Source organism: Poecilia mexicana, unplaced genomic scaffold (assembly GCF_051168715.1).
Source record: "Poecilia mexicana isolate PSO_F unplaced genomic scaffold, ASM5116871v1 scaffold_19, whole genome shotgun sequence".
Taxonomy (NCBI): Eukaryota; Metazoa; Chordata; class Actinopteri; order Cyprinodontiformes; family Poeciliidae; genus Poecilia; species Poecilia mexicana.
The window spans coordinates 1,384,629-1,524,287 of NW_028263388.1; the positions used below are offsets into that span (position 1 = coordinate 1,384,629).

At 42.8% G+C, this 139,659-nt stretch overlaps 10 protein-coding genes and 2 long non-coding RNA genes across 21 annotated transcripts in view; 6 read left to right on the forward strand and 6 right to left on the reverse strand.

Moving 5' to 3' along the window:
• Positions 1-923, reverse strand: part of gucy2cb (guanylate cyclase 2Cb) — a 20,946-nt gene extending 20,023 nt beyond the window's left edge. Inside the window, exon 1 of the mRNA XM_014968295.2 lies at positions 722-923. Coding sequence (XP_014823781.1) covers positions 722-923 — 202 coding nt within the window. The remainder of the gene's footprint in view (positions 1-721) is intronic.
• Positions 1-3,182, forward strand: part of LOC148153552 (uncharacterized) — a 14,386-nt gene extending 11,204 nt beyond the window's left edge. Inside the window, exon 2 of the long non-coding RNA XR_015766322.1 lies at positions 765-3,182. This is a non-coding gene — a long non-coding RNA (uncharacterized LOC148153552). The remainder of the gene's footprint in view (positions 1-764) is intronic.
• A 1,281-nt stretch (positions 3,183-4,463) lies between these two features.
• On the reverse strand, positions 4,464-8,153 carry lyrm1 (LYR motif containing 1). The gene is made up of 5 exons (XM_014968279.2): positions 8,085-8,153; positions 6,112-6,276; positions 5,159-5,219; positions 4,877-4,908; positions 4,464-4,801 (listed from the first exon to the last, which is right to left on the reverse strand). The coding sequence occupies exons 2-5, from the start codon at positions 6,268-6,270 to the stop codon at positions 4,688-4,690; spliced, it is 366 nt and encodes a 121-aa protein (XP_014823765.1). The 5' UTR covers positions 6,271-6,276; positions 8,085-8,153; the 3' UTR covers positions 4,464-4,687.
• Positions 8,154-9,713: 1,560 nt separating this feature from the next.
• On the forward strand, positions 9,714-21,830 carry dcun1d3 (defective in cullin neddylation 1 domain containing 3). Of its 4 annotated transcripts, none has more exons than XM_088000875.1 (5): positions 9,714-10,099; positions 11,525-11,682; positions 14,034-14,077; positions 14,158-14,684; positions 18,648-21,830. In XM_088000875.1, exons 4-5 carry the CDS (start codon positions 14,254-14,256, stop codon positions 19,177-19,179), a joined length of 963 nt encoding a protein of 320 aa, XP_087857001.1. In that variant the 5' UTR covers positions 9,714-10,099; positions 11,525-11,682; positions 14,034-14,077; positions 14,158-14,253; the 3' UTR covers positions 19,180-21,830. The 4 variants fall into 4 exon arrangements, with proteins under 4 accessions (XP_087857001.1, XP_087857002.1, XP_014823784.2 ...); XM_088000876.1 differs by having other exon boundaries at positions 11,530-11,682; XM_014968298.2 differs by having other exon boundaries at positions 11,576-11,682.
• An 85-nt stretch (positions 21,831-21,915) lies between these two features.
• katnip (katanin interacting protein) lies at positions 21,916-55,044 on the forward strand. Of its 3 annotated transcripts, XR_015761481.1 has the most exons (30): positions 21,916-22,158; positions 22,573-22,673; positions 24,085-24,173; positions 24,725-24,885; positions 25,586-25,701; positions 26,519-26,620; positions 26,766-26,900; positions 26,998-27,232; positions 27,756-27,881; positions 28,018-28,172; positions 29,682-29,788; positions 29,856-29,934; positions 30,011-30,229; positions 31,020-31,157; positions 32,018-32,690; positions 33,155-33,922; positions 34,040-34,248; positions 34,328-34,406; positions 35,364-35,541; positions 36,742-36,907; positions 37,448-37,614; positions 37,691-37,755; positions 39,286-39,396; positions 41,760-41,899; positions 42,137-42,238; positions 42,341-42,501; positions 43,459-43,485; positions 43,890-43,975; positions 44,740-44,863; positions 54,921-55,044. XR_015761481.1 is itself a non-coding variant. In XM_014968282.2 (29 exons), exons 2-29 carry the CDS (start codon positions 22,662-22,664, stop codon positions 44,796-44,798), a joined length of 4,665 nt encoding a protein of 1,554 aa, XP_014823768.2. In that variant the 5' UTR covers positions 21,916-22,158; positions 22,573-22,661; the 3' UTR covers positions 44,799-47,252. The 3 variants fall into 3 exon arrangements, 2 of the variants coding, with proteins under 2 accessions (XP_014823768.2, XP_087856999.1); XM_014968282.2 differs by lacking the exon at positions 54,921-55,044 and having other exon boundaries at positions 44,740-47,252; XM_088000873.1 differs by lacking the exons at positions 43,459-43,485; positions 54,921-55,044 and having other exon boundaries at positions 44,740-47,252.
• LOC148153553 (uncharacterized) lies at positions 26,369-29,665 on the reverse strand. The gene is made up of 2 exons (XR_015761482.1): positions 29,087-29,665; positions 26,369-27,360 (listed from the first exon to the last, which is right to left on the reverse strand). It is a non-coding gene; the product is annotated as an uncharacterized LOC148153553 (long non-coding RNA).
• cox6b1 (cytochrome c oxidase subunit 6B1) lies at positions 47,988-49,533 on the reverse strand. Its single transcript, XM_014968294.2, has 4 exons — positions 49,344-49,533; positions 48,644-48,749; positions 48,399-48,499; positions 47,988-48,223 (listed from the first exon to the last, which is right to left on the reverse strand). Exons 2-4 carry the CDS (start codon positions 48,747-48,749, stop codon positions 48,170-48,172), a joined length of 261 nt encoding a protein of 86 aa, XP_014823780.1. The 5' UTR covers positions 49,344-49,533; the 3' UTR covers positions 47,988-48,169.
• Positions 51,113-59,341, reverse strand: fam234a (family with sequence similarity 234 member A). Its single transcript, XM_088000874.1, has 12 exons — positions 59,278-59,341; positions 57,805-58,092; positions 57,041-57,151; positions 56,796-56,969; positions 55,192-55,316; positions 54,985-55,117; positions 53,958-54,090; positions 53,751-53,891; positions 53,581-53,668; positions 53,355-53,507; positions 53,183-53,285; positions 51,113-52,609 (listed from the first exon to the last, which is right to left on the reverse strand). The coding sequence occupies exons 2-12, from the start codon at positions 58,061-58,063 to the stop codon at positions 52,401-52,403; spliced, it is 1,629 nt and encodes a 542-aa protein (XP_087857000.1). The 5' UTR covers positions 58,064-58,092; positions 59,278-59,341; the 3' UTR covers positions 51,113-52,400.
• Positions 59,342-59,654: 313 nt separating this feature from the next.
• luc7l (LUC7-like (S. cerevisiae)) lies at positions 59,655-67,655 on the forward strand. Of its 2 annotated transcripts, none has more exons than XM_014968293.2 (10): positions 59,655-59,860; positions 63,141-63,235; positions 64,600-64,698; positions 64,783-64,893; positions 65,041-65,184; positions 65,277-65,453; positions 66,033-66,121; positions 66,193-66,222; positions 66,335-66,496; positions 66,845-67,655. In XM_014968293.2, exons 1-10 carry the CDS (start codon positions 59,800-59,802, stop codon positions 66,966-66,968), a joined length of 1,092 nt encoding a protein of 363 aa, XP_014823779.1. In that variant the 5' UTR covers positions 59,655-59,799; the 3' UTR covers positions 66,969-67,655. The 2 variants fall into 2 exon arrangements, with proteins under 2 accessions (XP_014823779.1, XP_087857243.1); XM_088001117.1 differs by lacking the exon at positions 59,655-59,860 and adding an exon at positions 61,979-62,313.
• A 64-nt stretch (positions 67,656-67,719) lies between these two features.
• Positions 67,720-83,269, reverse strand: eps8l1b (EPS8 signaling adaptor L1b). Of its 2 annotated transcripts, none has more exons than XM_014968286.2 (19): positions 83,194-83,269; positions 82,721-82,758; positions 81,987-82,145; positions 79,847-79,996; positions 79,688-79,767; positions 76,235-76,347; positions 76,095-76,147; positions 75,227-75,356; positions 75,060-75,148; positions 74,906-74,980; positions 73,224-73,372; positions 72,165-72,309; positions 71,543-71,589; positions 71,369-71,471; positions 70,390-70,515; positions 70,110-70,260; positions 69,115-69,280; positions 68,844-68,976; positions 67,720-67,946 (listed from the first exon to the last, which is right to left on the reverse strand). In XM_014968286.2, the coding sequence occupies exons 2-19, from the start codon at positions 82,748-82,750 to the stop codon at positions 67,860-67,862; spliced, it is 1,986 nt and encodes a 661-aa protein (XP_014823772.2). In that variant the 5' UTR covers positions 82,751-82,758; positions 83,194-83,269; the 3' UTR covers positions 67,720-67,859. The 2 variants fall into 2 exon arrangements, with proteins under 2 accessions (XP_014823772.2, XP_014823770.2); XM_014968284.2 differs by having other exon boundaries at positions 71,543-71,592.
• A 1,978-nt stretch (positions 83,270-85,247) lies between these two features.
• On the forward strand, positions 85,248-96,871 carry LOC106904127 (sodium-dependent neutral amino acid transporter B(0)AT2-like). 3 transcript variants are annotated; one of them, XR_015766341.1, is made up of 13 exons: positions 86,139-86,233; positions 87,878-88,088; positions 89,343-89,500; positions 89,772-89,892; positions 89,973-90,148; positions 90,957-91,067; positions 91,142-91,383; positions 91,710-91,872; positions 91,941-92,142; positions 92,837-92,996; positions 93,419-93,581; positions 93,927-96,312; positions 96,442-96,871. XR_015766341.1 is itself a non-coding variant. In XM_014968288.2 (12 exons), the coding sequence occupies exons 2-12, from the start codon at positions 87,878-87,880 to the stop codon at positions 94,293-94,295; spliced, it is 2,076 nt and encodes a 691-aa protein (XP_014823774.2). In that variant the 5' UTR covers positions 85,248-85,328; the 3' UTR covers positions 94,296-96,871. The 3 variants fall into 3 exon arrangements, 2 of the variants coding, with proteins under 2 accessions (XP_014823774.2, XP_014823773.2); XM_014968288.2 differs by lacking the exon at positions 86,139-86,233 and adding an exon at positions 85,248-85,328 and having other exon boundaries at positions 93,927-96,871; XM_014968287.2 differs by having other exon boundaries at positions 86,141-86,233; positions 93,927-96,871.
• A 107-nt stretch (positions 96,872-96,978) lies between these two features.
• LOC148153554 (uncharacterized) lies at positions 96,979-101,342 on the forward strand. Its single transcript, XM_088016418.1, has 4 exons — positions 96,979-98,520; positions 99,378-99,570; positions 100,040-100,189; positions 100,847-101,342. Exons 2-4 carry the CDS (start codon positions 99,378-99,380, stop codon positions 101,080-101,082), a joined length of 579 nt encoding a protein of 192 aa, XP_087872544.1. The 5' UTR covers positions 96,979-98,520; the 3' UTR covers positions 101,083-101,342.
• The last annotated feature ends 38,317 nt before the right edge of the window (positions 101,343-139,659 follow it).

A 139,659-nucleotide genomic window follows, 5' to 3' on the forward strand; every position in this document is an offset into this window, starting at 1 on the left:
AGATTTTTGTAAATATTTATACAACTCACAGACCTCTTCACCAAGCCTGAGGAAAGTTAATTTCCAGATCTCTGTTTTATTTGAACATATTTCTCGTGTAGCAGGGCCGGTCCCACGTTGTTCAGGGCCCTGAGCAGAACGGGGACCTTCACGCTATTGCTCAGCTAATATCTACTTTATCTGTTTCTGCATTTCAGATTATTAAAATGAATGTACAAAAACACAAATAAAAATATTTTAACATCTTTCATGATCTGCAGCAGTGTTGTTGTATTTCTAACATGTTTTAAAAAGTTTTTAATGTTTATTTGTAGTTTTTAGAGTTATTACTGACAGCGGAGAAGAAACGATCAAACAGAATCATTTTATGTATTTTAGATGATATTAACTCCCTAATAAAACATTTACAAACCAATTTTCCATGACTGCTGAGGGTCTTGGACGCCCCCTGCTGGTATGGAGGCCCAAATCAGTTTGCTTTAACCTTGCACATGAACTGACCTGCTTACTGAAAACATAAAGTACACAGCATAATGGCTGCTATCTAAAAATTTATTGCACCAGCTACTTTCTGTCTTATCTGTTTTCCTGATGAATTGGCTCTGCTTGATTTACACAGTTTGGTGAAAACTTTGAGAAGTTTTCCGTTTTCCTGCTGGAGAGATGAACAAACAGAGCAGTAAAGCTGATTATCTTATCGCAGTAACTCATTCTCATTCACCTTCTGCGGCGTTAATTTCTGCGTCTTTCTCTATGGCTTCCAGGATTTTCCTCTCCACGTACTTCAGGCTCCAGGGAGACTCCTCGTCCTCCAGCAGGATCACGTTGATGGTGATCCCGTCCAGACATTGCCCGTTGCGGCGACCGCAGGCAGCGCCAACCCCGAAGGCGCAGAGCAGCAGCCACCAGCCGCACCGCCACATCTTCCCCTCCGGCGGGTCGGTCAGAAACACGCCATGCTCCCCGGAGAGTTTAAAGGTGAATTTATCTGAAAACGGAGAATCCCGATGACCCAAATGCAGGTGTTTCTGTCCGGGTGTCGGATCCGAACTTCCTCAGTGGCTCTGAGCTGCTCTCTCCTCGGCGCCGCGTTAATGTTCAACCTTTCGCAGAGGCAGGGCTTGGAAACTTCACCGGATTGTTGTGCAAAGTCTGACAGACAAGCAGCAGATAGTTGGTGGATTTAACCGGAGCTGCTCAGAAACAATCAGCCATAAATCAATTAATGGCATCAATGAAAACGGTGTTATAATTTCCATTTACAGTTTTGTTTACAGAGACTTTATAATTAATTTTCACTGCAAAAACACAAAATCTTACAAAGTATTTTTGGTCTATTTTTGATTGCAAATATTTTAGTAAAATTAAAAAAAGAGAAAACTAACTTATAAGTAACATTTCAGCAAGATGAAAGAGTTTATTTTAATAATTCCTAAATATTGATAAAGTTCTGGTTCCACTGGTATAAATTCACTGATAACAAGAAAATTTTCCAATTTTATCAGTGAAATAATCTGCAGTGGATTTATCAGTTTTTCATCAATATTAAATAATTATTTACGTAAAATAAGCTTCTACATATTCCTGAAAAGTTACTTATTTTAAGTGTATAAAAATATCTGCACTAGAAATTAGGCTAAAATACCTGGTAAGGTTTTGTGTATTTAGTTGTTTTATTTATTTATTTAGAATAATGAAATAAATGATTTTAATTAAATTTATATTATCTCATAATAATGATGGAGAACTCTGACCATCCTCTTCATTAGATTGTCTTCAGTCAGAGGTTCCTTCACATTCACTGCAACATGGACTGCTACAGGAGCACTTTCTTTTAACAGCCGTCATTATCTACAATAACTCTGAAAAATGTGAATTAATATGAGTTACAACAACATTTAATTTCCCTTTGGGATCAATAAAGTATTTTTTTAGTTGAATTGATTTTTAATAAAGGACAGTAAATACTAATAAGCATGAATACATTTTAAAAACCATAATTTTCTTCTGTATTTACCTTTTATTGGTAAAAACAAAATTAAGAAAAATAACTGACACACATGGAGAAGCATATAATTTACAGCAAATTACAAGAAATAGTTAATAATGCTACAAATGAGCAATTATAAAAAGCAAGTGGCCCCTAAAAAACATTTAAAGGTGTTGATTTAAAACATGACTGCAGTCAATGAAGTTCTTAACAGTTCATTGTTTTATTTTAAAAATTATTCCTCTGACATAGTTAGAGGGAATTTATGGCTGGATTTATGCAGAAGGTTTTAAAAACTAAAATAAAAATGTTAGAGAGTTTATTAGGAGCAGAGCAGATTGATCTGAACTCTGCACAGAGATAACAAAACAGGAACAGCCTGGCTGGCTCTGCCGTAATAAAATTATAATTTATCTTTCAGTTATTCAAAGTTTCAGATCTTAGCAGAAACAATGGGAAACGCAGATGGTTTTACACTGAAAAAAATAATTTTTGGTCTAGTTTTTACTGCAATTATCTTACATCACTTGAAATAAGACAAAATGAATCGCAAGAAACATTTTAACAAGAAAGACAAGAGTTTTAAGTTAATGATATTGATTAGAAAAAAGTAGTAGCAGATTATCACTTAGAAGAGAAATCTCTTGTTGTAAGTGACATCAGTCTTTAATGGGGTCAAAGGTCAGATAATGACCGTATTAAGTTTCAATGAGGAGTTTGATGGGAAACATTTAAACCGGATCTATTTACGTGATGTAAACTGTTCTGGTTCCGTCCTGGTTCTTCTGTTTCTGATTCCGGTGAAATGGCTCCCCCAGGCGGCAGCTTGCAGCACAGCAGCAAATAAAATACCAACACAAGGTTCACAGTGACGTCATCTTTACCATAAATGGATCCGTATCTGACCGTAAACATTATTGTGCATTCATTCTGCATGATTCAGACGTTTAAAGTGTAACTTAGGAGAAAAAAGTGGCACAAAGCAGAAAGTTCAAAGTAATAAACCAGAAATCTGTTAAAGTTTTTACCTTCGATAAAACCAAAATAAAAATAATTTACAGCTGGAAACGTTGCATGACGTTTTGAAGAAAAACAACTTTCATTTCTGACAAATGTTTACTTTGGGAAATTTGTTGTTATATTTGAAGAACCACGATTTTGTTTTATTTAAATTAAAACTTGAAAGCAAAAAGATGGTGAGTACATTTTCTTCTGCAGGGTGTTGATATAAATATGTATAAAAACCACCAAAAAACATGCAGTTGCCCATGAGAAAACTTTAAAACATTCCTAGTTGTTTTTATGTGTTTTTAGCTAAATGTTTAAAGAGGCTCAGACTGCAGACCAATCCAGACCAATATTTTATCTGATCTTTCTTTTCCGTTCAGTCTGTGAACATTTAGTGATGAGAAAGCAGCAGCAGATGTTTCACCTTTACATCATAAAAGCAGCTGCTGCTCTTCCTCCTGTTTGACGCTGAAGGTTTGAGGTGAGCAGATCTGTTGTTTCAGCAGCTTCTGGTTTATCGGATCAGGATGGGAAGCAGTTAAAACATCTGTCAGCTGCGTGGAAACAGAGTCACGCTGCAGCAGACGCATCACTTCCTGTGTGTTGAGGAACTGTGTCATTTTCCTGACTGTTGGTCTTTCTCAAAGTTTCTCAGCTGAGATGGAGAGAAGGAGCGAGTTTTTATTTTAAGCAGAAGTTTGAAAACAAAAGTCAGCCTAACAATGTTAATATGAACAAACTGCTATTGTGCATAAAATGCAACTTTTAACAGATTTTTGCTCCTTGATGTGTGAATTTCTAACAATTTTATAAATTGTTTTCATGTGTGATTTATGTTGATGTGAATTCAAAGACATAACTTTAAATTAAAGACCATGAATGAGCAGCTTAAAAACCAATCTGGAAAGTAACGTCACAAATCAGCAGGCACTCCCCGTTACCTAGCAACCCCAGCAGAGTTCTGCCTGTTACCTAGCAACCCCAGTAGAGTTCCAGCACATTTGGTCAGCTGGTTTTCCCGCTGTATTCGCTGTACAATGGCTGCTGGAAAAGACAAGAGTTTTGTTGTTGACTCACCATCCAGAAACCACTTGCTGCATTCTAGTTGGCTGTGCAGGAGGCTCCACTTCTGCCTTTCAAAGACGTACATTTGTATAATTGCGCATCTGTTTGCAGCCATTTTCACAGTGTAAACGTTGACTTGGCCAGCAGCAGTTTATTTGGATTTAAAGTGACGGAGCCCTAAAATAACTCATTCTGAAAGAAAATGTTATTATCCAAGAATTATTTTCTACAAAAAGTGTAATTAAGATGTTTTGTATAGGCCATAGACCAATCCTAACCCATTCAGCTCAGATGAATCAGAAATTAATCAGAGATCATTCAGAAATCTCATGCCAACCTCATGTTCTGGGTTCTAAGATGCTGAAACTATGAAATTTTAATTATCAGCTGAAGCGACAGATTAAAACATTCAGACATTTTATTAATTAAATTACGGTAGACATGATGATGAATAAAACATGAAACAGTATTTGGACTTTCTCAACACTTTGCCTAAAAAATAAAAAGTTTTTTCTCCTGAACGGCGTCCGATCTCGGATCAGTACCCGCTTGCAGAAGCTCGGCCCCTGATGCAGACTCCGGCTTCCTCTCTGAGGTAACCATGGTAACCGGTGAGGGGAGCCTTCAGGTGTCATCATGGGACTGCAGGTAGACGGGCTTGGCCTGCTTCCGGAGGCGCTGCTGAGCGCGCAGCCGCCTGCCCCGCTGCGTGGCCAGACCCAGAGGAGGCAGGTAGGCCTGTGGGCAGAACCAGGCCGTCAGACCGCATTCCTGTCGCATTCACAACCCGGCCACTAGGGGGCGCTTACTCACCGCTCTGGGGTACGGATTCCTGTAATGCAGACCTGAACAGAAAGAGACTGATATTAACGTTTCATTATGAAATTAGGCCTGTCGCAAAAAGCAAATAAGTAATTAATTGCATGAAGCTGGATGATAAAAAATAATTTTGTTTCCTGAGACTTCACAATTCATTTTATTTGTTGTTTCTGTTGTTTTGTTTAATTTAGTTGTTTAAAATGTCGTAAAAACCTCCTTCACTTTGTTTCTGCTCTGATTGAAATGAGCAGAAGTCCTGACTGAATCCATCCTCACCTATTTCTATCCTCGCTTCACATTCCTCTATGCATCTCCTTATGGATTCTGGATCTGTGAGCTGAAAACAGCAAGAAAGGTTAGAAAGGAACAGCTGGACAATAAATCAATATTATTATGTATCAGGACAGGCAGTGATCAATATCAACACTGAATACATCTTCCATAATCTTCCATAATCTTCCATAATATTCCAGGTTGGTGGATTCAACTGACTCTCTGGCTCTTTGGTTGCCTAGCAACAACCTGCTGGTTTCCCCACTTTGCCTCATAACTGCTAAAAAATAAACAAAAAAATAAACAACATGTAGAGAAAACTGGATTAAACAGGAAATGACACGGAGCCAGTTTGGCAGTATTTCAATTATTAAAAAAAATTAATAATAATCAATAATTATCGAGATCGGCTGAATGATATGAAATGTTTATTTCATGATTCGTTTTTCAACCAGATTATCCAGAAGCAAAGTAATCATAATTAACTAAAACTAACAAAATATTGAAAAGTGAAATTGAGAAAACATTTTTGTTAAATTAAATAAATAAATAAAAAACTGTAACTGGAACTATATCACATATTTATAAAAATAACTGAAATTATAGAAATAACATCCTTTGTTTTTGTGTTTATGATCTATTTATTAACCTTTCAAAGTGATATGCAACTCATTTTTTCCCCACACAGGCAGTTTACATCGTCAGTCGACTAACTATAGTTTCTTTTAGTCTACAAAATGGCGACCATGAAAAGTTTAGAGAAAACACCAGAGTCAGTCTGTTCATCAATAACTGAAAACATTTTTGGAAAATGGTCCTAAAACTAAATACTTAACAAACAATAGCTAATGAAAACTAGCAAACATATTCTAAAAACCAATTCAAACTAATTGAATTAAACAAAAAGTCATAATGAATTAAAAATATAACATAAACCCAGCAGCTGCTGTTCCCACCTGCTGGTTCTGCCTGAACAGAGACCGGGCCTCCAGCTCGATGTACCGCCTCTCCGCCTCCGAGTCGCTCACAGCGCCGGTCTGGGCCTGCCAGGCCCGGGCGATCCGAAACACCCGGATGTAGAGAGATAACACGGTGGAGCGAGTGGACAGTGCCATCTGGACCTGAGGAAAGCAGCCAGGAAGTCATCAGAACCGCCTTAAACACAGGACCTGCTGCGACTCTCACAGCATGTAGCTTTTATTAAAAACATCTTTTTACATATTTTGTTTAAGCTGTCACCAAGTCATGACTGTTTGGTTCCAGACAGATAATCTGGAACCAAACAGATTGTCTGTTTGGTTCCAGTGCTAATTAGAAACAACCAATCAGGGCCAGGAGGCGGGTCTTAGTGCTGTCAATTATCCCCCGAACCCTACAACAAAGTGAATGCTAAGACTAATTAGCATAGCCACCAATGATGGCAGGTAAACAGTTTTCCTGTATATTAAGTCATTTCTCCACCATTAGCACATTCAGCAGCGAGTTCACAAGCATGATTGACAGCACTAAGCCCCTCCTCCTTATGGCTCTCATTGGTTGTTTCTGGTGCATTTCTTCAGACAGTGGAGGAAGTGGAAGAGATTGAACTTTTCACAGATTATCTGTGTCCTAACAGTTTAAAAAAAACATGTTTTATAAAAGTTTCATACTGCAGCTTTAACTGACGGTTTAATTCAGTTATTTATATATTTCTTTACCTTTATACTGGAAAGTTAAAGACTTTCAAAAACAAGAGATCTAAAAATGGTCTCACTCCACATATTAGAAAATACCTTAAACATGTCTAATGTTGGATCAAAAATGTAAAACGTGAGCTTTTCATTTGTTTAGCTGTTCATTATTTAACACTTTTGTCTTTGCAGGTTAAGTTTAAATATAAATGTGACAGAAAACAATCATTTAAATGCAGCATTATGTAAAATTATTTGACCCTTACAAACGTCCTTATTTTCACACTTAAACGCCTTTGATCAAACAATGTTTAATAAGAAACTATGAAACTACAATAAACCCAAAATACGTTTTTCAAGCACTGATGTTATTTCTTAAAGGGGAAACAAACTAGCTTCTACTTAAACAAGGTAATTTCCTTATACATTATGAATTACATGTAATTAACAAATTTTGTTCTGATTACTGTCTGTAGAATATTGAAGTTCTTTAAAGAGAAAGAGAAAGTGAGAATAAAATATTTTATGATGTAATATCTGCAAAAATAGTTGGCATTTGAGGAATTTTATTAACTTTACAAATGAATTTTAAACTGCAAAAATGAGTCAAGTATTTTCCCTCTGAACAGATTTGTTGATTTTCCTTTTCTGTAATGGAGAAAATGATGGCCAAGCCTGAGCCTCGTCTTCATGAGACTGCTTTACAACAACAGCCTTCGGTCAGAAGCTTCATCAGAGCTGCTGTAACACAGATCCCTACAGGAGAACCTTGCAGCTCACAGCAATCTGCGTCTACAGCAATTCTGTGAAGAACCTTGAATAATACGAGTTACAACATTTTATTTCCTTGTGGTATAAACGAAGTATTTTTGAACGGAATATGAATAAAAGCTGATATTTTCATTGCTACTTATTTGGCTGGTGTTTATAACTCAGTTACAGCTCCTGAAGGAAATCTAGTTGACATAAAATGTTTTTGTTCATCACTTATTCCATTAAGCTGTTGGATAACCGCTGAAGATCTCCTCGGAGGGTTGTAAAACACCCTAAAATAATCCAGTCGCAAATCTGGATCCTGTTCGCTTCCCCGGAATGAACCAATTCAGCCGAACTTCGCTCCTAAAAATATATTTTAGAAAAAATAACTGCGTCTCAAACAATAGACCCGAGCCAAGATGCTAACATTGATGTTAAGGAGTCATAGTTTTTTTTTAAATTACATAATTTATTCTTATTTAAAGCGTAAAACGCGACCTTACCTCTTGCTTTTAAAGAGGTGACATAGTCGCTGGCTGATGACGTAGTCTTAAAGCAACACTGCTCGTGAATTCGCATCCTGTCACTAAAAAGTTCATTTATTTCAGCACCTCCATCCCTAAAGATTAATTCCACACAGACAGATGTTTTCAGGCCTTTGTTTCCACCGATTATGATGAAAACCAAACTTTAATATGCAATATTACAACAGAAAGAGAACAAAACAGACCAAAATATGAGCCTAGTAAGGAGTGATACAAATACTGAGTTATGCTGATATGAGATGTTGACAAACTGTTCTCTAAACTGAGACTTAAATTGAGTTTTTTTTTTTATTGAAACAAAAAGCGTTTCTCACTCCAATTCAAAACACACCTGATTACATAATTCATTCTCCATCTGATGGATTATGGAGGTCTGTTTATGAACTCTTCAGCTCAGCATTTGAAAAATCTAAAGTTTATGCGTCTTATGATTAACTATAACTATTGAGGTCATATTTTCACCCTATATATATTGAAGAAACATGTCCGTCTCTCAGCCTCGGAAAAGAAGTTTTAATCTCTATGAGTATTTCCAATAAAAGATACATATAAATAATGTATAAATAAATAAATAATGTAAAATAAATAGCTGTTATTTTCAGAAGGTAAGCTTAACGTACCTCATAAAATGGGAGATTGTAATTTATTGTGCATTACTGTAGTTAAATAAAAAGTGCATAAACTTCAGTTCAGTTCAAAAATACTTTATTTTAAAGTTTGTAAAGTTACACAGTGAAGTACTAGCAACAATAATTTGGTTTATTTATCCCGTCTCAAAGAAAAAAAAGGTGAGTGTTCATTTTTCAAAGTCATATAGTACTCCTACATTTATAAATCTCAGAGTTCCAAAATAAATATTTAATTAACAAGATAAATATTTAGGTAAACTAAATATCAATTAAATACTTTAGGAACCGATTACTTAGTAGACAACAAAATGTTTAAATCTAAGCTAAATATTTAGTTTGTAGATTAAATTTGAAACTCCAAATTAAAAAAAACATTTTTTCTTACAAAATATCTATTTTCAAAACTTAATATTGTATATAAATACGCTAAATATTTATTTCACAAACTAAATTTTTAGCTTTCAAATTAAATATTTAGTTACCAAATTGGAGATAGATATTTAGTTTTAAATTAAATATTTAGTTCTCAGATAAATCTTTATTTTTCTAACTAAATATCTATCTCCAAACAAAATAATTAGTTTAGACACAAATATTTAGCTTGCTAAAGAGGAAGCTTACCAGAGTCAGTTGGTTGTTCAATAATAATCAATATACATATACACAATACTTCAACGTTTTTGCATTCTGCACCTAAAAATGAACCAAAGTATGAAAAAACTACAACTACTACTACAACTAATAAAAACTAATCTTAAAGACTGAACAATATTTAATAAAATTTAGCAAACACACTCTACAAAACAAATTAAAACTAACTGAATTAAATAAATAAAAAGTCACAACTAAATTAAACTCAACTATAATGAAAAACCTCTAACTATTATAACCCAGGAAGGTGCCAGAGAGAACCGGGCCCCAGATTCTGGGTGCTCGGCCCTGTTCGGATGGAGATCAGCTGTTGGCTGCTGGGAGGCAGGAAGTGATGCAGGAAAATGTCTCTAATGTAGCTGCGCTCAATGACTAGAAGGGGAAGCACAAAGAAATAGGCAGCGTTACTCCGAGTTTCTTTTTTCTCACACTGAACTCGACTCTAAATGGACTAGAAGACAAACTCCGACTCTCAGCGTTTTTGCGTATTTTTTCCCTAAAACAGAAAAACAACCAACTTTGGTGTTAAAGTTTTCTTTCGCCTGCTGTCCCCGCTAGTTAGCTAGCTCTCTACGAGTTTTTGCTCCACTTCGGGGTTTCGACCAACTTATTTAACTTCTTTGTTGCTTTTTTAAACCCTCTTTTTCGGAATGATGTACATTGAAACCACTCAACACGTAATTTTCCGGAAAGGTGAGTCTTTTTCTGTCGGATATTTGCAGTGCTGTGAGCCGCTAAGGAGCTAGCTTAGCCGCAGCTAAGCTGTAGCTGCGGCGCCGCCTGGGCCAGGCTCTTCAGATGGAGATGTTTAAATGTCCTCCTGACCAATCATGGATTATTGATCAGCAGCTCCTCGGCGGGTAATAACGAATTTAGCTCGGAACAGCATAGAGTGTCGCCTTTACATCGGATTAAAAGCGCTGTTTACATCTCGTTTGGGACTGTTTTTGCTGTTAGAATCACTCGGTTTTGCTCGGCTGTTTTCTTTTTAAACCAAACTTAACTTCCTAAAACGACGTTAAAGATGATTTCTGATAAAAGTGAGCCACTGACAGCAGTATTGCAGATGTTAAATGTTGATATTGAAACTATGCTTTGACTCGGACAGATTTCAGACCAGCTAATCCGGTTAAACTGATGTCTGGATGAGTTACATGGTGCTGGTTTGTTGTGGATAAAAGTAGGCCTCCAGACGTCCAGGCTGGCCAGTTTACGACTGAGGCAGACTTGTCTCTACATGCCCGGTGCATTGATCACTGCAGGTTATCCTGGATACCTTTAAATGTATCTGCATAGGCGTTTCTAGAAGAGGGCCAACGGGAGGCTAGCGCCCCTCTACTGAGGAGAAATTATTAAATTAATTTTTTGTGACATTTGTAAACATTTCTAATTTACTTTTTGTCCCAGTTTCATTTTTTACTGTCTGAGTTTTACTTTAACAATGGCAAAAATGAAGGTGCTGCACTTTTTCAGCTGTACTGAGACAGAATCACAGTTTCATCTTGATCAGAGCTCACACTTGTGACTCTCTCACTTAATATTAAGTGATTTAATGATATTCTTTTGATTCATTTTGTCTGGGGCCCATGGCTGTAAAGGCTGAGCAATATACCTTAAAAATAAGGTTTTATTTTCTTTCATACCAAATCCGATTTGTTTTATTTTTCTCATTTTCTTCAAAAGAAATTACTGACAACAAATATTTATTTCAATCATTCCTTCTGGGAGTTGATGTAAATTCAAAGTCTAAATTCAAACTGTATTTGATTCAAACTGTAAAGCTAGATGCTCATCCTAAACTACAGAAGCCCATTGGGGAAAAAAGTATTTTTAAAAACTGCAAGTTTGATTGAGCTATAAACTCGGTTCCTGGGCCCCCTGGTAACTTGGTCTTGGACCGCCTCTGTGTATCAGGAATGGACCAAACCACTGCTAATCCAAAACAGACTGGAGCTGACCTCTAACAGCAACTTGATGTGTAATTAATAGCATGTGTTTGAGCTGTGAAATGTGTAAGATGTTAGGAAGGAAACCTCAAACTTGAGACATGGAAAATTGCTCAAAGCCACACTGTAAGTCAGATTTAAACCAGTAATAATGTTTTTTTTTTTTGAGAAGTTTAGGTTGAGCTGTGGCTAAATGACATCCAGAGGGAAATATTCCCTGCAGGTTTGGGAATGATGAGGTGTCCCGTTCTGCTTGACTGCAGCGTTGCTGATGTCAAGGTCGCAATGATGGAGCAGATCTGAAAGACGATGCCCTCTGAAAGACTTTATGTAAGTATCATCATCATCATCTTCGTCTCATTCAGCTGAAACACGCCGGCTATGATTACAGCCCAACAGTTCCCTAAAAGATACAAGGAATAAATGCTTATCATCAGTTCTACATTATGAATCCCCTTCTGTTACTGTCTAAGAAAAACGTCCAGCTTTCTGAAGTCAACTGAATGGAAATTTGTCTCCTTTTCTGCCTTTAATCCCAGAATAGATTAAAATTTTCAGCCTCAAACTTCACATCTTTTTTTCCAGTGAATAAGAAAACAAACTGATTACGTTTATCAATTATTTTAGTAATAAAGGAATCTATTAATTATTATGATGATAAATCAAGTAAAATATGGGTAAATATGGCCGAGCCAGCATATTGGTAAATTAATATCAAATATCAATATTTTAATAAATTTTTATGTCTTTGCATCCCTAAAAATATTCATTGAGACAATAAAGTTCTTATCATAAGAAGTTAATGATAAATTGTGACCCTTCATCCAATCTGACCAAAGTGGTTTGTGGTTTCAGCTTGGTAAAATATGAAAAAGTTTTGTTTGGAAAAGTATTCTGGATGAACTTTTGCAACCAAAGTTGAGCAATCTTGATGTTTCATTGCTGCGTTGCAGAATATTTCCCAGGAACGGCTCTGAATCATGGATTAGGTCCAACCAGCGGAACCACATGATTAATCCGGCCTTGATGCAAACCCACATCTAAACGCAGGAAACTCCCAGCATCACGTTGCAACATCAATGATTAGAATACGTTTTATGAGTCTGGGCTTTTTCTGCGTTTGTCTGGAGCGCGGCCAGAACCCGCCGAGGAAAACCTGAATCATCTGTTCGGTGAACGAGCCGAAACGCCGACGGCTCCAGGAAGCTCGACCCGAACGGTGAACTTAAACAGAAACAGTCTCTGGTCGCTGCTGCGGGTGAAAAACACTCCTAAATGTGGGAACGTTGCGACTTAATCCCATAATAATCCCACAGATAGGATTATTTACGTTTTATTGTCCGTTTACCCAAAGCCATCGTGTTCTGATCTGACGCATAAATCTGGAATTCACATATAAAAATCCTCATCATTTGTTTCGGCTGATTGTTTTCTGGGTAAAGAAATCAGGACCTGCTGGAAGTGTGAGAATCAGACGCCTGATTCTAACATTTCTGGGTTTATTCCAGAGAAATGATCCACTAAAAGCCAACAATTCTTTCAGAGAGACAAACAGATTAACAGACGATGTGAGGATGAGATTTTAGTTTCTATTTTTATGGGACGTAAACGTGGCGGATTCTCCTCCTTCAGGAGGAAAAACAGAAGAGCAGTTATTCCTCTGATTTGATCTCAGACGATACAAAGGAAATCTAATATTCAGTTGTTTTTTGCTAAATCACTACACATTTAATATATCGCAATATTTTTAAATAAACTCAGAAATTTTTGAATAAATTTCAGAAATTCTATGGAAAAAAACTTTTTTCAAGCTAAATTTTTGACTTCTCAAACTCAACTTTGAAATTTACTCTGAACATGATAAATTAAAATAATCTCTAATTTCCATTCTGATATTTTTCTGAAGAGTTACTTTGTTTCCATAGACTTCATAATCAACTTTAGTAAATGTTTATTTGTCTTATAGTTTGTTTTGTTTTGGATATTTAAAATGTCCTCCTGTTCCAGGGTTTGGTACAAATTTAAAGTTTATTATTCTTTGAGACAGGAGACTTACATTATTACGCCCTTATTTTTATACAGTTGAAACAATATTACTGTTTGTTAGTAACTTCCTGTCCAGTGGAATCGCCATGGTGACGCTCTCTGGTCTGCTTGCCCTCCATGTTGTCCAGCCGGTTCTGGACAATAAGGCTGAAAACAGGAACACAAAATAATCGTTTCACGTCGGTCTGTTGATAATTTTTAGGCTTTTTGTTTGAAATATTTGAAATGCAGCCAAACCTTTCCTGTTTCATTCACAGTTTTCACTCAGATGGTTTAATTTGAAGCATTAATCTGCCTCTGCCCCGGTTACCTAGCAGGTTGTTACTAGGCAACCAAAGAGCGAGAGAGTTGATGCTACCACCTAGCTTAGCTAGCAGTGACTAAAGTCTTTCCTCTGTCTACATCTCCCAGAATGCTGTGCGGTTCTATCAGACATTGATCACATGTTTATTGTGATATATATTATTATTTATTTATTGTCCAAACTTGCATCCAGGCAGAGAGATTCAAAAAATGCTTTGATCACAAGGAGAAATTAAATAATGGGATAGTTTAGATCAAAGGGTTAGAATGGCCTAGTCCAAGTCCAGACCTACATACAGTGAAGCTGATGTTTTTCTCCTTTTCTCTTTCAGGGTTTTTAGGTTCGACAGTTGAAGCTTTGGCAGATCTGGGAAAGGTAGTTCTGTTGTTTTTCACTCTGATTGAATAAAAACATTGACTGTAGAGATTCCCAGCATGCACCTGTTCGTCTCTCAGGCCTGAGGGTATGTTGAGGCATCTCGCCCGGCCAGAGAAGAGGTGTGTGGGCGGTTCGGACGGGGACTGACGGCGAGGAGGACAGAGACGAGAGACATGGGCCAGTGCGTCACCAAGTGTAAGAACCCGACGTCGTCTCTGGGCAGCAAGAGCGGAGACAAGGACAGCGCGTCCAAGTCCCACAAGCGGGTCGACAGCGCCAGCGGCGGCGTGCACAAAGACGACTGCAGCGCCCCCTCTGGCAAATCCACCAGCGAGCTGCTGAATGGCACCAAGGCCTTAGAGGTTACCGTGGAGACGCCCGTCATCTCCGCCGCCATGAGGGAGCCGTGCAGGGAGGACGGCGACGGGCTGTCCATGCCGCGCATCGACGAGCTGTTCGCGCGCTACAAGGACGAGCTGGAGGACGCCATCTTGGAGGAGGGCATGGAGCGGTTCTGCAACGACCTCTGCGTCGACCCGGCCGAGTTCCGGGTTCTGGTTCTGGCCTGGAAGTTTCAGGCAGCCACCATGTGCAAGTTTACACGGTACGGCACCGAGGTCCTTATAGCGGGAACTATTCAAACCCAGACCCGTTAGAACCCAGAGCCGTTAGAACCCAGGACCGGTAGAACCCAGACCCGTTAGAACCCAGAACCGTTAGAACCCAGAACCGGTAGAACCCAGGACCGGTAGAACCCAGGACCGTTAGAACCCAGAACCGTTAGAACCCAGAACCGGTAGAACCCAGGACCGGTAGAACCCAGGACCGTTAGAACCCAGGACCGTTAGAACCCAGGACCGTTAGAACCCAGGACCGTTAGAACCCAGGACCGTTAGAACCCAGGACCGTTAGAACCCAGACCCGTTAGAACCCAGGACCGTTAGAACCCAGAGCCGTTAGAACCCAGAGCCGTTAGAACCCAGAGCCGTTAGAACCCAGAGCCGTTAGAACCCAGGACCGTTAGAACCCAGGACCGTTAGAACCCAGGACCGTTAGAACCCAGAGCCGGTAGAACCCAGAGCCGTTAGAACCCAGGACCGTTAGAACCCAGGACCGTTAGAACCCAGGACCGTTAGAACCCAGGACCGTTAGAACCCAGAGCCGGTAGAACCCAGGACCGTTAGAACCCAGGACCGTTAGAACCCAGGACCGTTAGAACCCAGGACCGGTAGAACCCAGAGCCGTTAGACCCAGTAGAACCCGTTAGAACCCAGTAGAACCCAGTAGAACCCGTTAGAACCCAGTAGAACCCGTTAGAACCCAGAGCCGTTAGAACCCAGAACCGGTAGAACCCAGAGCCGTTAGACCCAGTAGAACCCGTTAGAACCCAGTAGAACCCAGTAGAACCCGTTAGAACCCAGTAGAACCCAGTAGAACCCGTTAGAACCCAGTAGAACCCGTTAGAACCCAGGACCGTTAGAACCCAGAGTCATTAGACCCGTTAGAACCCGTTAGAACCCAGTAGAACCCAGTAGAACCCGTTAGAACCCAGTAGAACCCGTTAGAACCCAGAACCGGTAGAACCCAGAGCCGTTAGACCCAGTAGAACCCGTTAGAACCCAGTAGAACCCAGTAGAACCCGTTAGAACCCAGTAGAACCCAGTAGAACCCGTTAGAACCCAGTAGAACCCGTTAGAACCCAGTAGAACCCGTTAGAACCCAGTAGAACCCGTTAGAACCCAGAGCCGTTAGAACCCAGGACCGTTAGAACCCAGAGTCATTAGACCCGTTAGAACCCGTTAGAACCCAGTAGAACCCAGTAGAACCCGTTAGAACCCAGTAGAACCCGTTAGAACCCAGTAGAACCCGTTAGAACCCAGTAGAACCCAGAGCCGTTAGAACCCAGGACCGGTAGAACCCAGGACCGTTAGAACCCAGGACCGGTAGAACCCAGAGCCGTTAGACCCAGTAGAACCCGTTAGAACCCAGTAGAACCCGTTAGAACCCGGTAGAACCCAGTAGAACCCGGTAGAACCCGGTAGAACCCAGTAGAACCCGTTAGAACCCGGTAGAACCCAGTAGAACCCAGACCAGTAGAACCCAGTAGAACCCGGTAGAACCCAGTAGAACCCGTTAGAACCCAGTAGAACCCAGTAGAACCCGTTAGAACCCAGTAGAACCCAGTAGAACCCAGACCAGTAGAACCCGTTAGAACCCAGTAGAACCCGTTAGAACCCAGTAGAACCCAGTAGAACCCAGACCAGTAGAACCCAGACCAGTAGAACCCGTTAGAACCCAGTAGAACCCAGACCAGTAGAACCCAGACCAGTAGAACCCGTTAGAACCCAGTAGAACCCGTTAGAACCCAGTAGAACCCGTTAGAACCCAGTAGAACCCGTTAGAACCCGTTAGAACCCAGTAGAACCCGTTAGAACCCGTTAGAACCCAGTAGAACCCGTTAGAACCCGTTAGAACCCAGTAGAACCCGTTAGAACCCAGTAGAACCCAGTAGAACCCGTTAGAACCCAGTAGAACCCGTTAGAACCCAGTAGAACCCGGTAGAACCCAGACCAGTAGAACCCAGTAGAACCCAGACCAGTAGAACCCAGTAGAACCCAGTAGAACCCAGTAGAACCCAGACCAGTAGAACCCAGTAGAACCCAGACCAGTAGAACCCAGTAGAACCCAGTAGAACCCAGTAGAACCCAGACCAGTAGAACCCAGTAGAACCCAGTAGAACCCAGACCAGTAGAACCCAGTAGAACCCAGACCAGTAGAACCCAGTAGAACCCAGACCAGTAGAACCCAGTAGAACCCAGACCAGTAGAACCCAGTAGAACCCAGACCAGTAGAACCCAGTAGAACCCAGACCAGTAGAACCCAGTAGAACCCGGTAGAACCCAGACCAGTAGAACCCAGTAGAACCCAGTAGAACCCAGTAGAACCCAGACCAGTAGAACCCAGTAGAACCCAGACCAGTAGAACCCAGTAGAACCCAGTAGAACCCAGTAGAACCCAGACCAGTAGAACCCAGTAGAACCCAGTAGAACCCAGACCAGTAGAACCCAGTAGAACCCAGACCAGTAGAACCCAGTAGAACCCAGACCAGTAGAACCCAGTAGAACCCAGACCAGTAGAACCCAGTAGAACCCAGACCAGTAGAACCCAGTAGAACCCAGTAGAACCCAGACCAGTAGAACCCAGTAGAACCCAGACCAGTAGAACCCAGTAGAACCCAGTAGAACCCGTTAGAACCCAGTAGAACCCGGTAGAACCCAGACCAGTAGAACCCAGTAGAACCCAGACCAGTAGAACCCAGTAGAACCCAGTAGAACCCAGTAGAACCCAGACCAGTAGAACCCAGTAGAACCCAGACCAGTAGAACCCAGTAGAACCCAGTAGAACCCAGTAGAACCCAGACCAGTAGAACCCAGTAGAACCCAGACCAGTAGAACCCAGTCTACCGGGTTTGATTGGCTGATGCCCTAAATTTGCTCCTAATTATTTAAATCTGTTATTTTCTCTGCTGCTCGTCTTGCAGAATAAAACCCAGAAATGTTCCGTCTAAAACTCGGACCGGAACCTGGAGGAAGCCGCCGAGCTCCTCGGCAGCTTCAGCTTTAAAAACTACATTTAATGTTTTTTCCCGCCTGGTGGTGAAGTCGTTGCTTTTTCAGGCCGTTTTTCAGCCGAAGTCCAGATTAATTTGATGCTGCTGTTGATTCTCACATCAGATGTACACAGTGGTTCTGTGCGCCCCTCCCCCACCCGTTGCTGCAGCGAGGCGTCTCTCGTTGCCACGGCTGCGTTGTTGACTCTGACTGAAGCACCTCACCGAGTTTCTGCATTAAAAGCTGTTGATCTCCAGTTAGATGAAGTTTTATTTCTTCACGTGGAAAGTTTCCGGCCAGCAGCTTTCCGTTTCCATTTGGATAAAACTCAGTCATGTTTTCTGGAACGTTCAGTAAAATGACTTTCGATCTTGGAAACGGTAAAATTGAACATTTTTGCTGCTGTTAAACTTTTTCTACCTTTAAACCAACCAGTTAAGTTTTTCTGTTTTGAACTGGTTTCCCTCAGATGTGCTGCAGATCACAGTCTGCGCATTTGTACCACATATTGACTCATAACTTTATCTTATTTGTAATATTATTACTATTCCTTTGGTATCAGTAAGGTATATTTAAATTTGAATATTATGACTCAAAATTTAACGACTTTTACAGCTTTATATTAATATATTTCTTAAAAATTTATCAGTGATTGAAATAAAAAATAAATAGAATTCCCATTATTTTATGACTTCTTGTAATTCTGTGACTTTATTCGTAATATTATAATTTTATTCACGTAATTCTACAACTTTATTCTCATAGTTTTACAGCTTTATTGTTGCACAGCTTAATTTCCATAATATCATAACTTAATTGTTCCTATAAAATGACTTCAGCCTTGTGAGGTTTAAGTCTGTCATATTTTGAGGTTTGTTTTTCATTCCTGTTTTTTCAGCTGATGGCTGCAGGTGGTTGTCCTGCTTTCATCCTCTGCTCTGGTTTCTCCCCATCAGGAAGGAGTTTGTGGAGGGCTGCAAGGCCATCCGGGCGGACAGCATCGAGGGCATCTGCTCCCGCTTCCCCTTCCTGCTGCTGGAGGCGCAGGGCGAGGAGAGCTTCAAGGACCTGTACCGCTTCACCTTCCAGTTCGGCCTGGACGCCGACGAGGGCCAGCGCTCGCTGCAGCGCGACATCGCCATCGCCCTGTGGCGCCTCGTCTTCACGCAGGACACGCCGCCCGTCCTGGACCGCTGGCTCGACTTCCTGGCCGAGAACCCGTCGGGCGTGCGCGGCATCTCCAGAGACACGTGGAACATGTTCCTGAACTTCACGCAGGCCATCGGGCCGGACCTGAGCAACTACAGCGAGGACGAGGCCTGGCCCAGCCTCTTCGACACCTTCGTGGAGTGGGAGCTGGAGCGCCGGAAACGAGAGGAGGAGGAGGAGGAGGAGGCGCTGACGAAGGACGAGGAGACGGACTGCCCCGCCTCAAACGGGCCGGACGCCGAGGGAAGCCGTGGCGCACAGACGTGGGGAGGCCACTGACCTCAGAACCACACATATTTCTATCAGAGGGAAGAATATGATCTATAAGTGAAGCAGACTTCTGGGAATTAGTAGTATTACCATTTCAGCTTTTGGTTTCGCTCCTGTTCGGTTCCTGCACTGCAAAAATATAAAACCTCACCCGTTGGTTTTGGTCCAGTTTCTACTGCAAATGTCTTAATACGCCTGAAACAAGAGAAAACTAACATGCCCAACCATGTAGCTCAATATGATTCATTAATATTAATGAAAATGTTCCATTGGCAGATAATTTCACTTCTAATGACATTTTCCACATTTTATGAGTGAAATAAAGGAAATGATCTTCTACATCTTACCATCAGTATTAATGAATTATTCCCTGGAAACAAACTCGTATCTTTCTGAAATTTTACTTAAATCGGTTTTGTTTTATTTGAAATGTCGGTGAAATGATTAATTATGATTAATTGATTATTGTAGTAATCAGTTAATCACGATTAATCAAATTAATCAGTTGGCTTTGTTTTCTTTCTTACCAAGTATTTTGTCTGGTTTCTAGTCAAATATCTTGGTGCACCTGAAATGGGACAAAAATAACTTTTCATGAAGATGTGAGCTTGTTTTTAATCAATTATTCATTGGCAGATTATTTCACTTTTTCCCATGTTATAAGTGAAATAATCCAGCACATTGTTACCAATGTTAATGAATCATTTACTGAAAACAAGCTTCTGTGTGTTGCTTATTATTTGTGCCAGAGTATTTGCAGTAGAAACTAGACTGATGGTGTTTTTTGCAGTGAGCTCCAGTTTTCTCCTCTTCAAAGGGCTCTGAGGACTGTTGTTTTAAGCACTTCTTCTGTTTAAGTTATTGTTTTATCCTCTCATGTTTTAGTCATGAAACAGGCTCCGTTTGTTGACTTGGCTCAGTGAAGGTTTGGGCTCCAGATTGGCGCTGCAGTGTCTGAAGGGTTGATCGGTTCTGGATTTAATTCTGCCATTTCGGTGCAGAAGCATCACTTAGATTTGTTTTTCTCTCCCCACTTCCTTCAAATATCACTAAATTGGCGTCAAACATTGTGCAACGTTTGTGCCGCTATGGTTTAAAGACATTAAATGTTTCCAGAGGTCATCAAAGGTCAATCGGCCCCAACATTATTTACAAAATCAAACAGATTTTGTATGCAGGGAATATTTTACCTGCACAAAATTAATTTATACCAATTACTTCTGGTTTTGTTTGTGGACACATTGGGAAACTTTTAAATTATAACAAACAATTTTGCTGCACAGTTGATTGACACAGTATTTCTATTTTGTTTGATTTCCTTAATGTGGACCAGCTGGTTGACCTTTTATGACCTCTGGAAACATTTATTAAAATCTTTAAACACTGTAAAAACACTGAATCTTACCAGGTTATTTTTGTCTAGTTTCTGGTGCAAATTTCTTATTACACTGTAAAATTAACCAAAGTAACTTTTCAGCAAGAAGTAAGAGCTTGTTTTACGTTAATGACGCCTTGATGTTGATGAAATGTTGACGATTATTTAGCTCATAAGACAAGTTTTAAGTGAAACAACCTGCCAGTTGAACCAGAACGTTTTCATCAATATTAAGGAATTATCTTTAAGCAAACCTTTACATTTTGCTCAAAAGTTTCTAATAAGTTAATTTTGTCTCGTTTCAAAAGCAGTAAGATATTTGCACTAGAAACTAAACTAAAATCATTTGCTAAGATTTTGTTTTTGCAGTGCGACATTTGTAATTGAAGCAATAAAACATCAGATGATGTTTAATTCCTCTAATCAAAAACTAAACCTGTTGGTTAAAAATGCACATTTTCAGGTTTCACTGCAGAAATGAAATCTTTCCACCGATTCTGGCAGATTATTCCACTTTTAGCGAGACATTTTCTCGTGTTGCAGGTGAAATAACTTGCCAGTAGAACTAGAACCTTTTCATAAGTATTAAGGAATTATTGACATAAAACCATCTCCTATAAATAGCTGAAAAGTTACTTGTTAATTAGTTTTGTCTCATTTCAGGTTTAATAATAGATTTGTACCAGAAACTAGACCAAAAACCATTTGGTAATATTTTGTTTTTGCAGTGAAATGACAAAAATGTTTGCTGCTCAAATGTTTAATTTGAAGACGGGAGGGGATGATTTGATTTTTATTGGTTTCAAATCGAGGTCGTTTCCATGGTACCAGCCTCATCCTGTTTTTTTTTTTATTCTCCTGACGTTGATGTCCGCCATCTTTCAAAGACAGCAGAGAAACGTCGGCTTCCTTCTTCTGCAGGAACTGAAAGCTAGGATTTGTGGGTAATTTATGCAGAAACTCAGGCAGGAGTTTCAAAATAAAAGATAAAAAGATGAATAATGCGAATACTAATGCTGCTGGCGCTGGCTGCTCAGACCAACGGCCCGCTGATTTGCTGTACTTGAATGCTTTGCACAGGTCGATGCTAACCACATGATTACTCTTCAGACTGAGCTGAATTAGACCTGCTGGGTGGTGGAGAGGATGTGACGTCATAAAGATTGTGGCCACTTCCTGATCTGTTTGGTTTACATCTAATATGGTTTTATTTCAAGCCCACTTTTTTATAAGAAATGTACTGATTTATAATAAATAAAAACAGTGTTGAATTTTTGACCTTAAAGGCCTGAGCGAGTTTATACTGGATGGATGGATGGATGGATGGATGGATGGATGGATGGATGGATGGATGAAACGCAGTCAGATGGTTGAGAGGTGTGCAGCATCCATCCATTCATCCATCCGTTTATGTCTCATCCATCCATAGATATGAACTTGGTTACAGCTGGCGCCGGGGGGGGGGGGTCGGGGGGCGTGTCCAACGCTGATGCGGCTCCTCTGATTGGCTGAAATCTCTCCTGGTAACCGACCAACACACGAGACGTGAAAAAAGAAATAAAATAACAAACTCGGTATTTATTTGACGGATAAAGTCAGGCTTTCTATATCCTGTAAGTACTTCTATGTTTATCAGAGCGGGAACATTAAAGTTTATTTGGGTGTTTTCATGGACATTTAGAGCTGTTGGCTGTTAAACTCCTCAGCCGTTCAGGTTGTTATTAGCTGCAGCGCTAGCTGTTTGCTAACAGGTTTTAACCTCGCCTGTCAGATTTAATGTGTAATAAATGAAACCCGGCGAAAAAAAAGAAAAAAGCTTAGTTGTATTTGTACATAAATCGGGTTTTATTTATGGTGAAAACGCGTCATGAGCCGCCAGCTGTGGGGAAATGCTCGTTCAGGGTCGGGCTGACCAGATGTGTTGATGCTAGCGAAGCAGCATCGACGCCTCCCACCGTTACATTCAGGTTGAATACAGGACTCCGGCCGTGGTTCACCTTGGGGGTTTATCCTGTGTCCTCCTCCAGGAAGAATCAGACTGAGCTCCGGTTATTACAGAAACCTCCATGATCTCCGGCTGGCAGGATGCGGGATCCTCCGGCAGCTGCAGGACACCATGGATAACCAGGTGACTGTTGGCCTGATTTTAGATTATTACTCCTCATTCTCTATGATCCAACAGGGGATCAATGCACTGATGCATGCCTGGTTATCTGTTCTCTATCACTAACCCCTGATTTCTTTCTTCTACTCTCTCTGCTCTGCTGCTGACGCTTCAGATGCTCTATTAGCCCAATAGAAACTGAGTGAGACCTTTGATTTATTTCCATTGTCATGCATTATGGTTGTAAGAATCACATAGCATGGCTTTCAGGTGACTGTTATGATGTCAAATATTTAGCAAAAAAGTATTAATACATCTTTAACATGTTGCAGCAGGGCGGGCCCAATTCATATGCAGGTTAAGCGGCTGCTTAGGGTCTTAACACCACCAGGGGGCACCCAAGAGCACCAGTGTAGCTTGAGAAAATAAATGTATACATGTTTAAAATAACATTGAATCATACAAAGTCCGATTATACATGGAAGAACAATTTCCACATTGTTCTTATAGTTGCTCCATAAATAATGGTTAATTTCTCCCTGTTGATGGCAGCTGCCTGCTGGGGAAATATAAGATTTTAAATGTGTTTTCTGTAAACTTAGAGTTTATCAGCTGATGCTACTTTCAAATATTGAAAATAACACTTAAATAACACTCTGCATTTCAAAATTCAGATAATTGTGTTTTTATTTTGCTACTTCTGTAAGGTTAAAATTAAAATCCCTAATAGCACTGAGATGATGTAAGCTAAATACAGATGATGCTAATGATAGCAGGTATGTTGCACACACAGAGGAGCTTGGAAATGATAAAGCATCTGATGCTAACATGCTGGGTTTTGGGCCCCAAAAAGGCTTGGGCCGGCCCTGACAGAAAATAATTACCTGCCACACTTTCTGGTTTTAATTTGTATGAAGAATTATAAACTAAGTATCATTTCCCTTCATCTTCAGGGCTGTGCTTTAAATGCATTAAATCTGAATAAAACCCGTCCAGGTTTGGTTGTAATGTGATAAAAACGTTAAAACTTCTGATGCTTCTTTGTGTCGGTTTAGAGTTTTATTCTGGGTTTACCACAGGAAGCAGCTTTAACTCATGACAGATGTTTGTGTTTTGGTGTGATTCAGCACTTCCTGCTCCTGCTTTATTAGTACTTTCTTTCACTTCTTTTATCTTAAATAAATGTTTCTGTTTTGATGTTGCTGACTCGTCTGCATGCATGAAAGTTTATAAATATTTAGTGCATTAAAATAACCAAATTAAAGCCATAAAACCTTTAGTGCTATAACACATTATTTCTGCTCTTCCTGTGAGATTTCTTTCTGTAGTCATCATCCAGTCGTTCAGCCTGAGTCTGCAGATAACCTGATCTAACCTGTATGGTGAATATGAATGAGTGAATTAGGGTGAATAGTTTCCTTGGTTGTGTTTAAAGGGGAGGAAAGCGAGCCGAGAGGAGGAGCCGGCCGCTGCTGCAGATGAAACTCTGGATGAATATTTAATCGGCCTCCAGCAGAAAAACAGGTGAAGTTTGACTGAAGGTCGGCTTGGATTTCACACAGACGCTCGACTTCCTGACTGTTGGTGGCGCCTGGTTGTTTCCTCTCGACGCATGAATGGAAAATAATTCCTCCAGAAAAAATGTGTATAAAATATAAATATAAAATATTTTTAAACATGTATAACAAGAAATTATTTATAAATCTAATTTAGATTTATGTTTTATTAATTATTTAGATTTTTTTATTACTATGCATGAATGTGTCTGCAAGGTTCTGCTGCAGAATCATGTTGGATCGTTTTCAGAGCCAGAATTTAATTAATTATGTAGCTTTTAATTCCATAAAAATTTAACTCATTTTGCCTTTTTTTGTTTGTTTTTACATTCAAAAGTCCAAAGCTGGAACCTTTGCTGTTAGAATAATCAACCTGAAGAACAGATTTAAAACTGTAAACGTCTTTGTCGTTGAGCTCTTTCCTTTATTCAGCAAAAATGGGGTTTGAATTTAAAACTTTGCTTATTTTACATATTTTTCACTGCAATTACCTAAAGTTGAAGTTGTTTTCCTGACCAGAGCTCTGAGGCGCCTCAGGGTGAAAGGTCGGCGGGAGGTGGAGCTGGAGCGGCTGGAGGAAGGCTTTTCCATTTACTTTAACGGAGCCAACGCCGAGGCGAGTCGGGGGAACAGCAAGGCTTCCAGAACCGCCTGCTCTCTGCCGGACCAGCGGGCCGCAGGTACCGCTGCTTTAACAGGAGGGTCAAAGGTCATTTATATATATATATATATATATTTATAAACAGACTGCTGTCCTTTTCATCACCGTCATGGTTTGGTAGATTAACCCAAATCTTTCCTGTTTGCTAAATGACAGAGATTTTCTAAGGCTTGCTTTAGTTTGTGACGTCTGCTCACAGCTCCGTGGGTCCAACGTTTTGGGTTTCCTTCCAGAAGCTTCTCACCAGTTTTCTGGAGTTCTGGTCCAGTCTGTCTGACAGAACCAGCAGAACTGAGTCATTTTTATTTTGCATATTTAAAATAAGGTCCAGTGGAGTTCTTTTTTTTTTAACAAAGTTAAAGTTTATTGGTCTTTTAGAAGGCTAACTTGCATTATTATATAATTATGAATATATTAGTTTCTAATGTATAAAAACGATTAAATGAAAAATCAGCAGATTGTGACAATTTTTACCTGATTAATCACCAGAATAAATGATGAATCAGCTGCAGACGGTGAGAATCAGGTGTGTAAACTTCATATTGCTGCCGTCCTGCAGCTTACGGTCCAGGATCTGACGGCTGCCCGGCTCCGAGCGCCGGACGGTGAATCAACGATAGTGACAGCTTTTCATTTCCTTCTGCTCTGACGGCCGTCTGCGTTAGTGTTTCCTGTTCTCTGTGGATGAAGTCACGCTCCTTCCTCTCTGCCATCTGCAGACGTCTGCAGGAGCGCCCACCAGCTAGCCGAGCGCAGCGGGATTCTGGGATCTGAGACGAGCCGGAAGAGGAGTCAGACGGCGCCGGAACGGGTCCGCAGGAAGGAATGGGTGCAGGTACGACCCAAGGTCACTACAGTTCACTAACACTAACCACATAACCAAAACTGGAAAGAAAAAGCATCTTAACTGGAATAAATAAAACAGTAAATAATGAGGAGAAACTATGACTTACTGAACCAAAATCTATGTTTATGAAACTAAAACATACTGAAACTGTAGATGTAATATCCTCGGTTTTAGTTTATGAATCTATTGATTAGCCTTTCGAACTGATGTGAAATAACGTCGTTTGTTGCAGACGTAGTAAAACTCTGTACTCCTCACGCTAACGCTAAAGGACGACAGCAAGTTTGGAGAAAACTCCAGTCAGCTGGTTGTTTTTGAAAATGGCGTCTTCTATTGAGTTCATTACATAATCCAGGTCATCACAATACAAAACTTTGGATTTTTAAAATTCTGCACCTGAAAATGAACCAAAGTATGAAAAAGTTCAAACTGTTTTAACTCTGGTGCAAAATCCAAAACTCAGACAGGCGAGGAGAGGAGCCAAAAAGGAATTTGGTGAAAACGACTCAAACGAGCGGCTGATCAAAACATCAGGCTGTTGGTATGAAATAATTATAAAGTATAAAATTATGTGGAAATTTTAGTGTTTTAAAGACAAAAAGTGAAAAATTTTACAAAATAACAAAAATCAGGCAGAAGAAACTTTTTTCCAAAATCAGTTTCTTTCAATAAAGAATTTATGAAACTTTAATAAAAACTGCAGGTTTGAAATTACAGAAGTTTCACTGAAGTAAAAGTAGCAACACTTCATGAAATGACTGCAGTGAAGCTGGAGTTCCTGGTTTCTCTGCTCCTCTTCATGCAGGAATCTGTTGAGATCCGGACAGAGGACGGCCTCGGACTCAAACTCTCCCCTGATTTACGCTACTCTGAGGATTTCGAGCCGTATGAAAGCGTGGACATGGAGGTAGACGGGAGACTCCTCGTGACGGCGTCGTGTGGGTGGTTTTATTTAGAGGAGAGCCGCGTCTCAGATGCAACTGTCTGTCCTCATTAGCATCTCTATCTCCTCCATTTTCCCGTCTTTCCTCCATCCCTGGCGTTGCGTGCAGAGCTGCAGCCAGCGCTCGCCATGTAGAGATTCCTCCAAGCTTCAGCGCTCCTTCAGCTGCAGGCCGGAGGTCCAGGGCGGCCCGGCCGACCCGGAGCTCAGCGAGAAGGTTCTCCTCAGCCTGGAGGAGGTGAAGGTGAGGAACCGTCTGAATTTGGTTCGTGTTTCCAGACAGTTCAGCCGCAGCGCTGCTTGCTTGCATGCTCAGCCCAACGTCTGCGGTGGTGAAGCAGGTTTTGCGTCGGAGCCTGGAGGTCAGCATGCGGCGGAGCAGCCGAGGCTCAGCGGGGGAGGAGTCGGACGAGGAGTGGATCGAGGAGCAGATAGAGAGGGAGGAGAGCACCGAGAGCCTGGATGAGCTCGGCCTGCCGCTCTCCAAATCCTCCAGCAGCTCACGGAAGAGCGAGCCCAGCAGCGCCTTCGACCCCGCCGACCTCATCGTGCTGGACTTTGGACCCTCACATAAAGGTAGCTGCAGCTGGAGCCGAGAGAAACCCGGCTGGGTCCAGTTTGGGCTCGAATGAGGCTTTAGAGATGATCCATCCCTTCAACAGAAACGAACCGACTCACCGGCATGACGGAGAATTAGAGCCAGGCTAGAAAAAATGTGATTCAAATTGTGAGAATAAATAAATTAGAATAAATTAATATTACAGGAAAAAAGTCAAAACAATGTGAAGCAAAAGTCAAAATACAAAAAAAAATACAAAAAGTCACAACAGTACAAGAATAAAGTAATATATGAGGAAAGTTGAAATAAGAGAAAAAGGTCAAAGCAATGCGATAATAAAGTTGTAATAACAGGAGATAAAAGGCGCAACCACACACACACACACACACACACACACACACACACACACACAGAGCAGATAAATCATTTAAACTGAACATTCATGACCATAATAAACTTTTCAGATGTTGGATCAGTTTTCTGTAGGTGGAAATAAATGAAGCTTCTGCTTTTATTGTGAAATATCTTCCTGTTTTTCAGGGCGTAAGATTGAGCGTTCTCTGTCTGCGAGGAGGAGAGAAAGCATCGACTCGTTTGTTCCCAGCAGGCCGTTGTTGGTGAAAAGCAAAACGTTGGACAGGCCGCCTTCATGCTGGGACGGACAGAGTGAGTTTTAATATGAGCTGACATTTAAACTCTATTGTTGCTGTTGTTCTGTTCCATTATAAAATGTGGAGGTAAAGTTTAGATGAATTTGCATTAATAGCTGGTTTGTTTGTTTGTTTGTTTGTTTGTGTTTCAGGGCCGAGGAGTCGCGCAGAGCGACCGCTGTCAGCAGCCAGGAAGGCTTCAGCTGAGGAGCGAGACCCGGCCCAGGTTTTCTGCAGCGTCCGGGACGCCATGCAGAGAGAGAACTGCAGCCCTGGGCAGAGAGCCGGGGCCTGCAGCCACAGCACGGTCTGAGCCACACACACACTGACACACACACACTGACAGACACACACACTGACACACACACACTGACTGACACACACTGACACACACACTGACAGACACACACACTGACTCACACACACTGACAGACACACACACTGACAGACACACACACTGACACACACACACACTGACTCACACACACTGACAGACACACACACTGACAGACACACACACACTGACAGACACACACACACTGACAGACACACACTGACAGACACACACTGACTGACACACACTGACAGACACACACACTGACTGACACACACACACACACACACACACGGCAGGAGGTCAACCCTCCTCCATCGATTAGAAACTATGGATCCACGTTGTTGATCAATAAGTTAATATAAAGTTGACAGAACTTATTAATCCACTAATGATTAATTGATAGTCGGTAATTTTCTTATTTCCATAACAAATGGCAAATTTTTTCATCATATGTTGAATTAAAAAAAATAAACAAAAATACATTTTAACATTATTTTGATTCTGCTTGAATAAACAGGAAGTCGTGGTTTTCTCACTTTAAACCCAGAGATATTTAAAAATATATAACAATCCACGAACCTCTAAGGTTAGAAAAATTATTTTAGAAAAATAAAATAAAATATGAAAAACATAATTCCCTATGAACACAGAGATGTTCACACAGACTGTTGTTGCTCTTAAAGGAAAGTTAAAAGTTTTCTCCATGAAGAGCATTAACTCAATAAAGTCCTAAAAATCAAACTTTGCATCATGTTTCATTTTTTCTGGCGCCTTCGTGTCACATCAGTAACATTTGATTGAGACGTTAACGGAGCTCCGACATGAATGAAGGAAACTGAAGGAGTTTATATTCACAAACAGAACAGCAGAAAGTTATTCTTTACCCCACACCGGACTGTTTGGACCGTTTCTCTTTCCCGACCTGAAATGCCGTCCGCCATCTTTGTTTCTGTCTCCGACTCCGCTCAGGTCGACCAGTTGCGCCCTCTGCTGGATGGCGGCCAAACTGCAACACGTAAAGACCGTCTCAGCAGACGTTTTTACGTAGTTTATCGTTTGGAGCTAAATTTAGTGTTTTCTCATTATGTACAAAAATATATAAAATACACAATTACTACAAGGAAAAGGAAAAAATAAAACCTACCCACCAAACAAGTAACTACTGTCGGATAACAGTATAAGATATGCAACCAACAAATAGAAACACCAAGGTCAAGAGTTATGGAAAAGTGATTTACAAAAAATTACTCAAGTAAATTAATCGAGTAATTAATTAATTGAGTAATTAATCTGGTTAGTTCCCAGCGCTGGGGTGGAGCAGCTTCCTCCCACTGAAGATGAGTTAGACGCCCTGCTAGCAGATGGAGCTAATTTTAAGCTAATAAACTGTTTATTGATAATTAATCATCCACCCATCCAGTGATTATTCATCATGTTGCATAGGAAGTGGCGTCCTGCTGACTCCCTCTTCTCCTTCAGGCTCAGGGTCACCAGGAGGTCAACGGCGTGAAGCCCCCTGGTGGTCATGGGAAGGATGAGAGCGGCGTCTCCGTGGCGATGCAGAGGATCACCCTGCTGGCCCCCAGGTCCGTCTCACGCCGCCGGCTTCCTGCGGGGCGCCGAGCCCAGCCTCACCTCTGTGATTCTGTGCAGGCAGCAGCAGAGGCTCCTAAAGGCCCTGGAGCAGCTGGAAGCAGAACCCGGCCAGAACCCAGACCTCTCCAAGCAGCCGGTGAGTCAGCTGCATGCGCTGCCGGACCAGAACCGATCCGTTCTGCCTGATATGACCGGCTCTGTCGGCGTTGCAGAGAGAGCCGCCGCCGCCACCGCCGGCAGACGTCCCCCCCGCGCTGTACGTTACCATGGAGATCCTGTCCAACTGGGGCAACGCGCTGCAGGTCGGCCTGACGGAGATGCAGTTCTTCTGCTGCAGAAACAGGAAGCTGTTCGTGTCGCCGCACGACATCGACATCAGGAACGCCGACCACCCGGGGAACCTGGCGGCGCTGGTCAACGGGAAGGTCAAGGTGGGTCCATTCTGGTTGCTAAAATCTATAGAGCTGTGGGTCAAACCTTCACTGTTCCTGCCAGGAAACGCTGAGATGGTTGGAGTTTACACTGAAACACAGAGAGGAAAACATTTATTTAATAATATCAGCTAATGTAGTTTTATTATTGTGTAAAAACCCAACCAGAGAAAAGAGCAGCTTCCTCTGTTTATTAGACATAACTATATAATAATAATAATAATAATAAAAATAGCCCTTCTTAAATATAACCAATATTTAGATTACATTTATTCTAATTAATATTAATAGTAGTTGTAGTAATATTAAAATATGATTATTAAATTTAACAATTATTTACATTAAACTTTAACATGATGAATATAACAAAATAAATAATTTATTATCATTAAGAATAATAGTTATTTAGATTAAACTTTATTATAATAAATGTAATAATAATATTAAGTACTTTATTATTATTTGATATAAAAATAATTTAGATTAACTTGAACATAATAAATATGATGGTATTGATAATTATTATTAAATGTGAAAATTATTTTTGATTACATTTAATAATAGTAATAATAAATACATCACTGATAAAATAAGTTTTATTATTTATTCTTCTTATTAAATATAATCATTATTTTATTGCATTTAAAAAATGATGATTATTAAATATTGTTGTATATAGCGGTGCTATCGGTTGTAAAAATGTTAATAGTTACATTTGAATGGATTGTTGTGTAAAAATCTGCAGATTTTTTCTCATTCATGTTTTTTTCTCCTTTTGCTGGTTGGTCAGACCACCAGGGGGCGCCACATGTGGACGTGTCCCTTCCACCCGCCCATCCAGCTCTACTTCATCATCAGGAACACGGAGCGCGCTCTGGACTTCGGCATCTCCTCCATTAAGATCTGGAACTACAACAGAAGCCTAACCGTACGGAAACATAAGTACTCCATCAGAACCCCGACCCGGTTCACAGATGTCCCGCTGAACCCGGTTTAGCTGCGTTGCGTCAGTTCAGCCCCAGCAGAGGCTGGTGGAGCCGCCAGTCAGTCTGGATGTGGGGCAGAGCGGGATTACCTCAGAGGATTAGCCTAGCGTTTGGTTCTGCTCCTCAGAGTCTCTGTTGTTCTTAGAACCGTTAAAATTTCGTTCATGGAGCTTCTCAGATGCCCCAGAACCACCAGGAGAGGTAAGACTGTTCAGGCTGAGGGGAGTTTCTGGAGGGCCAGTGCAGATCGGGCTCTGGGGCTCTGCGGTCGCTCTGACTGCTGCTGCACAGCTGCAGTTAGCAACAGTTAGCTGAGAAGTACTGCAAATCTTCTGCAAACCGCCACAAACCTTAAAGGATTTCATCTGGATAAACACCAACATGGAGTGGAGCAAAGAACCATCAAATTATTCATTAACAAATCTGAAAAGTGTGGCGTGCAATTTCTATTTAACCACAATCTACCTGTCGATACTTTAAATCAGAGGTGTTCAAACTTTTTGTCCCAAAAGTGTCAAATTTTAACTTCACTTTGATCCTCTGGCTGCAGCTGCAGCTTCGCTCAGCTGATTAATCGATTGTCAGAATCAATTATCAATCAGATAAGAAAATAGCTGATTTTTTGTTAATTTTATTTATACGATATTAAGCAAATAATGAAGTTTTCCTTTAGTGAACACTTAGTGAACTGTCACTACTTCAATAATCAAGAATCACGATTGATTGGTAAACCAGTTGACCACCGTTTCATTAATCGATTAATCATGAATAGAGGATTAATGGTGAGCCGTTTGTCCTGCAGGACCTGGACGTCGGCGCGCGGCACATCCATCTGTACCTGAACAGCTCCCTGGTGTTTGACGGCGAGCTGGAGAAAGGCTGCGGGAACCAGGTCTTCGACTACGGCTCCACCGTCGACCTGAAGGCCTTCCTGTTGTCCAGCGCCAGCCCTGCGGGGCGCCCCCTGCAGGCGGGGGAGGGCGCGCACCGTGCGGTTCTGCCCGACCCGACGGACAGGACTACGGTAGACGCTCCGCTCCTGCCCGTCGCCGCTCGCCGTCCGTCTGCCCAGAGGAGCGCCTTGGACCGGTCCGCCTCCGCGGATCAGGCGGCGCCCATGCAGCTGACGGTCACCACCCAGCCGTCCGCCTGCCGGGTCGCCCCCCAGTGGCTGCAGCCGCCGAACCGGGCCGCTCCAGAGGGCTGTGAGGCCGGCAAGGAGCGGCCCCGCTGGCTGGTACCGCAGCTCTCCACGGAAACCAAGCCTTCCTCCTCCTCCTCCTCCTCCTCCATGCTGCCGGAGCTGCCCTGTAACCCCGGCCGCGTGTGCAGAGGGGCGGACGGGCCGATGAACGGCGGGCAGCGCTCCCTGGACCCGAGCTGCGACCTGCTGGAGGAGCTGCAGGCGGAGCGGCCCGTCGGCGGGCGCCGCAGCTCCTTCAGGCAGACGGAGGAGCAGCGCCACCTGGCGGCCGGTAGGGAGTCCTGCACACAGACTAAAGGCTTTTCTGTTTCTGTGGATCCAGAGGCTGATGCTGAGACATTTATTACAAAACCAGGTTCTCACACTTTTAAAGGGACAGTGTCGTGTAAAATCAACTTGTTTTTGTCTTTCCATCATGTTTTAATGTTTTTCCTCATCAGAAACAAACGGCAGCGCCGCTTTGATTCCTTCAAGTTTAAGAAATCCTTTCATCTCCATGGCAACCACTCAGCTGATAAACGCCTGGGTGGTTTCAAGGAGTTAAATCAGAAAGTTAATGTCTTTTAGGTCACATTTGATATTTTTAGCGTTTTATAACGACTGAAGGCAACCATTACTTGGTGGAGCTTTAAAATGGCCGCCATGTGGCAGGAAAACTCAGATCTGCCGCTTGTGAACAAGGAGGACGGTTCCAGACGTTCCACCTCAGTCTGTGTTGTTTTATCTGCTCCTCAGATGAGCCTGTGTCTCTGACCGGCGCCGCCCGGCGGGCCAGCGGCGCCGGCCGGTCCCGATGCCACAGCCAGCAGGACGACTCCCTGATGGAGTCCTGGGACTCCCTCACCAAGTTCAACCAGTGCCAACGCGGCCGCATCTCCAACATGGCCTTCGAAGGCGACGTCTTCGACGAGTTCCTCCAGCGCCGGGGTCGCGGCCCCCCCTCGCTCCCCGTGACCCCCGCCACGACCCCCAGAACCCCCTCGTCCTCCGTCAGCGCGGCGCCGCAGAGCGACGGCCCGGACGACGACCCAGCCGCGGAGCGAGACGACGACTTTGAGATCCCGGTTCTGCCTCAGGGCCGGCGGCTGGTTCTCAACATCCGGTCCACCTGGGGCGACCGCCATTACGTGGGCCTCAACGGCCTGGAGGTGTTCAGCGCCAGCGGCGAGCCGCTGCGCCCCGCCGCCATCAGCGCCGACCCACCGGACATCAACGTGCTTCCGGCGTACGGGAAAGACCCGCGCGTGGCGGCCAACCTGGTGGACGGCGTGAACCGCACGCAGGACGACATGCACCTGTGGCTGGCGCCGTTCACGCCGGGCCGCCGCCACTCCGTCTTCCTGGACTTCGCCGCTCCGCACCAGATCGCCATGATCCGGGTCTGGAACTACAACAAGTCGCGCATCCACTCGTTCCGCGGCGCCAGGGAGGTGGAGATGCTGCTGGACGGCCGCTGCATCTTCAGGGGCGAGATCGCCAAGGCGTCGGGAACGCTGTCCGGAGGTACGAGAGCGACACGCCGACACAGCACAGCCAAGGATCACGGACCATCAGGACCGCCTGCTAACAGGCTAACCGGGTCGGGACCATCCTGGTCCCTCCTCTCTGCTGCCGTTTCAGACCTGGACCAGTTCGGGGACACCATCCTCTTCACCACGGACGACGCCATCTTGGAGGCCATGTCTCGCTACGACGAGACGTTTCTGGGCCAAGACGAGCGACCCGACGGGTCGGCGTGTGAGGAAGAGCTGCAGCGGCCGCGCACCGCCGACGGAGAGGGGGACGAGCGACCTTTCACCCAGGCCGGCTTCAGAGAGGAAGACCTCGCAGTGCGTACGGCCTTCATCACCAAACAGACCCGTTTCCTCTCCGTTCTGCTGTCATTCATGTGATTTAATGTTTTATTAGCTGCAGCTTCAGCTCAGCGCTGCAGTGAACCAGCCAGAGGAAAACATGCACAACGTTCCGGGGATCTTCACTGGGAAGTGTGAGTCCTCTCATCATTTCCTCTGAAAAACGTGTCCCAGAATTCCTGGTAAAATCGGTGATTCTTGGCACTTTTGGGTTTCTATATTCTAGCATGAATGTTTCAGAGCTTTTGCTAGAACAGGTGATGCCTGAGCGCCATGGAAGTGAAGCCCAGTGCTGAACTTTGACCTGCATGTAGAAACTAACCCTCAGGATGTGTTTCTGCTTCCTGCTGTGACGTTTCTGCTTCCTGCTGTGACGTTTCTGCTTCCTGCTGTGACGTTTCTGCTTCCTGCTGTGACGTTTCTGCTTCCTGCTGTGACGTTTCTGCTTCCTGCTGTGACGTTTCTGCTTCCTGTTGTGACGTTTCTGCTTCCTGCTGTGACGTTTCTGCTTCCTGTTGTGACGTTTCTGCTTCCTGCTGTGACGTTTCTGCTTCCTGCTGTGACGTTTCTGCTTCCTGTTGTGACGTTTCTGCTTCCTGCTGTGACGTTTCTGCTTCCTGCTGTGACGTTTCTGCTTCCTGTTGTGACGTTTCTGCTTCCTGCTGTGACGTTTCTGCTTCCTGTTGTGACGTTTCTGCTTCCTGCTGTGACGTTTCTGCTTCCTGTTGTGACGTTTCTGCTTCCTGCTGTGACGTTTCTGCTTCCTGTTGTGACGTTTCTGCTTCCTGCTGTGACGTTTCTGCTTCCTGCTGTGACGTTTCTGCTTCCTGTTGTGACGTTTCTGCTTCCTGCTGTGACGTTTCTGCTTCCTGCTGTGACGTTTCTGCTTCCTGTTGTGACGTTTCTGCTTCCTGCTGTGACGTTTCTGCTTCCTGTTGTGACGTTTCTGCTTCCTGCTGTGACGTTTCTGCTTCCTGCTGTGACGTTTCTGCTTCCTGTTGTGACGTTTCTGCTTCCTGCTGTGACGTTTCTGCTTCCTGCTGTGACGTTTCTGCTTCCTGCTGTGACGTTTCTGCTTCCTGCTGCTCCAGGCCTCAGACTGGAGATGACGGCGACTTGGGGCGATTCCCACTACATGGGCCTGACGGGGCTGGAGGTGGTGGGGAAGGACGGGGAGAGTTTACCTCTGGACCTCGCCATGATGGCGGCGTCACCGCGAGACCTCAACGACCTGCCGGAGTACCAACACGACTCCCGCACGCTTGATAAGTACGCCGACCAGATCTGGAGCGACAGACGCGTTTCTGTTTGCTTCTTTTTATGAAGAATCGATTTAGAAAAGGCAAAATTCAAATGAACTTCCTCAGTTTCACCAAAATGTTTTTAAGAGTTACTGCGATAAAGGAGAGACTTTCCCCTCCAGCCGTGGTTCTGAGCTCAGGTGGACAATATAACGGAAGCATCATGATATGAGGGTCTCATATCAGTCAATATCGATAATTATTGATTAGTTTTTGTTTTAAATATCTGACATACAGCCAAACTACTGGTGTGACCTTTCCTGTTTTCTGCACATTTTTTTCTCCATTTTGTTTTGTATTTTTCAGCAGTTATGAGGCAAAGTGGTGAAATCACCCAGCAGGTCGTTGCTAGGCAACCGAAGAGCGAGAGAGTCAGCTGATGGAAATAAACGATAAATTCACCTTTTCTGTTTTGGAACATTTTAAAAGTTTGCTCAAAATTCACATGAGAGTCAGATGGAAACCAGAAGTGAGACGATCGGATCGGTACCGTTTGGGTTGTTGTTGTTTGGGTCGGCGCCGTCGGGTTGGTTCCGTCGGTGCCGTCGGGTCGGTTCCGTCGGGTCGGTTCCGTCGGTGCCTTCGGGTCGGTGCCGTCGGGTCGGTTCCGTCGGTTCCGTCGGGTCGGTGCCGTCGGGTCGGTGCCGTCGGGTCGGTGCCGTCGGGTCGGTTCCGTCGGGTCGGCGCCGTCGGGTCGGCGCCGTCGGGTCGGTTCCGTCGGGTCGGTTCCGTCGGGTCGGCGCCGTCGGGTCGGTGCCGTTTGGGTTGTTGTTGTTTGGGTCGGCGCCGTCGGGTTGGTTCCGTCGGTGCCGTTGGGTCGGTTCCGTCGGGTCGGTTCCGTCGGTGCCTTCGGGTCGGTGCCGTCGGGTCGGTTCCGTCGGTTCCGTCGGGTCGGTGCCGTCGGGTCGGTGCCGTCGGGTCGGTGCCGTCGGGTCGGTTCCGTCGGTGCCGTCGGGTCGGTGCCTTCGGGTCGGTGCCGTCGGGTCGGTTCCGTCGGGTCGGTGCCGTCGGGTCGGTTCCGTCGGGTCGGTGCCGTCGGGTCGGTTCCGTCGGGTCGGCGCCGTCGGGTCGGCGCCGTCGGGTCGGTTCCGTCGGGTCGGTTCCGTCGGGTCGGCGCCGTCGGGTCGGTGCCGTCGGGTCCAGCCGTCATCGTGTCCTCTCCCTCCAGGCTCATCGACGGCCATAACATCACCACTGACGACGTCCACATGTGGCTGATTCCGTTCTCCGCCGGAGCGTCTCACACCCTGAGCGTCGCCTTCAGCAGGCATCAGGCCGTCGCCGGGCTGCGCGTCTGGAACTACAACAAGTCGCCTGAGGACTCCTACAGAGGGGTGAGAGGCGCTTTCTGCTCTCTGACTCTGTGTGGCCCAGCAGAACAGATGTTTGATGCAGATCCAGACTTTTTTTCTTTTTTAATTAATTTATTTAGAGCAAAATTGTTACAGACACCTACTGAGGAAAATATTAAGTGCAACACAATGTCAGATTTATTTAAAGGCATTTTAAAAACAGGTTAAAACTGCACAAGACAATAACACAATAGAGAGAGAAACACAAAACCCTGCTAGTGTCAGAATGAGCAGAAAGGTTTTTCTTTTAAAAATATGAAGAACTCTCTGAGTTTTGGATCTGCTGTGATTTAAAACTTTCCTTCAGAAAAGAAAAACTGATTATTTGTTTAATTAAAAAGAGTTCACGCTTTATTTATTGTTAAGTATGTAACTATCAGCTTCACAAATTAAAGTTTTAGGTTTAAAGCAGACGGGTGTCAGGAAACCTGCAGTCTGGTACCGAGTGGTTCTGTTCGGACCGTGTGGACCAATCGGATCTCTGATGGATCTGGTCACCTGGTGCGTCTGTTTCTGATTCAGGTGAAAGTCCTTCATCTGTTCTTGGACGAGGTGGCCATCTCCCCGCCGGACGGGTTCCTGGTCCGGAAAGGACCGGGTAACTGCCACTTCGACTTCGCCCAGGAGATTCTGTTTGTGGATTACCTGCAGCCTCCCGCTGACACCTGGAGCCACGACGACGCCCAGAGGCACGCAGCACAGCGCTCGCCAAAGCCAGGCAAACTAAAACGGCATCGACTCATTTCTGGTTTTGTTCATTTTCAGAGGAAGTTCGAAGAGGCCAGAGCAGCCCAGCATGGACTATGAGGCTCCCATCATGCCTTGTGGCTGTATCCTTCCTGAAAAACAGGATTTCACTCATAATTTAAAACACAAACTTCACTTTTTAACGTTAGCATCTTATGCTAACAGTTTGTGTTGCTAGCATCACAAAAGCAGCTAGCTCCAGTTCATCCATGGAAGATCCGTTATGTTCACTCTGAGTTTAAAAACATTCAGATGAGATAAAATCTCCCTAAAGACCAAAATGTGACGTGCAACACAAAGAATTCATCTTTAACAGCCACGGTTTTACTTTTAATTTCATTAAAGTCATGAAAAAAAAGATAAAAAAGTAAAAGATCGACCCGGCAACTTTAGGACAGCATTTTTTAACTGGTCAGATCTGGTTTCTACAGGAATCTGGCTACTTTTGCTCATTTAAATAAAATATTGTGTTCCGGTTTAATGTTGAGCAGGTAAAAATGAAAAAATAAAATAGTTTGTGATATTAATGTTTATATTTACAAAAACGCTTGATTAATGGTTTGATTGAAGATCTGCTGGGAAAGAAAACTGGTTTCTGGAAGGAAACTGGAGGCAGTGAGGCTCTCTGGACCAGATTGATCGGACCCGCTGGACTTTAACTGATCAATACTCAGTAAGTGGAATGAAACCATTCAGTCAGTCCCAGCCGATCCAGAACCAGCAGCTTCAACCGGCCGGAAACATTCAACGATTGCTTTATTTATCGCTGATGTTTGGCTTCAAACGTCAGCAGAGCTGGAGGTTATTATGGAAGGTTTTCTGTTTTCACATTCTGTACAGTCAGAGCAGGTTTATACAGAAGAAAAACAATATTATGTAGTTATAGCTACATAAAGGACTAAAGGAAGAACAGCCGAGTAGGAGAATTTAAAGAAACGGTGGCTGGCAGGTGCAAAATGTGCTGCAGAGACAAACATAAAACAAAACAACAAAAGATGCTGCAACCACAAAAACTGAAGCAAAGACCTACAATCAACAAAACATGAACAAAACATTCTGCAAACGCAGACATGTCACAATAATCAATTAATCGCATGTTGATTTAAGATAATAATGAGCGCCATAATTAATGTATATTACAGGGGAGTTTTGTTTACATCGACTTTATAACGAATTGTATATTTTTTGTTTAATTGTTGTTTTTCTTTTACAAAATTAAAATTTGTCTTTGAGGGTGAACTTGCATTTCATGCAGCATCAATATATTCCTGGAAAATGGTCTCAAAACAACATTATTGTTTATCGCAATAATTACTGAGATTAATTACTTTATTATTAACCAACCGAAAAAAGAAGAAAAAGAAAAACTGCTTCAAGTATGTTTTTTTTTCTTTTTTAATAAACCAATTTAATAAAAAAAACCTCCTCATCTTAGCATCAAATTTTTTTGAAATTGCCGTGTTTCCATGAGGGGAATTTATTTTCAAAATGTCAAATTGCGCAATTATGTGGTAAACGCAGCGAGTGATGTTATTTTATCTTTAGTTCGGGAATTCCCGGCCCGGTTCTGCGGTACCACCATGTTGTATTTTCTTTGACTCGTCGTCATCCAGTCATCTTCCAGCTGCAGCTGCTGACCACCTGGGGAGACCCGTACTACATCGGCCTGAACGGACTGGAGTTTTACAACCAGAACCACCAGAAGATCCACCTCACGGACAACAGTATCCTTTCCTGTGACGTCACATCCGCAAGCTGCTCTCCGACCAAAGACATGAACACGACGACTACAACCCCTGGCAAAAAGTATGGAATCACCAGTCTTGGATGAGCACTCATTCAGACATTTCATGCTGTAAAACAAACTCGGATCAAAAACATGATACAATATTAAGGTCGTTCCAAAGTGCAACTTGTTGGCTTTCAGGAACACTCAAAGAAATGAAGAGAAAACATTGTGGAAGTCAGTGAATGATACTTTTATTGACCAAACACAGGGAAATAAATATGGAATCACTCAATTCTGAGGAAAAAAGTATGGAATCACTCAAATTGGAGGTAGAAAAAAGGACACACCCAGTCTATTTCCTTTCCCTAAATGGACACCTGCCCCAGATTAGATGTGCCCGTTAGTGTGCAGTTCAAAACACCTGCAGTCATGACACCTTGGAGGGCTGCTGGACGAAGTGGAGTGGCGAGAACCATGGCTCCAACAAGAGAAATGTCCCTTGAAACAAAAGAGAGGATTGTGAAACTTCTTGAAGAAGGTAACCCTTCACGCATGGTTGCTAAAGATGTGGGCTGTTCACAGTCAGCTGTATCCAAGATATGGTCCAAACACAAACAGCATGGAATGGTTGTTAAAGCCAAGCGTACTGGTAGACCAAGAAAGACATTAAAGCGTCAAGACAAACAACTAAAGGTCATTTGTCTTGAAAACCAAAAAAGTACAACTAAACAGATGAAGCATAAATGGGAGGAAGCTGGAGTCAATGTATGTGACCGAACCGTAAGAAATCGCCTAAAGGAGGTGGGATTTCAATACAGGAAAGCTAAACGAAAACCAGCATTGACACCTAACCATAAAAGAACAAGATTCCGATGGGCTAAGGAGAGGCAATCATGGACTGTGGATGACTGGATGAAAGTTGTCTTCAGTGATGAGTCAAGAATCTGCATTGGACAAGGTGATGATGCTGGAACTTTTGTTTGGTGCCGTTCCAGTGAGATTTATGAAGAGGCCTGCCTGAAGAAAACAACCAAATTTCCACAGTCCTTGATGATATGGGGCTGCATGTCAGGCAAAGGCACTGGGGAGATGACTGTGGTTAATTCTTCTATCAATGCACAAGTTTACATTGACATTTTGGACAGTTTTCTCATCCCTTCAATTGAACAGATGTTTGGAGATGATGAAATGATTTTCCAAGATGACAATGCATCGTGCCATAGGGCAAAAACAGTGAAGGCATTCCTTGAAGAAAGACACATTCAGTCGATGTCATGGCCTGCAAATAGTCCAGATCTCAACCCAATAGAAAACCTGTGGTGGAGATTGAAAAAAATGTTCCACAAGAAGGCTCCAACCTGCAAAGCTGATCTGGCAACTGCTATCAAAGAGAGTTGGCACCAAATTGATGCAGAATACTGTTTGTCACTCATCAAGTCCATGCCTCAAAGACTGAAAGCTGTTATAAAAGCCAAAGATGGTGCAACTAAATACTAGTGATGTATTTTGAATGGTCTTTTGTTTATGTGTTTTTCATGATTCCATACTTTTTTCCTCAGAATTGAGTGATTCCATATTTATTTCCCTGTGTTTGGTCAATAAAAGTATCATTCACTGACTTCCACAATGTTTTCTCTTCATTTCTTTGAGTGTTCCTGAAAGCCAACAAGTTGCACTTTGGAATGACCTTAATATTGTGTCATGTTTTTGATCCGAGTTTGTTTTACAGCATGAAATGTCTGAATGACTGCTCATCCAACACTGGTGATTCCATACTTTTTGCCAGGGGTTGTAGCATTGCTTTTAGCTGTCAAGTTGTCGGCATAACGCGGTAAACATTAAATGTACGCCTGATTTATACAGTAAAAAGTGACGCAGTGCTTTACTGCTAATTGTCAACACTACGACAGCTTGGTAACAAGTTCAGAAAAAACTTTTACTTTAAAAAATAGCGAGGGAGAGGAAGGTTGGTTGTCAATTTTGACACAGTCAGTTGCTATGGCAACGGTTCTGCGCAGCCGACGCAGTAAGCGTGCCAGAGGATAATACGAGTGGTTTTGAGTTGCTCTTCACGGTGTTGTTTTCCTTTTGCTGTGGCGCAGCAAACTCATTCATCTCGGTTCCAGTGAGGCTGCGGATGGAAACGAGGAGTAAAAGAACCGTCTTGTTGCCCTCCAGCGTTGTGCGCATGCGTGGAATGTCCGGATGTAAACGGGACGTTTTCCAACCACAAACATGAATGGATTCCGTCCTGATGTTTTTCTGACAGACCAACTCAAAGCAGTGTTGTGTTGTAGTTTAGGTTTAGCTTCCCTGCTTAACTTGTCTCATTGATCCCTGACGTTGCGTTTGCGCCAGACATCGCAGCTTTTCCCGACAGCGTGAACGTCCTGGACAACGTGAGCGGCGACGTCCGGACTCCCGATAAACTGATCGACGGGGTCAACGACACGCAGGACGGCAGGCACATGTGGTTGGCCCCGGTTCTCCCAGGAACGGTGAGGGGCCCGGTTTACATTCAGACCACAACGACCAGATAAACCGAGACATACAGGAGAAACCACAAGTTTACATACACCTGTTATCCTCACGTCTGACCTTAAATCAGACTCGTGGATTAATGGATAAAAAGGCACATTCTGTTTTTTTGATGGAAATCACTTTGAGCTGCCTTGTTACTGAAATGTGCTTTAAAAACGGACCGGACTGATTGTATGTAAACTTCTGGTCTGCAGGTGAACCGTGTTTACGTGATCTTTGATCAGCCGGTGACCGTCTCCATGATCAAGCTGTGGAACTACTCCAAGACGCCTCAGAGGGGCGTCAAGGAGTTCGGGGTCAGTAGCTCTGCATCTGCTGTAGGGTGTTTGGTTTCCTGCTCACAGCTCTGTGTGTGTGTGTGTGTGTGTGTGTGTGTGTGTGTGTGTGTGTGTGTGTAGCTGCTGGTGGATGACCTCCTGGTGTATAACGGCGTCCTGGACTGCGTGAGCCAGGCCGCCAGAGGCATCCTGCCGACCTGTGACCCCGTGGTGCCGTACCACACCGTCCTGTTCACCGACAACGCCTATGTGGCGCAGCGCGAGAGGAGCACCGTCATCAGGTGGCTGATCCACACACACTTCCACAAGCTCAAATACATACACCCCCGCTAACACCGAGACCAGCGACCGGTACAACCCACAGGGCCGTTCGTGCCTCCAGACCGGATGAAACGTGACTCTTTGAAGCAAAATTGATTCTTTTTATAATTCGTACGACAAAAATTTTAGATTTTGAAATAAAAGATCTGGAGCTGCAACTAATGATTATTCTAGTAACGAATTGTCTAGATTTTTTTCTAACAATCCGTTTTTCTGGTGATTAAGAAATTAATTGGATAATCTTCTGCAGAGTTTTCATTAAGCCGTTTTTCCACAATATTATAAATGAATTGAAAGTTGCTAATAGGCCAATAATTAAATTACTTTTGGAAAAAGAAAATAATGAACAGTAGTGAATAATGCTAGAACATTTATAGCTAATTATCTACTAATTATTAATTAATATTAAATGGACAGGAAAAGATTCTTAATAGGATAAATGTTACAGAATTTGAACCAGGTGAAGCTAAAACTGCCACAGGTTTTTATTTTAAACATAAGATGTTTATATTTTTTGTACAGTTTTGGACTAATTACTGCTCTTTGTGTTGTCAGAATTATATTATTCACGTACTACAACAATAAATCAAATCTGCTTTTAACTGCTTTATTAAACTTAACTAAAGTTAAGTTAGTCAGCTGGGCTCTAAATCCTGTTCCTGAGAATAAATATTTTTTATTTTTAATTGAAAAAAATAAAAATTGTTCACTTTCTTTGAAATAAATTAACTGCATGCATTCTTTTAAAAAGCCAAACCTAGAAATAACAATGTTTGATAAAAAATGGCTGCTTTATGCGTTATTTTATCAAAAATAATTCATGTTTAGTTTAAGATTTTCAGAGCACAAATCTTCCGCTTCACACCAGATAAGACGATTTTCATAAATTATTGATAGATAATTCTTCTCTCCTTCAGCCCCCGAAGCAGCAGGCACAACCACCGGTAAGTCCTGAAGGCTTTGTGTGAGCGCCCCCCAGTGGTGATTCCCTGTATTGCAGCACCCTAGTGGTGACTCCCTGTACTGCAGCGCCCCCAGTGGTGACTCCCTGTATTGCAGCGCCTCCAGTGGTGACTCCATGTACTGCAGCGCCTCAGTGGTGACTCCCTGTATTGCAGCGCCCCCAGTGGTGACTCCCTGTACTGCAGCGCCCCCAGTGGTGACTCCCTGTACTGCAGCGCCTCAGTGGTGACTCCCTGTATTGCAGCGCCCCCAGTGGTGACTCCCTGTATTGCAGCGCCCCCAGTGGTGACTCCCTGTATTGCAGCGCCCCCAGTGGTGATTCCCAGTCTCTGCTGCTTCTCTCCACTGGTCCCGCTGAATAAATGTGTTCACTTATGTGTTGCAGCAACCATGTGGAGGACCAGGATGTGAAGATGACCAATGAGAACCAGATCGTTCATCACAACAAGAAGAAACAGACAGCCGATCCTGGTGATTCACAAAAACTGAACAATTAATAGTTAATGAACTTACTCTGGGCGATTCATTGAATTTTTGGTTTTTGAAGATTTAATTTTTGGGGTTAGGGTTTTTTTTCCACCAATAAACTCTTTTGGTTTGTAGAACTCAGAGCACAATCAGGGCAGCCATATTTTTTAATTTGGATTCTGGTTAAGTTTACCACAGAATATTAGGACCAGGCTAAGATTTTATTATTTTATGATTACAAGGAAAAAATCTGAATATTTTAAGAAATTATGTAGTAAGACGAGAATAAAGTTCTATAACAATAAAGTCATTAATGCAAGAATAAAGTGTACTATGTTACCAAAACAAAGATGTAATGTTATTAGAAAAAAGCCGTATCACAATAAAGTTGAAATAATACAAAAATAGTTAAATTAACACAATAATAAAGTCACACAGTAAAGTCATATTGTGAGAAAAATGTTGTAAAAATATGAGAATAAACTCAAAATAAGAGAAACTAGTTGTTATACGAGAATAAAGTTATAATAAAGTTGTAATAGTACAAAAAGTCATAAAATTAGTAGAATGAGAGAAATTTCATAATTCATCCATGAAAAGTAGTTAAAAACAAAAAAGAGGAATACTGAGCATCTTGTGAAGTTTACTTTGGAATTTGTTATAAGAATAATAAAATATTTAATCTTTTAACACATCAGCATCAAACTATTGTCAGTAGCAGAATGTTAAGTGATCAAACTGATCTTCTTCGTTCCTCTTCCTTTTAGCTCTCCGGCCCAAAACCTGCATGACTGACGGCGTTAAACACGGGAAGAGGCGATTCTGACGACAAACGTGGAGTTTTATCTGAGCCGAGGCGACGTGGAGACGACGCCTCTCCTCCACAGTCTGGTGAGCAACTGAACAAACTGCGACGCTCGGACGCTGGACTCAGATTTCTGCTTTCTGGTTGGATTTCTCCTCCATGTTCGGCTGTGAAAACTCACATTAACCCTCCAGCAGGGGGCGCCTCACTCCGTTTACAGTGCCTATTACTGAACCCGGCTGCTGCTGCTGCATATTTTAATGCAACTTTCGGCATGTAAATAACTCCCTATGAGCCAAACCATTAGCTTATAGCGCCATTAGCATGAAAATACCAGTTATGATGCTAGTTTAGAAAAAACATTTTGATTTATAACTGTGGCTTGAATAATTAAAACCTTCTAAATTTGTCACTAATTCATAGAAAAAGCTGAAATTATGCAAAGTGTGTGTATAGCGAACATCGACTGATTAATTAAATAAAATCTATATTTATTTCTCTGCTTAGCATCAGACCCTGATTATAAGTGACCTTTCTAACAGTAGCTCTGTGTGGATTCGGTGCAGCTTCAGCGTTTTTCTCTAAATATGTAACCTGATATGCAAATATTATCGACTTACCTCAAATCAAAACATACATCGTTAAAAACGTCACAAATATGAATTGATCACAGCTAAAACCTGTACTTCATTAAATACACTGCAAAAACACAAAATGTTACAGAGCGTTGTTCAGTTTCTAGGGAAAATATTTTAGTTCATTTGAATAAAATAAAACTAATATACAAGTAATAAAATCTGCCTTTTGCAGATTTTGGAACTAAAACTCATTTAATAAAATTTTTAATTCATTCACTCATAAATATGAATATTTCATGCAACAACTTAGAGAAATCATGAAGAAAAGGAGCAAGAAGAAGCATAAACTTATCATTTTTGACCCAAATGCATAAAAAATGTATAAAATTAACTATTCAACAAAGCATCAGCTTATTCACACACCACAGCTTCATCCGAATAGTTTTCAGCTTTTTTTTAAATGCAGATTTAATTGTTTTATCCGTCAAGATTATTCTATAAATATTTAAAATAAATATTATTGACTCTAAACAAGCTCTAATATGTTGCTTGAAAGTTGGTTGTAAGTTATTTTTGGCTTATTTTAAGTATTTGCACCAGACAGAAGATGAAAATCTTGGTAATATTTAGTGTTTTTGCAGTGTATCCCCTCTGCCAGAATCTGCTGAAAGCAGCCAGAAGTTTACATACGGCACGCTCATCCTGGGCTGGAGTTTGGTTTCCAGACGGGCCGATCATGAAAACGTGACTTCAGCTCATCGTGGAAACAAGATTTAGTTTCACAGTTTGGAGTTTTAATTTTCTTTAAAACACACGATTGCTGAAATATTTGATCACGTTCTGGTTCAGTTACTGGTCGGATATTTGAGCAGAGTCCTTAAATACTGAGATAATTCAGGAACAAACCAGAAACGGCCAAGGCTCAACTCTTCTGATTAAATCAGGGGTGTCCAAAGTGTGGCCCGGGGCTGTTTTTGGCCCTTCGTATGATTTTGTTCGGCCGCTGATGTCAAGTCAAAAACAGCCAATAAAATAAAAAACAAATGGAAAACCAAAAAAAATTGGAGATCGTCTGTTTTTAATAAAACAGTCCAAAGCCTTTTTTGTTTCGGATCTTCAATGCACTGTAAAAACACAAAACTTTACCAAGTATTGTTGTCTTGTAGTAAGTGAAATAATCTTCAGTGGAGCTAGAACTTTTTCATCAGTACTAATGAATTATTTACTTAAAACAAGCTGATCTACTTACTTGTAAGTAAATACAGTTGAAATAAGACAAAACTAAGATTTGTACTAGAAACCAAACCAAATACACTTGGTCAAATTTTGTGTTTTTGCAGTGCAATAAACAGATTTCATAATCATTTTGTTTTTTGAGCAGGTAAAACCAAACAAAAAGTCACACTAAACTCCTTTTTGCATTTTTTTTTTTATTTAATGAATTTTGTGGCTCTCTAGTTGTTTAAATTTGCCAGTTTTGCCCCCGGGGCAAAAAGTTGGGACACCACTGGGTTAACTGGAGGATCCAGAGGGAAACCAGTAAAAAAACGAGTTAAAATTTCAGCCGTTTTGCGTTTAAGAGACGTGTGTCTGTATGTGTGACTCTGTGGATTAAATTCAAATGTTTGCATCAGACTCTTGTGTTTAAAAATGGCCGACAGTGTGAGCTGAAAAATGTTCATATTCAGAAATATTCTCCTTCCGTCTGAGACTCGCTGTGCAGGAAATGCAGTTTTATGGTTTTAAATGTCCAACATCAACATTAATCTTTCTCTGTATGTTAGTTGTGGGTTATGGTTGTATATTTGACTCCTAGTGTTTTTAAATATTTATTTTTCTAATCTTTATTATGTGTACTCGGTGTAGGTTTATTTAAATGAATAAAATATTAAAATTATTAATGTTTTCTGATGAGTTATGATTTATTTCTACATTACAGACATAACTTTTTCATCCAAAGAGCCGTTTTTCTCCCAACCCAGCTAAATAAACACATTTTATTAAGTTTGTTAATTTTGAAAATGTAAAAAAACAAAAACAAAAAAAGCATTTTCCAACCTGACAAGAAAATACCTAAAAACTATTCCTGGTCATTTTTCATGCTGTTGTGGAAATTAAATCTATTTATTCCCTGAAAATGACTAAAACCTATATTTATTCAATATATTTAAAAACATGTTTTGCTGCAATTTTCAGCCAGTTAAGAACAATTTTCCTCATCAGTCCAGCTAAATAAAACTCATTTAGATCCATTAATGTCACCTGACCTGAAACTTTTAAAGAACACATTTTTAGCAAAAACATCCATGAAATGTCAATTACATTGAAAATAATGTAAAAAGAAAAATGCAGTTTCCAACCAGGTGTCAAGCAAATTTTATCTAAAAATTATTTCTGGTATTTTAATTTACATTCAGAAGTATTTTATTGATCTCAAAGGGAAATTAAATTCCATTCTAGTGTTTTATTGTGAAAATTCAATGGATTTATTCCCTGAAAAATGACTAAAATCTGCGTTTATTCATAATATGTATGTTCAAAAACATAATTTATGTTTTTTCTTATTTTTAGTAATTTACTAAGAGCCGTTGTTACCGTTATTGGAGGGAAAACACTCAGTAGACACTGGAACTCCATAAATATATCCTGAGACATTTTAATGCAGAATCTGCTGTACATTTAATGGGTTTGTAAGGAATGACCATTCAGTTTCAGTTTGCTGCTGGGCAGAGCAGTTGGAGAGGAAAAGTGACGACCAGGCGTCACTTTTACAAACATTCAGCTAACAGAGTTACATCCTCAGAGCCGGCAGCCTCAGATCTTCCCTGGAAACGTCCCGTCGTCTCTCTGCCCGTCCCATTTCTCAATCTGAAGGGTCAAAGTTCACAGGAAAACAATTAGAAGGATTTTCATCCACTGATATTTACTGACATTTCAGGCGAAATTCAGCACATCTGACCAAACCAGACAGACTGTCTTCAGGAATAAAATATTTGTATTTTTAAAAAGTAAAGTTATTAGTGAAAGTGTTGAATCTATTTACCCAGGCCATGGGGCAGAGGGATTTGTAGACCCTCCTGTACCACTCACAGGGGGTGGTGTCTACTCCTTTAGCAGTCAGAGCTTTCTGGCAGCGGTGATAGTCTGGAATCAGAGAAAATGGGGGGGGATCCAAATTTACACATTTTAAAATCACCCTGACAGAAAATAAACCGACTTTAAAGCTGGATTTATTGCTCCGTCAGGTAAAACAGCCTGTTGTGCTGTGACCTTGAGGAGTATCCTTACCCAGGTAGTTGGACCAGCAGTTCCTCGTCTGGTTCTGGTTCGGGAATCGGGCATCAAAGGGAGCGGTTCGGTACTGGTCCAGTTTGGCCTTAATGTCCTCAGCCATCTTTAATAATAATCAATAAAACATTATCAATGAAAACTGACTAACTGCTGTACCTTCATTTAGCCACCGGCAGTGACGTAGGCACTTTAAGTAGTAAAGGAAAAACTGCCTCGGATCTGTTTTATTGAATTGCGTCGGTTCTGTTCGTGAATGTTCGCACTGAAAGCCCGGTTCTGGTAACCCAGGGGATTATTTTCGAGGTGTCGCATGCGGCACCCGGAGCTGTGTTCATCAATGCGGCGCTGAGCTCCTGTTCCTCCTTTACGGAAAAAAACTAAACAACCGAAACCAGCTGGTTGCTTAGCCTCCACATATTGTGACTTAAACGACATTACTGCCCAACTCCTTCCGGGCGCAGAGGTTTTCCTCTCCGCTAAAGGAGCTTCTTTTCCGCATAACCAGGTTCGGCTTGTCGGTGTATTTTTATTTTTATTTTTTTACTGTTGGCCTTCATTAAACCTCGTTGTAAACAGCCTGGAGACTGAACAATGTTTAACACCGACAGCTAAGGTGGTTCCCCGCCTGAAATACACCCCAGCCCCTCGTTAGGAAGCCCGTTTAAACTCTTAGAGATGCAATGAAGGTGAAGATTACCTTTTTAGATGCGGCGAGAGCTCAGAGTCTTCACAACGGACGGTTCGGGGCGCGTGCTTCCTCACTGACGGGCAAAGAGCGCGAAGCGCGTGCGCTCCGGTTCGGAGAAACGTATCCGTGCAGTCCTGTTATGATAATATGGCGGACTGCTCAGGTCACATTGAAATGACAAACTGGGCGAGTCTGAAGTTTAGACTTCCTGTACGCAGGTCCGAGGACTGAGAGGAGATCCGGGAGAGCCTTAACCCCTATCAAGGAGCAGGAGGAAGTTTTTATTGTGTTTAAATAACAGAAAAAAAATCAAGTGGAATAAAGCGGAAGTACATTCTCATACAATTAGTTACTTATTAAGAGAACTTGTTGAGTTTTTAAGCAAAAACGTGTTTCGTTTGGCATTCACCCTACAGATAGTCATTGTAATCAAAGGGGGAACAAACGCAGCTTCGCCGCTGACACGTCGTGCGGAAGTGCAGAAAACTCTGTTTTACTGGATCTTTATGACATTTTGCGCGTGGGCAGGGTGCGGCCTGAGTGAAATTACTGGTGTAATGTACACGCGCTCGTTGGGATAAGCAGACTGCCGGGATATTTTCCACAATAAAGCAGAAAATAAAACTCTGGAGTAACGCCGCTGATACTGAACGTGTGATGTCTGTGTTGGTTGTGTGTTCTTCTCACTATAGCGACGGAGCGCTTCCAACAGCGCGCCGAGAGAGCGCGTCTACGTCTGTACGTCAGTCTCTGCGTGGTGACACACCCCTCTGCCGACATGTAAGCCGCGCAGGCGCTTTGTCTCCGGAACGATGACTGGACTATGGCTGTTGTGTCCTGTCTGGAAAGTTTCCCAGATTAAGATGTGAACGACAGAGCTGCCTAGTTTCTTGCTTTCTATTTTTTATCATTGCTGAACTGATATTTTGAAATATTTCACACTACCTGAATATTTACAGTTTAACAACTTTTGATGAATTTAAGATGTCTCAACTGGTAGATGAGAGTCTCATTTCTTAAAGATAAATTACAAAAACCAGATTCTCTGGAGCAATTCAGAAATTCTCTGAAGTTTCATGTCTGAAGCTTATTATAGTTAGATGGGGCCATTATAGATAGAAAAGCAAGAATACATTTCTCCAAAAAGAAAAAGCTCAAATTTTGAAATTCTTCTAAAATTTTCTAGAAATTTTATTTATTTTCTAATTTGAAAAATTAGGGGAAAAATTGCAGGAAAAAAATCAGAAAATTTTAGAAGAATCTTAGAAAGATTGAGATAAAAAAAATATAGATATTTTTAAGTAAACAATCTTTATTGCAGACAGGTCAATCAAGAAAACATCAGAAACTATTAAAAACACACAAAAAAGGAAACATCCAATCATTTCTGAGCTGTAATGGAACCAGTTATTATAAAAAACAGCCTCTTGGTGTCTTGTCTAGTTTTTGTTTCCTGTTTAAGTTTTTTCCCCTTAATTGCTGCGGTCCGGTCCGGTCCGGTCCGGTGGGATCATCGGTTCGGGAATTTCCTTTCCCAACTCATCCACCACCTGCTTGATATAAACTGGGTGGCAAATCAGCTACACTAACCAGCAAAAAGATATTTAATACAGAAGCATGAAGTATTTCTGTATTAATAATACATTTGTTTATTATTTGTAGCTCTTTCAAACTTTTATTTTTAAAGACAGAAGTCCAGGTTGCTCTGATAGCGACCTTTTATCTGATCTGGATTGTTGGTTCTGGAGTCTCTTCTTGTTAAAGAAACAAAAACACAGTTCCACATTTCAAACTGAAGTCTTTATTTAAAAAAGTAATTTATTCAATCCAAACATTTTATCAAATAAAACATCAACTCCAAACGTTCAAAGCAAGAAAATCTACAACTAAGTGTTTCTGTTTTCACTCGTTCTGAGGAAAGCTTCTGAAACTAGACAGCAGACCTAATGAACCACAGTGTAATGTTCATAAATGATTAGTAAAGTTTTAGCTCTAGTCCTGCAGATCGTAAAACTTCCAGCATCTTGGATTCAACATAACATTTATGTCTAAACTGACAGCAAATGAACAGCATTTAAGTGTTTGTTAGTGTTGGTTTGGTTCTGGTCTGAATCAGAACCAGTCGCTCCGTTTCCTGCTGAGTTGCAACAAATTAAAGAGTTTAAAGGCTGACTTGTTTCCTTTAAGGCCTCTGCGGTTAAAAGCAAAAAACGGCATATGCTAATTTTCATGCATAGAGTGAAAATCGTCCAGCTTCGATCGGATCTGGTTCAGTTAATACAGCGGGCGAGTTTCTGTACGCAGCAGCAGCTTTTCAACGGCTCTGATTGGACGCTGACATTCGCCTGCGCATCAGGGACAGTATGGGTAGAAAATACATCAGGAAATCTCTAGAAAAAAACATCAAACTTCTAGATTAATCTCAGAAATTTTCTAGAAAAAAATGTGAAAATTTTAGCTTAAAAAGTAAAATTTTCTTTAAAAAAAAAAAGTTTAATTTCAGAAATTTTGTAGAAAAAAGGTGGACATTTATGAGTTTCAAAAGTGAAAAATGTTTCCCTTTTGAAACTCAGAAATTTCCAGGTTTTTTTCTACAGAATGTGATTTTCTCCACGAATGTTTTGACTATTCCAAATTCACACATTTCCCACTTTTTCTAGAAAGTTTCTAAGGTTAATCTCAAAATAATTTTTTTCTAGCATATTTTTAACTTTTCAAACTCTGAAATTTCCAAGTACTTTCTTCAAAATTTATGAAATGTAATAATTTTTTTGTATCTCTAATTGCGTCATACGTCGTCATGGTAACGTCACCTTCACCTGTGCAGGTGTCAGGAAGAATCCAGTTAAAGTAAAGTAGGAAGGACTTTCTTTGGCTCGTGATAAAGAAAGAGCTTGGCTTTGTAGTGAGGAACAGTCGCAGCATGGCGGCCATGTTTCGCCAGTCGGCGGCCATGTTTCGCCAGTCGGCGGCCATGTTTCGCCAGTCGGCGGCCATGTTTCGCCAGTCGGCGGCCATGTTTCGCCAGTCGGCGGCCATGTTTCGCCAGTCGGCGGCCATGTTTCACTAGTCGCTCCTGAAGCGCAGTCGGTTGAACGCTTCCTGGACTTCAGCGTCGCTGTGCTGCTGGCTGGTCCTGATGTGGCGGACGCTGCACAACGGGACGTCCTGCTTCAGCTTCCGCTTGGTGAGAACCACGGTGCCGCCCGCCTCGCCCGCCTCCGGCCCCGTCAGCAGGAAGTAGGCGGCGTGGCGACTGCTCTCCATCAGAGTGGCTGGAAAAGACGGGAGAACGGTTCCATAAAATGCTGCCAAACTTCCTCAGAGTGTTTCATCTGGATTTTAGGACAGACCAACAGGAAGTTCTAAAATGATTCTCAGATTCCAAAATATTTTACAGCTACAATCTGAAAAGTGTGGAGTTTCTATTCAGTCGATCTGAGTCCCATATGCATAGAAAAAAAACACGGATGTTTCCTGAGTTTCAAAAGTCAATTTTTTGACTTGAAACTTTCCATGTTTGTTTTTCTAGAAAATTTTTATCAGATATTTTTAGAGAATTTTTGACTTAAAAAAAAAATCTATTTTTTTTTACCTTTGGAAATTTTCTCAGTTTCAAGTCAAAGATTTTTGACTTGAAACTGAGAAATTTCCTGTTTTTATTGGCAGAAATTTGCTCCTTTTTTTCTACGTCATTAATCACATTTTTAAACTAAAAAATGTGATTAATGAGATTTTCTTGACCTCGGTGTTGAATCTGCTCTGATCTAATCCATCCCATAATGTGGTTGGGTTTCCTGAGCTTAGCCCCGCCCCCAGCATGATGCTGCAGCGCCGCCCGGTTTTACCTCTGAAGGCGACGATGCGCTCCACGCCGTGGCAGAACTCCAGCAGGGCGTCCGGGTAGAGCGGGTGCAGCATGTAGGAGCACGGGGAACCGCCAGACGACTCCTGTAGAGAGCAGAACCGGGCTGAGCGGCGGCTCCGGGCCGGCCGCCGGCCGACAGGAGCAGAACCTACCGATGAGTTGGACCCGGACCGAATCAGGCCCCAGAACATGAAGACGGACAGCGAGTTGGTGGTGTGGACGACGTCGGGTCGGAGGGGGCCGGCGCCGGGCTGCAGCTGCTCCTCCCACAGCAGACCGCCGGTCCTTCCGTCCAAGATGGCGACCTGCAGGACAGAGGGGGGGTCGGCATGGGGGAGGAAGGTCTGATGATGAAGATGACGATGATGATGGACTCACCTTAGTGGAGTTTCTGACATCATCATCTTCAACTTCAACCACAGGATCAAGAAGGTTATCTCTGTTGAAGTGACCGAAGGACGGAGAACTGGAGGAGGAGAGAGAGAAGCATCAGGACAGAGCTAGACAGCGATAGATATAGATATATAGACATAGACAGGCAGCCGGACCCCCCGGTGGAGCTGGTGTTGAATCTCCATCGTCGCTTCAAGGAAGGTCCGTCCACTAGCGCCACCTCTCTTCTAGACACAACCAGCAGGTCAGAGGACTCATCCCCGACTTTGGTCCTCAGCAAACGTCTGGCCTCCGATCTGCAAATGGAGACATGAGACCCCAGAACACCTGATGCATGCTGGGTAACGCAGGCTGCCTCTTACCGGTAGATGGGCACCAGGCCCATTGTGTTGCTGGCCGTTTTCTCCAGGTGTTTGTCCCGCTTCAGATCCGGACCCAGACCCGGTTTGGCTCTGGCTGCGATCTCCCAGAGGGGCAGGCTGAACACGCCGGAGGCTGCGGGAACGAGCTCAGGTTAGCTTCACCCCAACCCTGCTGCTTCCAGGGACCAACGGCGACACTACGACACGCCGCAGCGACGTTTCTGAGCGAGAGCCAGAGAGAACGTAGCTCTTTGCTGCTAATGGCTCAGAATCTGGGCCGGCATCATCATCATCTGCATAGAAACGAACTTTTCACCACCATACTGTTCCGTTTCTGGATGCTGAGCAGCCAGAAGGATTTTTGCTCTTTTTCCTTGTGGCTACTTACGTAGCATAACCGTGGCAACAAGATGTTGTTTTTACAGCTGGGAGCATCTGATTAGCATCAAACAGCACCTGAACTATGACCCTAAACTCATTTACAGATTGATATCAGAAATTTTTAAGTTAAAAAAAATAATAATTTATGTCAAATTTTCGATTTTTTTATTTTATTTTCTGTTTCAAAAGTAAACGAGGAGGATTAGCAGATGTAGCTAAAACAATCTGGTTCCATCCAGGACGTGTTAGCTGTTAGCATGTCGTCCTCAGTCAGAGGCTTCTTAAGTTGGCTGCATGACTGACTGCTACTGGAGATCCTTCCTGCTCACATCGTCATCACCACAATGACTGAAGATATTTGAATGATGTGAAATATGGCGACATTTAATTTGATGAATAAAGTTTTTTTGAATTTAAAACTTTTAGAAAACTAGAGAATAACCTGAAGCTCCCGGTGAAACCCGCCTCTTCAGCCGTTTTTAAAAACAATTCATCACTTTTGAAATTTCTAGAAGGGCAACACAATAGTTTTACGGTTTTTATTATTTTTTCTTCTTAATGAAAATGTTTTCTGGGTTTCAGACTTCGTCAGTTTTAGTCGCTACATTAACTCTGATCCGGGTCGGTCGGGATCTGAGCTACCGACCTCTCTGCAGCAGCAGGAAGTACGATCCATCTTTGGTTCGGTGCAGCAGGTGGCTCAGCGTGGCGCCGCCGCCGATGAGGACCTCCGACCCGATCCGATCCCCCGTCTTCCCCGAGAGCAGCACCAGCTGCGTCTGCAGGTTTGGACAGGAAGTGGTTAAATCTGACGGGTCGGATCAGAACCGCCGCGACGCAACAACCGGTCTACCTGTGTGTCATTCAGCAGGACCAGAACCACGTCGTGGACCTGATCCCCGTCCAGATCCGGGACACCGAGGACGGGCAGCGAGACGGACAGAACCGAGGGCCGAGGCTGCTGCCACATCACCGCACCTGGAACCAGAACTGGGTCGTAACTAGTTTCATTTACCAGAGTAACTTTAAAAAAATAAAATAAAAAAGTACTTTTAGGAATATTTTTACTGTGCTGTACTTTTCACTTTTACTTGAATCATTTTATTCTGAAGTATTTCTTCTCCTAATTGAGTAAATTTCTGGATTTTCTTCCCACTGAATGAAAAACAAACGTGTTTTCACCTCCAGACAGACTCACCTGCAGTTTCTGCTAAAGTTTCATACATTTTTAATTGAAAGAAACTGATCTGGAAAATTTTTTATTTTGCTTGATTTTGTTATTTTTGGCTATTTATATGAATTATTGTCCTTTTCATCCTTAAAATACCAAAATTTCCTCTTAATTTCATATTTTGGTTCAGCTGATGATGTCATTTTTAAAAGTTAAATGATTGATCGTTTGATCAGAACCTGCGTAGACGTTTTATTTTACTTGAACATGATGAAGCATCTCTTCTCTTGAGTATAATCTTTCCACCTCTGCCTGAAGACAGTCAGGCTTCACTGCATCGGGTCGGATTCATATTTCCAGTTTAAAGTTGTATTGTTACAAAAATAAAGTAATAATTTTATGAGAACTAAAGAAAAAAATACCAAAAATTAACCCTTTCATGAATGAATTAAGATCCTGTGTCAGGATTTTTTTTTTCCATTTTTTTATTTTCTTAAGGCATAAAAAAAAGTTAGGAAAAAATATTACATTTTTTTATTTTATTTTATTTATTTATTTGATGAATTGTAATTTTTCCAAAAACAAAGTTATTTGAAAAATTCATCAGTAGTATTGTTCTGTAGGGGTTTTCTGATGTCACCATATTTTTTTTACCTGCAAGAAGGAGGGACCGGGTCGGCCATATTGGATTTAACAAAAATCATTTCTTGCATTTGCAGCAGATGTCCAGTAGTTATAGTGTGTTTTATGATGCGTTGGCGTCCACTCCAGTGGTCTGTGGGCATTTATAACATAAAAATCCACAGGAAGCTCAAGAAATGGCTTTTAGACAGCTGTCCACTGAAGTGCATGAAAGGGTTAACAAGAGGGTTGTTGAGTTATACTTGGATATAACTTTTAGATAAGGAAATATTTCATCTTTTAACACATCAGCATCAAATTCTTATCAACATCAGGACTTTGAAACGATTCTGCACTCTAAGAAAGGTCGACGCCTCATTAAAACGGCTTAAAAAATGAAAAATATTTAGATTTCGTCTCCAGTTTTAGCTTCATTACTGCTCTGACTGTGATGTCCCTTCAGTAAAATGACTTGCTTTTTAGTCCAGATAACGATTATTTGATTACTACATTAATTGATTGTTATTCTAATAATTGATTAAATACGATTCATCTTTTAAGCCTGATTTCAGAAAATTAAATATCTACAGATAAAGGACGGTGAAGGTTTTCTTCCTAGTGAGGCTCCAACAGAGGAGACTTTTCGGTTCGATAGATAAACTGACCGGTGTGTTTGTTGACGGCGGTCAGGTTGTCAGAATGGGACAGCAGGCAGTGCCAGGATGAACACTGCAGGCCGCACTGGGCCCAGTCCAGCTCGCCGCCCAGCGGCCGCTCCCACAGCGTCTGTCCTTTGGTCCCGTCCAGCGCCAGCAGGAACAGACACGGCGAAGTCAGGCCTGGAGACAGACGCTGAGAATCAAACGGCCAAACTGAGCTGCAGTGAAACGCCGACCGAACGCGACTCCACCTTCATCAGAACACGACGTGTTTGGAGAACTTTGTGGGCCTCTGATGACGATCAGGACGTCCATCACCTTGTCGCTGTTGGCGTGGTCCAGAGCCAGGAAGTCGTAGGTCACTGTGAGAGGAGAGACGGCGGTCAGCGTCTAGGGCTCAAACGATTAATCGATCATTGAATCGTCAACTAATTTAGTAATCGATTAATCTTTCAGTGGAGTAAAGGTCGTACGCTGAAACATCAACACATTCAGATCAGTAAAGGAGCCAAAGCTGCACAAAAACATTTTCCATTTAAGATTAAAAAAACCTTCTTTGTTCGAACCAGAAAATAATGTCTGAACTTCTCAGTTTTAGCTAAAAAGATCCTATTTTATCCAATTATCACTCAGTTAATCCATGAAATAATCCATGGCAGCCAGTCGCTGCACTGAGGCTCAGCAGGAGGCCTGAGCTGCTCATGCTGATGAATCCTCTGCTTCCAACCATCAAACCTTCATGAAAAACATTTGATACAAAGTAGAGAAAACAGAATGTGGCCATTTTTAAATCTGATAAATTGATTAATTTTCTGGATAATTGATTGTCAGGATAATCAATTAATTGTTACTTCAATTAACCATCAGAACAATCAGTTGATGTTCAGAATAATCAATTAATCATCAGAATAATCGATCATTAGATTAATTAATCATAATAATCTCTAATAATTGATTAGCATAATCAATAGCTAATACTCGTTAGGGTCTGCCTGCCTGCAGCGCCGCTACTCGCCTGCGTCGGAGAAGCCTCGGCTCCAGTTGAGTTTGTACTGCGGCCGCTCAGGGCAGGGGATGATGAAGGAGAAGGCGAAGACCACGGTGAGGCAGAGGAAGAGGGAGAGGAAGAACACCGCCGTCCTCCAGTGGCTCATCCTGGAGAATCCCCCCTTGCAGCTCTTCTTCTGCAGTTCTGCCGCCGCCGGAGCCGCCTCGGACCCGTCTCCTGCCGGCTTCAGAGGGGAGCCCTCGGTGGCCTGGTCTGCGGTCTCCATCGCCTTCACAGCATCACCGGCCTGCAGAGCTGAGACAGGAAGCGGCGTGAGAACGGAAAACCAGGACGAAATGCTCAAACTTTTTAAGAACATGGTGGTGGCAGCATCATGTTAGGGGAAGATGGATGTTAGAGGCTATTATGGGATGGATTAGGTCAAAGGTCAACAGCCTTTACGACCCTAACTTTCAGTTTAACTAAACCCGTTATTTCTGAACAGCAACAGATTCATGACTCTTTCAGATCATTTTTATATACAAAAAAATGTACCCAGAAAAAAAAGAGAATATTCTTTTGTGAGAATGTTATAAATATATTACATTATTTTAAAGTAATAAGAACTGCTAAAGCTAGCATTATTTACTTCTTACAGATTGCTTAAAGGAGCTGGTTCTGGATCATAATCGAGAAAATTATGAACATCATCTTCACAGGACTGTCTTCATAGAGTATCTTCAGTCAGAGGCTTCTTTGGGTTTGCTGTAATACATACTGCTACTGGAGCTCCTTTCCAGCCCACAGCAATCAGTTAGAATGGCCTAGTTGAAGTCCAGACATAAATCTAATTGAGAACCTGTGGTGAGGATCACAAATGAGCCATTTTACAAAGATTTGGTGAAAATTTTTGTTTCTGTGAGGCTGAATACAAACCACAAATTGTAAATATTGTCATTTTCCTTATTTTTTAATCACAGTTTGTTGTTTTAAAGAGACAGAGTCTGGAAAATGTTTGAGTGGTGCGAATAATTTCGACCTGGCCGTCCGGTTCTCTTATCTGCATCAACCTTTGTGGTTCTGAGCCCATTCAGATGTGCCAGAACTGGTTCCAGAAACATCTGTGCCCAAAAACAAAACACCCAAGCAGAACCTACCATTCTCAACCGGAATAACACGCCCAGTTAGTCACAGTGGCCTCAGGTTATTTACCGCCAGTTACAGCAGGGACAGCTTCATAATAAGAAAATTAAACCCTCACCTGGACACAGACAACTCCCAACTCAAAGCTGTTTAAATAAAATTAAAGATTTAGTATTTACTGGGCATATAAGTTAGCGAAACTAGTTCAAAAACAGGTGAATGTACTTTGCTATCACAAGTTGTTCAGCAAATGCTAAACCCACACAGCAGCGAGATCGGTATCTTTGCTACAAATAAGTATTATTTCAGTTAAAACAATTTTAAAAAATAGGTATTAAAAGGAGAAATCTTTCTTACGTTAACTTTCAACCGATCTTCGTCGGTCACTGGTTCTGTCTGCAGCTGCCCAGATCTGCGCAAACTAATCAGAGATAAGCAGAACGTGAATGTCTATTTTTACCTTTCCTTTGTCTGGCAGGTGTTACTATATGAAATATCTATACTTTCTACCAATAATAAAAGCATAAAACAATTATAATACCGTTTTTCCACGACAATTTCATCTAAAATTAAATATAGCCTTTTAAAAAAAATCTATCGGAGTGTGACCGGCTGTAAATAGCTGCAACCTGGCAGTCTTAATTCAGGGATTAATAGTTGCCGAGGCACTGGTGTTAGAGCGTTGTGATTGGTTGATCTTAGATCTGTAGCGCCATAGAAGTTACCCGTCATTTCCGTAATTTTAAACGGAAACGGGTCAGTTCGCGACGTAAAGAAAAGCAGTTAGCGGTGATGGTTGGAAAAAAATACGGTTCAACCTGGTAAACAAATAGAAGAGCTGGTCCAGTTGTTCGGTTGTCGACGGAGTCACCGTAGACCATGTCCGCCCAGGCTCAGATGAGAGCGCTGCTCGACCAGCTGATGGGAACAGCCAGGGATGGTGAGTAGCTGTGGGAGCTAACGGAGCTAGCCAAGATGGAGGCTCTGCTGAGGCTGGCTTGTGTTGGCGAGTGGTGGACAGACCTGCTTGAATGGATGTACCACAGAGCGCTGCTTCTTAACACAGGAAAACTGCTTCCAGGCCTTAAAATGAGTTCTAAATTTAGCGCTTACTGTATCCATCCGCCATGTTTAGTTTAAATTTACATAAATATGTGCATTTATGCTGCCTAGAATGTGGGCTAAGTTAGCTCCAGCTCGTCTAGTGTTTATTGTGGAGTTAGGAAAGCTGCCGGCGCCATACTGCCACGCGCTGGACCATGTCCAACTAACCCACCGGATTACGCTTATAACGGAATAATTAACTCCTAACTACTGTTCTTAATTTTTAATACTTAGTTAAATTTCAGCCACACATTGGCTTTAAATGCTAATTTTATGTAGCTTCTGTGAAATTAAATTTGCTTTCAAAGTACATACGAGTTTTAATCGATGCAGTAGTTCATTAAATTAATATTATACATCATAACAATGACTCTGCGCTAACATCAGTTGATGACGTGTTTAAGGTGCCTTGCATAAGTATTGAAGTTTTTGACATTATGACCACAACCAACCAAATATTTCACTGGATAAACACAAAGTAAAGAAAAAAAATCTCAAAGTGTGGCATGCATCTTTAAAATGGTGCCTTTTAGATTGGGTTTTGGGACCTATTTCCCATAAATTATGAAGAGTTCACATGTTTGTAATTTAGCCTAACTGCAGATGTTCTGGTTCTGGCCTACAACCTGCAACTGGTAATAACTCTGGTTTGAAATGATAGTCAAATAATTGTTTAATGTAAATATAATTGTCCAAACTTTTTACCAAAACTCTGAAGCTTCAAAGTTCAAGAGAGTCACAAAAAAGTTTTTGTATTTTTAATTATTATTATTATTTTTTTTTACTTTTTAATTTTTTTTCTGTTGAATAAACTAAACAGCCAATATTTAAATGAATTAAATAAAAGTTTCTGTTGAAGAAACTGAATGTTGAAATCACACAGGTCATAGGTCATACATAGATGCACATTTAGCTAAATTTGGGGATGATTGTTGTTCAGAGCAAAAGGTCTGAGCTGTACATGTGTCTGTTTCTTCAGCCCAGTTTAACCAATGTGTCTGATTTTGCTTTGAATCACTGAATGTTTGATCTTCTCTCCATCTAAACTAAAGTCAAAGGAAATTTTGTGCTTAATTAACAGAGATAATCTCTGGTTTGCACCTAAAAATTTTCTTTTCATGAAGAATTTAATTTGATGTTTAGATGGCCGACCTTGACCTGACTTGAACCTCGACTCTGGAACTGCAGTCAGGGGCCACATAAACTCAACTCAAGGGCCTCAGATGGCCCCTGTGCCGTATTTTGTACACCCCTGGCTTAGATCAAATTAAAACTTGTGGTTATAAATTATAAATTTGAAAAGACTCAGTACTTTTGGAGGCACTGAAAGCATTTAATCATTTATCAGCCCTGTCACCATAGCTAATGTTAAATGATCAATCGTCCAGAATTTATTGCGATAAACGATAATATTGTTGTTTGAGACTATTTTCCAGTAATGTAATAATGCAAGAACACATTTTCAAACTCTAAATTTTAACGAACATTTAACTCTGGAACTGGAAAACATTTTTAATATCTAAAATAAAAAAACAAAACAACAAATGAAATGAATTCAGCAAAATTATCCTTCAAAATAAGAGACCAAAACACCAGGCTGAAGACTTTTATCATCCAGGTTTTGGTAGAAAAACAATAAATGATGCAAATAGAAATGACTATGTTTGTCTTAGTTAATGGATTAATTTATCGACGTTTTCAGGTTTTTTTGTTGCGTTTTTTGTTTTTTGTGGCCTCTGAAGCGCTGGCGGTTCCATCTGTTCAGTCAGAGCGGGTCTGTGTGGTGTGCGTGTGTGATCACATTCATTTCTGATTCTTCCCATACATGTGTTGCATACAAACTGAACAATTGTGGCCCCTTTATTTTATTCATTAAGGTTCAGTGTATCATTGCCAGCCTACATCAATCTGCAAGGGAGTTGCAGAAAAGCCTCATGTTCATCGAGCCGTGAGTCACACATGATTTTTAAAGCTGTTATGATCAATATCCAAACAATTTCTCTGCCTTCCGCAGTTTATTGTAGCTTTTTACTTAAATAATCGTATAATTCCTCAGTGGCACATCAGTTATCTTCAGCTAACACGTCTAGTTGCGTTGTTTCCATACGAGCCGACTGGCTGCACGCCTTTACACGGCAGATTAGAGATTAGCAATCCACTCGTTTACAATCTGACTTGTGTATGACTCCCAACTTCTTACTGCAGGTTTGGGCCAGAAATCTGTTCCCATTTAAACTTTTCTGCAGCGGGTTTAAAATTCTGCAGCTGAGGTGTTGAAGATGCAGAAGGGTACAGTATGTGGTGCAGATCGCAGTGTGTATAACCGCATTTCTTTCCCTTGGATTCTTTTTTTAAGTGTTTTATTTTTATGAAAGGCTTGGCTGGAGATTTTTATCAAAGTGATTTTCATTTTTTGTGCATTAGTTCATTTTTTTCTGTCCAGGAAAGTATTAAAAACATAATTTATGCTTTTAGTTAGAAGTAAATCTCATTTCACTGCTACCAGCTGGAGATGCACCGATCCACGTTTTCTCTTTAAGTGCCGATATCTGAGGTTTAGTATCGATCTGATACAGAAACAGCTGGATTTATTTAAACAGACATAAACATACTGAATTACAAATGACTAACTCTGTAATTAAACACGTAAAAATAAAACAACTTTAATTTGTTCAGTCAGTGCAGTTAGGATTTAAACAGCCAAAAACAAAAGATTAAATATAAACAGCAACAAACTGTCAGAAAAGTTCAGAAAGTTTGTTTAGGAGTTAGTAATATAATGCAAAGTGAGTAGAAATAGACTAAATAGATTGGACTCATTGCCACTGATATTTTTCCGATATCGGCACCGATACAGATATTGATACTGGATCGGTGTGTCTGCTTCCAGCAGCAGTGTGGGCCTTTAACATGATTTATTGATTCTTTGGAAGGTAAGAACCAGACATACAGCAGTAAGATCTACATGTTTAACATCTATGTTTACTATGATTAACACAGAAACAGATACGAGTCCAGTTCCCTTAAAGGGAAGGTTTGTACCTGTGACAGCTGCAGCTAACGTTAGCGTAGCCTAACTCTTCCTCCTCTTCCTCACTCTTCTTCTCTTGTTTCAGGCGACGAGACGCGGCAGAGGGTCAAGTTCACCGACGAGCGAGTCTGCAAGAGTCACCTGCTCAACTGCTGCCCGCACGACATCCTGTCTGGAACGGTGGGTCACGCTCTCACGCCCCAAAATACGCCAGTAACCATGGCAACCGGTACCGGGTGACAAACCGGCCCAGAAGTTATCGCTATAAACAATAATATTGATGTTTTAATGGCATAATGGAAAACATTTTAAATGTCCAAAATAAATAAACAAACAACAAATAAAATGAATTGTGAATCTCTCCAAACTGAGTATGTTTTGGTAGTAGCTGGTTGTTGCTAGGCAACCAAAGTGTTGGTTGATTCCATCAACCTAGCTTAGCTGTGAGAGGTTGAGCAGCTAGCTACTGAAGAGGAGGAAGAGTTGGGTACGGTAAACTAGCTGCAGCTTGATCTGATGCTGAGCTGTAAGAACTGCTTAGTCGTCTGTTTTTCACACACTGTTAGCTAAACATGCTGCTGTGGTCAGTCTGTTTATTTAACGTTAGCCAAAATATTCCTCTTTGTAAATCTGAGATTACCACAGATTACCACATACTCTGCAAAGTGAATATAAACAAACAAAAACAGAGTTTGATGTCTGGAGTGGCTGTTTTCTGTTCATGCTGTTGTTGAAAGCTAATTCTGTTTGACGTCTTAATTTTAGTTTAAAATGTTTCCACACTTTTGATTTGTTAATTTTGGCGCACATCTTCCACTAAAAGTACCGCTTAGCTTAGCATACACACATCGATGGCGCGGAAGCGTTTTGGTGAAACACAAACGATTCAGTACGCTGTGCTTTGGTGGGAGCAATTAAAGACTTTACAGAATATTTAACGAAGCTTGGAAGCAGATAATTTGACTTGAGGATTTTTGGTCACCAGCTGTGTTTCCATTCACCAAAGAATTCACAATTAGGCTTTTTGAAAATAAATTAGCTTAATGGAAACATGAGAATTTTGAGTTGGGTTTGTTTTGTCTGTGTCAAAATTAGTCTATTTTTTAAAACTGCAATGGAAATGCTCTTTGTTTGGGGTCACACAAGTCATGTGATCATCAACAAGACATTACTACTGCCAGAAACCACGAAGAAGACGACAGGAAGTAGCTTTAGGATGATGATGATTTTTTTAATGACTTTATGTGAACAAATGTATTCACATGACTTTAGTTGCATTTCTTATGTACTGGAAACACCGTAATTGCAAAATAGTTTTTTTTGACATTGGTGGAATATCAACAGAGTTTTGCACGTTTGTAATGGAAACATTTCAGCCCTAATTGATTATGTAAAATCCATGAAAGTTTGTCTTTTTCTGGATAGAAAGAGGGAAATTACACTAAATACTTATTAAAACCTGCATCTTAAACCATTTTGTACATATTCAGATGCATAAACGAGTTTGATTTCAATTGTGTTGAATAATTTCTGTTGCTTTGCAGCGTATGGATCTGGGCGAATGCACAAAGATCCACGACCTGGCGCTGCGAGCTGACTACGAAATCGCCTCCAAGGAGAGAGATCTGTTTTTCGAGCTTGATGTAAGTGACGACCTTCAGAAAATGATTATTGGTTATTGATAATCAGACTTAATGATCAGATAAATGTTTGTTTTTCCCCTGAAGGCCGTGGATCACCTGGAGACGTTCATCGCCGACTGCGACCGGCGGACAGAGTTAGCCAAGAAACGGCTGGCTGAGACGCAGGAGGAGATCAGCGCAGAAGTGGCTGCAAAGGTGGAGCTTCACTCACCTGTGTGTGTGTGTGTGTGTGTGTGTGTGTGTGTGTGTGTGTGTGTGTGTGTGTGTGTGTGTGTGTGTGTGTGTGTGTGTGTGTGTGTGTTGGCTACGCAGCTAAACCCATCATGCCTTGCTGCGTTTCAGGCTGAGAAGGTCCATGAGCTGAACGAGGAGATCGGGAAGCTGCTGGCGAAGGCGGAGCAGCTCGGCGCCGAGGGCAACGTGGACGAAGCCCAGAAGGTTCTGCAGGAGGTGGAGAAGGTCCGCACCAGGAAAAAGGATGCCGAGGTGAGTCAGGAGAACCACCAGGAACAGGAAGTGCTTCCTCTTCTTAAAAGTAACACCGTGGGGTTTCTTTTGCCCTCGTCTTCGTCTGGTAGGAGGAATACAGAAACTCCATGCCAGCCTCCAGCTTCCAACAACAGAAACTCCGAGTCTGTGAGGTTTGCTCCGCCTACTTGGGTCTCCATGACAACGACCGCCGCCTGGCCGACCATTTTGGTGGGAAGCTTCACCTGGGCTTCATCCAGATCAGGGAGAAACTGGACCAACTAAAGGTACGTGCTGAGCTTCCCCTTTAAAAACGCTTTTTAAAGGTGAGCTAGTATGCAAAATTCACATTTTACACGTTTTTCTAATTTGATTTAAGTTTCTACTGGTTCTAAATAAAAAACAAAACAAAAAAGACCATAAGCTATTAAAAAAACACCCAGCTGTTATTTTGCAATAAGTTCATTTTCTTTCAGTGTTGGGAAAATTAATTGTTTCAAAAACTTTTGGAATGTAATGTCACAAAAGGTTGCTGGGTAACTCTCTGTTACCTAGCAACCCCAGCGGAACTCTGTCCATTACCTAGCAACCCAAGCAAAGTTCCATCAGGTTTGGTCAGCTGGTTTCTCTCATTGCACATCTATTTTGCAGCCATTTTCATGCGAGTGTAATTGTTGAGTTGGGTTGATGGCCAGTAGCAGCTTATTTGGATTTAAAGTGACAAGAAGCCTTAAAACGGCTCATTCTGAAAGAAAATCAAATTATTTAAGAATAATTTTGACTGAACTTGGAGTGAATATGAAGATTAGAAGTGTTCCTTCAAATAGATTTTCTTTCTCTTTAAATATTTTTGTTTTTTTTACCAGAAAACAGTGGTTGAGAAGCAGGAGAAAAGGAACCAGGAGCGCCTAAAGAGGAGAGAGGAGAGAGAAAAAGAGGAACGGATGCGGAGAAGGTAAGAATGGAAACGTTGGGCGTTCGGTGGTCATGGTGCCCTGTGGTAACTTTACCCTGTTTGTTTCTCAGGACTCGGTCACGCAGCAGAGAGCATAGAAGGTGAGCTTACTGGACGTTCCTGAGGTTTTATTTCATGAAAAGCTTTAGGGTAAGTTCTGGATTTGAAGCGATTTGTTGTGTTTATTTATCGTTTCTTTTTTCTTTTTTTCAGGTCCCGTTCACGTGACCGCAGACGGAGGCGCTCACGCTCCTCGTCCCGGGACCGGCGCCGCTCGCGCTCACGCTCCAGGGACAGGAAGCGGCGGCACCGCAGCAGATCCCGCTCCCGCAGCCGAGGGCATCGCCACAGCCACGAGCAGAGCTCCAGACACAAGTAGGGCTGCAGGGCGGCGGCGGCCCCGCATGGGGGCGGCCCCGCACGGGGGCGCTAGATATGTGGCTTTCTTTGTTCTTTCTATCTTTCTGTTTTTCTTACCATCTTACTTTCTGCCTTTGTCTTTTTCTTTATCTTTCCATCTTGCTTTCTTTGTCTTCGTATTCTTTCTGTTTTTCTTTCTTTTTTCTTTCTGTTTTGCTTTCTTTCTATCCTTTGTGTTTTTGTCCTTTTCTTTCTTTCTGTCTTTCTCAGTGAATGACTGCAGATGTAAATGTTTGTTTCTGACGTGATTTTATCAGATTTACCTGTCGGCTTATCGACCGTCTGATTGGCCGTTTCTCTCAGGTCGTCCAGGGACCGCGAGCGTTCGTCTCGAGACCGCTCCCGGGACCGAGACAAGCGGGACAGTTTGAACGGCCGGTCGGACTCCCGCCGGGGGGAGGAGCGAGACGCTGGCGGAGATTTCTGAAGACCAAACGGCGGCGCCTCATTGCCTCCCGTCTCTCCACTCTGTCCGTTTTTATTAAATGTAGTCGTTGCCTTCCTGCGTCTCATCGTCTCCATATTTGGTCATGCAGTCACCGCCAGCTAAACCATGACATGACTTCGGTTTCATCAGACCAGGTGGCTGCAAACGTATTAAATTAGCAACAACAAAAAAATCATAAAATGCAACTGATTTTACTCCTTTTTTTCTGATGTTTTTTTGATAAAGGTCTGTAAATATGTTAGTGTGGAAGGCCCGCCCTGTTTGTCCCTCGGAGGCTTCCTTCCTGCCGTCACATGCTTTTCTTGAATGTCTCCCAGTTTAAACCGTTTCTAATTCAAACCCAAACAGTTTTTAAACTTGTAGTCTTGCTCCATCTCCACTTTAAAAAAAAACATGAAATAATCTTTTTATTTTCTGATTCTGGAACTAAAAAAAGAATAAAAGTAGTGAGTTCGACCCGGTTCTGTTCAGTTCTGGTGAGAGTTTTCTGTTAGTTTCACTGTTTCTCTTTAATTTAACAGCATCTACTGTTGGCATGGAAACGATCCGACAGTCATTACGGCCCGTTTAGAGTAGAGAACAGATTGAATGGATGCTTTGCTCCCCTGATTTGTTCAGTTTGGCTGAAATCTTTTCTTTAAAGTCACAATAAAAAAAACAAAAACACTTTTATTGTCTCGTTTTTGTTTCATTTGGATTTTCAGCTAAATAAGTGAAACCAAGACCAGAAGGAGCTTAAATATTTATTTTGCACAGCAGAGAAAACGTCTTCATCCATAGAAACTGCTGGATGCCTTAAATGAGCAGAATAAAAGTCACTTTAACTGCCTGAGTCGGATCAGAACCAGCCGAGCGTCTTCACACTGCAGCTCACAGTGTGCTGCTCTCCAGCTTCAGATCCACTTTCTGCTTCTGCTTCTCCATGACGGCCTCCAGCTCTGTGGCCCGCTTGGCGTCCTGCACAGAAAACAACCAAGTTGGAGGCGGTTTGGACCTGGAGCGACCCGGTTAGCAGAACCAAGCAGTACCGGCGGGATAGAAAGGCTTCAGAATCATTCGTCAACAATCATAAAGGTTTAGATTTTTAAAAAAATCTAAAAACAGATTTTTGTTTTTTCAACAAAAAAAAAGTTTGTAAATTTTAAAATGATGAAAAAAGTCTGAATTTGGAAACTTTTTTATTCCAGACAAGCAATAAGGAGCCATTTGCAAAATTAGTCAAAAATTAACAGCCAAGTATTTATTTAGCCTGAGGAAAAAAAAAAAGAAAAAACATTTTTAAAAGTCATACTTTCACCATAAATGAAGATTCAAACTAAATGTTTAGCTTTAAAGTAAATATTTTAATTTCTGAGCTAAACATGTAGCTTGGAGCTAAATAATTAGCAATATGTGGCTTGAAATTACTTAAATTGTGGGCTAGCAATTCAGATTGCTAACTAAGCATTCGTTAGCTACATATTAGTTTGGAGCTAAAGGCTTAGCTCGCTAACTAAATATTTAGCTTTAAGCTAACTGGAACGTGGGAATTTCTAAATTTCAGAAGTTTTAATTGCTTTTCATTTGGAAGAAGTCAGTTTTTATTGAAAATGTTTGACTTTCCAAGGTTTTCTAGAAATTTTCTCGAAATGTTAATTTTTTTAATTTATTTTAGAAGAAAATTTCGTATTAGGGACGTCGGACCATCACGCTGCTGTTTTCAATATTATTCTGAAATGGGAATATTTACAAGGTTAGAAGAACGTCGGCCACGTGACCGAGGTTTTTATTAGGTGCCTCGGTAAAGTCCGACGTGTTTGATGCTTTAATGTTTTCTGAACAGGTCGGTGTTGAAGGTGTGAAGTGTGGTTTTACCTCCAGCAGTGCTTTCTGCACAGTGAGCTGGCTGTAGACCCGGACTCCTTCATCCGGCAGCACGGCGCGCAGCTCCTCCTTATTCAGCGAGAAAAGCTGCGCTCCCGTCAGCACGCTGAGGCACTGGACCGTCCTGACACACACACACACACACACACACACACACACACACACACACACACACACACACACACACACACACACACACACACACACAGGTGAGACCCGCAGGTTGCCTGAGCAGCGTGGGAACCAGGCGGCGGTCACTCACGGGTCGCTGAAGCCCTTCCCCCGCAGCCACTCGGCCACCTCCTCCGGGGGAGAGTGGTAGTCCAGCGGGACGGAGGTTTCTGCGGACCGGTGGATGACCAGCGGTTTGTTCAGGCTGGCCTTTCCGTTGGTCAGCCTCTGGAGCAGCTCGTCGTTCACCAGCATCACTTCATGTTCACACACAAATAATCAATAAACCAGCCTGAACGCATCGATTTCCATCACAAGACAGAAGAAATCACAGAAAACAGCGATGGAGAATAAAATGGCAAACGTTTTTATGACAAGTAGGAAAATAATGTAACTTAATGGAAAATTTAATTTGTTATTCCCTTTTCAATATCAAAAACAATACATTTAAATATAAAATCCACGATGGCGTGTTAGGGCCACGGTAGACAGAAAAACGGAGTAAATTTACACCAAAATATCTAAAAAAAAAAAAAAACAGAAATTTCTGTTTGAAAAGTTTAAAATTTGATAGAACAAAGGAGGTTTTTAGAGTAATGTCAGAAAATTTTGAGAAACAAAACGTGGAAATTTCTGAGTTCAAAAAGTCAAAAATGTACTAGAAAAAGTTGAAGTTTCTACAAATTTTCTAAGAAAAATTTAGAAATTTCTGATTTCCGATGGTCAAAAATTTTCTTGAAAAAATTCAGAAATTTTTCCAGAAAAAAAAATCTAAATGTTTCAACTTTTTTAGGTTTTTCCTCCAGAAAATGTCTTATATTAATCTCAAAGTTGATCTCTTTTTGGCAGAAATGTATTCCTCTTTTTCCCTTCTAACACGTCGTCGTAGATATTTTATATTCCAGGATAAACAATATTTTTGTAGTTTTGATTACTGAGGAAAAAGCGAAGCACTAAACATGCAAAGACCATTTGTTTACACTTTGTATATTTACTTAAACATCGTTTCTGGGCCAAAAATCAGCAACGAGCCCTTCAGGGAAACGTGTTGAATATTTCAGAAACAAAGCAGAAAGAGATTCTCACCTTTATCGGTCTCGTCTGCCACCGGGCCGTGCGGGCTGTAGGTGGCCGAGCTGCGGGGCCGCTGCGGTGAGTGGGACGGGGTCAGCATCAGGGTCGGCGGGCTCGGCGGGACCGGACTGGCCGACTTCATGAGCGGAGCCAGAGGAGGAAGCTGCAACGACGGGGAGGTAAACAATGCTGCAGCTCGCTGTGTGTGTGTGTGTGTGTGTGTGTGTGTGTGTGTGTGTGTGTGTGTGTGTGTGTGTGTGTGTGTGTGTGTGTGTGTGTGTGTGTGTCTTACGCTGGGAGGCCTGCTGCTTGTGGGACTCTCTATGTGATCCACCGGTTCCAGGACGGTGAAGGGCACGAAGCCCGACTGGCCGAACCGATTACGACACTTCCACCAGCGCTTGGATGACTCGAGCACCTGATTAAAGACGGAAATGATCAGGGAAAACCGGTAAAACACGTCATAAATATTAGAAGTGTACAAAAGGAAAATCGGAAATAAATAAATCATATGCGTTGTCAACAGAAGTGACCCAGCGACGATGATAGACGCTACTAAGCTAGCCAGCTAGCTAGCCAGTTATTTAGCTATTAATTTAAAATGTAAAAAATTTATTTATAGTTTTCAGAGATTATTTTTTAGATTAATCTTAGAAATGTCCTAGTTTTTTCTAGAATATTGCAGATGGTAATGTAATTTTGCAGAGTTTTATAAGTCGAAAATCTGCTATCTACAGAACCTGAACTAAGCCTCTAGCTAGCTCTAGCTAATATATGTATATATAACTTTTTTTTGCTCTGTGAATTCACACATTCATCAAGCAAACGCCTTGATTATATTCAAAGTTTTACATTTCATGAAAAATAACCGTTTGTTTATGGCAGTGGCATTATTAGGCCATCATATTGAAACTTATGTTTAAGATAAAAACTGCTTATGTTTTGTTTTGAATGTACTATGGATGCACGTTGGTGCCAATATATCGTCATTTTTTAAAAACATATCAGTATCATATCATATCAGCCCCATAAACAAAACTGGGCAACCGATATTTATTTGTATCTGTTTGTGTTTTTTCCAAAGGTGTCGGCAGTGAAATATATATATTGTTGGTAAATATCAGTTATTGAGTTAAAAGACATAACTTTGAATTTTAAAAAAAGAAAATAAAAAATGAATTAATGAGAAATCTTTCGATCCGCTCAACCTCCTACTAACTGCTTGATTAATAATCTTTGGGTTGATTTTATGTGGGTTTCTGTAGGCTGACCTCCAGAGTCTCCCCTTGCTGCACTGACAGCTCGCTGTTGTTCCTGGCGATGAAGTCGTAGCTGCACATGTAGAGGCGCTCGGCCTCAGCCGGCGGTCCGTCCCTGAAAGCAGCACAGGCAGCCATGAGGTTCCCCTGCAGCCAGAGAGCCGCACGGCGCCGGACAGGACTTACTCTTTGCTGTAGATTCTGATTTCTGGAGGAGCTGGATGCTGCACCTGCTGCTGCAGGTAAACAGGAAATGATGTCATGAGTTAAAACCATTCATCTCAGTCTGTTTCAGTGGGTTTTAAATTACAAACCCACTGATTTAAGCCAAAGTAAAAGAAAACATTGTTTTCTTAATTTTTGTCACAAATGAAAAGCTGAAAAAGCATTTTCTGCATTCATATTTAGCACCTCGTTTACTTTGATACCTTAAATAAAATCCGGTTCTACTGATAACCGTCAGGTGCCACGTCATTAGTAAATAAAGTCCAGCTGTTTGTGATTTAATCTGAATCCAACTGAGGCTTACGGCAACAATTTGACCGTTAAATTATTTCTGTAGAGTGAAATCTGTACCAGCATCTTTTAGTTAAATATTTAGCTTCAAGCTAAATCTGAAGCCCAAGAATAACATGAAGCTAAGTGTTTAGCTTCAAATTAAACATCTAGTTCGTAAATACTAAATACAGCTGGTTCAGGTGGTTTGACCTTTGAACCCTCAGAGTCAGAGCAGCGTTCAGGTGCAGCAGCGCCGCCGCCGGCGCCTCGGTGAACCAGGTGAGCTGAGCCAGGCTCAGGTATTCCGTACCTCCTGTTTTACTCGGTGGGCCTCATGTTTGTGCTGTGACTCGACCGGATCCTCCCAAACCTGCCCGTCCGCCCGCACCGCTTCCGGCTTCCAGCCGCTCAGGAACACCGGGTTGTACGGAGCCACAGGTCCTCTGAGCTGAGCGCTGGGAGGGAACACTGCGTTACTGACTGCTGTCGTCACCTGAGCTCAGGTGTGTTCAGTATTAACTTACTGGTTCTGCTTTTGGTTTCAGGAATTATAAACAGAAACAGCTGGAATAGCAGCAAGTGTAAAAAAAACAATGCAACTATTTTACAGCAACAATTTGGGTTATTAACCTGTAACAAGACATATTATCATATTTTATTCATTCACTTATAAATGCCACAGTTTGAAACAAAATATTTCATTAGCAAGCAAAATATTTAACTTGTTGATCTAAATATTTAGCTAGCAAAGTAAACGTTTAGTTCCATAAATATTTAGTGGGCAAGCAAACGAAATATTAAGCTCTGAGCTAAATATTTATAGACATATTTTGAGTTAATTATTTAACTCTAAATATTTATATAATTATAAATATTTATAATATTAATTGTACATATTAATATAAATTATAAATGTATATTTAAAAAATTATAAATATTAATATTATCTAGCTTGGAGCTAGCTAAATATTTAGTTTCAAACCAAATATTTAGCAAGACGTATTTGCAAAGCATTTATTTAGCAAGTTGAATATTTAGTTTACTGACTAAATTTCTAGCTTAGACTCTAAAATCTTAAATAACTAACTAGTTAGCTCCAAGCTAAACATTTAGCTCTAAACTATCTAAATATGTAGTTTACAAATCAAACTTTATAATTAGTTACATTACTAAAGTTTTAGGTAGCAAACAAAATATTTAGCTAAATATTTAAATTGAAGCTAAATATTTAGCTTGCTAACAAAATATTTAGTTTTCTCAGTAAGTATTTAGTCTCAAGCTTTCTGTCTTACAGTATTAACGATCTTGTGTCAAATAAAAGGCTGAACTGGACTGATAGATCTTCTGCAGCTGATCTGTTGCTACTGACCGATGGAGCGTCCAGTTGGGACCCAGAGCCGTCCAGAGCGCCGCCTCGTCCTCGTTCAGCGTCTCCTGCAGCAGCGACACGGCCGAGCTGGTCATGGCCGGGCTGGACACCGACGCTCCGAACGCCGGACCACCCGTCGTTTTCACCATCTGAGGGCAAGAACCAACCAGGACCAGCGAAACTATTAGTTAAACATCCAGCAGCCAATCACAGGCAGACTCTGGCTGAAAACAGGAAGTAGAAAAACTCAACAGGTCTAGATTTTTCTGCTGAGTAAAACCTGCTAATCTGAGCTTCCAACCAGAACCGGGTTGGTTCAGGAACCGGACCAGAACCCGGCTGCTTCCTCTGGGAACTGTAAACAGTAAAGCTGCTGGTTTCCAGTAAAGCTGCTGGTCTGCTGATATGTTCCAGTATTTAGAGATGAAACATGTTTCAAGGTGTTTTTCCACCTGCAGCTGAAGCCAGCCGCTTTTCTTCTCTGGTTTCTTAGAGAACGACCTGAAGAACTTTCGAGTCCTCTGGACTTGATCGACTCTGAACATGTAAAGGACATTTGCCATTTATCACATTTAGCTGTTTTATGCCACATGTCTTTTAGTCCAGCTTCTGATTTAAATAAATAAGAAACTATAACAAGACATAATATGTCTTGTTTAAATAATATTATTTTAATAATACTACAATAATATTGTATTATTTAAATGTTGATTTAAATAAACACCTTCAGTAATATTACAGTTTTGAGAACTGAGGAGAAATTTTCCTATATTTTGCTGATTTAATCTTTCATATTTCCTTTAAAAATATTTTATCTCCATGTTTCTTTGGAAACAAGAAAAATATGGAAATGATGGAAAAAATCAAGGATGGTGACATCATCAGGTTTTCTTTCTTTTCTTCCATCCTTTCTTCATACATTTTCTCTCAAATGTCTCCCTGCCTTCCAGTTTTCCTGCCTTCATGGTTTTTTCCTGTCTTCATGTTTTTCATGTCTTCATCTTTTTTTCCTGTCTTCATGTTTTTCATGTCTTCATCTTTTTTTCCTGTCTTCATGTTTTTTCCTGTCTTCATGTTTTTTCCTGTCTTCATGTTTTTCCTGTCTTCATGTTTTTTTCCTGTCTTCATGTTTTTTCCTGTCTTCATGTTTTTTTTCCTGTCTTCATGTTTTTTCCTGTCTTCATGTTTTTTTTCCTGTCTTCATGTTATTTTTCCTGTCTTCATGTTTTTTCCTGTCTTCATGTTTTTCATGTCTTCATGTTTTTTTCCTGTCTTCATGTTTTTTCCTGTCTTCATGTTTTTTTCCTGTCTTCATGTTTTTTCCTGTCTTCATGTTTTTTCCTATCTTCATGTTTTTTTTCCTGTCTTCATGTTTTTTCCTGTCTTCATGTTTTTTTCCTGTCTTCATGTTTTTTCCTGTCTTCATGTTTTTTCCTATCTTCATGTTTTTTTTCCTGTCTTCATGTTTTTTCCTGTCTTCATGTTTTTCCTGTCTTCATCTTTTTTCCTGTCTTCATGTTTTTCCTGTCTTCATGTTTTTTTCCTGTCTTCATGTTTTTCATGTCTTCATCTTTTTTTCCTGTCTTCATGTTTTTTCCTGTCTTCATGTTTTTTCCTGTCTTCATGTTTTTTCCTGTCTTCATGTTTGTTCCTGCCTTCCTGTTTTCGTGCTCCAGACCTACCATATCCAGAGGTTTGAAGACGTGGTGCACCAGCTCCTCGGATGACGGACTGGCGATGGTGGATTTCAGCCGAGCCTGGAGGAAAAACCACAGCTAGTCATTACATCTGGAGGCTCGGCAGCCGATAAACGGTGAGTCCAGTAAAAACACGAACCAGCAGGCAGAAACTGTATTTAAACTTCTGGAAGATGTCGATGAACTCGTCCTCTGACGGCGGCCGGGCTTTTTCTGCCAGCAGATCATCTGGAAACCAGTAAACAAGCCAGTTATTCCCACTCTGAGGAGAAGCTTTTACTTTGAAAAGAATCAGGCGGCGTTTACCTTCAGCAGTCTGCTTCTTGCTTTTCTTCTTCTTCTTCTTCCTCAGGGTCAGGAGGTTTGCTGCGTCGGCCGTCTGCTGCAGCTTCCCCATGAACGACTCGATGTCGTCGAAGCAGTGGTTCAGGATCGTCTGAGGTACGGGAGGCACAACGTTATTCACTCTGTTGGGGAACAAACACTGCACTGCAAAAACACAAAGTCTTACCAAGTATTTTTGGTCTAGTTTATTGCAAATAAGACAAAACAAACTTACAGAACAGCTTGTTTTAGGTAAATAAGTCCTTAATATTTATGAAAAACTAAAAGTCCCAATGGAAGATTATTTCTCTCATTGGAAAAATATCTTGTTGTAAATATAGCTAATACTTTCTAAGCTAAATATTTAGCTTTCTAACAGTTTGAAAACTTGCTAAAATATTTAGTTTTGAGCTAAATGTTTTGTTTGCAAACTAACTTAGCTCCCTAACTAAATATTTAGTTTACAAGCTAAATATTTTGTTTTACACAAACATGTCTTGATCAAAATGCAACTTTATAGCACATGATTTTCTTAATCTTTGACTGTTGGTGTAATTTATTTACACATTTTTGTATTTCAAGTCAATAATTCCTTAATATTGATGAAAAGGTTTTCGCTCAGATTATTACAGTTATAATATGGAAAAATGTTTTGTTATAAGTGGAACTAAAACTTTTTAAGTATTAAGGAATTGTTGACTTAAAAGAAGCTCCTATATCTTGTTGAAAAGTTACTATAAGTTAGTCTAATTTTAAGTATAAAACCATATTTGCCTGAGAAACCAGTAAATCCTTGTTAAGGTTTTGTGTTTTTGCAGTGTATAAGAGAGGAAATGAAACGGGAGCGTACCACTTCTCTCTCTGCTCGCAGGAAGGAGATGTCCGGCCCGTTTGGTCCGTTTGCTGTGGAATCGGTTCAGTTATGATTCTTTTAATCAGGTTTAGATTCACTGCTGACACACAGACGGACGCCGCCGTTTTGTCTCTTACCTTTCAGCCCAGGGTAGGGCGGCGGGTTGACCGGCGGCGCGTTGGGCGCGTACGGGAACGGAGGGCTCGGGATGTCGTACAGCTCGTACATCTTCCCTTCGCTCTTAGGATTCCTGCCGGAGACGAGAGGCGACTTTTAAATCCTCGGCTTCAGGAGCTGTTTGTGGGCGGCTGCCCAGAGCGGCGCGTGCTGTAGGGCGGCCCATCCACCAGAATTTAGTTTGTAAACTAAACATTTATCTTCCTAACTGCATATTTAGTTTGTAACTAAATATTTAGCTTGCCAACAAAATATTTTAACTAAAATATTTGTTAGTAATAAAATATTTAGTTTATTTTCTAAATATTAGCTTGGTAACTAAATACTAATTTAAGCTAAGCCTTTAGCTTGCTAACAAAATATTCAGTTTTGAGAAATAGATATTTATTTTCCAAACTAAATGTTTATTTTGCAAAACTAAATATTTAGCTTGCTAACGCAATATTTAATTTGTAAACTAAATATTTAACTATCACTATTAGTGAGATAGGGCTGCACAGTGGTGCAGTTGGTAGAGCTGTTGCCTTGCAGCAAGAAGGTTCTGGGTTCGATTCCCAGCCCGGTCGTTCTGCATGGAGTTTGCATGTTCTCCCTGTACATGGTGGGTTTTCTCTGGGTACTCTGGTTTCCTCCCACAGTCCAAAAACATGTCAGGTTAATTGGCCTCTCCAAATTGCCCCTAGGTGTGTGTGTGTGTGTGCATGGTTGTCTCTGTGTTGCCCTGCAACAGACTGGTGACCTGTCCAGGGTGACCCCGCCTCTCGCCCAGAACATTAGCTAGAGAGGCACCAGCACCTCCCGACCCCACTAAGGGACAAGGGTGTAAAGAAAATGGATGGATAGTAATTAAATGTATTAATGAAACTTTTTAAAATATTTTATATTTGTTAATTTTTAGCTACGTTTATAGTATTATAAACATGTATCATATAAAATAACAGAATAAATAAAACCTATGAAGCTACATGATGATGTAAATGATGCTCGTTGGCCCCGGGAACCAACCGGGTAGCACCGCCCCTGCTGGGCTCCTCCAGGGGTTAAAGGTCAAAGCTGCTGTTTGTTGTGTAAATGCCCTTCCGCGAGGGCTGAAGAGTCAAATACGAAGTCAAAGACACACAACACAAATTCTCCTCTGTGAATATTTAAATCAGGTGTCCAAAGTGCGGGTCGGGGGCCTTTTATGGCCCTCAGAATGATTCTTGGCGGCCCTTCATCACAGCTCATGCAGCTGATGCTGATTTAAAACAATGTTGAGGTGAAGTTTTCACTGATATCAGGTAAAGCAAAGCAAAGTTTTCATCCAGGTTTCTGCTTTGAATTTAATTTATTTTAATGATAAAAGCTAAAACGCTGAGCTGAGCATTTTAGTTTAAGAAAGTCATCAAAATGAAGCCAGACTGAACCATATTCTGTCCTTGTTGCTAAAAAGATAAAAAAAAAAGTTCAGAAGAAAATTAAAAATGTAGCATTTGGTTTACTTCTCTTTTGTTTCCTTTAAATCTGTCAAACCTGAAGGAGGCTTTTTTGTTTTCAATTGATGATTTACACATTTACAGAAATACACATTTTCTGGATTTAGTGTTTAGTTTATTGTTTAACTAGCTGGTCAAAATAAAAAAGCTCTTAAAATTTTATTTCAACTTTACATTTTTGGCCTAAAAAGTTTGGACTCCCTGATTTAAATGCAAACCATTTAATCTTATAAGCAGAATTACTGCTAAAAAACGAGTAAAAGAAATAAAATAAAATAAAACAAAAGAAGCTTGAAGTTAACTTTTAATAAATCCTACCTAATAATTCCCTCTTTTCTGGATGAATTTGATAGAAATGTGGGTTTCTGTCTGTCTTACCGTGTTCGTTTTGCCCTTGGAGCGTCGGTGAAAGAGAAGCCAGTGGGAGCAGGTGATCCTGTCAGCAAACTGGCCTCGCTCTCACTGTCACACCTTCTTAAGTTATGCAGAAACCGGTAAAACGGGTCTGTTTCTGTCTCAGCTGTTTACATTGTCCTGCTGCGTTTCTGCCGCCCTGCCGGCCTTTTCAGCGCCGCGGACGGAAAATGACAGAACATCAAAATCGACCCGCATCCATCGCCGCTTTACTCTGAGAAAAACTGAAGCTAAGCCTGGTCCTCGTCTGGTTTCCACTAGAAACATACACAGAAACTAAACTCACCTGAACAGAAGTGGGCAGATAACCCAGAAACTAAACTCGAGTTAGAGTAAGAAAGTATCTGGTGAAAAGTTTACTCAACTACTGAATAACTGATCAATTATCAATCATTTAATATTTAAATCACCAGAAGAACCAAAATACAAAGTTAAGTGGAAATTTTGGTATTTTAAGGATGAAAATGACAATAATTGGTATAAAGTGTGTCTGAGTCTGGTGAGTTTCTGGTTGTTTTTCATTCAGTGGGAGAAAATCCAGACATTTTATCAAGAGTAGAAAGTACTGCATAATAAAAATACTCCTAAAAGTACATTTTGTCCAAACTTCACTGAAGTAGATGTAACTGGTTTCTACCCAGCTCTGTCATTATTATTTTAACTTGTTTTAGGAAATATTGATTAAAAATCTGGCTGAATATTTCACTTATAACGAGACATTTTCCCATATTATAATCAAAATAATCTGCCAGTGGGACTAATTATTTTTTAAAATAAATATTAAGGAATTATTGACTCAAACTGAAAAGTTGCTTTTAATTTAGCTTTTAGTCTTTAACCAAAAATTCAAACAAGCTGAAAGAAATTAATTTGGAAACTTTTTTTATTTTGACTGATTTTGTTATTTTGTTTTATTATTATTGTTCTACATTTGATTTTGTTATGTGATTATGTTATTTATATTAATTATTTACATTCTGGTCTTTAAAATACCAAAATATCCACATAAGTTTATTTTTAATTTGTCTAATGATGTAATGATTAAACATAACATCATTAATGTTTTTATCATTTTATCAGAACTTGTATCAGAAAGTATTTGATACCAAATACATTTTTATTTTTTAGTACTGAACCCATTTCTGGTTTTGATATTTATCCTACACTGAAAAAACAAACAGGTGATCCAACTACAAAAAAAAGGAGTTAATTTGTTACAATAATCAAATTAAGTATTTCTTTAACAGTTGTCATGTTAAAGAAACAGAAATAAATTAAGTTTGACAAACTTATTTTTATTACATGTAACAAATTAACTTGTATTTTTAGCTCCATTCTCTTTTTTCAGTGTATAAACTAGATAAAAATATTTGGTAAAAGTTTGTGTTTTTGCAGTTTTGCGTTAATTTGAGAGAGTTTATCTCCATGTCAACAGTAGAAGTGAAATCAAAACCTAGATTTGATCTTTAGGAGTTTTTATGACATCAGATGTTTTCCAGGATTTTCCCTCCATATATTTCGTACCTTTCGGCGTCGGGAGCCATCTTGCTGCTGCTGGAGACTTCGGAAACAGCACCTTTAATGTCTTCACAGATCAGCTCTGCCTGTGGGAACAACCAGCGTCAGTGAGGGAAGCCGAGCAGAGCTGGGCGCCGCCTCCACCGCCGCCGCCAGCGCTCCTACCTGCATCGGTTCGCAGTTGAAGAAGTGAATGTCTGGCTTCTTCTGATTGGCGCGCTGGCAGATCAGCAGCAGCAGCAAGGGGAAGTGCTTCACCGTGTCGATGGTGTCGCAGCGGTAGATGTCTCGGAATGAGTAACGCTCCAGTTCATCCTGTATGAAAACACACTTCAGTTGGAGAAACTTCTGCATATGCGAGTTAAACAGCTGCTTCAGGCCTCCACACCACCAGGGGGCTCCTAAGAGCAACAACATACCATCGAACAATACAAACTAAATGCTATTAGTCAGGGAAAAACTATCTCTATATATTTTTGTATTTGGTACACTAATAATAGATTAATCTCTTGCTGCTTTTCCCATTGGCCATAAAATTGAGCAAATTAAAATTACGAAAATAAAATCTCTAATTGGAAACATGGCAATTTAGAAAAAGCTCACAATTTTCAGTACAAAGTTTATGAAGTGTTTTTTCAGCTGTATTGGTGTATTTTGCAAAACTGCAATTGAAACACTTTTTTCGCATCACTTGAGTCACATTATCAGCAGCTGGATGTTACTACTGCCAGAAACGACAAAGAAGGCGACAGGAAGTAGTGGGAAGATGACGGTACAGCACGTTTTAGTTACTTATCGCATGAACAAAAGAATTAAGGTGTGATTTTAATTGCATTTCTTACTTAATGGAAACACCGCAATGCTGAAATTTTGTTTTTTCGACATTAGTGGGATATCAACAAACTTTTGCGCACATTTGTAACGGAAACACAGCAACTGTTTTTGAAATATAAGTTATGAAACATGGTAACTTATTTACTGTAAATTTAATGTAAGTGTATTACATATAGAGTAACTGAGGAATGATAAAGCATCTGGTGTTGACATCCTAGTACAGGGGCCCCAATGAAAATCGGTTTGGGCCCCAGAAAGACTTTGGCCGGCCCTGCTTGGAGAATTAGGAATCATTTTGAATGAAACATTTCCATCCATTTGGCTGATGATTTGATGTAAAGTTGAAGAACTCGTATTTAGTCCTTCTGCTTCCTCATTTTTTCCAAATTATAACACTTTCTGTGAAACTACCCCACAGCATGACGCCACCACCACTTTGCTGCACAGTCAGTGAAGAGATTTAGGCCTGAAAGCCAAACATGGAAGTCTGAGTCAGATGGTTGAAACTTGGATATAATTGGATGATCCAACAGGACAATGGTCCCAAACACATCTGAGTAAAAATAATAAAATTCATGTCCTTTGCTAAAAGTTGGCTTTTCACCACTAACCAAGACATTTAAACAAACTGATTAAAAATTCAGCTAAAATCAGACCAGAAGGAGCCGAGTTTACTAACTTTGACAAGGACTCTGGTTTTCAATGAGCAGCTTCCCTAAAAAAGCTGCAGGAAAAACAGCAAACAGAGCAGCTCTCTCCATCGGCGTTACGCCTGAAGGGCTGCTGGTGTTTTAACTCCCTCACATTTCATTCACTTTAGATTAAAACTTCATTTCTGCTGCCAGTCTGCGGTGAAACTGATGTGGAAATGAACAACAGTTTGTGACGTTTAAATCTCACACTCAGCTGCTGAATTCATGTCTGACACAGATCCACTCTGAGGATCGTGTTCCTCACATATGGAACACCAAAAGAACCAAAAAAATAGCAAAATCTCATGTGTCTTTCATACACTGCAGTTGTATGTAAATAAACCAAAAAACCAGCCAATCACAGACAGATAGTTTTCATTCAGCTGTTAAAACGCCTGGGTGGACCTAGCCCCGCCTTCGAGGCGCAGCTCCTCCAGACTAGCCAGCAGCAATTAGCCAACAGCTGGTGAGCTCATTATGTCAGGTGGAGCTTCAGAAAGAGGGAGAAGTTTTTAAAGAGACAGATGCCCAATTTCAAGGAGTTAAATCAGGAAGTAAAATTTCTTTTGAGTCATATTTGATATTTATGGTATTTTTATATCAACTGAAGGAAACTTGTAAACACAATTGTGCTATAAAATGGCTCCATGTGCCTGGAAAACACAATGCTGCCCCTTTAGTGGAAACATCATAATTCTAAAACTGTGTTTTTTCGATGTCAGCAGAATATAGACACAGATTTGTGCAGGTTTGAGACGGACACGCGGCTCGTGCCTCACCTCACTGCTGGCGTCTCGGAAACGAAGCGAGTTGCTCCCGATGTCCAGCAGCATCTTCTGGCTCCACAGTTTGTTGTTGTCGGCCAGGAAGGAGAGGCGGGCCTGCGCCTCCTCCACGCCCTGGACGTTCCCGTCCTGCAGCGAGAACGTCAGCAGGTGCTGCAAAAATAAAAACAGATAAAGTCAGAAAGTTCATCTCACATCATTTCTTCCAGCAGAGTCTGGTAGCAAATTATTACATTTACTCAGTTACATTAACGGCTAACTTGCTTTGTACTTTTAGAAGTATTTTACCTCACTGTACTTTATACTTTTACTTGAGTTATTTTATTCTGAAGTATCTCTGCTTACTTGAGTAAAATTTCTGGAATCTGAATGAAAAACAAACATGTTTCAACCATCAGACTCACACCTGCAGTTTCTGTTACAGTTTCATGAGTTTTATTTTGAAAGAAACTGATTTGGAAACATTTTCTTTTGCCTGATTTTTTAAATTTTTTTTTACTTATATGAATTATTGTCCTTTTCGTCCCTAAAATACCAAAATTTCCACTTAACTTTATATTTTGGTCTGTCGGATGATGTAATTTTAAAACATTAAATGATGGATAATTTGATCGGTTACTTTTTACCAAATACTTCTTTACTCTTGAGTATTTTCTTGGCTACTTTATACTTTCTTCTACTCTTAGTGAGTAGTTTTTTGTGGCCGTGTCTGTATGGAAGATACTCACGTTTACCAGATGTTTCATGACTCGCGTCATCTTCTTGCCTGGAGGAAAGACAGAAAATGAATCTCAGCTTTGAACAGATTTTTCTAAACCTGATGTTAAATCTCTAAACGGCGGCTTCATTCAAATCAACCTCCGATTGTTTTCCGTCTCCGCCTGTGAGCCGCCCAACCAGTCCGGCCACCGCGCAATCTCACCGTCTATCTGCTCCTGCCGCCGCTCACAGAGCAAACACTCAGTTCCTTTTACACTTTCTGACTCCATCAGAGGAATTAAACTAGGTACAGAGCTCAACTCTGGAAATGTCAGTACATCCAGTTTAGTCAGTAAAGTTTGACATTCCAGGTTAGAAAGATAAGAATAAACCAAAGGGTTCTTCCAGCTCTCCTTATTAGCTGTTCTTGTTCAATCGGTAATAATTTGACAGCCAGGTTTCTCCGTGAATCAACTGGACCTGAAGTGATGAATGAACTCACCTGGAGCGGCTGCGTCTCCTGCGGCTGACGGGTTTGCTGTGAGCCGGAGTCCGCCGGCGCGTCCGCGTCAACGCAGAGGTGTGTCCCATCCCGCCCAAACAGCCGTACCTAGGAGATGAAAATATTTACTTTGGATCACCTGAGCCAGGAACAGCTACATCCTCAGCAAATAAGACGGCTTTGTTTATTTAAAAATACATTAAAATTAGGCTCTTTAAATGAGCATAAATCAAAGAAAATCTGTAAAATAACCAACCAAAGAACGTTCAGTTGCTTTTATTGAACCCAAACATCGACCGAACCGGGTTTGGTTCTGAGTTTCATCCGATTTTCAACCCAACAGTTAAAGTGAATATTTTCTATGTTTAAAGCCAACAAGAAAAATAATAACTTGTTACGAAACAAGTAATATAAGTTAACTAAGTAACTATTAAGTAATTTGGAAAACTGCACATCTTAAGCGACAGTGAACTGTCACCATGGCAACAGAAAGTGACGCAGGAGGCGCGACTTTATTGCAGTGAACTTTGCCTTATATATATATATATATATATATATATATATATATATATATATATATATATATATGTGTGTGTGTGTGTGTATATATATACTTGAACATGAATCTAATTTAAACAGGTGATCTATTTTTATTGTTGTATTAATTAAGAAAAATGTTTTATTTTTTTATATAAATACCAGATGCCAGTCATAATAATTGAATAGTCTTTGTAAGTTAAGAAATGTAAATTATATCACATTATATCGATCACAGTCTTGTGTATTGAATCAAAATGCATGTGGAAATTTGCCTTTGGTGACTAAAAACACAATACACAACAGCTCTATTGTTAACATTGATTTAAATGTTACTTAACCAACTGATTACCAATTTATATTTATTTTTTCTGTCTTTTGCTTTTTGGTCACTCTTAATATCTTACAGTTTTTAAAAAAAATTATTTTAAGTATTTGAGGGGATGAATGCTTCCAAACAAACCGACACAAAGTGAAAAACTGTGATGTAAACATAAACCCAGTTATTATGTCTTATAATGACGACACTTATTTGGTTTAAAGTTCTGCTTCAGTTTTGTGTTTTATGTCTCTTTGTGAAACTGAATCAGCTTTTTCTCAGGTGAAACATTTAACTGAACACAACCTTGAACAAGCAGCGTCCCGCAGTTTGAAACTCAATATTTACTCAGTAAAACATGGAGAATGACGGATTATAACAAACAGAAACGTTTTGGCTTTATGATGTAGCTTCAGTTTGTTGGGGAGTTCATTATTGTTAGAAAGGTCTTGCCATATTCATTTGTTGATTATTGCCATTAATGTTTTGCCATATAAGTTCATTCTTATCATTTTCTTTTTTGTTCATTTTTTGTTTTGATTTTTTAATCAAATTCGATTCAAATTCAAAATTACTTTATTGATCCCAAATGGAGGTTAAATGTTGTAACTCATTTTAATTCAAATAATTGGTGATGACTGTTGGCAGGAAAGGAGCTCTTTCCTGCCAACAGCTGTTTTCCTGCCAACTGCCAACAGCAGGAAACAGCTGTTGCCTCAAATGCACTCCACACTTTTCAGGTTTTGATTGATAAAATATCTTGACGAAATTAACCTTTTTCCATTCTGCTTTGTAAATGTGCAGGACTTTATGTTGGTTTATCACATAAAATATTAATAAACCGCTATTTTACCGGCGCCCAGTGGAGGGCGCTCTAAGCTTTAGAAGGGAATCACCTTGAGTCAAAAACTTCAGTTTTGATTCGGGTTGAATTTAGAGATTTTTCTTTCATTTGAACTCTACTTTGAAACAAAACGTTAAATATGTGGGAGATGAATTTTATATTATAATTTCCCATAAACGTTTCAGCTGAAAAAGTCCAGATCTTTGGGTCTCATAAGGATGAATCCTTTGGAAAAGTGTCATTCAGAAAGTTTTTGTTGTTAAAATTACGCTCAGTAGTCTGGAGGTAAATTATTAAAATTAATTTTACGGTCTGTACCGGCCTCTGTTTTCCTCCAATGGGAACTGTTTGGGCGGAGTCGCCACGTAAGGTTAGAGTTGACTTTAGTGTGAGGACATTTGGTCAACCTCGGAGAAGATTTACCTGTGATTAGAGGTAATTAATGAGTATTTATTGGGTTAATTAAGAGGTTTTGCCTCGCCTCTTTAAAGGGGAACTTACTCAGTTGTTTTCTGTTTTATTTACCTCAAGAGCAGGCGGCATACGTGGCATCCTGTGTGCGTGTGTGTGTGTGTGTGTGTGTGTGTGTGTGTGTGTGTGTGTTGTTATTGCTACTTCAGATTTGTACTATTATTTTAACAAAGTATGACCAAGTATGGAAATAAGGAGAAAAATCACAAAAGATACAGCAAACTGAAATGAAATGAGAGTGGTAAACTATTGAAATGTTCTTTTAAAACAGTTTTAACTGTTACGTTCTCACTGTTTTTCTTTATTCTACCCTAACCCTGACCGAAAACACCGACACGTGTTGGAAAATTAAATCCTAATCTCTCAAAGTGTTTACGGCTCATTCAGGTTTGTTATCGGCATCGGAATTTAACCTTCAAGTGACAGAAAGCAGCGTGTGTAATTTATTTACGTCTAGTCTGTGACCGGTGGTGTGAGGATAAACATAAACTGGATAAGTAGCAAAATTCTCTTTGGTTTTTATTATTTGTGTATTAATAGATTTATTTATTTGATTTGATTTTTTAGCACAATTAGTTTTTATTGATAATATTCAGAGGGGAGATGAGAAGGAGGAAAAAAAAAAAAACATTCAGCAAATGAGTCAAGGCTGGGAATCGAACCCGGGACTTCGGCATGGAATATTAGCTTCTGTATGCCTCTAAATGCGTAAACGCCCCAAACTGTTTACGTATCTAACCTAGCCGGCTTGGACATGAGTATGTAGCTCTCTTCATCCGTTCCGTGGGGACTTGAACGCATCGCGTGTTTGTTGCATCAGCGGAAGAGAGGCAGGAGCCCACGTCCTGCTGGGTGGGAAGAACACGCGGGTAAACTTATGTCTCTTTAATAGCTTTTATTCTTAAACTGTAACATTTATAGCGCTGCTTGCTTAATGTTCGCTTTGAACTGTGACGACAGACGTTGGCGCGCGGGTTTTGTGTGAACGTGGCGGTTGAATTAGTAGCCGCACGTGCGCGAGCGAAAGGATAACGGCTGATTTCTTTGATGTTTCCGCATGTTCTCTACCTGTTTGCTAACAGTGTTAGCTGCTGCCTATCAGGCGGATTTGTGTTCAGTGTTGAAAGCTGTAGATGCTCCTTTTCGTGTGTGTTGTTATGGTGACCAAGATATCTGGTCAGGTTATTGCTTTTTATTACTGTCTCACAGCTAGCTGAAGCATGAGGAATTTACATTTACGATGTAAATCCCCTAATCTGGGATTATCCTAAACCAGGCAAATAGACTTATCTTTACTCGCCGGCTGGTTGGGTGGTTGGCATTGTAGTTTCACACTCACCTCAACATGCCTTTACTTCCCTGTCCTGTTTCTGTACGTTCTCATTGTGTATTAGCGATGCAAGATATATCGGCAACAACATCGGCATGTGTTCGATAGGTAAACCTAGGCCGATAGTAACGGTTTTTTCCGTCTTGTTTGTGTTTCTGTAGGAGGAGGCACTGTTGCCAACTCCTGAGAAAAACAGTAGCTATTGGTAGCTCATAAAAGTCCGAAAAAATAATAATAAAAATGATTCTGTGAATGTTCATATTGGATTTTGAGTTTGAGCTGCCTCCGACTTGCCTGCCCAGAATTCTGACTATTATTATTATTATTAAAGTAAATTTCTGCCAAAAAACAAATAATTCTTGATTAATTGCAGAAATTTTCTAGAAAAAAACTTTTGACTTTGAAAAGTTGAACATTTTTTTAAATTAACCCTTACATTTTCAGATTAACTTCAGATTTATTTTATTTTTTTTAAAAAAAAGCTTGGAAATTTCTCAGTCTGAAAAATAAATAATTTGCTGGAAAGAAATCTAAAATTTTGAGATTAATCTCAGAAATTTTGTAGACAAAAAAAACTGAAAACTTTTGTGTTTGGAAAGTCAAAAAATTTCTTAAGCCCCCCTCCATCCCCCCTCCCCCCACTTCAAATTTTCAGATTAATCTCAGAAATTTTTTGGAAAACACGTGTAAATTTCTAAGTTTGAAAAGTCAAAAATTTGCCAGAAAAAAATTCAAACTATTTAGAAAAACTTGAAAATTTATGAAAATTTTGAGGTGTTTTACTACTTTTTAAAACTATATATCTACAACGGGCCTAATATGGCAGCGTGTTTAAGTACCTCGACATGAGAGCATTAATAAGAGTGGGGTTTATTTCTGTAAGAAGCATGCAGCATTGTTTCAGTGCAACGATGATTAAAGTCTGTTTTTCTGGAGTTGCAACCCAGACTTTGCATTAGAGAGCCGTAGATTTAATATTATTTCTGCGTCTGTTGGTTTAGCGTAAATCCTCCTGTTAGCGTTTTCTGCTCCATTTGGGTTCTGGTCAGTTCTTCAAACCGATGAGGCACACCCAGTACCGGTTAAATCCTCTAAAACGATTCATGTGTTCATGTCTGTTTGCTAACATCTGCTGAGCAGGCGTCGTGACGTTTGGTGGTTTTATCATCCGCTCTGTTCCCAGATGGAGAAGCAGCCTCTGCCAGATGACGGCGATAAGACGGGAGCGCCGGACCCAGACGTCGGCGGCGACGCCGGGCAGCCGGCCGCCTCCGAGGCTCCGTCCCGGGCCGGATGGAACAGCAAGGTGGAATATTTTTTAGCCCAGGTGGGATTCAGCGTCGGCCTGGGAAACGTCTGGAGGTTTCCGTATCTGTGCCACCAGAACGGAGGAGGTGAGCAGATGGAGGAAGAGCCGCTCCGGCTCAGGTTTATTTGAGCTGAAACAATGTTGCTTCTAAAAGAAACTGTTGTCCTCCCTACTGGCTGGTCCACCAGTTTAACATTTAAAACCAATAATACAAAGAAACATCTAAAACCAACTTCAGAACAAGATTTCAACAGAGTTCATCTGTAAAACTGCTATTACAAAGAAACTAAGTTTGAACTGTAAAACAGAACAACAAAAGTTGCTGCACTGCAAAAACTAAAAATCTTACCAAGTATTTTTATTTAGTTTCTTCTGCAAATATCTTAGTTCACATGAAATAAACAAAACTAACCTACAAGTAACTTTTCATCAAATCTAGGGGCTTGTTTTAGGTGCATAATTCCTGCATATTGATTTTAAAAAGTAGTTTCCACTAGCAGATTATTTCACTGATGACTTGGGAAAAATGTCTTGCTACTGAGATAATTCATTAATCATGTAGTGGCTGTTTCCTGCTGAGGCGTTCAGTGACGTTTTATTGTGAAACAGAACAGTTTTTCTCTAAAGCCCTGAGATGTTTTCTTTTCTATTTGACTTAAGACGATTCCACACTTTTAAAACTTTTTGTCTCTTTCTTACTCTTCTTTCTGTTTCTCTGCTAACTGCCGTTAGCATTCGTCAACAGTTGCTTGGTGGAAGTGAGAGCGTTGCGCAACACAAATAATCATCTGGCCGAAACACGGCATGCTAAGTAGTAGAACATAACCTGACTGAGCCTAAATGATTGATTTTGATGGGTAACACAAATAAAGTTATTAATGCAAGTTTTGATTCACACAGCAAACAAAAACAATAACAGCCTTAAAACTCTTGTTTGTACGAAGTCACCGCAGGTTTTAAACCGGGTTGGTTAGTTTGTCCTCAGGCGGTGAATGAAGGTGTGACGACATTAATGCATGTGTTCATAATTCAGCAGCATGTTCAGACAAACAGGATCTGATCAGAGGAAAGTCGTTTACATTCATTTTCACAGATTTACAAATTTTCCTGAGCTTCAAAATGAAGTTGGGAATCCAGAACAAATCCCAGATTTTGGGAAAAAACCTATTTTGTTTTCAATTCAAATCGCATGAAGTTGGTTTTGGTCCAATTCCAGGACAGAAAACGGTCGTAACTTTTCCGTCATTCTGCAGCCAGAAGCTGTTCGTACCTCTGCAGTCTTTTCAGCTCCGTGTTCATCACATATTTTGTTTGTCTGCTTTCGGCCGCCTCTCTCCAGGAGCCTTCCTGCTGCTCTACGTGTTGCTGATGCTGGTTGTGGGAATCCCGTTGTTCTTCCTGGAGCTGGCGGCCGGCCAGGACATCCGGCAGGGAAGCATCGGAGTCTGGAAGTACATCTCTCCCAGGCTGGCGGGAATCGGTTACTCCAGCTGTGTGGTAGGAAAACCTACCGACGTCTACAACGCCGCGAGAAGCATCTGGATGAAAAGTTTATTATTCTGATGAAATACGAGCAGAAAAACACCAAGAGAACATCTCTGACTTATCACTTATCTGGAAATCCATCCAGATATCTAGTTTTCACAACCAGGATCATGCTAGCACAGCTGCCTTGCTTTCTGTTAAAAAAGTAACCATTCAAAAATTATTCAAAATAAAATGTTACTGATATTTGAGCATTCTGAGTGGATTTTGTTTTTTCCTGCAGGTCTGCTTCTTCGTGGCGCTCTACTACAACGTCATCCTCGCCTGGAGCCTCTTCTACCTCGGGAACTCCTTCCAGTACCCGTTGCCTTGGCAACAGTGTCCCGAACACGGAAACGTAACGGGTAAAAACACAAAGCAGCGAAGTTCCCGGCCAGGAGGAGCTGGTTGGTTTCTGACGGTGAGGCGTCTGTTTTGGCTCCAGAGAAGGAATGCGAGGCGAGTTCCCCGACGTCGTTCTTCTGGTACCGCCGAGCGCTGAACATCACCGACTCCATCGACCAGGTGGGATCCTTCAACCCCTACATCGTGGGCTGCCTGCTGGCCGCCTGGACCATCGTCTGCCTGGGGATGTTCAAGGGCATCAAGTCCTCCGTCAAGGTCACTCGCCAGCTTCCTCCTTCCAGCTGAAGCGATCCTGTTGAAGCTTCTCAGTTTCAGTTCTGTGTTTGGAAATTGCTTACATTTCAAATTGGTGTTTTCAAGGTTTGGAAAGTGCTTGATTTCTTCACCAAGTCCTTGAAAGTTCTTAATATTGAAACTTCATTAAGTAGAATCTAATGTTTGGTTTAAACTTACATTTATAAAACCTGCATTGAGCTGAAAGTAGATATTTAAAAACACTTCATTTTTCTCACTGTGGGAAGTTAAATCTGAACTTTTCTTGTTTTAACTCAGAATCACCTAAATTATCTCGATTTGCTAACTGCCAGAAAACTTTACACAACTTTTATCTAAAGATATTTTTGTAAGTGTCTCAGCCCAGAGATTTAAAAACATTTAGTCGGTTTTATTTGACCTTTTCCTGCTGTTATTAACGGTAATAAATTATAAAATCTGAATTGAAACGGCATTTTTTTAGTTTATTTGTGCTGTTTTTATCTCCAAACTGTGGAGCTGGAAAAGTTTGAAAACTTACCTAGAAATCAGGCACCCAGGAGTTTGGAAACATTTCAGATAATTAAAACAAAAACCTGATCAATAATTATTGATATCGACCGAAATGAAAGGCTTGACCCGTTTTTAGGCTTCAGTTTAACTAAATATTTGATGGATAAACCGCTAAACCCAGTTAGCAGGAGCTAATGCTAAGCTGCTAACACATAGAAGCTAACGGTAGCAGCTAAACCGTTCAGCCGCTCGAATCGACACCAATAATCGATCAGATTGATGGTCTGTTCGGTTCCAGGTCATGTATTTCTCCTCCATCTTCCCCTACGTGGTTCTGGTCTGCTTCCTGATCCGCGGTCTCATGCTGGACGGCGCCGCAGAGGGAATCGCCCACATGTTCTACCCCAAGGTACTGCCCGGCCCGGCCCGGCCCGACCGGCGTTTCCCTCGGCCGACCTCTGACCTGTCGCCGTGTGCTTGCAGCTGTCGACCTGGGCGGACATCCAGGTGTGGCGCCAGGCGGCCACGCAGGTGTTCTTCGCTCTGGGCCTGGGCTTCGGCTCCATCATCGCCTACTCCTCCTACAACCCCAAGAACAACAACTGCCACCGCGACGCCTTCACCGTCTCCTCCATCAACTTCCTGACCTCGCTGCTCGCCACGCTGGTGGTGTTCGCCGTGCTCGGCTTCCGCGCCAAGAAAAGGGTCATGACCTGCGTGGCCAGGTGGGGTCAGAGGCCAGAGGGAGGCGGGGAAAGTCGGCCATATCAGTTTCCTTTCCTCACTTTTTATTTTTTCGTTTTGTCCTTTTGGATTTTCTTCATTCTAAACTCTTTATTTATTTTTTATACTTTATTTCCTTTTTGTTTCCATTTTTTTTATTTTTCTTTGTATTCATTTCCTCCTTTTTTGCATTTTTTTGTTTTTATTTCCTCTATTCTCTCCATTTCATTTGTTCATTATTTTTGTTTGTTTTTTGCTTTTTTTCTGCCTCATGTTTTTATTCTTGTCTTTTTACTTTGTAAGCTTTTCCTTCGTTTGTCTCCTGCAGGAACCTGGAGCAGCTGCAGTGGCAGCATCATGGCGACATGCCGACCTTTAACCTTTCCGACCCGGACTCTGTGGACTGGCGGGTCTACAGCTCCTGGTTCAACCAGCATAAAGAGACTCTGGCGAATCTGACCGACTGCGACCTGGAGAAGGAGATGCAGACGGTGAGGCGTGGTTTCAGGTTGACCTTTGACCTCTGGACGGCGCTGACGGCAGCTGCGTTTGGTTGCAGGGGGTGGAGGGGACGGGCCTGGCCTTCATCGCCTTCACGGAGGCCATGACGCTGCTGCCCGGCAGCCCCTTCTGGTCGGCGCTCTTCTTCCTCATGCTGCTCAACCTCGGACTCAGCACCATGTTCGGAACCATGGAGGGAATCCTGGCGCCGCTCCGGGACCGCTTCGCCTCGCTGGCCCGCAACAAGACCAAGCTCACTGGTAAACCTCCAGTCCACACTGGGGGGAAACCAGTCCACACTGGGGGGAAACCAGTTCAGACTGGGGGAAAACCAGTTCAAACTGGGAGAGAACCAGTTCAGACTGGGGGGAAACCAGTTCAAACTGGGAGAGAACCAGTTCAGACTGGGGGGAAACCAGTTCAAACTGGGAGAGAACCAGTTCAGACTGGGGGGAAACCAGTTCAGACTGGGGGGAAACCAGTTCAGACTGGGGGGAAACCAGTTCAGACTGGGAGAGAACCAGTTCAGACTGGGGGGAAACCAGTTCAAACTGGGAGAGAACCAGTTCAGACTGGGGGGAAACCAGTTCAGACTGGGGGGAAACCAGTTCAGACTGGGGGGAAACCAGTTCAAACTGGGAGAGAACCAGTTCAGACTGGGGGGAAACCAGTTCAGACTGGGAGAGAACCAGTTCAGACTGGGGGGAAACCAGTTCAGACTGGGGGGAAACCAGTTCAGACTGGGAGAGAACCAGTTCAGACTGGTCTGGACTGGTTCTCTCCCAGTCTGAACTGGTAAACCGAGGTTTAGCTCCATCCTTACTGGTGATTCTCCAGTTCATCTCCAGTATTTTTATAGTTTTTTCTCCAAACTGGGATGTTTAAATGTTTGGTGTTTCCTGCCTGGTTGACCTTTTGACCTCTGTCCCTAACCGGCATCCATCTTGGATCCAGTGGCCAGCTGCGTGGTGGGCTTCCTGATAGGCCTGCTCTTCACGCAGCGCTGCGGGAACTACTTTGTGACGATGTTCGACGATTACTCCGCCACGCTGCCGCTCATCATCGTCGTCGTGTTCGAGACCTTCAGCGTGTCGTGGCTCTACGGCGCCGACAGGTGAGGCTGCCGCCGCCATGTTGACGCCTCGGCGCGCTGCGCTGACGCCGCCATTTTGAAGCCGCCATGTTGACGCCTCGGCGCGCTGCGCTGACGCTGCCATGTTGACGCCTCGGCGCGCTGCGCTGACGCCGCCATGTTGACGCCGCCATGTTGACGCCTCGGCGCGCTGCGCTGACGCCGCCATGTTGACGCCGCCATGTTGACGCCGCCATGTTGACGCCGCCATGTTGACGCCTCGGCGCACTGACGCCGCCATGTTGACGCCGCCATGTTGACGCCTCGGCGCGCTGCGCTGACGCCGCCATGTTGACGCCTCGGCGCACTGACGCCGCCATGTTGACGCCGCCATGTTGACGCCTCGGCGCGCTGCGCTGACGCCGCCATGTTGACGCCGCTGCCGGTCTCTGGTCTCCCTCCAGGTTCCTGGACGACATACAGGCCATGCTGGGCTGGAGGCCGTCGGTGGTCTACAAGTACCTGTGGAAGTACGTGTGTCTGCTGGCCATGCTGGGGCTGCTGGGCGCCACCACCGTCCGCATGTTCATGGAGACGCCGAAGTACATGAGCTGGAACCAGGAAACGGTACGCAGCGGGTCAGAACCGCCTTCAGGGGATCATTAAAAATCACCAGTAATCAGAAACCAGAACAATCTGTTACACGCTTTATTTCCTTCCTTCTTTATTTGTCTTCCTTTCTTTTCATTTGTGAAACAACAAAGTCAAAGTTGTTTCTGTACGTAATAATCTGAACACAAGTGCACACCGCACTTTTCAGATTTTATTGGTATCATAAACGACGTGTTTATTGAATCTGCCGAAATGTTGAAGTTTGTTGTAGCAAAGGAGGAAAACATGAAAGCTGAAGTTTTAAAACTTCGTTTTTCGTCTCGTCTGGTCTTTCCGTCTGATGGATGTTTTGTTTTCCAGGCGTCGGAGGTCCGGCTGCCGTACCCCGGCTGGGCTCTGGCGGTTCTGGCCCTGCTGATCGTCTTCGCCATGCTGCCCGTCCCGGTCGGGTTCATCTACTCGGTTCTGCAGGACCGCAGGCGGCCGACCAGCAGGCACACGGAGGCGGGTCTCTACCGCATCGTTAACTTTGACGAAACGCCCATGACGGACATGACCGACCCGGACCGGACCGACGACCCGGACCGGACCGACCCGGACCGGACCGACCCGGACCGGACCGACCCGGACCGGACCGACGACCCGGACCGGACCGACCCGGACCGGATCGACGACCCGGACCGGACCCACCCCGACCACCGGAACGGCTTCATACCGTCTGAGTCTTAGAGATTTACACGACGCAGGATTAGGGCCAGACTAAGAGATTATTTTTAATTACAATAAAAAAAATCATAATATTACCAGAAAAAAAGTCGTAAAATTATGAGAAAAGTCGTTTTTCAGATATTCAAACTCTTTTTGAATATCTGGCTGAATATCAGATTTGCGGTAGATTGTGACAAAATATTTTAAATAAATTATTTCCCCTTTTTGTCTGGACAGTAAATCAATAACAAATCGTAATAGACGTGGTCAGTTTCAATCGGTAAACATCTGGTTGAATATTCCGGGTTGAATATTCCGGGTTGAATATTCCAGGCTGGATTTATTTGTAAAACTTTCGTTCCAGAATATAAATTCCCCAGATGCTCAACGTTCCTGTGTTGGAGTTATTCTGGAATCACTTTATTCCGTTTTTATCGCATCATTCCAACGTTTTCTCCAATCAGTAAATTTTTTTTACTACGATTTTTTTCATTTCATTACAACTTTCTCTTATTATTATAACTTTTTTTTGCAAATAACTTTGTTGTGACTATTCTGGTAATATTTCTCTTTTTCGCATATTATTTCAACTTCTGGTAATAATGTGACTATAATGTAGTTATTACAACTTTATTATTACAAAATGTTTCTCGTGTTATGATTGTTCTTACGACATTGTAACTTTTGTCGTACGACTTTTTTCTCACATTGTTGTGATTTTTATTCTGGTTTTATCTCTTGTCTGCATTTTTTCTGGTATTACGACTTTTTTTTTCATGAGTTTATTCTCGTAATATTACGACTTTATTTAGATAATATTGTGACTTTATTCTCATAATTATTGTTTGGCCCTAATGCTCCGTCACAGAAATGACCAAAATTCTGCCATAACAACTTTAATTCACCATTTCCGGAGCAAAAACTTTCATTTTTAAATATTTAAAACCTTTTCCCCTATTTATTTTCACAAAGTTAAATTAAATCCATAAGTTTATGGATTTATTAAATTATTTTTGCAACAGGAATATCTTTTAAAAAGTTGATAATTGAGGAACTGAAACGCTGCTAAACCAACCCGTCATGATCCATTCCTGCACATCCTTGTTGTTTCACGACTTTGTGTTTTTACAAACTCTGATGGTTCAGAAGCGGCGCAGCTGCACATCTACGACCTCTTGACCTTTCAGACGGACCTCATGAACCGAGCTGCTGTCCGCGTTTCGGTTTCTGCAGCTCGTCTCTGCCAAACATTTTATCTGAATCTTCAGTTTGTCGTTTTCAGACCTGGATGTTTACGGCGCCGTAAATGTTTACCATGACTGTTACTCCAGAACAGTTTCCGCTAAGCATTGAGTTTCCCAGAGAAAACGAGAAATGTTTATTGTTTTCACGATATATCGGCGTGAACATCGGTATCATTATCGCAATCGGTCGATGAGTAAAACCGGAGCTTCTGATGTTTATTTGTTTTGATGTTTATTCTGTTGCTGACAGAAACGCGGCGCAGAACGTCGGTGGTGTCGGCGGTTCTGGTCCAGAGAAAAGATAATAAAATATTTAGGCTGATACTGATATTAATACTGCTCTTATATCCGATAACCGATATCATTTGTATCGGTACGTTTGACACTGTAAAGCGGCGTTACGCGTGAATACGAAGGCTCTGGCTTAAAAGAAAAAATGCAATTAGTTGTGTTAAAATTTTAATGTTAAAATCTGTCATTAAACAGAATGTAAAGCCGATACCGATGTAGATGCCGATACATCATGAAGCCCTAAAAGTATTTACATATCCTATCAGCCTCCATCTCTAAAACATTCGCCGTTTGGCTGAAACTTACATGTGAAGCTGATGTTTTCTGCTCTCATCTACCTCCGCTACCGTCTGGAAACCAGACCTCTGCTTTTTCATTCTTCCATAACCGAACAACCGACTGACCGATCCGCCAGCCCTGCGCCCGCTCAGCAACGGTCAGGACCCTGTTACCAACTTCACTATTTAATTCTTTTCAGAAAGAAAAAACATCTGAATGAGCAGGTGAGACTCAAACATTTATTGGCCAGAAAACTGCAGTCGGTTCTAATAATTATTAATCTCCCAGATAAATATCGGTTATTGGCATCGGCTGAAATTAGTAAATCGGTGCTTCCTGCCCTTTGGTCCCAGGATCTGTTCTGTCCAGGTCCAGACCGGCCGCCGTTACAGAGAGTTGGGTCTGGTTTGGCTTTCAGCCTCATGACATGGATGCGATCTAAAGTCGTTCTGCTGACTGAATCAGTCGTTTGAGCCACGTCCATGTCTGCAGTGTAAATATGTAAAAAGCAGAAACTGAAGCTAAATTAAATGAGCTTGTAGATATTTTTAGTTTCTAGTTTTATGTTTCAGCTTTTTGTGATTTTTAGTTTTTATTCTGTGATTTTTCACTCTTAATGTTTTAAACTGGAGTCACATGAACATAAAAAGCTGCATTTTAAGTGCCTTCAACATAAATAAGGCAAAACAAAATGTTTTTTGGTATTTAATGTTTTACAGCTGGTAAACAAATGTAAAAATGAATTTTCTCTGTATTTGTCATAATAAAACTTTTGCAGCAATATCTTTTTGTTCCTGTCAGATTCTATTTTCTTCTTTTTCACTGATTTAAATTAAATGATCTGTAAGGAAGGTAGAAAACTAACCTGCAGCTGGAAGTGATGAATTTATCCAGGAAAAACTTTTTGCATTTCTTTTGGTTTCAGTTGAGCAGAAAAAACTTGAACATTTCTGTCCTGGACTTTGAAAACGTTAAATGCCTGAGATTAATTTAAAAATATCCTTTCATTTTTATTTTATATTTTACAAATTTCAAGCTGAAAGCTCTTCTGGCACGTCTGACGTGAATCTAAAAATTTAGTTTTTGACTTGTTGCTCAGAAAATATCCTTGTTTTATAACTAAACATTTAATTTAAAAGTTTAAGTTTCTGACTTGTAGAGCACAGACAAGGATTTTCAAAAAACAAATTCTGGGATTCATTTTTTTTTCAGATATTTCTGAACATTTCTGGGTTTTTGGTTGGTATTTAGTCCTGTTCTGTCTAATCCGAGTTTTGGCGACGTTTTCCTGTCGGTTTGGGTTTTCTGCAGCATCGTGGGGTTGATGAAACGTTTCTGCTCATGTTCTCCACCGTAACACTTTCTGCTCCCTGCTGTGTGAAATCTGCTCCTTTATCTGCCTGGGAAAGAAACTCTGAGGTCAAAGGTCAGGAAATGAAACGCTGATGGAAAGTTTGGTCTGAAACGTGAAGCTGACTGAACATTTCTTCATGGGGAGGAGACGTTGAAACGCTCGGCTCTGTTGACGTCAGGAAAGAAAAATTAAATTTGTTTCTGCGTTTCAGTTCAAAAGGTGAAACAATGTAGATTCATTTAGTTTCAGTTTTATTTGGATATTTATCAACTACAGTTTTTAAACAGTTTTAACGTCTTTCAGCCAACAGATGGAGAGAAGGAAACCACATATATACATTATGACTAATTTACTAATCGCTTAATATTCAAATGTTTACATTTAGAAAATGTTTCAATTTTCTGGCCGAGATTTAAAGAAAAAACACAAAAACATTTAAAAGGTAAAACATTTGAATATTACACACGCATATATATGATTATTGATTTTAAAAATCATTTTAATTAATTATTAAATATTTTACTTGGAAAATAAAAGAAAATAACGCTGTACTCATCACTCACCACTAGGGGGAGCTGCAGCCTTCAAATACAAGCTGTTCTGGTTTAAAAACTGCTTTTTAAATCTTCTGGTTTCAGATGCAGTTTTTATTTCTACAAACTGAAAGCTGAACTTACGGTCCATTTTCCATTAAACTGATTTCTATATTAGCTGCTTCAGTTTCAGGTTTAAACTAATTTAAAACCAGAAGTAAAACAAAGATTGTCTTTATTCAAATTAAATTGTCACTATTTATATCACCTTTTTAAAGACGATAAACTTCCCTTCACATTCATACAAAGATCCTTTATTTTGTTCTTTCTCTTTATTTTTTATCTGGTTCAAAGTGCTGCAGATCAGCGTTTAATAATCTCCGTCTCCATGACATGATGCTGCTTTTCTGCGGGATTCCCTGAAGAAATACGACGTCTTTGGGGATTTCAGTCGTCTTGGATCCAGTCTCACTTCATTCAGCCTGAAAGGCAGAAAGAACAACAGCCAGCCAGAGGAAAGCAGCGCCTCGGTTCCTAAAACTCAGGTAAAAACTCATTTTTAATAACGTCCGGCTTTTCTTCAGAGATCTGAATGTTTGTAAGGGGAAGAAAGTCCTGCTGGATGAAATCTGGGCTTCAGTTTTAGTCTTAGTATGAAAGAAAGATGAGAAACAGTTAAAACATTTTTATTAAGAGCTCATGCAAAACATTAAAGGAGCGGTATAATTTAAAATGGACTTTATTTCGATTTTTTCCATCATGTTTTAATGTTTTTCCCTCATCAAAGCAAACATGGAGTTGTTTAATGTTAGAGAAATCCTTTCATCTCCATGGTAACCATTCAGCTGCTAAATACCTGGTGGACCTAGCCCCGCCTCCGAGACGCAGCTCCTCCCCGATTCAGCTCCTTCTGACTAGCCAGCAGAAATTAGCAAACAGCTCATTGTAGGAGCTGCTGCTCAGAGCAGCGCTGGTAAAACGTTAAAGGGTTAATAGAGGAGCCATGTTGGGACGACTTCCTGGAGGCGGAGCTTCAGAAAGAGCAGGAGCTTCTTAAAGAGACAGAGGCCCAATTTCAAGATGATAATTACAAAGACAAATGTTATTTTAAGTCATGTTTGATATACAAAACAGTTTGTTCCCCATTCTGATCAGTTCTGGGACCAAAGGCGTGGAATCCAGTGGTTTACTGCATTATTACTGAAAACGTAGACATAATGCCTCACTTTGTTTTATTTAGCTCAACATTTTTCTAAATCATATTTGATATATATAGTTTTTTTATAACAACTGAAAGTAACATAACACCTTAGTTCTGCAGTAAAGTGGCCCTATGTGGCTGGAAGACACGGTACCGGCCCTTTAAGGCTGAGGAAGATGGAGGAGTTTGTTTGTGTTTCAGATGGTCGCCATGGGAGGCCTTGCCGCTCTGTGCCTGCTGCTGATGTTTCCGCCCAGCAGCTCTCAGGTCACCCTGCAGTCTGAGAGGAAGATGAGCCCGGCTCTTCCTCCTCCTCCTCCTCCTCCTCCTCCTCCTCACATCCGGGACCTCCTAGTCCAGGACGACGCAGCTCATCTCAACGCTAAGCGGACGTGTAAGTTCCCGGGACTCTGATTTTGGCTCCAGTGGATTTAAAGCTGCAGTAACTCTTATAAATCAAATGTCTCCATGTTGGCAGTTTGTTGTGAGACAGAAATTCACCAAAAACAACCAATCAGAGCCAGGAGGAGGAGCTTAACGCTCCCAATCATCCTCATGTACCAGCTGCTGTATGTGCTAATGGCAAAGAAGCAACTTACAGAAAAATTGTTTATCATCCGTCATTGGTGGCTTTGCTAACTAGCATTAGCATTTACAAAGGGCTGTGGCGTCTCAGAGTTGGAGAGTGATTGACAGCGCTAAGCCCCGCCTCCTGGCTCTGATTGGTTGTTTCTAGTCAGTAATTGAAAAAGAAAAGGAGCTTGTGTTTTTTGTTAACAAACCATCATGGCATCATGATGAAAACGATTTTAATAAAAGTTACGTACTGCAGCTGTAACGTTTTCCTGCTGGTTCTGATCCAGATGCTCCCGTAGACAAAGACAACGCCAAGATTTTCCTTTTCATCGCCGCGTCAGTCGGGACTGTCGCTCTGATGGCTGCAGTTTACTGCATCTACAACAACTTCTACACCAAACAGCAGTACCTGCACACGCAGCTGCAGGACGACCCAGGTCTGCCCGCCACACGCCTGAGCAAAACTCTCCTGCTTCTGTCACATTTGCTTTTCCTTTGTTGTTCCTCCAATCAGAACCGAGTCATCCCGTCCAGGGTCGGTTCAGGAGGATCTGAGGTCCGGGGCAGGAGACAGGTTTGGGCCCCGATCCACACAAGTTTAGAAAAATTAACATTTTTAATTTTTCTAAACTTGTTTCCCTGTTTAAAATATGATGGAGCGTTACAGGGCCAGGCTAAGAAAAAGATTAAATTATGGGACTAAAATGATGGGAATAAATTTGTACTTTATTTGTACATTATAATGACTTTTATCATAATTTTTTTTAACTTTATTTTTGTACAATTTTATTCTCGCATTATTAGAACTTTATTCTAACAGAAAGTCTTTGTTATGATTAATTTATTTTTGTATTACAGCTTCATTCTCATATTGCAACTTTTTAAACTTTGTTCTGGTAATATTATGACCTCATTCTCAAATTATTACAACTTTATTCTGTTATGTGACTTTTTGTTGTGTTATTACTTTATTCTTGTTTAACTTTATTTGCTCATTATTGCAAGTTTTCTTATGTTGTATTATCGCAAAGTTTGTCTGTTATTAAGACTATTGTCGTAGACTTCCAGCTGATTTTCTGACCTCCCGCCTGCAGAGGGCACCGCAGATGCGCTGGACGCTCCCGGGTTTTTCCACGGCCCCGCTGCTGACTCGTCCTCCATGAGTTTGCAGAAATCGGGCTACGGTTCGCTGGCGGACACGCCATCCATCATCTCCATGGCGCCCAGCCTGTCGCCGCCTCCAGCCGCCATGCCGTTCCCGCCGCTCTTCCTCTCCTCACGCTCCCTGAGAACCATATCGGCTCAGGATCTGGAGAAGAGCTGCATCTGAAGCACAAGCTGCACAGGCTGCACAGGCTGCACAGGCCGCTGTATGGAGCTCCAATAGGGTCCAATAGTTTGTTCAAAGAAAAAAAAATTTAGCTAAAAAAAAGATCTGAAATTGAAAAACTTGGATCTGAAAAGTAGTTTTGAACTTCCTATTTCAGTTTTAAACATTTTTTTTCAGTTTCAAATTATTTTTCTGTTTCAAATCTTTTTCAATTTTAATTTTCTTCTTTAGTTTTTCACTTTCATTTTTTTTCATTTCCTTAATTAGGCCCGAGCAGCTAAGCGCTGCGAGAGCCTATTGTTCCTGTACTGTTTCTTATTAGGCCCGAGCAGCTAAGCGCTGCGAAGGCCTATTGTAATCGCGCTGTTTATTATTCTTATCTTATTATTATTATTATTATTATGCTTCCGCCAAATAAATTGGCTTTTAGGGGGCTTTATCATATTCAAAAACTCACCAAACTTGGCGGACGCGTCAGGTCTGTGTGAAAATTACGTATTTTAAGGTCCTCAGAAAAATCGCACAAGAAACGGCTCAAGGGCGCCACCTAGCAACTTTCAAAAGACCCTTTCCTATTCACTTACTTTATCGTAGAGACTTGAAATTTGGTACACTTGTAGAGCTCCCCAAAACACTCTGAATTTACAATTAATGTCATAGTGCAAGTATCACAGATTGTCGGCCATTTTGGATTAAAGTTCCGATTTTGAACCGATTTTGGGCGTTTGCAGGGTTCGCATTTGATCGAACTTGTCCTAGGGATTTCGATCGATCGGCTTCAAACTCGGTCAGATCGTTCAAAAGGCATGGCCGATCCAAAGTTATCGTACGTTTGTGTTTTCGGGCTTGCTGAAGGGGTCTTTCCGGGGGTCAAAGGTCACCGATTCGCCATGAAACATCAAACTGTTATAACTCTTTGAAAAAAACTCATAGAAGCACCAAACTTTCAGTGATTGATCATCATGGGATGCTCTACAATACCCAACGGTCAAATGATGACGTCACTTAGGCCACGCCCCCTGAGAACAGGAAGTGTCATTTTTTACGCTGAACGGTCGCTATCTGACCCCTTTGACCTAATCGAGGTGAAACTGTGTCCACAGACAGAAAACATGTTGGTGTGTTGAGGATTCCAAGCCAAGCTCATTTGAATCCAGCAGGTGGGCGTGGCGGCGTGGCGAAGTGACCCTAAACGCCGTGTCCTTACGTTTGGCTGTGGATTCCACAATTTTGAGGCCAGCTGCACCAAACTTGACATGACTGATCCTGGTAGGGTCCCCTACGAACCTATGTTGTCATAGTCTGACGTCATCTAAGCCCCGCCCCTCAGAACAGGAAGTGCTTTTTTTTCCATGGAAAGCTGCCTTTCTGGCTCACTGCACCTAATCAACATGATTCTGTGTTGGATGACAGATAACATGTTAGTGTCACTTGCTTTAAAGCGCCAAGAGTCTTCTGTAGAGGGCGTGGCCGTGGGACCGCGGCGAAGCAGAGGTAACGCCGCCGCCATACGTTTGGCTCTAGATTCCACATCGTTCAGCCCAGCTGCACCAAACTCACTAGGATGCATCCTTATCCATCCCCGAACAGGAATCCATAACAGTCGTTGATGGGCGTGGCCTAATTTCTCTACAGCGCCCCCTAGAATTTTTTAAATGATCAGCCCCAAGCCATTCTTTAACCTAGAATTATGAAACTTGGTACACATGTGTATCATGTCAGGACCTACAAAAAAGTCTCTTGGAGCCATGGTGCAAACCCAACAGGAAGTCGGCCATTTTGGATCAAAATCAGCCATTTCCTCTTTTTCATAGACATCGCATCTGATCTATCTCCTCCTGCAGCTTTTGAGATAGAGACTTCAAACTCAGTCAGCAGAGACTTGAGACATTAAAGATGAAAAGTTATCGTAGGAATTTTTCTATGTCAAAGCATGTGGGCGTGGCTAAGTCCCAAACTTTGACTATTCGCCATGAAACATCAAGATACAATAACTTCCACATAGAAGGTCACAGCTGCATCAGACTTCCTATATCTGACTACAGACCACCCCTCATCACATTGAGATGGTCAGTTGATGACATCACCTTAACCCCGCCCACTTCCGACAGGAAATCACCTGTTTTTTCTATTGTATGTCTTACTTTTACTCTCTAAATCATATGGGATTCATCCTGTGCAGGCTGACATGAAATTACATGATGATGAACTCTCCCATGATGAACTCGACTGACCCGTGGGGGCGTGGCTAAGTCCCAAACTTTGACTATACAGCATGAAACATGAATGTGAAATAACTTCCAAATGCCAGGTCACAGCTGCATCAGACTTTCTATGTCTCATTATAGACCAGCCTTCATCATAGTTAGGTGGTCGATTGATGACATCACCCTAGCCCCGCCCACTTCCGACAGGAAGTAACCTCTTTCTTCAATTGTATGTCTTACTTTTACTCTCTAATTCTTATGGGTTTCATCCTGTGCAGGCTGACATGAAATGACATGATGATGAACTCTCCCATGATGAACTCTACTGACCCGTGGGGGCGTGGCTAAGTCCCAAACTTTGACTATACACCATGAAACATGAATGTGAAATAACTTCCAAATGCCAGGTCAGAGCTGCATCAGACTTTCTATGTCTCATTATAGATAAGCCCTCATCACAGTTATGTGGTCGATTGATGACATCACCCTTGCCCCGCCCACTTCCGACAGGAAGTGACCTGTTTTTTCTACTGTATGTCTTACTTTTTCTCTCTAATTCTTATGGGTTTCATCCTGTGCAGACTGACATGAAATGAAATGATGATGAACTCTGCCGTGATGAACTCTACTGACCCGTGGGGGCGTGGCTAAGTCCCAAACTTTGATTATACATCATGAAACATGAATGTGAAATTACTTCCTAATGCCAGGTCACAGATGCATCAGACTTTCTATGTGTCATTATAGACCAGCCATCATGACAGTTAGGTGGTCGATTGATGACATAACATTAGCCCCGCACACTTCCGACAGGAAGTCACCTGTTTTTTCTACTGTATGTCTTACTTTTTCTCTCTAATTCTTATGGGTTTCATCCTGTGCAGACTGACATAAAATGAAATGATGATGAACTTATTGATGATGAACTCATTGATGATGAACTCTACTGACCCGTGGGGGCGTGGCAAAATGGCTGTCCCTCGTAATATGCATACGTTCGTCTCGTATTCACAAACGCATCATCCGATTTGCACCAGACATTGTATGAGTGACACTTGTGAACCTCTAAGGAGCCCAATAGAGTTTAATTGTGATTTGACTCCACTGCGCCCCCTAGGTTAATCAAACAGCTGTATCTCCTCTCTACATGGCCCGATGTGCTCCAGATTTTTGGTTCATCGCCAGGGAGCTCTGCCGAAGCCGTAAAAGCGGATAGCGTGGATGAGGGCGCGCGAGCGTCGGCGGTGGCGGGCGGGGGGCGGTGCTGGTACCCCCGCGGTGGCTATAGGCCGGAGCAGCGCTAGCTGCGAGGGCCGCTTGAGGCTCCGCGGAGCTTTAATTAGGCCCGAGCAGCTAAGCGCTGCGAAGGCCTATTGTAATCGCGCTGTTTATTAGGCCCGAGCAGCTATCGCTGCGAGAGCCTATTGAAACCTTGCTGTTTATTAGGCCCGAGCAGCTAAGCGCTGCGAGAGCCTATTGAAACTGTGCTGTAAATTATTATTATTATTATTATTATTATTCTTCCGTAAAATAAATTGGCTTTTTGGGGGCTTTATCATATTCAAAAACTCACCAAACTTGGCGGGGGCATAGAGCCCGGTGAAAATTTACGTATTTTAAGGTCCCCAGAAAAATCGCACAAGAAACGGCTCAAGGGCGCCACCTAGCAAATTTCAAAAGACCCTTTCCTATTCACTTACTTTATCGTACAGACTTGAAACTTGGTACACTTGTACAGCTCCCCAAGACACTCAGAATTTACAATTAATGTCATAGTGCAAGTATCACAGAATGTCGGCCATTTTGGATTGAAGTTCCGATTTTGGCCGTTCACAGGGTTCGCATTTTTTCGAACTAGTCCTAGGGACTTCGATCGATCGGCTTCAAACTCAGTCAGATCGTTCATAAGGCATGGCCGATCCAAAGTTATCAGAGTTTTGCGTTTTTTTTTCTTCTAAATGGAGTTACCTGGGGTCAAAGTTCACCTTGTCGCCATGAAAAATAAAAGGGTTATAACTTTTACAACAAAACTCACAGCAGCACCAAACTTTCAGTGATTGATCATCAACGGGTCCCCTACAACACCCAATGGTCAAATGATGACATCACTTAGGCCACGCCCCCTGACAACAGGAAGTGTCATGTTTTACTGTGAACAGTCCTTATCTGACCCCTTTGACCTAATAAACATGAAACTGTGTCCACAGACAGAAAACATGTTGGTGTGTCATGGATTCCAACCCTGTTTGGCTTTGATGGACCAGGTGGGCGTGGCGGCATGGCGAAGTGACCTGTAACGCCGTCGCCATACGTTTGGCTGTAGATTCCTCAATCTTGTGCCCAGCTGCACCAAACTTGACATGAGTGATCCTGGTGGGATGCCTGACGATCCTATGTCGTCATAGTCTGACGTCATCTAAGCCCCGCCCCCTCAGAACAGGAAGTGCCTTTTATTGACTTGTACAGCTCCATCTCTGGCTCTCTCGACCTAATCAAGATGATTCTGTGTTGGATGACAGATAACATGTTGGTCTCACTTGCTTTAAAGCGCCAAGAGTTTTCAGTAGAGGGCGTGGCCGTGGCAGCGCGGCGAAGCAGAGGGAACGCCGCCGCCATACGTTTGGCTCTAGATTCCACATCATTCAGACCAGCTGCACCAAACTCACTAGGATGCATCCTTATTCATCCACGAACAGGAATCCATAACAGTCGTTGATGGGCGTGGCCTAATTTCTCTACAGCGCCCCCTAGAAATTTTTAAATGATCAGCCCCAAGCCATGCTTTAACCTAGAATTATGAAACTTGGTACACATGTGTATCATGTCAGGACCTACAAAAAAGTCTCTTGGAGCCATGGTGCAAACCCAACAGGAAGTCGGCCATTTTGGATCAAAATCAGCCATTTCCTCTTTTTCATAGACATCGCATCTGATCTATCTCCTCCTGCAGCTTTTGAGATAGAGACTTCAAACTCAGTCAGCAGAGACTTGAGACATTAAAGATGAAAAGTTATCGTAGGAATTTTTCTATGTCAAAGCATGTGGGCGTGGCTAAGTCCCAAACTTTGACTATTCGCCATGAAACATCAAGATGCAATAACTTCCACATAGAAGGTCACAGCTGCATCAGACTTCCTATATCTGACTACAGACCACCCCTCATCACATTGAGATGGTCAGTTGATGACATCACCTTAACCCCGCCCACTTCCGACAGGAAGTCACCTGTTTTTTCTATTGTATGTCTTACTTTTACTCTCTAAGTCATATGGGTTTCATCCGGTGTAGGCTGACATGACATGATATGATGATGAACTCTCCCATGATGAACTCGACTGACCCGTGGGGGCGTGGCTAAGTCCCAAACTTTGACTATACAGCATGAAACATGAATGTGAAATAACTTCCAAATGCCAGGTCACAGCTGCATCAGACTTTCTATGTCTCATTATAGACCAGCCTTCATCATAGTTAGGTGGTCGATTGATGACATCACCCTAGCCCCGCCCACTTCCGACAGGAAGTAACCTCTTTCTTCAATTGTATGTCTTACTTTTACTCTCTAATTCTTATGGGTTTCATCCTGTGCAGGCTGACATGAAATGACATGATGATGAACTCTCCCATGATGAACTCTACTGACCCGTGGGGGCGTGGCTAAGTCCCAAACTTTGACTATACACCATGAAACATGAATGTGAAATAACTTCCAAATGCCAGGTCAGAGCTGCATCAGACTTTCTATGTCTCATTATAGACCAGACCTCATCACAGTTAGGTGGTCGATTGATGACATCACCTTAGCCACGCCCACTTCCGACAGGAAGTCACCTGTTTTTTCTACTGTATGTCTGACTTTTACTCTCTAAGTCATATGGGTTTCATGCTTTGCAGACTGACATAAAATGACATGAAGATGAACTCTGTAAATGCCTACTGACCCGTGGAGGCGTGGCCAGATGGCAGTCCCTCGCCATATGCAAACGATCATCTCTTATTCACACACGCATCATCCCATTTGCTCCAGACTTTTTATGAGTGACACTTGTGAACCTCTAAGGAGCCCAATAGAGTTTAATTGCAATTTGACTCCACTGCGCACCCAGGTTAATCAAACACCTGTGTCTCCTTGCGATATCAGCTGATCTACACCAGATTTTTGTGCATTGTCTGGGAGCAATGTCGAACATGACAGGTGACTATCTTCAGGGCGGGTTTGGCAGCTCCTTGAGAGCAAGGCGGTGGCTGGGGGTAGGCGGTGGCTGGGGTGACATGGTGCTGAGGGGAGGCAGTGGCTGGGGGGAGGTGGTGCTGAGGGGAGGCGGTGGCTGGGGGGAGGTGGTGCTGGAACATACGCGGTGGCTATAGGCTTGAGCGGCGCTTGGCTGCGAGGGCCGCTTGAGGCTCCGCGGAGCTTTAATTATTATTATTTTTCTGCCACCTTCTTTGGGGGGCTTTTTGGGGGCTTTATCATATTCAAAAACTCACCAAACGTGGCGGGGGCATAGAGCCCGGTGAAAAATTTTGTATTTTATGGTGGTTGCAAAAATCGCAAAAGAAACGGCTCAAGGGCGCCACCTAGCAACTTTCAAAAGACCCTTTCCTATTCACTTACTTTATCGTAGAGACTTGAAACTTGGTACACTTGTAGAGCTCCCCAAAACACTCTGAATTTACAATTAATGTCATAGTGCAAGTATCACAGATTGTCGGCCATTTTGGATTAAAGTTCCGATTTTGACCCGATTTTGGGCGTTTACAGGGTTCGCATTTGATCGAACTTGTCCTAGGGATTTCGATCGATCGGCTTGAAACTCGGTCAGATCGTTCAAAAGGCATGGCCGATCCAAAGTTATCGTAGGTTTGCGTTTTCGGGCTTGCTGAAGGGGTCTTTCCGGGGGTCAAAGGTCACCGATTCGCCATGAAACATCAAACTGTTATAACTCTTTGAAAAAAACTCATAGAAGCACCAAACTTTCAGTGATTGATCATCATGGGATGCTCTACAATACCCAACGGTCAAATGATGACGTCACTTAGGCCACGCCCCCTGAGAACAGGAAGTGTCATTTTTTACGCTGAACGGTCGCTATCTGACCCCTTTGACCTAATCGAGGTGAAACTGTGTCCACAGACAGAAAACATGTTGGTGTGTTGAGGATTCCAAGCCAAGCTCATTTGAATCCAGCAGGTGGGCGTGGCGGCGTGGCGAAGTGACCCTAAACGCCGTGTCCTTACGTTTGGCTGTGGATTCCACAATTTTGAGGCCAGCTGCACCAAACTTGACATGAGTGATCCTGGTAGGGTCCCCTACGATCCTATGTTGTCATAGTCTGACGTCATCTAAGCCCCGCCCCCTCAGAACAGGAAGTGCTTTTTTTTCCATGGAAAGCTGCCTTTCTGGCTCACTGCACCTAATCAACATGATTCTGTGTTGGATGACAGATAACATGTTAGTCTCACTTGCTTTAAAGCGCCAACAGTCTTCTGTAGAGGGCGTGGCCGTGGGACCGCGGCGAAGCAGAGGTAACGCCGCCGCCATACGTTTGGCTCTAGATTCCACATCGTTCAGCCCAGCTGCACCAAACTCACTAGGATGCATCCTTATCCATCCCCGAACAGGAATCCATAACAGTCGTTGATGGGCGTGGCCTAATTTCTCTACAGCGCCCCCTAGAAATTTTTAAATGATCAGCCCCAAGCCATGCTTTAACCTACAATTATGAAACTTGGTACACATGTGTATCATGTCAGGACCTACAAAAAAGTCTCTTGGAGCCATGGTGCAAACCCAACAGGAAGTCGGCCATTTTGGATCAAAATCAGCCATTTCCTCTTTTTCATAGACATCGCATCTGATCTATCTCCTCCTGCAGCTTTTGAGATAGAGACTTCAAACTCAGTCAGCAGAGACTTGAGACATTAAAGATGAAAAGTTATCGTAGGAATTTTTCTATGTCAAAGCATGTGGGCGTGGCTAAGTCCCAAACTTTGACTATTCGCCATGAAACATCAAGATGCAATAACTTCCACATAGAAGGTCACAGCTGCATCAGACTTCCTATATCTGACTACAGACCACCCCTCATCACATTGAGATGGTCAGTTGATGACATCACCTTAACCCCGCCCACTTCCGACAGGAAGTCACCTGTTTTTTCTATTGTATGTCTTACTTTTACTCTCTAAGTCATATGGGTTTCATCCGGTGTAGGCTGACATGACATGATATGATGATGAACTCTCCCATGATGAACTCGACTGACCCGTGAGGGCGTGGCTAAGTCCCAAACTTTGACTATACAGCATGAAACATGAATGTGAAATAACTTCCAAATGCCAGGTCAGAGCTGCATCAGACTTTCTATGTCTCATTATAGATAAGCCCTCATCACAGTTATGTGGTCGATTGATGACATCACCCTTGCCCCGCCCACTTCCGACAGGAAGTGACCTGTTTTTTCTACTGTATGTCTTACTTTTACACTCTAAAACATGTTGGTGTGTCATGGATTCCAACCCTGTGCAGACTGACATAAAATGAGATGATGATGAACTCTGTAAAGGCCTGCTGACCCGTGGGGGCGTGACAAAATGGCTGTCCCTCGCCATATGCATACGATCGTCTCTTATTCACAGACGCATCATCCGATTTGCACCAGACTTTTTATGAGTGACACTTGTTAACCTCTAAGGAGCCCAATAGAGTTTAATTGCAATTTCACTCCACTGCGCCCCCTAGGTTAATCAAACAGCTGTATCTCCTTGCCACATGGCCCAATCTGCTCCAGATTGGGGGTGCATGGCCAGGGAACGCTGCCGAAGGCATCGAAGCGGATCGCGTGGAGGACGGCGCGCGAGCGTCGGCGGTGGCCGGCGGGAGGCGGTGCTGGAACATCCGCGGTGGCTATAGGCTTGAGCGGCGCTTGGCTGCGAGGGCCGCTTGAGGCTCCGCGGAGCTTTAATTATTCTTATTATTATTATTATTATTATGCTTCCGCCAAATAAATTGGCTTTTAGGGGGCTTTATCATATTCAAAAACTCAACAAACTTGGCGGACGCGTCAGGTCTGTGTGAAAATTACGTATTTTAAGGTCCTCAGAAAAATCGCACCAGAAACGGCTCAAGGGCGCCACCTAGCAACTTTCAAAAGACCCTTTCCTATTCACTTACTTTATCGTAGAGACTTGAAACTTGGTACACTTGTACAGCTCCCCAAAACACTCTGAATTTACAATTAATGTCATAGTGCAAGTATCACAGATTGTCGGCCATTTTGGATTAAAGTTCCGATTTTGACCCGATTTTGGGCGTTTACAGGGTTCGCATTTGATCGAACTTGACCTAGGGATTTCGATCGATCGGCTTGAAACTCGGTCAGATCGTTCAAAAGGCATGGCCGATCCAAAGTTATCGTAGGTTTGCATTTTCGGGCTTGCTGAAGGGGTCTTTCCGGGGGTCAAAGGTCACCGATTCGCCATGAAACATCAAACTGTTATAACTCTTTGAAAAAAACTCATAGAAGCACCAAACTTTCAGTGATTGATCATCATGGGATGCTCTACAATACCCAACGGTCAAATGATGACGTCACTTAGGCCACGCCCCCTGAGAACAGGAAGTGTCATTTTTTACGCTGAACGGTCGCTATCTGACCCCTTTGACCTAATCGAGGTGAAACTGTGTCCACAGACAGAAAACATGTTGGTGTGTTGAGGATTCCAAGCCAAGCTCATTTGAATCCAGCAGGTGGGCGTGGCGGCGTGGCGAAGTGACCCTAAACGCCGTGTCCTTACGTTTGGCTGTGGATTCCACAATTTTGAGGCCAGCTGCACCAAACTTGACATGAGTGATCCTGGTAGGGTCCCCTACGATCCTATGTTGTCATAGTCTGACGTCATCTAAGCCCCGCCCCCTCAGAACAGGAAGTGCTTTTTTTTCCATGGAAAGCTGCCTTTCTGGCTCACTGCACCTAATCAACATGATTCTGTGTTGGATGACAGATAACATGTTAGTCTCACTTGCTTTAAAGCGCCAAGAGTCTTCTGTAGAGGGCGTGGCCGTGGGACCGCGGCGAAGCAGAGGTAACGCCGCCGCCATACGTTTGGCTCTAGATTCCACATCGTTCAGCCCAGCTGCACCAAACTCACTAGGATGCATCCTTATCCATCCCCGAACAGGAATCCATAACAGTCGTTGATGGGCGTGGCCTAATTTCTCTACAGCGCCCCCTAGAAATTTTTAAATGATCAGCCCCAAGCCATGCTTTAACCTAGAATTATGAAACTTGGTACACATGTGTATCATATCAGGACCTACAAAAAAGTCTCTTGGAGCCATGGTGCAAACCCAACAGGAAGTCGGCCATTTTGGATCAAAATCAGCCATTTCCTCTTTTTCATAGACATCGCATCTGATCTATCTCCTCCTGCAGCTTTTGAGATAGAGACTTCAAACTCAGTCAGCAGAGACTTGAGACATTAAAGATGAAAAGTTATCGTAGGAATTTTTCTATGTCAAAGCATGTGGGCGTGGCTAAGTCCCAAACTTTGACTATTCGCCATGAAACATCAAGATGCAATAACTTCCACATAGAAGGTCACAGCTGCATCAGACTTCCTATGTCTCATTATAGACCAGCCTTCATCATAGTTAGGTGGTCGATTGATGACATCACCCTAGCCCCGCCCACTTCCGACAGGAACTAACCTCTTTCTTCAATTGTATGTCTTACTTTTACTCTCTAATTCTTATGGGTTTCATCCTGTGCAGGCTGACATGAAATGAAATGATGATGAACTCTGCCGTGATGAACTCTACTGACCCGTGGGGGCGTGGCTAAGTCCCAAACTTTGAATATACATCATGAAACATGAATGTGAAATTACTTCCTAATGCCAGGTCACAGCTGCATCAGACTTTCTATGTGTCATTATAGACCAGCCATCATGACAGTTAGGTGGTCGATTGATGACATAACATTAGCCCCGCCCACTTCCGACAGGAAGTCACCTGTTTTTTCTACTGTATGTCTTACTTTTTCTCTCTAATTCTTATGGGTTTCATCCTGTCCTGACTGACATAAAATGAAATGATGATGAACTTATTGATGATGAACTCATTGATGATGTACTCTACTGACCCGTGGGGGCGTGGCAAAATGGCTGTCCCTCGTAATATGCATACGTTCGTCTCGTATTCACAAACGCATCATCCGATTTGCACCAGACATTGTATGAGTGACACTTGTGAACCTCTAAGGAGCCCAATAGAGTTTAATTGCGATTTGACTCCACTGCGCACCAAGGTTAATCAAACACCTGTGTCTCCTTGCGATATTAGCTGATCTACACCAGATTTTTGTGCATTGTCTGGGAGCAATGTCGAACATGACAGGGTGACTATCTTCAGGGCGGGTTTGGCAGCTCCGTGAGAGCAAGGCGGTGGCTGGGGGTAGGCGGTGGCTGGGGTGACATGGTGCTGAGGGGAGGCAGTGGCTGGGGGGAGGTGGTGCTGAGGGGAGGCGGTGGCTGAGGGGAGGCGGTGCTGGAACATCCGCGGTGGCTAGGCTTGAGCGGCGCTTGGCTGCGAGGGCCGCTTGAGGCTCCGCGGAGCTTTAATTATTATTATTATAGTTCTTGTGCCAAATGAATTGGCTTTTTGGGGGCTTTATCATATTCAAAAACTCACCAAACTTGGCGGGGGCATAGAGCCCGCTGCGAAATTTTGTATTTTATGGTCGTTGCAAAAATCGCAAAAGAAACGGCTCAAGGGCGCCACCTAGCAACTTTCAAAGGACCCTTTCCTATTCACTTACTTTATCGTAGAGACTTGAAACTTGGTACACTTGTACAGCTCCCCAAAACACTCAGAATTTACAATTAATGTCATAGTGCAAGTATCACAGATTGTCGGCCATTTTGGATTAAAGTTCCGATTTTGACCCGATTTTGGGCGTTTGCAGGGTTCGCATTTGATCGAACTTGTCCTAGGGATTTCGATCGATCGGCTTCAAACTCGGTCAGATCGTTCATAAGGCATGGCCGATCCAAAGTTATCGTAGGTTTGCGTTTTCGGGCTTGCTGAAGGGGTCTTTCCGGGGGTCAAAGGTCACCGATTCGCCATGAAACATCAAACTGTTATAACTCTTTGAAAAAAACTGATAGAGGCACCAAACTTTCAGTGATTGATCATCATGGGATGCTCTACAATACCCAACGGTCAAATGATGACGTCACTTAGGCCACGCCCCCTGAGAACAGGAAGTGTCATTTTTTACGCTGAACGGTCGCTATCTGACCCCTTTGACCTAATCAAGGTGAAACTGGGTCCACAGACAGAAAACATGTTGGTGTGTTGAGGATTCCAAGCCCAGCTCATTTGAATCCAGCAGGTGGGCGTGGCGGCGTGGCGAAGTGACCCTAAACGCCGTGTCCTTACGTTTCGCTGTGGATTCCACAATTTTGAGGCCAGCTGCACCAAACTTGACATGAGTGATCCTGGTAGGGTCCCCTACGATCCTATGTCGTCATAGTCTGACGTCATCTAAGCCCCGCCCTCTCAGAACAGGAAGTGCTTTTTTTTCCATGGAAAGCTGCCTTTCTGGCTCACTGCACCTAATCAACATGATTCTGTGTTGGATGACAGATAACATGTTAGTCTCACTTGCTTTAAAGCGCCAAGAGTCTTCTGTAGAGGGCGTGGCCGTGGGACCGCGGCGAAGCAGAGGTAACGCCGCCGCCATACGTTTGGCTCTAGATTCCACATCGTTCAGCCCAGCTGCACCAAACTCACTAGGATGCATCCTTATCCATCCCCGAACAGGAATCCATAACAGTCGTTGATGGGCGTGGCCTAATTTCTCTACAGCGCCCCCTAGAAATTTTTAAATGATCAGCCCCAAGCCATGCTTTAACCTAGAATTATGAAACTTGGTACACATGTGTATCATGTCAGGACCTACAAAAAAGTCTCTTGGAGCCATGGTGCAAACCCAACAGGAAGTCGGCCATTTTGGATCAAAATCAGCCATTTCCTCTTTTTCATAGACATCGCATCTGATCTATCTCCTCCTGCAGCTTTTGAGATAGAGACTTCAAACTCAGTCAGCAGAGACTTGAGACATTAAAGATGAAAAGTTATCGTAGGAATTTTTCTATGTCAAAGCATGTGGGCGTGGCTAAGTCCCAAACTTTGACTATTCGCCATGAAACATCAAGATGCAATAACTTCCACATAGAAGGTCACAGCTGCATCAGACTTCCTATATCTGACTACAGACCACCCCTCATCACATTGAGATGGTCAGTTGATGACATCACCTTAACCCCGCCCACTTCCGACAGGAAGTCACCTGTTTTTTCTACTGTATGTCTTACTTTTTCTCTCTAATTCTTATGGGTTTCATCCTGTGCAGACTGACATGAAATGAAATGATGATGAACTCTGCCGTGATGAACTCTACTGACCCGTGGGGGCGTGGCTAAGTCCCAAACTTTGAATATACATCATGAAACATGAATGTGAAATTACTTCCTAATGCCAGGTCACAGATGCATCAGACTTTCTATGTCTCATTATAGACCAGCCCTCATCACAGTTAGGTGGTCGATTGATGACATCACCTTAGCCCCGCCCACTTCCGACAGGAAGTCACCTGTTTTTTATACTGTATGTCTTACTTTTACACTCTAAAACATGTTGGTGTGTCATGGATTCCAACCCTGTGCACTCTGACATAACATGAGATGATGATGAACTCTGTCAATGCCTACAGACCCGTGGGGGAGTGGCAAAATGGCTGTCCCTCGCCATATGCATACGATCGTCTCTTATTCACAAACGCATCATCCTATTTGCACCAGACTTTTTATGACTGAAACTTGTGAACCTCTGAGGAGCCCAATACAGTTTAATTGCAATTTGACTCCACTGCGCCCCCTAGGTTAAACAAACAGCTGTATCTCCTTGCCACATGGCCCAATCTGCTCCAGATTTTGGGTGCATGGCCAGTGAACGCTGCCGAAGACATCGAAGCGGATCGCATGGAGGACGGCGCGCGAGCGTCGGCGGTGGCCGGCGGGAGGCGGTGCTGGAACATCCGCGGTGGCTATAGGCTTGAGCGGCGCTTGGCTGCGAGGGCCGCTTGAGGCTCCGCGGAGCTTTAATTAGGCCCGAGCAGCTAAGCGCTGCGAAGGCCTATTGTAATCGCGCTGTTTCTTATTATTATTATTATTATTATTATTATAGTTCTTGTGCCAAATGAATTGGCTTTTTGGGGGCTTTATCATATTCAAAAACTCACCAAACGTGGCGGGGGCATAGAGCCCGTGTAAAATTTACGTATTTTAAGGTCCTCAGAAAAATCGCACAAGAAACGGCTCAAGGGCGCCACCTGGCAAATTTCAAAGGACCCTTTCCTATTCACTTACTTTATCGTAGAGACTTGAAACTTGGTACACTTGTAGAGCTCCCCAAGACACTCAGAATTTACAATTAATGTCATAGTGCAAGTATCACAGAATGTCGGCCATTTTGGATTGAAGTTCCGATTTTGACCCGATTTTGGCCGTTTACAGGGTTCGCATTTTTTCGAACTTGTCCTAGGGATTTCGATCGATCGGCTTCAAACTCGGTCAGATCGTTCATAAGGCATGGCCGATCCAAAGTTATCGTAGGTTTGCGTTTTCGACCTTCCTGAAGGGGGGTTACCTGGGGTCAAAGTTCACCTAGTCGCCATGAAAAATAAAACGGTTATAACTTTTACAAAAAAACTCACAGCAGCACCAAACTGTCAGTGATTGATCATCATCGGGTCCCCTACAATACCCAATGGTCAAATGATGACATCACTTAGGCCACGCCCCCTTAGAACAGGAAGTGTCATTTTTTACTGTGAATGGTCGCTATCTGACCCCTTTGACCTAATCAACATGAAACTGTGTCCACAGACAGAAAACATGTTGGTGTGTCATGGATTCCAACCCTGTTTCGCTTTGATGGAGCAGGTGGGCGTGGCAGCGTGGCGAACTGACCCTAAACGCCGTCGCCATACGTTTGGCTGTAGATTCCACAATTTTAAGCCCAGCTGCACCAAACTTCACATGAGTGATCCTGGTGGGATGCCTTACGATCCTATGTCGTCATAGTCTGACGTCATCTAAGCCCCGCCCCCTCAGAACAGGAAGTGCCTTTTTTTGACTTGTAAAGCTCCATCTATGGTTCTCTCAACCTAATCAAGATGATTCTGTGTTGGATGACAGATAACATGTTGGTCTCACTTGCTTTAAAGCGCCAAGAGTCTTCAGTAGAGGGCGTGGCCGTGGCAGCGCGGCGAAGCAGAGGGAACGCCGCCGCCATACGTTTGGCTCTAGATTCCACATCGTTCAGCCCAGCTGCACCAAACTCACTAGGATGCATCCTTATTTATCCCCGAACAGGAATCCATAACAGTCGTTCATGGGCGTGGCCTAATTTCTCTACAGCGCCCCCTAGAATTATTTAAATAATCAGCCCCAAGCCATGCTTTAACCTAGAATTATGAAACTTGGTACACATGTGTATGATGTCAGGACCTACAAAAAAGTCTCTTGGAGCCATGGTGCAAACCCAACAGGAAGTCGGCCATTTTGGATGAAAATCCGCCATTTACTGTTTTTCATAGACGTCACATCTGATCCATCTCCTCCTACAGCTTTCGAGATACAGACTTCAAACTCAGTCAGCAGAGAGTTGAGACAATAAAGGTCTGAAGTTATCACAGGAATTTTTGTGTGTCAAAGCGTGTGGGCGTGGCAAAGTCCCAAACTTTGACTATTCACCATTAAGCATCAAAGTGACATAACATGCACATACAAGGTCACAGCTGCATCAGACTTTCTATGTCTCATTATAGACCAGTCCTCATCACGGTTAGGTGGTCGATTGATGACATCACCTTAGCCCCGCCCACTTCCGACAGGAAGTCACCTGTTTTTTCTACTGTATGTCTTACTTTTACACTCTAAGTCATATGGGATTCATCCTGTGCAGACTGACATAAAATGACATGAAGATGAACTCTGTCAATGCCTACTGATGCGTGGGGGCGTCGCAAAATGGCTGTCCCTCGCCATATGCATACGATCATCTCTTATTCACAGACACATCATCCGATTTACACCAGACTTTTTATGAGTGACACTTGTGAACCTCTAAGGAGCCCAGTGGAGTTTAATTGCAATTTGACTCCACTGCGCCCCCTATGTTAATCAAACAGCTGTATCTCCTCTCTACATGGCCCGATGTGCTCCAGATTTTTGGTTCATCGCCAGGGAGCTCTGCCGAAGCCGTAAAAGCGGATAGCGTGGATGAGGGCGCGCGAGCGTCGGCGGTGGCGGGCGGGTGGCGGTGCTGGTACCCCCGCGGTGGCTATAGGCCGGAGCAGCGCTAGCTGCGAGGGCCGCTTGAGGCTCCGCGGAGCTTTAATTATTATTATTATTATGCTTCCGCCAAATAAATTGGCTTTTAGGGGGCTTTATCATATTCAAAAACTCACCAAACTTGGCGGACGCGTCAGGTCTGTGTGAAAATTACGTATTTTAAGGTCCTCAGAAAAATCGCACAAGAAACGGCTCAAGGGCGCCACCTAGCAACTTTCAAAAGACCCTTTCCTATTCACTTACTTTATCGTAGAGACTTGAAATTTGGTACACTTGTAGAGCTCCCCAAAACACTCTGAATTTACAATTAATGTCATAGTGCAAGTATCACAGATTGTCGGCCATTTTGGATTAAAGTTCCGATTTTGAACCGATTTTGGGCGTTTGCAGGGTTCGCATTTGATCGAACTTGTCCTAGGGATTTCGATCGATCGGCTTCAAACTCGGTCAGATCGTTCAAAAGGCATGGCCGATCCAAAGTTATCGTACGTTTGTGTTTTCGGGCTTGCTGAAGGGGTCTTTCCGGGGGTCAAAGGTCACCAATTCGCCATGAAACATCAAACTGTTATAACTCTTTGAAAAAAACTCATAGAAGCACCAAACTTTCAGTGATTGATCATCATGGGATGCTCTACAATACCCAACGGTCAAATGATGACGTCACTTAGGCCACGCCCCCTGAGAACAGGAAGTGTCATTTTTTACGCTGAACGGTCGCTATCTGACCCCTTTGACCTAATCGAGGTGAAACTGTGTCCACAGACAGAAAACATGTTGGTGTGTTGAGGATTCCAAGCCAAGCTCATTTGAATCCAGCAGGTGGGCGTGGCGGCGTGGCGAAGTGACCCTAAACGCCGTGTCCTTACGTTTGGCTGTGGATTCCACAATTTTGAGGCCAGCTGCACCAAACTTGACATGAGTGATCCTGGTAGGGTCCCCTACGAACCTATGTTGTCATAGTCTGACGTCATCTAAGCCCCGCCCCTCAGAACAGGAAGTGCTTTTTTTTCCATGGAAAGCTGCCTTTCTGGCTCACTGCACCTAATCAACATGATTCTGTGTTGGATGACAGATAACATGTTAGTGTCACTTGCTTTAAAGCGCCAAGAGTCTTCTGTAGAGGGCGTGGCCGTGGGACCGCGGCGAAGCAGAGGTAACGCCGCCGCCATACGTTTGGCTCTAGATTCCACATCGTTCAGCCCAGCTGCACCAAACTCACTAGGATGCATCCTTATCCATCCCCGAACAGGAATCCATAACAGTCGTTGATGGGCGTGGCCTAATTTCTCTACAGCGCCCCCTAGAATTTTTTAAATGATCAGCCCCAAGCCATTCTTTAACCTAGAATTATGAAACTTGGTACACATGTGTATCATGTCAGGACCTACAAAAAAGTCTCTTGGAGCCATGGTGCAAACCCAACAGGAAGTCGGCCATTTTGGATCAAAATCAGCCATTTCCTCTTTTTCATAGACATCGCATCTGATCTATCTCCTCCTGCAGCTTTTGAGATAGAGACTTCAAACTCAGTCAGCAGAGACTTGAGACATTAAAGATGAAAAGTTATCGTAGGAATTTTTCTATGTCAAAGCATGTGGGCGTGGCTAAGTCCCAAACTTTGACTATTCGCCATGAAACATCAAGATACAATAACTTCCACATAGAAGGTCACAGCTGCATCAGACTTCCTATATCTGACTACAGACCACCCCTCATCACATTGAGATGGTCAGTTGATGACATCACCTTAACCCCGCCCACTTCCGACAGGAAATCACCTGTTTTTTCTATTGTATGTCTTACTTTTACTCTCTAAATCATATGGGATTCATCCTGTGCAGGCTGACATGAAATTACATGATGATGAACTCTCCCATGATGAACTCGACTGACCCGTGGGGGCGTGGCTAAGTCCCAAACTTTGACTATACAGCATGAAACATGAATGTGAAATAACTTCCAAATGCCAGGTCACAGCTGCATCAGACTTTCTATGTCTCATTATAGACCAGCCTTCATCATAGTTAGGTGGTCGATTGATGACATCACCCTAGCCCCGCCCACTTCCGACAGGAAGTAACCTCTTTCTTCAATTGTATGTCTTACTTTTACTCTCTAATTCTTATGGGTTTCATCCTGTGCAGGCTGACATGAAATGACATGATGATGAACTCTCCCATGATGAACTCTACTGACCCGTGGGGGCGTGGCTAAGTCCCAAACTTTGACTATACACCATGAAACATGAATGTGAAATAACTTCCAAATGCCAGGTCAGAGCTGCATCAGACTTTCTATGTCTCATTATAGATAAGCCCTCATCACAGTTATGTGGTCGATTGATGACATCACCCTTGCCCCGCCCACTTCCGACAGGAAGTGACCTGTTTTTTCTACTGTATGTCTTACTTTTTCTCTCTAATTCTTATGGGTTTCATCCTGTGCAGACTGACATGAAATGAAATGATGATGAACTCTGCCGTGATGAACTCTACTGACCCGTGGGGGCGTGGCTAAGTCCCAAACTTTGATTATACATCATGAAACATGAATGTGAAATTACTTCCTAATGCCAGGTCACAGATGCATCAGACTTTCTATGTGTCATTATAGACCAGCCATCATGACAGTTAGGTGGTCGATTGATGACATAACATTAGCCCCGCACACTTCCGACAGGAAGTCACCTGTTTTTTCTACTGTATGTCTTACTTTTTCTCTCTAATTCTTATGGGTTTCATCCTGTGCAGACTGACATAAAATGAAATGATGATGAACTTATTGATGATGAACTCATTGATGATGAACTCTACTGACCCGTGGGGGCGTGGCAAAATGGCTGTCCCTCGTAATATGCATACGTTCGTCTCGTATTCACAAACGCATCATCCGATTTGCACCAGACATTGTATGAGTGACACTTGTGAACCTCTAAGGAGCCCAATAGAGTTTAATTGTGATTTGACTCCACTGCGCCCCCTAGGTTAATCAAACAGCTGTATCTCCTCTCTACATGGCCCGATGTGCTCCAGATTTTTGGTTCATCGCCAGGGAGCTCTGCCGAAGCCGTAAAAGCGGATAGCGTGGATGAGGGCGCGCGAGCGTCGGCGGTGGCGGGCGGGGGGCGGTGCTGGTACCCCCGCGGTGGCTATAGGCCGGAGCAGCGCTAGCTGCGAGGGCCGCTTGAGGCTCCGCGGAGCTTTAATTATTCTTATTATTATTAGGCCCGAGCAGCTAAGCGCTGCGAGAGCCTATTGTTTTCGTACTGTTTCTTATTATTATTATTCTGCCACCCACTTTGGGGGGCTTTTTGGGGGCTTTATCATATTCAAAAACTCACCAAACGTGGCGGGGGCATAGAGCCCGGTGAAAAATTTCGTATTTTATGGTGGTTGCAAAAATCGCTAAAGAAACGGCTCAAGGGCGCCACCTAGCAACTTTCAAAGGACCCTTTCCTATTCACTTACTTTATCGTAGAGACTTGAAACTTGGTACACTTGTAGAGCTCCCCAAGACACTCTGAATTTACAATTAATGTCATAGTGCAAGTATCACAGATTGTCGGCCATTTTGGATTAAAGTTCCGATTTTGACCCGATTTTGGGCGTTTGCAGGGTTCGCATTTGATCGAACTTGTCCTAGGGATTTCGATCGATCGGCTTCAAACTCGGTCAGATCGTTCATAAGGCATGGCCGATCCAAAGTTATCGTAGGTTTGCGTTTTCGGGCTTGCTGAAGGGGTCTTTCCGGGGGTCAAAGGTCACCGATTCGCCATGAAACATCAAACTGTTATAACTCTTTGAAAAAAACTCATAGAAGCACCAAACTTTCAGTGATTGATCATCATGGGATGCTCTACAATACCCAACGGTCAAATGATGACGTCACTTAGGCCACGCCCCCTGAGAACAGGAAGTGTCATTTTTTACGCTGAACGGTCGCTATCTGACCCCTTTGACCTAATCGAGGTGAAACTGTGTCCACAGACAGAAAACATGTTGGTGTGTTGAGGATTCCAAGCCAAGCTCATTTGAATCCAGCAGGTGGGCGTGGCGGCGTGGCGAAGTGACCCTAAACGCCGTGTCCTTACGTTTGGCTGTGGATTCCACAATTTTGAGGCCAGCTGCACCAAACTTGACATGAGTGATCCTGGTAGGGTCCCCTACGATCCTATGTTGTCATAGTCTGACGTCATCTAAGCCCCGCCCCCTCAGAACAGGAAGTGCTTTTTTTTCCATGGAAAGCTGCCTTTCTGGCTCACTGCACCTAATCAACATGATTCTGTGTTGGATGACAGATAACATGTTAGTCTCACTTGCTTTAAAGCGCCAAGACTCTTCTGTAGAGGGCGTGGCCGTGGGACCGCGGCGAAGCAGAGGTAACGCCGCCGCCATACGTTTGGCTCTAGATTCCACATCGTTCAGCCCAGCTGCACCAAACTCACTAGGATGCATCCGTATTCATCCCCGAACAGGAATACATAACAGTCGTTGATGGGCGTGGCCTAATTTCTCTACAGCGCCCCCTAGAAATTTTTAAATGATCAGCCCCAAGCCATGCTTTAACCTAGAATTATGAAACTTGGTACACATGTGTATCATGTCAGGACCTACAAAAAAGTCTCTTGGAGCCATGGTGCAAACCCAACAGGAAGTCGGCCATTTTGGATCAAAATCAGCCATTTCCTCTTTTTCATAGACATCGCATCTGATCTATCTCCTCCTGCAGCTTTTGAGATAGAGACTTCAAACTCAGTCAGCAGAGACTTGAGACATTAAAGACGAAAAGTTATCGTAGGAATTTTTCTATGTCAAAGCATGTGGGCGTGGCTAAGTCCCAAACTTTGACTATTCGCCATGAAACATCAAGATGCAATAACTTCCACATAGAAGGTCACAGCTGCATCAGACTTCCTATATCTGACTACAGACCACCCCTCATCACATTGAGATGGTCAGTTGATGACATCACCTTAACCCCGCCCACTTCCGACAGGAAGTCACCTGTTTTTTCTATTGTATGTCTTACTTTTACTCTCTAAGTCATATGGGTTTCATCCGGTGTAGGCTGACATGACATGATATGATGATGAACTCTCCCATGATGAACTCGACTGACCCGTGGGGGCGTGGCTAAGTCCCAAACTTTGACTATACAGCATGAAACATGAATGTGAAATAACTTCCAAATGCCAGGTCACAGCTGCATCAGACTTTCTATGTCTCATTATAGACCAGCCTTCATCATAGTTAGGTGGTCGATTGATGACATCACCCTAGCCCCGCCCACTTCCGACAGGAAGTAACCTCTTTCTTCAATTGTATGTCTTACTTTTACTCTCTAATTCTTATGGGTTTCATCCTGTGCAGGCTGACATGAAATGACATGATGATGAACTCTGCCGTGATGAACTCTACTGACCCGTGGGGGCGTGGCTAAGTCCCAAACTTTGAATATACATCATGAAACATGAATGTGAAATTACTTCCTAATGCCAGGTCACAGATGCATCAGACTTTCTATGTGTCATTATAGACCAGCCATCATGACAGTTAGGTGGTCGATTGATGACATAACATTAGCCCCGCCCACTTCCGACAGGAAGTCACCTGTTTTTTCTACTGTATGTCTTACTTTTTCTCTCTAATTCTTATGGGTTTCATCCTGTGCAGACTGACATGAAATGAAATGATGATGAACTCTGCCGTGATGAACTCTACTGACCCGTGGGGGCGTGGCTAAGTCCCAAACTTTGAATATACATCATGAAACATGAATGTGAAATTACTTCCTAATGCCAGGTCACAGATGCATCAGACTTTCTATGTCTCATTATAGACCAGCCATCATCACAGTTAGGTGGTCGATTGATGACATCACCTTAGCCCCGCACACTTCCGACAGGAAGTAACCTGTTTTTTATACTGTATGTCTTACTTTTACACTCTAAAACATGTTGGTGTGTCATGGATTCCAACCCTGTGCACACTGACATAACATGAGATGATGATGAACTCTGTCAATGCCTACAGACCCGTGGGGGAGTGGCAAAATGGCTGTCCCTCGCCATATGCATACGATCGTCTCTTATTCACAAACGCATCATCCTATTTGCACCAGACTTTTTATGAGTGAAACTTGTGAACCTCTGAGGAGCCCAATACAGTTTAATTGCAATTTGACTCCACTGCGCCCCCTAGGTTAATCAAACAGCTGTATCTCCTTGCCACATGGCCCAATCTGCTCCAGATTTTGGGTGCATGGCCAGTGAACGCTGCCGAAGACATCGAAGCGGATCGCATGGAGGACGGCGCGCGAGCGTCGGCGGTGGCCGGCGGGAGGCGGTGCTGGAACATCCACGGTGGCTATAGGCTTGAGCGGCGCTTGTTAGGCCCGAGCAGCTAAGCGCTGCGAGAGCCTATTGAAACCTTGCTGTTTCTTATTAGGCCCGAGCAGCTAAGCGCTGCGAGAGCCTATTGTTCCTGTACTGTTTCTTATTAGGCCCGAGCAGCTATCGCTGCGAGAGCCTATTGAAACCTTGCTGTTTATTATTATTAGGCCCGAGCAGCTATCGCTGCGAGAGCCTATTGAAACCTTGCTGTTTATTATTATTATTTTTCTGCCACCTTCTTTGGGGGGCTTTTTGGGGGCTTTATCATATTCAAAAACTCACCAAACGTGGCGGGGGCATAGAGCCCGGTGAAAAATTTTGTATTTTATGGTGGTTGCAAAAATCGCAAAAGAAACGGCTCAAGGGCGCCACCTAGCAACTTTCAAAAGACCCTTTCCTATTCACTTACTTTATCGTAGAGACTTGAAACTTGGTACACTTGTAGAGCTCCCCAAAACACTCTGAATTTACAATTAATGTCATAGTGCAAGTATCACAGATTGTCGGCCATTTTGGATTAAAGTTCCGATTTTGACCCGATTTTGGGCGTTTACAGGGTTCGCATTTGATCGAACTTGTCCTAGGGATTTCGATCGATCGGCTTGAAACTCGGTCAGATCGTTCAAAAGGCATGGCCGATCCAAAGTTATCGTAGGTTTGCGTTTTCGGGCTTGCTGAAGGGGTCTTTCCGGGGGTCAAAGGTCACCGATTCGCCATGAAACATCAAACTGTTATAACTCTTTGAAAAAAACTCATAGAAGCACCAAACTTTCAGTGATTGATCATCATGGGATGCTCTACAATACCCAACGGTCAAATGATGACGTCACTTAGGCCACGCCCCCTGAGAACAGGAAGTGTCATTTTTTACGCTGAACGGTCGCTATCTGACCCCTTTGACCTAATCGAGGTGAAACTGTGTCCACAGACAGAAAACATGTTGGTGTGTTGAGGATTCCAAGCCAAGCTCATTTGAATCCAGCAGGTGGGCGTGGCGGCGTGGCGAAGTGACCCTAAACGCCGTGTCCTTACGTTTGGCTGTGGATTCCACAATTTTGAGGCCAGCTGCACCAAACTTGACATGAGTGATCCTGGTAGGGTCCCCTACGATCCTATGTTGTCATAGTCTGACGTCATCTAAGCCCCGCCCCCTCAGAACAGGAAGTGCTTTTTTTTCCATGGAAAGCTGCCTTTCTGGCTCACTGCACCTAATCAACATGATTCTGTGTTGGATGACAGATAACATGTTAGTCTCACTTGCTTTAAAGCGCCAAGAGTCTTCTGTAGAGGGCGTGGCCGTGGGACCGCGGCGAAGCAGAGGTAACGCCGCCGCCATACGTTTGGCTCTAGATTCCACATCGTTCAGCCCAGCTGCACCAAACTCACTAGGATGCATCCTTATCCATCCCCGAACAGGAATCCATAACAGTCGTTGATGGGCGTGGCCTAATTTCTCTACAGCGCCCCCTAGAAATTTTTAAATGATCAGCCCCAAGCCATTCTTTAACCTAGAATTATGAAACTTGGTACACATGTGTATCATGTCAGGACCTACAAAAAAGTCTCTTGGAGCCATGGTGCAAACCCAACAGGAAGTCGGCCATTTTGGATCAAAATCAGCCATTTCCTCTTTTTCATAGACATCGCATCTGATCTATCTCCTCCTGCAGCTTTTGAGATAGAGACTTCAAACTCAGTCAGCAGAGACTTGAGACATTAAAGATGAAAAGTTATCGTAGGAATTTTTCTATGTCAAAGCATGTGGGCGTGGCTAAGTCCCAAACTTTGACTATTCGCCATGAAACATCAAGATACAATAACTTCCACATAGAAGGTCACAGCTGCATCAGACTTCCTATATCTGACTACAGACCACCCCTCATCACATTGAGATGGTCAGTTGATGACATCACCTTAACCCCGCCCACTTCCGACAGGAAATCACCTGTTTTTTCTATTGTATGTCTTACTTTTACTCTCTAAATCATATGGGATTCATCCTGTGCAGGCTGACATGAAATTACATGATGATGAACTCTCCCATGATGAACTCGACTGACCCGTGGGGGCGTGGCTAAGTCCCAAACTTTGACTATACAGCATGAAACATGAATGTGAAATAACTTCCAAATGCCAGGTCACAGCTGCATCAGACTTTCTATGTCTCATTATAGACCAGCCTTCATCATAGTTAGGTGGTCGATTGATGACATCACCCTAGCCCCGCCCACTTCCGACAGGAAGTAACCTCTTTCTTCAATTGTATGTCTTACTTTTACTCTCTAATTCTTATGGGTTTCATCCTGTGCAGGCTGACATGAAATGACATGATGATGAACTCTCCCATGATGAACTCTACTGACCCGTGGGGGCGTGGCTAAGTCCCAAACTTTGACTATACACCATGAAACATGAATGTGAAATAACTTCCAAATGCCAGGTCAGAGCTGCATCAGACTTTCTATGTCTCATTATAGATAAGCCCTCATCACAGTTATGTGGTCGATTGATGACATCACCCTTGCCCCGCCCACTTCCGACAGGAAGTGACCTGTTTTTTCTACTGTATGTCTTACTTTTTCTCTCTAATTCTTATGGGTTTCATCCTGTGCAGACTGACATGAAATGAAATGATGATGAACTCTGCCGTGATGAACTCTACTGACCCGTGGGGGCGTGGCTAAGTCCCAAACTTTGATTATACATCATGAAACATGAATGTGAAATTACTTCCTAATGCCAGGTCACAGATGCATCAGACTTTCTATGTGTCATTATAGACCAGCCATCATGACAGTTAGGTGGTCGATTGATGACATAACATTAGCCCCGCACACTTCCGACAGGAAGTCACCTGTTTTTTCTACTGTATGTCTTACTTTTTCTCTCTAATTCTTATGGGTTTCATCCTGTGCAGACTGACATAAAATGAAATGATGATGAACTTATTGATGATGAACTCATTGATGATGAACTCTACTGACCCGTGGGGGCGTGGCAAAATGGCTGTCCCTCGTAATATGCATACGTTCGTCTCGTATTCACAAACGCATCATCCGATTTGCACCAGACATTGTATGAGTGACACTTGTGAACCTCTAAGGAGCCCAATAGAGTTTAATTGTGATTTGACTCCACTGCGCCCCCTAGGTTAATCAAACAGCTGTATCTCCTCTCTACATGGCCCGATGTGCTCCAGATTTTTGGTTCATCGCCAGGGAGCTCTGCCGAAGCCGTAAAAGCGGATAGCGTGGATGAGGGCGCGCGAGCGTCGGCGGTGGCGGGCGGGGGGCGGTGCTGGTACCCCCGCGGTGGCTATAGGCCGGAGCAGCGCTAGCTGCGAGGGCCGCTTGAGGCTCCGCGGAGCTTTAATTAGGCCCGAGCAGCTATCGCTGCGAGAGCCTATTGAAACCTTGCTGTTTATTATTATTATTTTTCTGCCACCTTCTTTGGGGGGCTTTTTGGGGGCTTTATCATATTCAAAAACTCACCAAACGTGGCGGGGGCATAGAGCCCGGTGAAAAATTTTGTATTTTATGGTGGTTGCAAAAATCGCAAAAGAAACGGCTCAAGGGCGCCACCTAGCAACTTTCAAAAGACCCTTTCCTATTCACTTACTTTATCGTAGAGACTTGAAACTTGGTACACTTGTAGAGCTCCCCAAAACACTCTGAATTTACAATTAATGTCATAGTGCAAGTATCACAGATTGTCGGCCATTTTGGATTAAAGTTCCGATTTTGACCCGATTTTGGGCGTTTACAGGGTTCGCATTTGATCGAACTTGTCCTAGGGATTTCGATCGATCGGCTTGAAACTCGGTCAGATCGTTCAAAAGGCATGGCCGATCCAAAGTTATCGTAGGTTTGCGTTTTCGGGCTTGCTGAAGGGGTCTTTCCGGGGGTCAAAGGTCACCGATTCGCCATGAAACATCAAACTGTTATAACTCTTTGAAAAAAACTCATAGAAGCACCAAACTTTCAGTGATTGATCATCATGGGATGCTCTACAATACCCAACGGTCAAATGATGACGTCACTTAGGCCACGCCCCCTGAGAACAGGAAGTGTCATTTTTTACGCTGAACGGTCGCTATCTGACCCCTTTGACCTAATCGAGGTGAAACTGTGTCCACAGACAGAAAACATGTTGGTGTGTTGAGGATTCCAAGCCAAGCTCATTTGAATCCAGCAGGTGGGCGTGGCGGCGTGGCGAAGTGACCCTAAACGCCGTGTCCTTACGTTTGGCTGTGGATTCCACAATTTTGAGGCCAGCTGCACCAAACTTGACATGAGTGATCCTGGTAGGGTCCCCTACGATCCTATGTTGTCATAGTCTGACGTCATCTAAGCCCCGCCCCCTCAGAACAGGAAGTGCTTTTTTTTCCATGGAAAGCTGCCTTTCTGGCTCACTGCACCTAATCAACATGATTCTGTGTTGGATGACAGATAACATGTTAGTCTCACTTGCTTTAAAGCGCCAACAGTCTTCTGTAGAGGGCGTGGCCGTGGGACCGCGGCGAAGCAGAGGTAACGCCGCCGCCATACGTTTGGCTCTAGATTCCACATCGTTCAGCCCAGCTGCACCAAACTCACTAGGATGCATCCTTATCCATCCCCGAACAGGAATCCATAACAGTCGTTGATGGGCGTGGCCTAATTTCTCTACAGCGCCCCCTAGAAATTTTTAAATGATCAGCCCCAAGCCATGCTTTAACCTACAATTATGAAACTTAGTACACATGTGTATCATGTCAGGACCTACAAAAAAGTCTCTTGGAGCCATGGTGCAAACCCAACAGGAAGTCGGCCATTTTGGATCAAAATCAGCCATTTCCTCTTTTTCATAGACATCGCATCTGATCTATCTCCTCCTGCAGCTTTTGAGATAGAGACTTCAAACTCAGTCAGCAGAGACTTGAGACATTAAAGATGAAAAGTTATCGTAGGAATTTTTCTATGTCAAAGCATGTGGGCGTGGCTAAGTCCCAAACTTTGACTATTCGCCATGAAACATCAAGATGCAATAACTTCCACATAGAAGGTCACAGCTGCATCAGACTTCCTATATCTGACTACAGACCACCCCTCATCACAGTTAGGTGGTCGATTGATGACATCACCTTAGCCCCGCCCACTTCCGACAGGAAGTCACCTGTTTTTTATACTGTATGTCTTACTTTTACACTCTAAAACATGTTGGTGTGTCATGGATTCCAACCCTGTGCACACTGACATAACATTAGATGATGATGAACTCTGTCAATGCCTACAGACCCGTGGGGGAGTGGCAAAATGGCTGTCCCTCGCCATATGCATACGATCGTCTCTTATTCACAAACGAATCATCCTATTTGCACCAGACTTTTTATGAGTGAAACTTGTGAACCTCTGAGGAGCCCAATACAGTTTAATTGCAATTTGACTCCACTGCGCCCCCTAGGTTAATCAAACAGCTGTATCTCCTTGCCACATGGCCCAATCTGCTCCAGATTTTGGGTGCATGGCCAGTGAACGCTGCCGAAGACATCGAAGCGGATCGCATGGAGGACGGCGTGCGAGCGTCGGCGGTGGCCGGCGGGAGGCGGTGCTGGAACATCCGCGGTGGCTATAGGCTTGAGCGGCGCTTGGCTGCGAGGGCCGCTTGAGGCTCCGCGGAGCTTTAATTAGGCCCGAGCAGCTAAGCGCTGCGAGAGCCTATTGTTCCTGTACTGTTTCTTATTAGGCCCGAGCAGCTAAGCGCTGCGAAGGCCTATTGTAATCGTGCTGTTAATTAGGCCCGAGCAGCTAAGCGCTGCGAAGGCCTATTGTAATCGCGCTGTTTCTTATTATTATTATTATTATTATGCTTCCGCCAAATAAATTGGCTTTTAGGGGGCTTTATCATATTCAAAAACTCACCAAACTTGGCGGACGCATCAGGTCTGCGTGAAAATTACGTATTTTAAGGTCCCCGGAAAAATCGCAAGAGAAACGTCTCAATGGCGCCACCTACCAACTTTCAAAGGACCCTTTCCTATTCACTTACTTTATCGTAGAGACTTGAAACTTGGTACACTTGTAGAGCTCCCCAAGACACTCTGAATTTACAATTAATGTCATAGTGCAAGTATCACAGAATGTCGGCCATTTTGGATTGAAGCTCCGATTTTGACCCGATTTTGGCCGTTTACAGGGTTCGCATTTGATCTAACTCCTCCTAGGGATTTCGATCGATCGGCTTGAAACTCGGTCAGATCGTTCAAAAGGCATGGCCGATCCAAAGTTATCGTAGGTTTGCGTTTTCGGGCTTGCTGAAGGGGTCTTTCTGGGGGTCAAAGGTCACCGATTCGCCATGAAACATCAAACTGTTATAACTCTTTGAAAAAAACTCATAGAAGCACCAAACTTTCAGTGATTGATCATCATGGGATGCTCTACAATACCCAACGGTCAAATGATGACGTTACTTAGGCCACGCCCCCTGAGAACAGGAAGTGTCATTTTTTACGCTGAACGGTCGCTATCTGACCCCTTTGACCTAATCGAGGTGAAACTGTGTCCACAGACAGAAAACATGTTGGTGTGTTGAGGATTCCAAGCCAAGCTCATTTGAATCCAGCAGGTGGGCGTGGCGGCGTGGCGAAGTGACCCTAAACGCCGTGTCCTTACGTTTGGCTGTGGATTCCACAATTTTGAGGCCAGCTGCACCAAACTTGACATGACTGATCCTGGTGGGATGCCTGCCGATCCTATGTTGTCATAGTCTGACGTCATCTAAGCCCCGCCCCCTCAGAACATGAAGTGCTTTTTATTCCATGGAAAGCTGCCTTTCTGGCTCACTGCACCTAATCAACATGATTCTGTGTTGGATGACAGATAACATGTTAGTGTCACTTGCTTTAAAGCGCCAAGAGTCTTCTGTAGAGGGCGTGGCCGTGGGACCGCGGCGAAGCAGAGGTAACGCCGCCGCCATACGTTTGGCTCTAGATTCCACATCGTTCAGCCCAGCTGCACCAAACTCACTAGGATGCATCCTTATCCATCCCCGAACAGGAATCCATAACAGTCGTTGATGGGCGTGGCCTAATTTCTCTACAGCGCCCCCTAGAAATTTTTAAATGATCAGCCCCAAGCCATGCTTTAACCTAGAATTATGAAACTTGGTACACATGTGTATCATGTCAGGACCTACAAAAAAGTCTCTTGGAGCCATGGTGCAAACCCAACAGGAAGTCGGCCATTTTGGATCAAAATCAGCCATTTCCTCTTTTTCATAGACATCGCATCTGATCTATCTCCTCCTGCAGCTTTTGAGATAGAGACTTCAAACTCAGTCAGCAGAGACTTGAGACATTAAAGATGAAAAGTTATCGTAGGAATTTTTCTATGTCAAAGCATGTGGGCGTGGCTAAGTCCCAAACTTTGACTATTCGCCATGAAACATCAAGATGCAATAACTTCCACATAGAAGGTCACAGCTGCATCAGACTTCCTATATCTGACTACAGACCACCCCTCATCACAGTTAGGTGGTCGATTGATGACGTCACCTTTGCCCCACCCACTTCCGAAAGGAAGTAACATGTTTTTTCAAATGTATGTCTTACAGTCTAATTCATATGGGTTTAATCCTGTGCAGACTGACATAAAATGAAATGATGATGAACTTATTGATGATGAACTCATTGATGATGAACTCTACTGACCCGTGGGGGCGTGGCAAAATGGCTGTCCCTCGTAATATGCATACGTTCGTCTCGTATTCACAAACGCATCATCCGATTTGCACCAGACATTGTATGAGTGACACTTGTGAACCTCTAAGGAGCCCAATAGAGTTTAATTGTGATTTGACTCCACTGCGCCCCCTAGGTTAATCAAACAGCTGTATCTCCTCTCTACATGGCCCGATGTGCTCCAGATTTTTGGTTCATCGCCAGGGAGCTCTGCCGAAGCCGTAAAAGCGGATAGCGTGGATGAGGGCGCGCGAGCGTCGGCGGTGGCGGGCGGGTGGCGGTGCTGGTACCCCCGCGGTGGCTATAGGCCGGAGCAGCGCTAGCTGCGAGGGCCGCTTGAGGCTCCGCGGAGCTTTAATTAGGCCCGAGCAGCTAAGCGCTGCGAAGGCCTATTGTAATCGCGCTGTTTCTTATTATTATATTATTATTAGGCCCGAGCAGCTAAGCGCTGCGAGAGCCTATTGAAACTGTACTGTTTATTATAGTTCTTGTGCCAAATGAATTGGCTTTTTGGGGGCTTTATCATATTCAAAAACTCACCAAACTTGGCGGGGGCATAGAGCCCGTGTAAAATTTACGTATTTTAAGGTCCCCGGAAAAATCGCACAAGAAACGGCTCAAGGGCGCCACCTAGCAACTTTCAAAAGACCCTTTCCTATTCACTTACTTTATCGTAGAGACTTGAAACTTGGTACACTTGTACAGCTCCCCAAAACACTCAGAATTTACAATTAATGTCATAGTGCAAGTATCACAGATTGTCGGCCATTTTGGAATAAAGTTCCGATTTTGACCCGATTTTGGGCGTTTGCAGGGTTCGCATTTGATCGAACTTGTCCTAGGGATTTCGATGGATCGGCTTCAAACTCGGTCAGATCGTTCATAAGGCATGGCCGATCCAAAGTTATCGTAGGTTTGCGTTTTCGGGCTTGCTGAAGGGGTCTTTCCGGGGGTCAAAGGTCACCGATTCGCCATGAAACATCAAACTGTTATAACTCTTTGAAAAAAACTCATAGAAGCACCAAACTTTCAGTGATTGATCATCATGGGATGCTCTACAATACCCAACGGTCAAATGATGACGTCACTTAGGCCACGCCCCCTGAGAACAGGAAGTGTCATTTTTTACGCTGAACGGTCGCTATCTGACCCCTTTGACCTAATCGAGGTGAAACTGTGTCCACAGACAGAAAACATGTTGGTGTGTTGAGGATTCCAAGCCAAGCTCATTTGAATCCAGCAGGTGGGCGTGGCGGCGTGGCGAAGTGACCCTAAACGCCGTGTCCTTACGTTTGGCTGTGGATTCCACAATTTTGAGGCCAGCTGCACCAAACTTGACATGAGTGATCCTGGTAGGGTCCCCTACGATCCTATGTTGTCATAGTCTGACGTCATCTAAGCCCCGCCCCCTCAGAACAGGAAGTGCTTTTTTTTCCATGGAAAGCTGCCTTTCTGGCTCACTGCACCTAATCAACATGATTCTGTGTTGGATGACAGATAACATGTTAGTCTCACTTGCTTTAAAGCGCCAAGAGTCTTCTGTAGAGGGCGTGGCCGTGGGACCGCGGCGAAGCAGAGGTAACGCCGCCGCCATACGTTTGGCTCTAGATTCCACATCGTTCAGCCCAGCTGCACCAAACTCACTAGGATGCATCCTTATCCATCCCCGAACAGGAATCCATAACAGTCGTTGATGGGCGTGGCCTAATTTCTCTACAGCGCCCCCTAGAAATTTTTAAATGATCAGCCCCAAGCCATGCTTTAACCTAGAATTATGAAACTTGGTACACATGTGTATCATGTCAGGACCTACAAAAAAGTCTCTTGGAGCCATGGTGCAAAACCAACAGGAAGTCGGCCATTTTGGATCAAAATCAGCCATTTCCTCTTTTTCATAGACATCGCATCTGATCTATCTCCTCCTGCAGCTTTTGAGATAGAGACTTCAAACTCAGTCAGCAGAGACTTGAGACATTAAAGATGAAAAGTTATCGTAGGAATTTTTCTATGTCAAAGCATGTGGGCGTGGCTAAGTCCCAAACTTTGACTATTCGCCATGAAACATCAAGATGCAATAACTTCCACATAGAAGGTCACAGCTGCATCAGACTTCCTATATCTGACTACAGACCACCCCTCATCACATTGAGATGGTCAGTTGATGACATCACCTTAACCCCGCCCACTTCCGACAGGACGTCACCTGTTTTTTCTATTGTATGTCTTACTTTTACTCTCTAAGTCATATGGGTTTCATCCTGTGCAGGCTGACATGACATGATATGATGATGAACTCTCCCATGATGAACTCGACTGACCTGTGGGGGCGTGGCTAAGTCCCAAACTTTGACTATACAGCATGAAACATGAATGTGAAATAACTTCCAAATGCCAGGTCACAGCTGCATCAGACTTTCTATGTCTCATTATAGATAAGCCCTCATCACAGTTATGTGGTCGATTGATGACATCACCCTTGCCCCGCCCACTTCCGACAGGAAGTGACCTGTTTTTTCTACTGTATGTCTTACTTTTACACTCTAAAACATGTTGGTGTGTCATGGATTCCAACCCTGTGCAGACTGACATAAAATGAGATGATGATGAACTCTGTCAATGCCTACTGACCCGTGGGGGAGTGGCAAAATGGCTGTCCCTCGCCATATGCATACGATCGTCTCTTATTCACAGACGCATCATCCGATTTGCACCAGACTTTTTATGAGTGACACTTGTTAACCTCTAAGGAGCCCAATAGAGTTTAATTGCAATTTCACTCCACTGCGCCCCCTAGGTTAATAAAACAGCTGTATCTCCTTGCCACATGGCCCAATCTGCTCCAGATTGGGGGTGCATGGCCAGGGAACGCTGCCGAAGGCATCGAAGCAGATCGCGTGGAGGACGGCGCGCGAGCGTCGGCGGTGGCCGGCGGGAGGCGGTGCTGGAACATCCGCGGTGGCTATAGGCTTGAGCGGCGCTTGGCTGCGAGGGCCGCTTGAGGCTCCGCGGAGCTTTAATTATTTTTCTGCCACCTTCTTTGGGGGGCTTTTTGGGGGCTTTATCATATTCAAAAACTCACCAAACGTGGCGGGGGCATAGAGCCCGGTGAAAAATTTTGTATTTTATGGTGGTTGCAAAAATCGCAAAAGAAACGGCTCAAGGGCGCCACCTAGCAACTTTCAAAAGACCCTTTCCTATTCACTTACTTTATCGTAGAGACTTGAAACTTGGTACACTTGTAGAGCTCCCCAAAACACTCTGAATTTACAATTAATGTCATAGTGCAAGTATCACAGATTGTCGGCCATTTTGGATTAAAGTTCCGATTTTGACCCGATTTTGGGCGTTTACAGGGTTCGCATTTGATCGAACTTGTCCTAGGGATTTCGATCGATCGGCTTGAAACTCGGTCAGATCGTTCAAAAGGCATGGCCGATCCAAAGTTATCGTAGGTTTGCGTTTTCGGGCTTGCTGAAGGGGTCTTTCCGGGGGTCAAAGGTCACCGATTCGCCATGAAACATCAAACTGTTATAACTCTTTGAAAAAAACTCATAGAAGCACCAAACTTTCAGTGATTGATCATCATGGGATGCTCTACAATACCCAACGGTCAAATGATGACGTCACTTAGGCCACGCCCCCTGAGAACAGGAAGTGTCATTTTTTACGCTGAACGGTCGCTATCTGACCCCTTTGACCTAATCGAGGTGAAACTGTGTCCACAGACAGAAAACATGTTGGTGTGTTGAGGATTCCAAGCCAAGCTCATTTGAATCCAGCAGGTGGGCGTGGCGGCGTGGCGAAGTGACCCTAAACGCCGTGTCCTTACGTTTGGCTGTGGATTCCACAATTTTGAGGCCAGCTGCACCAAACTTGACATGAGTGATCCTGGTAGGGTCCCCTACGATCCTATGTTGTCATAGTCTGACGTCATCTAAGCCCCGCCCCCTCAGAACAGGAAGTGCTTTTTTTTCCATGGAAAGCTGCCTTTCTGGCTCACTGCACCTAATCAACATGATTCTGTGTTGGATGACAGATAACATGTTAGTCTCACTTGCTTTAAAGCGCCAACAGTCTTCTGTAGAGGGCGTGGCCGTGGGACCGCGGCGAAGCAGAGGTAACGCCGCCGCCATACGTTTGGCTCTAGATTCCACATCGTTCAGCCCAGCTGCACCAAACTCACTAGGATGCATCCTTATCCATCCCCGAACAGGAATCCATAACAGTCGTTGATGGGCGTGGCCTAATTTCTCTACAGCGCCCCCTAGAAATTTTTAAATGATCAGCCCCAAGCCATGCTTTAACCTACAATTATGAAACTTAGTACACATGTGTATCATGTCAGGACCTACAAAAAAGTCTCTTGGAGCCATGGTGCAAACCCAACAGGAAGTCGGCCATTTTGGATCAAAATCAGCCATTTCCTCTTTTTCATAGACATCGCATCTGATCTATCTCCTCCTGCAGCTTTTGAGATAGAGACTTCAAACTCAGTCAGCAGAGACTTGAGACATTAAAGATGAAAAGTTATCGTAGGAATTTTTCTATGTCAAAGCATGTGGGCGTGGCTAAGTCCCAAACTTTGACTATTCGCCATGAAACATCAAGATGCAATAACTTCCACATAGAAGGTCACAGCTGCATCAGACTTCCTATATCTGACTACAGACCACCCCTCATCACATTGAGATGGTCAGTTGATGACATCACCTTAACCCCGCCCACTTCCGACAGGAAGTCACCTGTTTTTTCTATTGTATGTCTTACTTTTACTCTCTAAGTCATATGGGTTTCATCCGGTGTAGGCTGACATGACATGATATGATGATGAACTCTCCCATGATGAACTCGACTGACCCGTGGGGGCGTGGCTAAGTCCCAAACTTTGACTATACAGCATGAAACATGAATGTGAAATACCTTCCAAATGCCAGGTCACAGCTGCATCAGACTTTCTATGTCTCATTATAGACCAGCCTTCATCATAGTTAGGTGGTCGATTGATGACATCACCCTAGCCCCGCCCACTTCCGACAGGAAGTAACCTCTTTCTTCAATTGTATGTCTTACTTTTACTCTCTAATTCTTATGGGTTTCATCCTGTCCTGACTGACATGAAATTAAATGATGATGACCTCTCCCATGATGAACTCTACTGACCCGTGGGGGCGTGGCTAAGTCCCAAACTTTGACTAATCACCATGAAACATGAATGTGAAATAACTTCCAAATGCCAGGTCAGAGCTGCATAACACTTTCTATGTCTCATTATAGACCAGTCCTCATAACAGTTAGGTGGTCGATTGATGACATCACGTTAGCCCCGCCCACTTCCGACAGGAAGTCACCTGTTTTTTCTACTGTATGTCTTACTTTTACACTCTAAAACATGTTGGTGTGTCATGGATTCCAACCCTGTGCAGACTGACATAAAATGAGATGATGATGAACTCTGTAAATGCCTGCTGACCCGTGGGGGCGTGACAAAATGGCTGTCCCTCGCCATATGCATACGATCGTCTCTTATTCACAGACGCATCATCCGATTTGCACCAGACTTTTTATGAGTGACACTTGTTAACCTCTAAGGAGCCCAATAGAGTTTAATTGCAATTTGACTCCACTGCGCCCCCTAGGTTAATCAAACAGCTGTATCTCCTTGCCACATGGCCCAATCTGCTCCAGATTTTGGGTGCATGGCCAGGAAATGCTGCCGAATGTATCGAAGCGGATCGCGTGGAGGACGGCGCGCGAGCGTCGGCGGTGGCTGGCGGGAGGCGGTGCTGGAACATCCGCGGTGGCTATAGGCTTGAGCGGCGCTTGGCTGCGAGGGCCGCTTGAGGCTCCGCGGAGCTTTAATTATTATTACGATTCTGCCACCCTTTTTAGGGGGCTTTTTGGGGGCTTTATCATATTCAAAAACTCACCAAACGTGGCGGGGGCATAGAGCCCGGTGAAAAATTTCGTATTTTAAGGTCCCCAGAAAAATCGCACAAGAAACGGCTCAAGGGCGCCACCTAGCAACTTTCAAAAGACCCTTTCCTATTCACTTACTTTATCGTAGAGACTTGAAACTTGGTACACTTGTAGAGCTCCCCAAGACACTCTGAATTTACAATTAATGTCATAGTGCAAGTATCACAGATTGTCGGCCATTTTGGATTAAAGTTCCGATTTTGACCCGATTTTGGGCGTTTGCAGGGTTCGCATTTGATCGAACTTGTCCTAGGGATTTCGATCGATCGGCTTCAAACTCGGTCAGATCGTTCATAAGGCATGGCCGATCCAAAGTTATCGTAGGTTTGCGTTTTCGGGCTTGCTGAAGGGGTCTTTCCGGGGGTCAAAGGTCACCGATTCGCCATGAAACATCAAACTGTTATAACTCTTTGAAAAAAACTCATAGAAGCACCAAACTTTCAGTGATTGATCATCATGGGATGCTCTACAATACCCAACGGTCAAATGATGACGTCACTTAGGCCACGCCCCCTGAGAACAGGAAGTGTCATTTTTTACGCTGAACGGTCGCTATCTGACCCCTTTGACCTAATCGAGGTGAAACTGTGTCCACAGACAGAAAACATGTTGGTGTGTTGAGGATTCCAAGCCAAGCTCATTTGAATCCAGCAGGTGGGCGTGGCGGTGTGGCGAAGTGACCCTAAACGCCGTGTCCTTACGTTTGGCTGTGGATTCCACAATTTGGAGGCCAGCTGCACCAAACTTGACATGAGTGATCCTGGTAGGGTCCCCTACGATCCTATGTTGTCATAGTCTGACGTCATCTAAGCCCCGCCCCCTCAGAACAGGAAGTGCTTTTTTTTCCATGGAAAGCTGCCTTTCTGGCTCACTGCACCTAATCAACATGATTCTGTGTTGCATGACAGATAACATGTTAGTCTCACTTGCTTTAAAGCGCCAAGAGTCTTCTGTAGAGGGCGTGGCCGTGGGACCGCGGCGAAGCAGAGGTAACGCCGCCGCCATACGTTTGGCTCTAGATTCCACATCGTTCAGCCCAGCTGCACCAAACTCACTAGGATGCATCCTTATCCATCCCCGAACAGGAATCCATAACAGTCGTTGATGGGCGTGGCCTAATTTCTCTACAGCGCCCCCTAGAAATTTTTAAATGATCAGCCCCAAGCCATGCTTTAACCTAGAATTATGAAACTTGGTACACATGTGTATCATGTCAGGACCTACAAAAAAGTCTCTTGGAGCCATGGTGCAAACCCAACAGGAAGTCGGCCATTTTGGATCAAAATCAGCCATTTCCTCTTTTTCATAGACATCGCATCTGATCTATCTCCTCCTGCAGCTTTTGAGATAGAGACTTCAAACTCAGTCAGCAGAGACTTGAGACATTAAAGATGAAAAGTTATCGTAGGAATTTTTCTACGTCAAAGCATGTGGGCGTGGCTAAGTCCCAAACTTTGACTATTCGCCATGAAACATCAAGATGCAATAACTTCCACATAGAAGGTCACAGCTGCATCAGACTTCCTATATCTGACTACAGACCACCCCTCATCACATTGAGATGGTCAGTTGATGACATCACCTTAACCCCGCCCACTTCCGACAGGAAGTCACCTGTTTTTTCTATTGTATGTCTTACTTTTACTCTCTAAGTCATATGGGTTTCATCCGGTGTAGGCTGACATGACATGATATGATGATGAACTCTCCCATGATGAACTCGACTGACCCGTGGGGGCGTGGCTAAGTCCCAAACTTTGACTATACAGCATGAAACATGAATGTGAAATAACTTCCAAATGCCAGGTCACAGCTGCATCAGACTTTCTATGTCTCATTATAGACCAGCCTTCATCATAGTTAGG

Bases quoted from the DNA above. Each gene is read 5' to 3' on its own strand.
- lyrm1 (XM_014968279.2), bottom strand. From the start codon at position 6,270: ATGGCACTGTCCACTCGCTCCACCGTGTTATCTCTCTACATCCGGGTG. The intron at 5,220-6,111 runs GTGGGAACAGCA...TGCTGTTTTCAG, and splicing joins TGTTCAGGCAGAACCAGCAG to CTCACAGATCCAGAATCCAT. The intron at 4,909-5,158 runs GTGAGGATGGAT...CTTTCTGTTCAG, and splicing joins TGAAGCGAGGATAGAAATAG to GTCTGCATTACAGGAATCCG.
- dcun1d3 (XM_088000875.1), top strand. From the start codon at position 14,254: ATGGGCCAGTGCGTCACCAAGTGTAAGAACCCGACGTCGTCTCTGGGC. The intron at 14,685-18,647 runs GTACGGCACCGA...TCTCCCCATCAG, and splicing joins ACCATGTGCAAGTTTACACG to GAAGGAGTTTGTGGAGGGCT.
- katnip (XM_014968282.2), top strand. The intron at 41,900-42,136 runs GTGAGGGGCCCG...TCTGGTCTGCAG, and splicing joins CCCCGGTTCTCCCAGGAACG to GTGAACCGTGTTTACGTGAT. The intron at 43,486-43,889 runs GTAAGTCCTGAA...TATGTGTTGCAG, and splicing joins AGCAGCAGGCACAACCACCG to CAACCATGTGGAGGACCAGG.
- cox6b1 (XM_014968294.2), bottom strand. From the start codon at position 48,749: ATGGCTGAGGACATTAAGGCCAAACTGGACCAGTACCGAACCGCTCCC. The intron at 48,500-48,643 runs GTAAGGATACTC...CTCTGATTCCAG, and splicing joins CTGCTGGTCCAACTACCTGG to ACTATCACCGCTGCCAGAAA. The intron at 48,224-48,398 runs GTAAATAGATTC...TTGACCCTTCAG, and splicing joins CCCTCTGCCCCATGGCCTGG to ATTGAGAAATGGGACGGGCA.
- fam234a (XM_088000874.1), bottom strand. From the start codon at position 58,063: ATGGAGACCGCAGACCAGGCCACCGAGGGCTCCCCTCTGAAGCCGGCA. The intron at 57,152-57,804 runs GCGAGTAGCGGC...CTCCTCTCACAG, and splicing joins CCGAGGCTTCTCCGACGCAG to TGACCTACGACTTCCTGGCT. The intron at 53,286-53,354 runs GTAGGTTCTGCT...TGCTCTCTACAG, and splicing joins GGTCCGGGTCCAACTCATCG to GAGTCGTCTGGCGGTTCCCC.
- luc7l (XM_014968293.2), top strand. From the start codon at position 59,800: ATGTCCGCCCAGGCTCAGATGAGAGCGCTGCTCGACCAGCTGATGGGA. The intron at 64,894-65,040 runs GTGGAGCTTCAC...GCTGCGTTTCAG, and splicing joins GCGCAGAAGTGGCTGCAAAG to GCTGAGAAGGTCCATGAGCT. The intron at 66,122-66,192 runs GTAAGAATGGAA...TTTGTTTCTCAG, and splicing joins GAGGAACGGATGCGGAGAAG to GACTCGGTCACGCAGCAGAG.
- eps8l1b (XM_014968284.2), bottom strand. From the start codon at position 82,750: ATGACGCGAGTCATGAAACATCTGGTAAAC. The intron at 79,997-81,986 runs GTGAGGCACGAG...GTTTTCATACAG, and splicing joins TCCGAGACGCCAGCAGTGAG to GATGAACTGGAGCGTTACTC. The intron at 68,977-69,114 runs GTGAGTGACCGC...TGTGTGTGTCAG, and splicing joins GGGAAGGGCTTCAGCGACCC to GACGGTCCAGTGCCTCAGCG.
- LOC106904127 (XM_014968288.2), top strand. From the start codon at position 87,878: ATGGAGAAGCAGCCTCTGCCAGATGACGGCGATAAGACGGGAGCGCCG. The intron at 90,149-90,956 runs GTCACTCGCCAG...GTTCGGTTCCAG, and splicing joins GCATCAAGTCCTCCGTCAAG to GTCATGTATTTCTCCTCCAT. The intron at 91,384-91,709 runs GTGGGGTCAGAG...TGTCTCCTGCAG, and splicing joins GTCATGACCTGCGTGGCCAG to GAACCTGGAGCAGCTGCAGT.
- LOC148153554 (XM_088016418.1), top strand. From the start codon at position 99,378: ATGGTCGCCATGGGAGGCCTTGCCGCTCTGTGCCTGCTGCTGATGTTT. The intron at 99,571-100,039 runs GTAAGTTCCCGG...GTTCTGATCCAG, and splicing joins TCTCAACGCTAAGCGGACGT to ATGCTCCCGTAGACAAAGAC. The intron at 100,190-100,846 runs GTCTGCCCGCCA...TCCCGCCTGCAG, and splicing joins GCAGCTGCAGGACGACCCAG to AGGGCACCGCAGATGCGCTG.